Raw genomic sequence first — 144179 nt, forward strand, 5'->3', positions numbered from 1 at the left:
AGCCCGAGTGACGTCAGCACGCGAGGATCGGCGCATCCGCCGCCAAGCGGTGGCAGCCCCGCACGCCACGTCAACCGCCATTCTTCAGCATGTGCAAGACAACCTGGCTGTTCCAATATCGACCAGAACAATTTCCCGTCGATTGGTTGAAGGAGGCCTGCACTCCCGGCGTCCGCTCAGAAGACTACCATTGACTCCACAGCATAGACGTGCACGCCTGGCATGGTGCCGGGCTAGAGCGACTTGGATGAGGGAATGGCGGAACGTCGTGTTCTCCGATGAGTCACGCTTCTGTTCTGTCAGTGATAGTCACCGCAGACGAGTGTGGCGTCGGCGTGGAGAAAGGTCAAATCCGGCAGTAACTGTGGAGCGCCCTACCGCTAGACAACGCGGCATCATGGTTTGGGGCGCTATTGCGTATGATTCCACGTCACCTCTAGTGCGTATTCAAGGCACGTTAAATGCCCACCGCTACGTGCAGCATGTGCTGCGGCCGGTGGCACTCCCGTACCTTCAGGGGCTGCCCAATGCTCTGTTTCAGCAGGATAATGCCCGCCCACACACTGCTCGCATCTCCCAACAGGCTCTACGAGGTGTACAGATGCTTCCGTGGCCAGCGTACTCTCCGGATCTCTCACCAATCGAACACGTGTGGGATCTCATTGGACGCCGTTTGCAAACTCTGCCCCAGCCTCGTACGGACGACCAACTGTGGCAAATGGTTGACAGAGAATGGAGAACCATCCCTCAGGACACCATCCGCACTCTTATTGACTCTGTACCTCGACGTGTTTCTGCGTGCATCGCCGCTCGCGGTGGTCCTACATCCTACTGAGTCGATGCCGTGCGCATTGTGTAACCTGCATATCGGTTTGAAATAAACATCAATTATTCGTCCGTGCCGTCTCTGTTTTTTCCCCAACTTTCATCCCTTTCGAACCACTCCTCCTTGGTGTTGCATTTGCTCTGTCAGTCAGTGTACATTTCCATTGATATTTGAATTTAGCGCGAATTTTCAGGTGAAGCCACTGGGAGCGCCACTTGCGACTTGTCTCCCATTTAACAAGGCTAAATTCGGAAGTGTCGCATATTGTCTCTACTACATTTGCTTAAATCACTTTCAAAATAAAATATATTAATAAATCCGTTTTGTAATCATATTCGTTGTACTTAAATGTGTTACTGATAGGTTTTCAGGCCTATACAATTTATTTTATGGGACCAATTTTATTTCCTGCAAGCGGGCTCTTATCATATTCGTTATACAAAAACGCAAAGACGGCAAACAACCCGAAACAAACTGGTGCAGAAATCTTTCGAGGCTAGCCTGAAATATTACCGGGTTTGTTGACGTACCAGTAGGTTATTTCACTTTCATTACTTATTCTATTGGCGACACAAACATTACTACGAGGGTTGGAACTTTAAGTGTGGCAACAGTGCTGTGGAGACGCTATGCAGCGGAATCTAATATTGTCGCTGATAGCACACGTTGGTTACATACTTACCTCACCTCAGAGCAAATGGACTCGTCCTTCCCACATCACCTGCGTGCGCACAAGCGAGAGAAACACAGTCACTTGTTAGCTAGCGGTCTAAAGGGGCCCACAGTCGTGCAATATTATTGCGCAAAATGGATTGTACAATATATTGTTAGCTGCCCACAGACATACAATATCATTGCACAAGATCGGATTTGTGCAATAAATAGAATCGCGTGGAGATAATATTGCTGGTTGTGCAATATATTGTGCAAAAGCGGTCATAGGCGTACAATATGCGTGGCAATATATAGTCAGTCCACGCCGGTATTTTGTTTGGTGAACACTCTTCTCTGTATCACGAAGCCGCTTCACTTCCTTCCGGAAGTTTGTACGACCCGAAACAAACTGGTGCAGAAATCTTTCGAGGCTAGCCTGAAATATTCCCGGGTTTGTTGACGTACCAGTAGGTTATTTCACTTTCATTACCTTCTTGCTTGTCTTCGTTCGGGTATTTTTCGCGATATTTCTCAATAAGCACCTCGTTCTGTTCACCTTTTTTTAACGCGCTTGCTGTAATCGTTGCTGTAACGTCCCATAGATCCGGAAGGCTTCGATAAACTCAAAATAAACTTTTTCCCCACCTATTTGACTGCCATCACAATACTTTCCCCCCACTTGTTGATACCAACTGGCGGGAGGACGCGATATTGCACAATATTGCCAACACACCTCACAGTATTTTGCGATTTGCGCAATATACGAGAATTTCAAACTTTTTTGATTTCGTACAATATATTGCACTCAATATTAAATACACACTATCAATTATATTGCACAAACCCCGATATTGCGCAATAATATTGCACGTCTATGGGCCCCTTTACGTAACGTTGTTTTTAAGTAGCCTAACTTTATGTAATCAAATGAAACTTTTCATTAGTAATACGTGTTTTATGAAAAGTAAACAGCAAAATACTACAACAAATAAATAACAGTAGTCTGCCTAACACGTTCTTGAAGAAGTTATTCCTACGTAAGCAACGTCTTCAAAATGAGGGGAAATTGGATCAGCTTAAAGTAATTGCACCTCATATCCTCTGCCTTTCATTCTTCATTGTTTTGGTAACTTCTTCGAGCTGTAGACGTGTCTCTGCAAAGCAAAGTCATGTTTATAATCAAGCAATGTCACTATTTTACATCTATGTAAACTTGTGACATTGCTTGATTAGAAACATGACTTTGCTTTGTAGAGACACGGCTACAGCTCGAAGAAGTTACCAAAACAATGAAGAATGAAAGGCAGAGGATATGACGCGCAATTACTTTAAGCTGATCCAATTTCCCCTCATTTTGAAGACGTTGCTTACGTAGGAATAACTTCTTCAAGAACGTGTTAGGCAGACTACTGTTATTTATTTGTTGACGTATTTTGCTGTTTACTTTTCATCAAACACGTATTACTAATGAAAAGTTTCATTTGATTACATAAACTTAGGCTACTTACGCCTATTGATGCTATACAAACCGTAGTTAGCAAACTATTCTGGCTCATTGCGGCTAATTACATCAGAATGGCAAAATCGCTAAATTAAAATCCCTTCAAAACCTACCACATACGGCAAATTTTAACCGCGCGCTCTGACAATGCTTCGGCTAATTTCGGAACTGCTCGATGTGACTCGTATCTATCGCTGGTCCAGTTGCCAGCGATTCCTGGGCTATGTTTTCCCTGCTCCTCACAGCCCCTCGCCATTCGCACCCTCCTTACGTCTCACGGCCCCGCGCGTTCAGTCCTGAAATTGAACCTCTTCGCTGGTTCCGGAGAGCAACCGAGTGTTGATGTCAAAAATACCGCTACGCGCGCTGATATACAGAGCAAATTTAAGGAATAGGCTCTGATAAATCATTTTACCTAGACTTATCTATTTCTAGGGGGTTCCCTGAACCACTGAACACATAGAACGCGCCGCCACTGCTACTTACGCCTATTGATGCTATACAAACCGTAGTTAGCAAAATATTCTGGCTCATCAGAAAGGCAAATTCGCCAAATTAAATTCCCTTCAAAACCTACCACATACGGCAAATCTTAACCGCGCGCTCTGACAATGCTTCGGCTAATTTCGGAACTGCTCGATGTAACTCGTGTCTATCGCTGGTCCAGTTGCCAGCGATTCTTGGGCTATGTTTTCCCTGCTCCTCACAGCCCCTCGCCATTCGCACCCTCCGTACGTCTCACGGCCCCGCGCGTTCAGTCCTGAAATTGAACCTCTTCGCTGGTTCTGGAGAGCAACCGAGTGTTGATGTCAAAAATACCGCTACGCGCGCTGATATACAGAGCAAATTTAAGGAATAGGCTCTGACAAATCATTTTACCTAGACTTATCTATTTCTAGGGGGTTCACTGAACCACTGAACATATAGAACGCGCCGCCACTGCGTTGTTACTATGTTTTCCAAACAGGAACAACTGAGTTGGATCAAGATTGAATGTGCCAGAGGTCGTACAGCACGACAGTGCCATCAAGGTCTTCAAGAGCCTTGCGGGGAATCTGCATTGGCTTAAAAAACAGTGGCACATTGGGTAAAATCCTTCAACGATGGTCGGCAAACTGTGGCGGACATTCATCGGGCAGGTCGTCCTACGAGCGTCAGTGAAGAAGAAGTGCATGCTCTTGCCGCGTTACTGAACAGTGCTCGAAACCAGACGATTTGTGAGCTCGCCCTAGAAACCGGATCAGTGCATACGACTGTGCTTCGCATCCTGAAGGAACGCCTGGGCATGTGAAAAATTGCATCACGATGGTTTCCGCATGATTTGACGGAAATGCACAAATAGTTGCGTAACGACGCTGCTAAAACGCACTTGGAGCGCTATGAGCGCGAAGGAGAGACTTTCTTACGCCGTATCATAACCCTGGATGAGACATGGGCCAAATCGTACTAGCCAATACTGAAACGCCAATCGAACGAATGGCGTCATTATGGGTCACCACGAAAGTCGAAAATTCGTCAGAGCCCCAGTATGGTGAAAGTTATGGTGATCCTCGAGTACGACTGTGATGGTGTTATCCTAACGCATTACATTCCTCCACGGCAGACGGTCAATGCACAATATTATTGTTCGTTTTTGGAGCACGCCTGCGACCAGCTTTGAGAAAGAAGTGGCAACACTTTCTGCATCACTTTGCACGACAATGCTCGGGCGCATACATCGCAAGCTGTGGCTGATTTGTTCGGTCGATAGGACTGGGAAGTTCTGTACCATCCACCATACTCCCCGGACTTAAGTCCTTGTAACTTCGATTTGATTCCGAAGATGAAAGAACCACTTCGTGGCATTCGCTTCAGAACTGTTGCACAAATTCGACAGGCAGTAGACCGCTCCATTCGCACCATCAACAGAACAGGCTCTGCTAAAGGTATATTACGACTTCCACATCGCTAGCAACGGGTTATACACAACACTGGTGACTACATTGAAGGAAAGTAAAGGTTGCTAATATGTAGCCTAACTCTTTTGTATCTGTTGTAAATAAATAGCTGCCACTATTTAAGTTCCAACCTTCGTATATCAGGAAACATTAAATGGATAAACCGATCATCTTCATTAGAGTAGAACAATGCAGTTTCTAAACCATAACAAAATACTTTCAAAACTTTTCCAACCAACATTGACCCATCAAAACTGCGAGCTTACGTTTCTGTTCCTTCTGGTTTCGGTGAGTAGACTTGTAGTAGCCTACTAGAAATTAACAACACAGCAGCATTTCTAATTAATGGAGTATTACATAAGCAGGCGAGTAGACTTTGAGAAATAACAGCTAAGAACGAAGATGCTCTAAATTACATTGGAGCAGGTCAAGATGCCACTGGGATGATAACGAAAGACAGTAACATACGGCACCAATCTTTTGAACTATCGATACGTACTGCGATCTGTTATCGATAATGATGTATTTTACTGTTGTTTCGAGTGATGTGCACGTGCTCATCAATGTGTTCCTGGAACAGAGCTCCAGTGGAATAGTTTTGAGATACGACGTTCGGCGACTGTTTCTCCAGCGTACTTGTGTAGAAGGGAAGGAACGTCGTGAATCGTTCATTCCTTTCAACGGAACAGCCTCCATAGACAAAAGCAACTTGAAAAAATAATACCGGCAGTGAGTTTCTTAATATGAAAAGTACTGCATGCGTGTTAATGTGATATAACATGTAGCGTTTGCGTGCACGTCCGTTCATCGCCTGTGGAAACACGTGAGTGATCATTTTTGTTATGCTTGTACGGTACTCTATAAATGAACAATTATTTCAGAACAAGGGAGAGTGGTGGTGGTGATTCTTGTTTTAAGGGGAAGTTTAACTAAGCAAATATATTCTATTAACACTAATCAGTGGGAAAAATGAAAGCTGCAATACTTCGAAAAATGGAGGTGTCGTCCGAAGAAAGACAAGGGCCACGAAGGGCGTGAAAATGAAAGACTCCCTAGCTTTCGAATGCTCGATTAGCGTCGGGGTTGGAAAAGAACAAGAGTTGACCAAGGGAGGTCGGATAGAAAGTGAGAAACCTGGCGCAAGTAAGTGGAAGCAATGCCAGGACTCAACTAAGGGCCCCGTGGTCACCTTCCCACGCTCACAAGTTACGAGCCCTGGGGCACAAAGGAGGGTCTGGGCGCCATTGCAACCTAAACTGATAATGCAATTCGTTTTTTCTTTCTTTCTGTCTTTCCTTCTTTCTTTCTTAATCTGTTTACTCCAGGGTTGGTTTTTACCTCAGACTCAGCGAGGGATCCCACCTCTACCGCCTCAAGGCCAGTGTCCTGGAGCGTGAGACTTCGGGTCGAGGGGATAAAACTGGGAAGGAGGACCAGTACCTCGCCCAGGCGGCCTCACCCGCTATGCTGAAAAGGGGCCTTGTATCCAGGGGCGCGGGTTGGGGGGGGGGGAGGTTGGAAGGGATAGACAAGGAAGCGGTCGTGGCCTTAAGTTAGGTACCATCCCGGCATTTGCCTGGAGGAGAACTGGGAAACCACAGAAAACGACTTCGAGGATAGCTGAGGTGGGAAACGAACCCCCCCCCCCCTATACTCAGTTGACCTCTCGAGGCTGAGTGGACCCCACTCCAGCCCTCGTACCACTTTTCAAATTTCGTATCAGAGCCGGGAATCGAACCCGGACCTCCGAGGGTGAGAGCTAATCACACTAACACCTACACGACAGAGGCTAAATAACGCAGTTGGTTTGATATTTACGAGTTCACGAATGAAAGAGAGCCGTGACAGTGGACATGTATATCGATACACAAAAATACTTTATTTTAAGACAAATGTCGACACTTCGTCATTTATTCAGATCTTGGGCAGTTATAAATAGCATTATTATTATTATTATTATTATTATTATTATTATTATTATTATTATTATTATTATTATTTTACGTGACGGGGATTTGGCCCAGTTTTACGGGCAAATACCCTTCCTTACGCCAACTCGATATGGAGGGATGTATTTAATATCACGTGTTTCTCTGGTGGGCAGTGATGTGGTGTGTTGATGAAGAAAAGTGTATTAAGACCAACACAAACACCCAGTTCCCGAGCCAGAGAAGAAAATCACGGCCCTCGGGAAATGGAACCCAGGGCTCTCTAAACCGAAGGTGGGTATGCTGGCCATTTATTATTATTGTTATTGTTGGGGCGTGATTACCTCAGTGGCTTATCAAATGGCTTTCCACCCGGAAGGCTTCGATTCGAATCCCGGTCGATACCCGGCTGAAATATTCTTTTAAATATTACGTGGTGTCAGGAAGGGATTTCAGCCTTGAAACACCATCCAAAACAAAACAAAAATGTCAGGATAAGTAGCTCAGATGATAGAGCGTTGGCCGTCTGAGCTCAGGTTGACGGGTTCGATCCCGACTCAGTCCGGTGGTATTTCAAGGTGCTCAAATACGTCAGTCTCGTGTCCGTAGATTTATCGGCACGTAAAAGAACTCCTGAAGACAAATTTCTGGCACCTCGGCTTCTCCGAAAGTCGTAAGAATAGATTTTGGGACGTAATCCCAATATGATCATTAATATATTAAAACTAAAATGAAGCTGGGTGGGTCCAGCGATGCCAGAAGGAACTAGGAGATACTACGGAGAAAGCTATTATTATTATTATTATTATTATTATTATTATTATTATTATTATTATTATTATTATTATTATTATTATTATTATTATTATTATTATTATTATTATTATTATTATTATTATTATCCAGGTTTTCTTTGAATTCCCCATTGTTCAGTTACGTCAGACAAGATAAGGCTACTATTATGGATAGTAAGTAGGCAATGGTATGATGATAAACGGGGTTAAAAGTCAGATTGTGAGTTTCACTAATAGGGAAAGTCCTGACAGTTTTAATTACTGCGTTGATGGGGTGAAAGTTCCTTATGGGGATCATTGTAAGTACCTAGGTGTTAATATAAGGAAATATTGGGGTAATCACATAAACGAGATTGTAAATAAAGGGTACAGATCTCTTCATATGATTATGCGGGTATTTAGGGGTCGTAGTAATGATGTACAGGAGAGGGCATATACGTCGCTGGTAAGACCCCAACTACTACTACTACTACTACTACTACTACTACTACTACTACTACTACTACTACTAATAATAATAATAATAATAATAATAATAATAATAATAATAATAATCTTATTTGCTTTACGTCCTACTAACTACTCTTTTCGGTCTTCGGAGACGCCGAAGTGCCGAAATTTAGTTCCGCAGGAGTTCTTTTACGTGCCAGTAAATCTACCGACATGAGGCTGATGTATTTGAGCACCTTCAAATACCACCAGACTGAGTCAGGATCGAATCTGCCAAGCTGGGTTCAGAAGGCCAGCGCCTCAACCGTCTGAAACACTCAGCCTGGCAAGATTCCAATTAGAGTATGGTTCCAGTGTATGGGACTCTCACCAGGATTACTTGATTCGAGAACTAGAAAAAATAAAAATAAGAAAAAGTAGCTCTGTTTGTTTAAGGTGGTTTCCGACAAAAGAATAGCGATACGAAAACGTTACAAAGTTTGGACTGGGAAGAGTTGGGAGAAAGGAGAGACGAGCTGCTCGTTTAAGTGGTATGTTCCGAGCTGTCAGTGGAGGGTTGGCGTGGAATGACATTAGTAGACGAATAAGTACTGATCTTTTAATTTTCTTCAGTTATAGATCCTTAAAATCCCTAGATAGCATTTTCCTCATATCGTAGTGTTGCAAGTTTCTAACACCACTATCTTCTGCAGCTCAATATAGATGTTCTTGTTGAGGTTTAGCTGATGAAGTGGAACATACAGCTGGTGGGTACTTTATCCTAGTGCTCCCGTCATTCCTGAAGTGAAAATTCTATCCTGATAGCAGATCTCTTCTTCTTCTTAACAAGAACATGCCGAGTTCACGTATATTATTATTATTATTATTATTATTATTATTATTATTATTATTATTATTATTATTATTATTATTTTGCTGTTGGCTTTACGTCGCACCGACACAGATAGGTCTTATGGTGACGATGGAACAGGAAAGGGCTAGGACTGGGAAGGAAGTTGCCGTGTCCTTAATTAAGGTACAGCCCTGGATACTGGCCGCACTTAAGCGACTGCAGCTATCGAGCTCGGTTATTTTAATTATTATTATTACAATATTGCTGTTGTTGGTCGTTTTGGCCCGTAAAGAGCAAGTAAAACCATTAGTTCTTGTTTTCCTTATCTTCTCAAAATTCCCTCATCCTCTCGCTGTCAATCTGTCATCTTTTTTGTCAGTAGGGGTGATTGGGAATTAGATGTGAGTGCGGGAGGGGGAGGCAGTGTAGACAACAAAACTGGAAAGAAAAAAAAGTTACAAAACGATTTTCGACAGGGAAGTAAAGGATGACAGTTTACCACCTTAACTGCGATAATACTAGCTTTTTGAGATTTTGATTCAATACTGTACAATAAAACTTTCACCAAAAGAACAATTACACATCTGCGCAACTAAGGTCTTGTGCCAACAGATATTAATAAGAGATGTAGGGCGACCATGCCCCCATATGACAGTTTGTAGGAGGGTGGGGGGTATGTAGTATCTATACTTCTATACTAATATTATAAAGAGGAAAAAATTGTTTGTTTGTAACGAATAGACTCAAAAACTACTGAACCGATTTTAAAAATTACTTCACCTATAGAAAGCTACATTGCGAATGAGTAACATGGGCTGTATTTTATTTTCAAAACAATTCACGGTGGGAGGGGGCACGGGGGAAGATATAAAAATAATAGGCTAATATAGGCAAAATATCGAATTTGTCGTATAAGGAGGAGACAAAGCTCAATTTAATCCTCTTGACGCAAAGAACAAAACTCGGTAAACCCTTCGGGCCTGAAAACCATGTTTTCAAGGCCCTAAAACCAACCGTTATGGAGATATTGGAACCACACTACCACTGCTCTAGGAATCGGATGAAGAAACGAACGGCCGTAACCATGGCAACGTCAGCTCTAGCATTCTACAGCAGCTAGATTATGCATGTACGTTTGGCATAGCTGCCAACCAAAATTGATACACATATGACTTACTATCTGGAAAAAATAAACTATTATGTAAGACGCTCATAGCACTCCTTTGGGCGGGGAATGGAAAGGGAGTGAAATATAAAAATAATAGCCCCGGAGATCTCCGTAGTACAACGACCAGCGGTTGCCGACGGGCCTCCGTTTTTACGTACTAGCTTAGGTTTTCAATTTTGCGGAGTCTGTTACCTATAGTTTAAACTATTTTCTATCAAATCATGGCATAGTAGGATCACTGATGTTATTAGTGCCGATATTTTGGTCCACTTTTACGATCATTGTAACCATGAAAACAACCTATATACTGTACCCAATTGTCAAGATGACTTGAAAAAAATTCTCAACATTTATACACAGATTCATTATATGATGTGCGACATGAGTGACAGCCCTAAGAATGATAATTCTCGATAATTTTAGTAGTTTCTTTTATGCATCGCTATTTCCTTGATCATTTGTAATAGTTAGGAAATGTCGGATCAAACAAATACATTCAATAATATTTATATTTTTGGTACTATCTAGCGGAAGTATACTTACACTAATCCTGCAGCTTTGTGAAGGGAGCATTTATATCTAGGTGGAAAAGAAGGAAAAACATGGTAGCAAAAGAGACTTAGGAAACTTTTGACAAGCCGTGACCTTTCCATTTCACTACGGACACGACTACTCCGGTGCTACGTTTTCAGCATTCTGTTATACGGCGTTGAGGCATGGACACTAACTGAAACCATGTGCAAGAGATTGCAAGCATTTGAAATGTGGACGTACCGAAGGATGCTGAAGATACCTTGGACAGCTAAAATGACCAATATAGACGTTTTGCACCATATGAACAAAGAACCAGAAATTCTCACTACCATCAAGAGAAGGAAACTAGAATACTTTGGTCATATGATGCGGAACTCTAAATACCACCTTCTGCAAGTAATACTCCAAGGGAAAATTAATGGAAAACGTGGTCCGGGGAGAAGAAGGACATCATGGCTCGGCAACTTGAGCCAGTGGTTTGGGGTGACAAAGCTTACTCTGTTCAGAACAGCTATGAACAAACAACAGATCATGCTACTGATCGCCAACGTTCTGCGAGGACATGGCACATGAAGAAGAAGAAGAAGATGAAGTAAAGAAGAAGATACACTATAATTCCAAACATGACAATTTCTACGTACTTACGTAAATACACCAGTGATATAAATATCTAATGAAGTCAGTCACACCGATAGTATGAGTAACTAAAGCCAGTTTCTGATAACCCGTACGAAGAATGGGTAATTCTGCCAGTTTATAATATTTTGGAAGATGAATGCCGACTTATATTCCGCAGTAGAATAACACCCACGGTATCCCCTGCCTGTTGGTGCGGGGGGGAGGGGTACTACAACTTCTACGTAATACCGACTTTTAAATCATTTTCTTGAAAGAAAAACACCTGACTACATTTGTTTGCCTTTCCCTGAGAGTTAGAGGGGGGAACCGCTCCCACCCACTGCCCCCGGGCATGGGCCCCCTTGTAGACTAGACGTCCTCTTTTATCCGGACATGTCCTACATTTTAGACCACTGTCCGGGGTCCGGGTGGATTATTTAAAAAAAGAAATGTCCTCCATTTTTGTGAATCTTTTGGGGGGGGGGGTAATCTGCTTTAGCACTACGTTTTTACAAGTACTCTTCACTGCGGAACGGCATCATCGATATCGTATCGATATACAGAAATATGATTATGGTTATACCAGATATACACAAATACAGTATTTGATATACAGGGTATACGATTATTCTATGCATGCCTTGTCTTGTGATAATATACGCTATACAGCTGACAACGTGACAAGCGATAGATCATCTTGATTTGAAGCAAATACAGTAGAGACAATACGCGACACTCTGCGAGATATCGAGGGACAGCGATTAGAGCTCTGTCTAGCGGAGTGACCTGAGAGTTACTGATTCTGTCATAAGAGCACGTACATTTGTTTGTGAAGTTTTTGGGGTTATTTATGCGTTTGCATTAATTTGACATAAGTAAATAGTAGCGTGTGTCATTCCTTTATATCTCCTGTCAATTTTAGTGGAAAGATATATGCTGCGTTTGGCCGCAATAACTATGAAGTGCAGAAGGATTCGCGGTCTTTCTTCGGTTTCCCTCGTGACAAGAAAATGTAAGTAAATACTGCGTTTGCATATATATTCTTCCAGTTACAAAGATATTTTTATAGAAGGCCTACTTCCTAAACTCTTGACCTGCGCGACCCATATTTTAACTGGTTTAAAATATAATCTTATTTTATTGTATGAGTGCGGCAGATAACCTTCAATACCGATGTGTTGTTGTAGGTGTGATCTGTGGGTTTTGATTTAATTCACGAAAATGCATATGCATATGAGTGTGGCTGGTTGTGTTCCAAGTTACCACATTTGGAATGCCGTAATGCGTTGTCAAGCACTGAAGAAAATATGGGTGATTTAAAAAATGTGATGATGATGCAAATTTGCTTTACCCTAATGTAATGGCAAGTATTGTTTATAGGGAAATTTTGAACATTTTTGCGGCTAACTTTATATATTTTCTTTCTGTTAGTAGTCTTAAGCCGGCTTTACATTTACGAGTAACTCTTATACGAGTAGGCTATTCGGACTGACTCGGATAAGAAATCGTAAATGTAAACGATGACTCGTACGTACTCGTAGCTCGTATACGAATAGCAATCAAAGTAGAGAGGCTTCCGACTTGCATCCGAGTTAAACTGTTTTAAAAATGGCGGAGACTAAATACTGCAGGATGTCTCGTGAAAATCTGGAGGAGTTCATTAATGTATACTACAGAGCGGAGTGCCTGTGGAATGTTAAATGTTCTCAATATCGGGACATCAATGCGAGAAATAAGACCTATGAAGTTAAACATAACTACGGATCTAGTTAAAAAGAAAATCAACAACTTTTGGAATGAACAAGGAAATAGTTGAGACTGATATACGCGTCAAGAATTCTAATGATTTGAAGCTATCTCCAGTAGCTAAAAATCTGAGTCACTGCCAGTTGCAGCTGAGAATTGACACAACTTCTCATCTGAGTGTTTTCTTTGGGGATATGAGGGGCAACCTAGAAAAAGTTAATTACTAATAATATGCCAGTATTTAGCATTTCGTCCACTTACCAAAAGGTACAACATTTCAAATATACTAAAATCCATCCTTAAGAAGTCTCTATAACCATCTCCCTCGTTTAATAAATCAACTAGTAAATGTTCCTGTATTCCAAAAACGGGTCTTTTCTTCAAGGATTCTTTAACCCAAAAGCTCCTGACATTTTTCGCTCCATTCTGTTGTCTTGTTTTAAAACACAACAGCAAGATACCAGCCATAGCAAGACGTTTTCGTCTGCTTGGAGCCATATTGGAAACTGTACTCTTATACGAGTAAGCACCATAAATGTAAACGCGTTTCCTACTCGTATACGAGCGCTCGTATACGAGTTACTCGTAAATGTAAAGCCGGCTTTAAAGTTAAAAGGAAAACTGTCCAGCTTTTAAATGTAAATTAATTGAATCATGTGTGTAAGGAATGTGCCGATATTTTTATTGACAAGTGTCCTAATGTGATGTGCAATGCTTTTAAATGAGAAAAAAGACAAATCTAGCTGTGAAAGTTCAGGCAGGTATGCTAAAACTAAAAAAGTAATGCATAAATGAAAGATCAGCTCTTTCACATCAGTCCATTTCACATCTTGATTATATGTCTAATTTCAGTCTTTAAATAATAACCTATAAAATAATTCCTTGATTCATGTATCCAGAATTGCTTTAGCAACTTTGAAGTTAATATTTTAGCAATACTCTCTTTCTAGACGTAATTTATTTATCCATTTCCGTATATACATTTCCCATTCCATTGATATTTGAATTTAGCGCGAATTTCTAGGTCACGCCAGTAGGAGCGCCACTTGCGAATTGTCTCCCATTCTAACAAGGTTAAATCCGGAAGTGTTGGGTATTGTCTCTACTGTATTTGTTTGAAGGAAGCCTGTTTTAAATGGATAGCGGGAATAATAGTCGTAGTTCCGGGACTGTTACGTCTTACGTCAGATCAATTCCGTCGCTGCCAGTGTCACTTGTGGTCGTTGGTCTCAGAAGAGCTGAAAAAAGAATTTTCGACTTCAGAGTCAAATTCAGTAAAATCCGACACTTCTTTGCCTGTATCATCCAATATTGATACTATATCGGTATCGCTAATCTGTTTTTGTGACGCCATTTCACCGGGAAACTGCGAAAATACGTAATAAGTCCGCGAGCGAAAAACTGCGTCACGGAACGTGTGTATTATGGTATTTTGCAACTCTTACTAGCAGGAGAAAAAGTACTGCGAGATACTGAGGATATTTCCCTCATCAGTGGAGTTGAAGGAACAACGTCTGCCGTCTTTGAACATATTTGTGTACCTCCTCGGCTAGTAAAGCCGCGAAATTCGAACGGAACATGATATATTATGTATGTTTCCGCCCACGAAGAGTTAATGTTGACTTGAAGAATAAAAACAAAATATCAGTATTGTAAAGGTGGAGTTTTGATTGAGAATCTCACACATCAAGCGTTCTTAGGAATCAGTGGCAGTTCGTGACATTTTACTCTGGCAGGGCTGTGCCGCCATCTCTTTCCCCTCCCCAATCGGTCGAGTTTTCACTGACCAGCACCACGATATTTTTAGATCAGTAATATTAATACTACTACTACTAATAATAATAATAATAATAATAATAATAATAATAATAATAATAATAATAATAATAATCCGATGACACAGGCTGAATACGAATCTACGAGGTGTGTTCAAAAAAAGATCGAACTGTGGCTAGAAAAACTTTATTATGTAGCTTACATCATTTCACAGACTGTCCCCTTCAAAATAGTCCCCTGCACTATCAACAGCGTGTTGCCAATGTTTCTTCCACTTTTGGAATGCTTCCTGGAATGCACTTTCTTTGATGGCGCGAAGTTGCCTCGTCGCATTCTCCTTGATCTCTTCAATGTCTTGGAAACGATGTCCTTTCAAGGTGGTTTTCAATTTGGGGAATAAGAAAAAGTCTGCTGGAGCCAAGTCGGGAGAATAGGGCGGATGGGGCACAACAGGAATTTGGTGTTTTGCCAGATAACTGCGGACTGAGAGAGAGGCATGTGCTGGCGCATTGTCATGGTGCAACATCCAGGATTTGTTTTCCCACAGTTCAGGCCTCTTCCTGCGCACAGCATCTCTCAAATGCGTTAAAACATTCTGGTACAGTTCTTTGTTCACTGTCTGGCCTCGGGGTACAAACTCGTGATGGACAATGCCTTTCCAATCAAAAAACACAATCAGCATCACCTTGATGTTTGAACGACTCATTCGTGCTTTTTTCGGTCGAGGAGAACCTTTCCCCACCCACTGTGATGATTGTCTTTTGGTTTCAACATCGTAACCGTACACCCACGTCTCATCTCCAGTGATGATGTTCTTCAGGAAGTTGTCATCAGCATCTGCGTTAGCAAGCATTTCCTGACTGATGCCGACTCGGTTCTCTTTTTGATCGTCAGTCAACAAACGAGGGACAAATTTAGCATCTGAAGTTTTTCGGTTAAAATTGCATGACATGATCCTACGCTGATGCACACCTGATCAGCAACCTCTCGGACTGTCAAACGACGATTTCCACGAATCACTTCACGAACTCTCTCGACATGGCGGTCGTCTGTTGATGTGGAAGGTTGCCCAGGCCTAGGGTCTTCAGTGACAGACGTTCTACCGTCTTTGAAACGTTTAAACCACTCATAGCATTGTGTACGACTCATGCATTCCTCCCCGTATGCTAGCTTCAACATTTCAAATGTTTCCACAAACGTTTTCCCAACTTTGAAGCAGAACTTCACGCACACGCGTTGTTCCTCAAGCTGTTTCATTATAGAATTCGACGAACATGTGACACACGCAATCACCTCAGAGGCTCTAACTCAACTGATAATGCAGGCAATGGAATGCGGAAAGCAGCGGTCTGTTGTCAGAAGTTGCCACTAGGCACCACCACAGGCACAACTCGCTCAATGTTGCGGTTTGCGTGCAATTTACAAAGTTCAGTCTTTTTTTTTACACACTTCGTACTTGTTGCACTACAACACTAAATAATTAATTAACTACACTACAATGGCATTTATGCACACACATTAACAGGCTAACAGCTAATGCAATGTCCGGCTCCATGGCTAAATGGTTAGCGTATGGTTTAAATAGTCAGTATAATGGAATTTTTTTTTTTTTTTTAATGCTTTGGAATGAATCTGTATCAACAGCTAATGTAACACAGGAAGGAAAAAAGCTTAGGTACATTGTAAAGTGGTTGGCGATGTTGCTGCAGGCTCTGCCGGACAGATCATACACCCACGTGCACTCTTCCATCCCCTGACAAGCCCATACATCTTTCCAGCTTCTACTGCACCCCACACACTTGCTAAACTCTAGGAACCTACTGAGGACTCTCTTGCCAGAGCCCGACCACCTCATGACTGAAGAGAAAACATTGTGCTTGCTGAACGACTGCCACGGTCTGACAGCCTTTGCCATATCTTTGAAAATAATAAGGCTAAATGTTTACAGCCAAAATAATAAAGAGAAAATTGTATAACTAAATAGCACACCACCATAAGTTTGACTTTGCTACATTTGTCCATCTTTTTATGCAATCAGTTACAGAGTGAAATTATGTTAAATGTTCCTGAAAAGGCGGTCAGGTGGCGCCCAAAAGCCCTTCATGCATGAACCGCCACTGTTAGGAATCAATACTGGCAGCAACAGTCTACACTATCCAACTGCAATTGGCCAACAGAAGGAACTCCAGCACTTACTTCACAATCTTGGCCTGTTTGGAAGATCCTTAATAGGATAAGAACTCTGACTAGAACCAAGGTTACACTTGAAAAAATGGGTTATACACAGAATGCCGGCTACGACTGTGGTGCAGTTCAAGATCTTGAGCATCTACATGTCCGAGCTGCCCTGTAGGAAGCTAACCTGAAAACTTCATTACAGTCAGTTATAAACATATTGTGGCTGCTTCATAATGGAGTGGTTTCATCATTTGAGGATACTTGGACATTATCATCACTTAGATGCACAGGTCACCTACGAGTGTCAACTACCAGGGGTGTTAAATATATATAATGCAGCACATTTTATTTCCTGGCCAATTTTGGTTTTAAAAAATTGGAATTTTGTTTGGGACATCTTCGAATATTCCCGCTTTGTCTCGTAGAGTTTCATTAATTTCCGATAGGTTCCAGCACCATAACTAGCCTTCAAAATAGCATCTGTAATGGAGGTGCATACTAGACAGCAGTTATTGAGTTACTTTTGGTGGAAAACCAGCCATCACAGATATTCATAGGCGCTTGTAGAATGTCTATGGAGACCTGGCAGAGGACAAAAGCACGGTGAACCATTGAGCGAGGCATGTTTCATCATCACTACAAGGTCGAGCAAACCTGCCCGATCTCCCGCATGCCTGCTGGCCGGCTGCTCACAGCTGTGACGCCTGCAAAGTTGGAATGTGCGGACACCCTTATTTGAGATGATCGACGGATCACAGTCAAACACCTCACTGCTGCTGCTGCTGAACTTGATGTCCCTGTTGATAGTGCTGACACACTTACCCACCAGTTGGAGTATTCAAAGCTCGTGGTGAAACGATCAACTCTGAAGTTTATTGTGATACTCTAAGGAAATTAAAGATAAGACTTCAGCATGTTCATAGCAACAAAAATGCAAACAAACTTCTCCTTCTCCATGACAACGCAAGACCTCACACAAGTTGGCACACCTAACAGGAGCTCACAAAACTTCAGTGGACTGTTCTACCTCATCCACCATACAGCCCAGACCTTGCACCTTCTGATTTCCATCTGTTTGGCCCAATAAAGAATGCACTCCACGGGAAGCACTACATGGATGATGGGAACGTTATCAATGTGGCACGACGTTGGCTCCAACATCGACCAGTCGAGTGGTACCATGCCTGCATACAGACCCTCACATTACGGTGGCATAAGGCCGTAACATTGAATTGAGATTATGTGGAAAAATAGGGTATTGTAGCAAAAGGGTTGGGGAATAACATGGTATATTTGAATCGCTCAATAAAACCAACCTGCTTTTAGAAAGAAAAAAAAATGTGCTGCATTATATACTGAACTCCCTTTGTAGAAAGAGCTGGACTAGGCAAGGCGAACATGTCCTCAGTCAGACACTTTCAGCACTAAAAGTCTTACACTAAATAAATGATCATAATTTATTGCTTGTTACAGGGCATTAAGACCCACAGTAAAAGAAAAAGAAAAAACATACATATAGAATGTTCCAAAAATATCGTCAAATCACTCAGGAGGAAATAAAGTCACAGCTACAGAGAGATATCTTGTACAGATGTTGACCCATCACTGTCCGTCTCTCGCATATACTTCTGTGGCTGTCTCTTGCAATCTTTCACTGCATCGTTTGGCAACCTTTTGGTCGTTTCCCATCTCAGTGAGAGTGAAGTACTCAATATGGAAGGGATCCATCTGCCCTGATGACATGACCACCAAACTAGTGCAACCTCCTCCTTCCTATTGTCCTACCGATATGTGATTTTCCAAACCATTAGTACAGGACCTCTCGGTCTTTTTCCATCGGAGGTTTTATAACTTGAATGCACCTCATAAAACTAATACAGTTGAAACAAAATGTAAGGCAAGGGACTATTCTGATTAGAATCAAATCAAGATAATACTGTAATTGATTATTTTGATTTTACAGTATTTGTGGTTTCATTAACTTAAGAGTTTTGAAATTTGATCTAAGGAACAGTACAGTGTTGGAATATTTTAAAAAGCAGGGCAGTGTAGTACGTTTGTTGGCAGCCAAGTCTGAGACTTTTGGGATGTCAGTAGTTCTCTAGTCATTGATCTTCTATATTCACAATGAATTTCACTCTCATATTCTCTGTATAACTATGTGGCTCTTTCAAAAAAAAATTATTTTAATTTTTATTTTATGCAATTCTCTGATCTGCTGAATCTCCCTCTTCCAATTACTCTACTGGGTGATACATAAAATGTCAAGATAATACTATAATTGAAATTAAATTTCAATCAGAAATGGAAAACTGAAAAATTGTAAAATTTAAAATGACCTTTAGTTTCTTGCCTGTCTTATATATACTTCGTATACATTTAAACAGAATACTTCCTCTGGTTTTATTGAAATGTTTTATGAGGGCTTAAATAGTTGATTGCGTTTATTGCCACAACTCATCAACATTGCTAAAGAATTACGTGGTTAGTATCGTGTGCTGTATGAATCAATTCACAGTGGAATTAGCAACTTCTTCTATTACTGTACCATGGATGTAGAAGAAGTTGAGATTGATAAAGAGAGACAGCAGTGTATGAAGATAGTAGTCATCCTTTGTGTTTTCAGGCTTGTTCTTGTCTTCTGTTTCTGTTGTTCCCTCTTCTTACAATGACCTGCCTTTATGTTTGTCCTATTATGTGTTCCTTTTCTTGTTTTTCCTATCTGTCTATATACAACATAATTTGACACTGGTTTGTTCCTTTCTCCACTGACCAGTTCATTTGGAGAACTTAAGATATTCCAAGACAAAAATCAGATTATCTCCTTTCTCGTTTCAGCTGTCACTGAATTTTCCATCAAGATGATTGCCAACATGTTGCCAGCAGAGGTTCTGCTGGAAATATTCTCCTACTGCTCGTTGGAAGATGTTGCAATGTCGATACCGTATGTTTGCAGCTGGTGGCGAGACGTTTCCAGAGACACATGTTTGTGGAAACACTTTGTGTATAGACCTCTTCGTACAGTCACCAATAAGGAGATCATAGACATTTTAAGACTCTCTCCTCAACTAAAAGCCGTAGATTTTTCCAAACATTACATCCGAAGTGACATTGTCGATGTTCTCATAGAGTGTTGCCCAAAACTTGAAAGGCTCTGCGTACCATGGGATGCATTTTGCAATTTAAATAAATGTAAGATTTCCACAGCATTAGTGAACCTCAAAGTTTTGATTTTTACAGGAACCGAATTGAAGAATAGTGCTCTGGAATATTTGAGCAACCAGTTCCCCACACTGGAACATTTGGAGTTTTCAGACTTATATTTCACAAAAAATGAACTAGTTGCTTTCTTAGGGAAAATGCAACACCAGCTGCACACGTTGAGTTTTCGCTGTTCTTCCTCTGATGGCCACTGCATCCTACCTTATGTGGCAGCATGTAAGAAGATAAAGACACTGTGCCTCCACAACTTGTGTGACAATCTGACCGTGAACCTGCCATTGGAGAAGCTGCCAAACTTAAAAAGCGTAACATCCTTGACACTCCACATTTCGTCATTAATAGCTATCCGTAACTATATGAGAGATTTTATGTTTTCCCCTAATCTTGTTGAACTACAATTGTACGTATGTCCAATCTTTCCTAATGACTTCTTCAGTGTCACTGCGCGCAACTGTCCACTACTTCGAAAGCTCACTGTTCACGGGTGTTCCACTCTACTACAAGATCGTAGCCTGGGAAGTCTCGAGTGTTTCAAGAAACTGACTTCACTCACCATATGTAATAATCCTTACATTACTAATGAGGGTATAAAAAACCTTGGAAAAGTCTCAGGGTTGACGTATCTGGATTTCTACGAGTGTAAAAAACTGACTGTTCAATGTTTTACGGTAATTTGTGGTTTCACTAACTTAAGGGTTTTGAAATTTGATCTAAAGAACAGTAATGATGTAGTCGATCTTAGTGTCGGTCACGTGAAGAACCGAAGCCTGCAGTTTATGTTTTATAAATGTACAAGTACAGTGTTGGAATATTTTAAAAAGCAGGGGATGGTGGTACGTTTGTTGACGGACAAGTCTGAGACTTTCGGGATGTCAGTAGTTCTCTAGTCATTGAAATTCTATATTCATAATGAATTTCGTCCTTATATTCTCTCTTGAACAATGTGGCTCTCTCAAGATCTTTTAAATTTTTTATGCACTTCTCTGATACATCTCCCTCTTCCAATTAACCCTTTCACTCCGGCGTAGTGAGTACGGTGGTGTAACCCTCTGGACGCAAGCAGCGAGTGGCTCACCGAGCCTACTGTGCGGGATACTTGTCTCGCTCCGCTGTCTCGTCCGTACATGGTTCGCGACGCGAGGAGAGAACAGGAAGAGGTTAAATGTATTTTATTTTTAATGCGGAACTCCACCTGCAGCCACCTTCTGAGAAAAGCATCTATTAGTCTCCTCACACAGAAGAATTATGGTATTGTTAAAAAACAGCTGAAAGAAACTTAACATGCTAGCATTGTCCACTAAACTTTTCAGTCCGGAATTAACTGCATTGAAATTACGTTTCTTCAGTTTCAAGTTCTTCTTTTTCCAATTTAGTTTTCTAAGCAGTGGTTCAGACATCTGGTCTTCATCCTCACTATATTCATCTTCAGTCGAATCGCTGAAGTAGGCCGACCTTTCAGACAAGGAAACGGTGACTGAAGTAGAAAACGTGCGTGAAGTAAAAGGTGTGATTGAAGTTGTTCCGTCACCAGAATCAGATGAAAAATCACTATCATCATCTTCTTCTTCAACGTTACTACCAAATATGATTGCAGGAGCTTCCTCCGCATTATATGTTTCCTCCGTCATCAGGCCTTTCACAATTTAAAAGTGATTGAAATCTAAATCGAGAAGCACATCAACACAAGGGAGGCGCGAAGTGAGTAGCATAACGGACACATTGCTTTCGTCTTCGAACTGGTTACTCCTGTCATCTGGTGATCATAGCCATAACTATAGACTCCCAAGTCAGCCACGAATGACCTCCAATGCCAAATTTCCCCAGCAGTCTATCGTAAGAAACGGAAAACAGTCGACCAGCTCTGAGGCACACCTCCAGCACGACTGCTACATCAGTCCACTAGGTACGCGACTGGAGTGAAAGGGTTAATGTACTGAGTGGCACATGAAATGTCACCCCATTTAATGTAGTTCTTAAGGCTGTATTCAGCTTTCAAATTGTGCATGGAAAATCTTCAGTCCTGAAAATGACACCAGGTTGTGCTATATGTGATATGCATTAGTTCATGATAACAGTGGACAAAGGAAGATTGACTAATGTGAAGAAGGTCAAGGCTGGGGTACTGTTTGCAAAACAAAGAGAGTCACCATGATCCAGAGATGTTTTTGTGATCTCTGTAGTACACGGCTGTCCAAGGGCAATATCCATATTGTCGTGCTAATTTGAATGTTATGAGTCCGTGTTGGAGGACTAGTGGTCATGTGATGTTACCCTTCATACTCTAGCAAATGTGTATGAAGGGTTTAGATTGGAAGTACAAATAATTCAGCAAGAAGAGCCAGTGCTGAGCTGGGATTATTACACCAATCGGTGCTGTGAATTATTCATTCTGAACTTGACTTGTTTCCTTAAAAGGTATTTCTTGAATGTTACTAAAGTCCGAATGTGGCCACTCCATTGCTGGAACTTATACCACCTTTTTCTCTGGGGCATGCTTGAAGGTAAAATCTAAGGATCTTTCCAAAAATGTGCTGCAACTCAGGGCCTTTCCCGTGGAGTTATACCATGCGACTTTTTTTTGGAGAGACATCACCTATATAATGGTACACCTTAAAAAAGTCGAGAGGTAAAATGGCACGCCCTCCAGATTCACCATCATTCTCTTGAAGTATAAACCAGGCCAGCTATTCATGCTCAACAAATTCGTCACTCATATCTCGCTACGACTTAGGTTAACACTCATGTACGTTATTGCCAGCCTTCTGAGGAGATACTGTGAACGTTAAGCAATTGCAGTTCTCCACGCCATGCTATCCTCGACTATCTCTTCATTGCTACTTAGTTATGACATCCTGCTTCCTTCCTAATCTGTTTCCGTCTATGTATCAGTGGTAGAGTATCGGCCTCTGGATCCCGCGATAACAGGTCCAAACCCGGCAGAGGTCCAACGCTCCATGTCGTAACAATGTCGGCATGTAAAAGAACTGTGGGGACGCATTTGGTTTATCCAACAAAATTAATTAAAACTCAGCCATAGTGGGCCAAGAAAGATTCGGTTTGCTCTGCCATGTAGTAGGCCCAGAGTAAAATGGAATGTCGAAATTGATGAAAAGACAGCCAGATGGTCAACTTTAATGTCTGGATATGGTAGCTGAGGCCATACGATTATTATTATTATTATTATAATAATTATAATTTCGTGTGGCTATTTCTAGCCGAGTGCAGCCCTTGTAAGGCAGACCCTCCGATGAGGGTGGGCGGCATCTGCCATGTGTAGGAAACTGCGTGTTATTGTGGTGGAGGATAGTGTTGTGTGTGGTGTGTGAGTTGCAGGGATGTTGGGGATAGCACAAACACCCAGCCCCCGGGCCATTGGAATTTACCAATGAAGGTTAAAATCCCCGACCCAGCCGGGAATCGAACCCGGGACCCTCTGAACCGAAGGCCAGTACGCTGACCATTCAGCCAACGAGTCGGACTATTATTATTATTATTATTATTATTATTATTATTATTACACCTCTGCTGAATGCTCCACTGATTCAGATAAGATTGATATATCAATACTACTGTATTTACTCACGTTTTAGACCCCCGTCGTATATTGGGGACTTCCCCTAGCTTTTCAAGACAATGAAATTTAAAAAATTAAAGATCGCATGTAAGACAACCCTTTCCCAATATCATTCATCAAAGAAGAACAACGATTCAATTTCGCAGCACTACAGTAACAGTGAAAAATCATAATTCAAATGTCAATGAATCAACGACAACAATGCCATAACAACTTCCTTTTGATAGTGACCCGTATTTTGTCCAATAGCCTGTTGCTAAGTGAGTTTTCTTTGTGGGTGTAAATTATGAAGTTGAATAACATGAAAAAGAAGAAGTGTAGTTTTACCACAGCTTGTTTTACAATTGGCTTTACATTGCACTAACATAGATAGGTCTTATGGCAACAATGGGTTTGGAAAGGGCTACGAGTTGGAAGGAAGTAGCCATGGCCTTAATTAAGGTACAACCCCAGCATTTGCCTAATGTGAAAATGGGAAACCAGAGAAAACCATCTTCAGGACTGCCGACAGTGAGATTCAAACCTGTTATGTCCTGAATACAAACTGACAGCTACATAATCCAAACCACACAGCCACTTTCTCTATAACAGCACCAGCAGGACACTGGACAGTCTTTAAAAAGCCCCTCAATACAGGTTATGCACACTAACAAAATTAAACATTTGCAACTTGAGGTATGGTTCCTTTTATTAAGTTACTGCAAAAAGTCTTCTGCACTACAACATTAAATAACAGTACATTACAGTTAAAATGAAAATTTTCAATATCTAAGGTTCATATTTTACTCACGGTTTATGTTAACCCAAGCTCCCTTGCTGTCCCTGTGCGAGGCCCGTCAGACCATTAAAAGACAAGAATCCCTTGTTTAGTTCATGCCTGACTAAAGATAAAGACTACCAGTGGTAGAAATACAGAGCAAGAGAAAGATATATTAGATATTTGGAACACTTTTCTAGTGGTGCCAATATTCAGGTTTATAATTATTACCTTTTTTATCTAGTCTCGACTCTGATATTAAATGCAATTTCAGGGGACAATACATACAACAACGTATTTTTGTTGGTATAGTATACGGAGTGTTGGGTAAAAGTCAATGCAACTTTTTTTTTTTTCTTGCAGATATGTGAGCGGATCGCAAAATGCTATTTGTCACGTGCTATGCGTGTATTCACAACAACAGATGGCTCTGTGATTGCTGGTAGTAGCACAGAGAGCGTTGTGAAACCGGTTGTGAGGCAAGCGTTATGCGAGATGGAAGTAACCCGTGTTGAGCAGCGCGCATCCATCAAAATAGCTATTCTTCGGGGGAGAAATGTGACAAAATGTCACAGTGAATTGGTGGAAGTCCTTGGGAATAATGCCTTCCTATACTACACAGTAGCGCGGTAGGAAAGTTTCAGCAAGTACGTGTGGCAACCGGTGATCGGCAACGCTCGGAACGATGTGGCATGTCCGTTATCGAGCAGCTCCTGGAGGAAGACGGACGATGGACGCTACTGGAGTTAGAGAGGGCAAGTGACATCGAGAAACGGCATGCTCCACGACGAACCACTCATTGACAGGTCGCCCCGAGCATTGCTGATCACCGGTTCCCAGACGTCCTTGCTGAAACTTTCCTACCCACCATGTATGGTACGGGAGCCATTAATCCCAAGGGCTTCCACCAATTCACTGTGACATTCTCTCACATTTCTCCCCTATTTTGATGTATGTGTGCTGCTCAACAAGGGTTACTTCCATCTCGCATGACGCTCTCCACACAACTGATTTCTCAGCACTCACTGTGCTACTACCTGCAATCACAGAACCATCTGTTGTGAATACACACTATGCAGTTTGTGATCTGCTCCAATATCTGCAAGAAAAAAAATAATTGCAGTGACTTTTGGCCCAACCCTTGTACAAGATTATGATCTGTAATGCTTACACATTTGGATATGGTACTAAGAAGCAGTTTACCAATCAATTTTCTTTATATTATTATTATCGTCATCAGATTTACTTAATACATGATAATATATGATTTCTATGACTAGAGCCCTGCATGGATGCAGAAGTTAGTGACTTGGCAGATGCAAACTGTATGGCAGCGTGGATAATTTTGCTGATAATTTCTGAATAATGAAGTTTATTGATCTTCACTCAGTTATACTCTTATTCTTGCTTGTAGTTAGGCAACCCTTGACAATGGTATGGGAGAATGGTGATATTAAATAGCCTTGACACCATACAGCCGTAAATCTGACCTAAGCTTAACTGGCTCATGCCCGCAATTAATGGAAGGAAGAAACAAAAGTCAATAGGTCCGTTGTTGTCGCAAGATAAAATCCCCCATTAACCTGTGACTGTAGAAGTTCTGTTTCCAGTTTATCAGGCCTATTGTGTTATGTTAACAGATCTATCCATTTCAATACCTTGGGTGGTGTAATATACTGTAGATAAATATTTACAATATCCGCGGATAACCATATGCAGATGAAGAAAGGGTGATGCTGATATTTTGTATATCCGTGCAGGGCTCTATCTACGACATTAAACAGACTCAGATTTTTACTATTTGTCCAACTTTTCTCTTCCATTTTTATGTATTTATTTTCTGTGAATAAAAACTGAACATTTATGAAAATTATTTCAATACTGGTATTCCTCTACTGAATGAACAGTCAAATTGTCTTAAATATCAACTGTTGTTGCATCAGGATACCATAGTTCGAAACCGTTTTCTTTAAATGACTCGTCGAAGCGTTTATATATTTATTTATTATCCATGAAAATGCCCTACTTTGTCTAGCATATTAAGACTGTAGGTTATAACTAGTTACCTTAAATAGTACAACCATCATCAACATCATCATTTTGCATCCGGGAGATAGTAGGTTCGAATCCCACTATCGGCAGCCCTGAAAATGGTTTTCCGTGGTTTCCCATTTTCACACCAGGCAAATGCTGGGGCTGTACCTTAATTAAGGCCACGGCCGCTTCCTTGCAACTCCTAGGCCTTTCCTATCCCATCGTCGCCATAAGACCTATCTGTGTCGGCGCGACGTAAAGCCCCTAGCAAAAAAAAAAAAAAACATCATCATCATCATCAATGTCCCACTCCAGTCGCCTGGGTGTGGTTAACAAGCCTCCTGCACTCCTTTCTCTCCTTTCACTTTTCCTACTCCATTACTTCTGCCACATCCAATCCAGCTTCTCTAATGTCCTTCCAAATCTGATCCATCCACCTTCTTCTCGGTGTTCCAACTGGTCTCTTTCCCTTAACTTCACTTTCCAAATTCCCTTCTCGCTACCCATTCCTTTTACATGTCCAAACCATCTCAGTCTTGCTTTCTGTATCTTCTGTACTGTATTTAGCTCTTCTCTGATTTTAATATTTTGAATTCTATCTCTTCTTGTCTTTTTAACTGATGTTCTTAAAAATTTCATTTCTACTGCTTGGATCTTTACAAAAATTTTGAAGTGAGTGATTACACACACAAATTAACTAAACTGGCAGAGAAGGAAAAACTATTCTTAATTTTTTTCTAAAATAAACTGCATAAACTTTAAAAATTCATTCACACAACAGATTTTGTAAAATATCCTAAAAATAGGTTTGACTAACATTACTGTACAACAATTTAAGTGTTGTTCCAAAATATATCTAGCTTTGCCGAAGAATGGACAATCAAAAATAAGGTGACTTACAGTTTCTTCATCTCCACAAACACAACTGTTATTACTACTAATTTTGAATTTATATAAATAAAATTTAAATTTTCCGAGACCTGAAAGAAACTGAGTGCTGGTGAAGTAGGGTTTCAATAAACTGCAATGCAAACAGTCCTGTACCATGGGAAAAAAAAGATTGTTCTTCTAACTTCACCCTTATTACTTGAGTTCCACAGCTTTGACTATTCACTGATTGTAAATTTATATAATTCACGTTTCACTTTTGATATAGAGGCTCTTTCATATACAGTTTCATTGTCTCTAAATGCTGCAAATTTAGCAAGCTCATCTGCTCTTTCATTACCTAACAGACCTTTGTGCCCTTTAACCCACTTAAAACAGATATGTCGAGAGATCTGTTCTAATGCTACATGCCAAAGAATTGATATTATATTTGTTACTTATAGATTTCAGAGCTGCTTGTGAGTCACTAGGTATACATGCACTAAACTTTCTTTTACCGGGTGAGTTGGCCGTGCAGTTAGGAGCGTACAGCTGTGAGCTCGCAGCTGGGAGATAGTGGGTTCGAAACCCACTGTCGACAGCCCTGAAGATGGTTTTCCGTGGTTTTCCATTTTCACACCAGGCAAATGCTGGCGCCACCGTACCTTAATTAAGGCCACGACCGTTCCTTCCCATTCCTAGGCCTTTCCCATCGTCGCCATAAGACCTATCTGTGTCGGTGCTACGTAAAGGAAATAGCAAAAAAAAAAATTTTTTTTTTAATCCACTAAACTGCATATTTTATAGCAAGAAGTTCTGCTTGAAAATTGGAACACTGGAGGAAAGTTTCATAGTCTTAAAATATATTTCTGCTTCATCTTTATACACAGGGTACAAATGTGCTAGTCATGTGTCCACAGATTACAGCAGGGCCTCTCAAACGCCCAAACTCTCACGCGTGCAGAGCGAGGTGCATAGGCTCTGTGCACTGTGCATCGGTACGCTTCGCCTCAACTCGGCTTGACTCGGGTGGTGTAGTGTGCTGAGAGCGACGAAGCGTTTGGTGGTAGACGACGTGTTTATCAGTGAAATAGACAAGCGCACGACAACAACACAATAATGGAGCAACCTGTTTCGAAGAAAGCAAAGACTTCCGAAAGTCCATTTCAATCGAACTGGGAACTTTCGTTTTTTTTTTTGTTTGTTTGTCGTGACGATAACGCCAAATGCTTAATCCATGGGACGATAATTACGTGCGTAAGAAAATCATCTATTGAAAGACACTACAACAGACTACATTCGGAAAATTATTGTGAAATCATAGGAGACGTCAGAGAGAAAGAATTAAGGAAATTGAAACAGCTTGAAGAAGAGCATTCTATATCCACAAATGAGTTTTGTTCCAGTACTGTAGCATTTTCATTTTGGTTACGGGTTCTGCATTTTTTTTAAATTATGTTTACATTCCTCTCAAACATGTATGTGTATTTCTACTTCACTTTTTTAATTTTTTTAATAACACTGGTAACCTTGTCCCATACAACTGTGCGTCTCCGCTCACCACACGTAAACATTTCGCAGTGGGGGAGAAACAGCAGTGAAGGTGAGGAACGCGGAGAGAGGCCGAACGGGGAGACAGGTGTAGGGAGAGAGGAGTGGGGGGGTCTGCACTCTGGTCAACCAAGCGAAGTCGTCTTTTGCACCGTGCACAGTGCATGCACCATGCGCATGCACCCTGAGAGGCCCTGGATTACAGTAACAGCACCCTCTTCTGAAACTGCATGTATTACTTCCACATCCACTTACAAGTAGTATTACACGTCATTCAGATGTCTATCGTGCAATAACTCCTAGAGCGATCATCCTTCACGAACACAAAAAAATACAGGTGGTGCAAATCTCTCTCTCTCTCTTTTTTTTTTTTTTTTTTTTTTTAAGTTATGTATGTGATTAAAATGGTACATGTATGCTCAACTCCGTCGGGGGAGTGCCTGGAAAGAGCTGCTCCACCTTGGGATGAGGACATAAGTTTAGTTTTTCCTGGTTTTCTTATTGTTTCTTCCATCTTCCCGTATTAAACTGTCTTGGTACTTGAAGCTCAGTTGCTACACACTTATTCTTACACCTTCATCATTGTAAGCACAATCTCACTTGTTTGTACTAAATTTCATTCTTATACCGTTTCATCCTGTGCATCCAATTCGTTCTGAACTTCCTCCTCCCTGTTGTAAGCTCTACAAATCGTATCCCCCTCCCTCAATACATTACTTCAAATACAGCAGAACCTCTGTTATCCAGAACACTACATGTAATAAATATCATTTTTGGTCCGTATTGATGATGTAGATTGAAATAATAACATTAAGTTATTTATTAGACCACCTAATCAATACAAAATCGTCTTGGATGATTTACATAAATTTGTTAGCTAATAGTGGGACATGTTTCGCCTACTATTAGCTAACAAATTTATGTAAATCATCCAAGACGATTTTGTATTGATTAGGTGGTCTAATAAATAACTTAATGTTATTATTTCAATCCAGAACACTTTCAACCAAAATGACAAAATATTTTCAGTAAAAACAAATTGAAGGAACATTGTTTGTTATGTTACGACAAAGAGGATACCAATATAATTATCACTAATAGGAGGTTTGCCACAACACAAACACACCAAAAAACACAAAATGACAATACCTTACATACATCCACACATCACCCCTGTGCACAGAAAAACCGCCATGTGATAACATTTCAGTTTAGAACTTAGAACAGAAAGGTTGTGTCATCTAGGATTCAGTATGGCATGAACTGTATCAACCAATTATATCAGTAATATAAATTTTCTTATTCGGAACAAATATTTCAGGTTCCCTATGGGAATCAACATCTTTATCATCTAATGGCCAGGCAGGCATCAATTTTTGAAAATGAGACAGTTTCTCATAGTGTATTGCCATTGCTGGTCGCCCCAAGTAGCCTACGCAGTGGCCCATGGGCGCCCAAAGGATAGTTTGTAGAGGGGGGCTAGACCTGGTATGTAGTATTTTTAATGGCGACTTGTATTCCACGGTAGAGTACCACACATGGTATCCCCTACCACTTCTACGTAATACCGATTGTTGAATCATTTTCTTGCATGGGCACCCATGCAGTGGCCTCCACAGTATGCAATAGCCATGCGTCTTGGTGGGTGTGCTATTTACCAACTGATGAGCCCAACTTAGCACACTGGGGTGAAACGCTGGCAATCAGGAATGAGTTAACCGGAAAACGTATTATGTCCAATAACGGACCAACTATATTGGTATTTTAAAGAGGATAAGTAGCGGAATGCTTGGATTCTGACTTTGACTGCCTCCTTCCCTTTTCTGTTGCCAACTCAGTTTGATATGTGATGAATCAAAGCCTTCTGGCATTCTGCTAATAAAAATGATGGTGTGACATAGTGACTAGAAAACTATGTGAAAAGAAAAAAGCAAAAGAAGGAAGACTTTTTCAAAAAAAAAAAAAAAAAAGAGAGTGCAATATGTACAGTGTAAGTATATGCACTATGAAACATGATTTGTTCTAAACATGTACAGTTGTTTGGGTTTATTGAAATGCTTTGTTAACATTGTTTATGTACTGTCTTCATTTACTTTAATCTGAAACTTTAAAACAATGTTTCTGAACAATAACAATGATATTGTAATTATTATCCAACATTTTCATTATCCGAAACCACTTGTTTCCCGTGTTTCAATTAAGAGAGGTTCTGCTTTATACAGAGTGTCCCAGGAGGAATGGTAAATATTCAGGGATATGACAGGAATGATCATTTGAAGAAAAAAACATTATGTGAACACGCCCTATTCCGAATGAATTCCAAGACAGAACACATTTAAGGTACATTTGTTTGCGCTAGTGGTGCACACAAACGTGTCTTACCGACCCAACCTCTTGAAGTTTTGAAATGGGTACAAATTTTCCGCATGTAATGTCCGCCATACATGTGTTCGTGGGACATTGATATGTGCAGAAATTCGCCGTGTGCTGGTACTAGGACTACGCTGCACCATTTCAACAATGTGTTGCTGTTCCTGCACAGGTTGTTGAACTACACATTCCAAAGGAAAATGGGAACTTGGAAGAAACCTGTTTCAAGTAATGTGCTGAAAATTCTGGTAAACACTCTACGATTAGGAATGCGACATGTCGGAAAGTGCTGACGGTATTCCTTGACAGCAGCAGGAGCTCTACTATCACAGAAGCCATAAACATACGCCATATCTGCACATTCTTCATTAGTATAGATGTGTGGCATTTGAGCCAGCGCGTGAACAAACGCAGATAATCAATGCTTCTCTCTGACACGCTCTCATACCCTTATACTACTTCACTCATAACACACCATGAACAACTGAACATTCAGCAGGCTAGTTTAATGGTAGAAAGCCATCCCAAGCAAAGAGGTTGAAAGCAATAAGGAAGGTTGGGCTAGAATAAAATGTCAAAAACAAATGTACATTAAATGTGCTCTATCTTGGCAACCAATCGGAATAAAACATACGTCCATATGAAGTTTTCGCTTCAAATGATCGTTCCCATCATATCCCTGAATACTGACCATTCTTGCTGGGACACCCTGTATATTTTTTCTCAGAAACACTTATATATGATAATGTAGAATAAATGATGTTTCAAATTTCTTAAGAGTAGTCAAATTTTAACAAGAACTAGAATGTGCAGCCGAAACAAGAATGGAAATCTAAATACAGTGAAATCTCGATACAATGATACTATGCAGACAGAAAAAAATTGTTGTAGAGGAAGTTATAATCGTAAAGAGGGATTTAGAGTAATGGGTTCTCATGTCAATTGGTGAACACAATAATACCGGTATTTGAAAAATTGAATTACAGGTTCATTAACTCCCTGCCACAACATATCATTTAATTCTCACTAATACCAGATTTACCACAACACAAACACACCAAAAAACACAAAATGACAATACCTTACCTACATCCACACATCACTGCTGTGCATAGAAAAACCGCCATGTGATAATATTTCAGGTTAGAACTCTGAACAGAAAGGTTGTGCCATCTAGGGTTCAGTATTGCACGAACTGTATCAACAAATTTTCGTTCCCAGTGATATACACTGACCAGCCAGAACATTATGACCACCTACCTACTATCGATATAAACCCGTCCAGGCGATAGCAGCATCACCTGACGAGGAATGACTGCTAATCAGACACGCACGGTACATGTAGTATCAGTGAGCATGCTGTCCGTGTGTAGAATAGGGAAGGCGCGCGATCTATCTGAGTTTGACCGAGGGCAGATTGTGATGGCCCGGACACTCAACACTAGCATTTCAGAAACTGCAAGACTTGTTGGGTGTTCGAGGAGTGCTGTGGTGTCTTCAGCAAGTGGCAAAACAGAGGTGAAACCACGTCCAAACGTCAAGGGGTAGGGCGGCCACCCCTCATTACAAATGTCGGGCGTCATATTCTGGGCAGACTGGTAAAACAGGACAGGCGGAGAACTGTAGCGGAACTAACATCAGACTTTAAAGATGGGCAGAGTACAAGTGTGTCTGAACACACAGTGCACTGAACACTCCTAACGATGAACCTCCGCAGCCGACGACCCATGCAGGTGCCAATGTTAACACCATAATATCGGCAACTACGACTGCAATAGGCCGCGACCATAGACACTGGACGTTGGCACAGTAGCAGAGCATTGCAGGGTCTCAAGAAACCCAATACCTTCTTTATCATACCGATGGAAGGGTGCAATCCGTCGTCTTCCAGGGAAACAAGCTCCTTGACACCTGTACTACGGGACGGAGACAAGCTGGCGGCGGCTCAATTATGCTCTGAGGAACATTCACATGGGCATTCATGGGTCCAGTGGAGCTCGTGCAAGGCACCATGAAGGCCAAGAAGTATCTTACACTGGACAGTCTACATACACCCCTTCATGACAATAATATTTCCCAACGGTAGTGGCATTTTTCAACAAGATAATGAACCATGTCACAAGGCCAGGAGTGTGATGGAGTGGTTCGAGGAACACAGTGGCGAGTTGCAATTGATGTGCTGGACCCCCAACTTGCCAGATCTTAACCATATCAAACACATCTGGGATGTGATTGAACGTGGTGCCAAAGTTCATCGCCCCCCTCCCGGAATTTACGGGAATTAGGTGACTTGTGAGTGCAGATGTGGTGCCAACTCTCTCCAATGACCTACCAAGGCTTCATTGCTTCCATCCCAAGACACGTCACTGCTGTTATCCGTGCCAAAGGTGGACATACCGGCTATTAGGTAGGCGGTCATAATGTTCTGACTAATCAGTGTATGTGCTGTGGGTCAATATTTTTCCCTCTCAACATTGTCACGTAATGGTATTTCGAGGTGCAACAACGATATATCTACATCCATGAGCCACATACTTCAGTGCCCTCTGTGTCCTACATCTCCACAGAGCATGATCTACAAGCCACTCTAAATGCACTGGACATTGCAAAATACTGGGCATGTGTAATATGAAGGTCTCGCATGTTTTGTTTTTTGTACTTCAAATTGATTTGTACACTAACTGTAAATTTGTATGTTTTAGACTCAATAATAATAATAATAATAATAATAATGATAACCTACATCCAGCAGAGTACATTCATACTGACCATGTAATTTTAATGTTTTTTTACACAATTCTGTAATGTTTTTGTGATTTAAAAATATAAATAACAATTGTTTTGACTAGTTGGACATCTAAACTTCTATTCTATTAAAATTGTTGTTGGCAACCAAGTACATTCATGTCAACAGTGTTCCCTGCTTATGATGGCTGCTTCCAACAGGACAATGCTCCATGACACTCTGCCAGGATTGTGAAGGACTGGTTCGAGAAACACAATAGTGAATTTGCTTTAATGGCGAGGCCCCCAGGTTACCCGGGTATGAACCCAATTGAACAATTTTTCTGGTCTGACTTGAAGAAGCAAGTTCGTGCTACATCGCCACCGCCCCACAGTGTACAGCAACTGGAAGACCTGCTGTTGCGCTAGTGGTATGAGATACCCTAATTTACGTTCCGCCTCCTTGGTGAATGATGTCTCACCAAGTGGCTGCAATTTTGCAGACTATAGGTACCCCTACACCGTATAATGTAATGGCTCAACAAATGTATGTCCCAAGAGATGGAGGGCAGAAACAGATGACAGTTTTCTTAACATTTGAATACCAAACAAGTAGTATAATGTAAACTGATGTGAAACAGCAAGGAACAGTCAAAAAGGAGAATAAGGATAGAACCCATATATCCCCTACTATCTTAATAGATATTATCTAGAGAACCTTGAAATCACAGGACTTGCAGATAGAGCCAAAGGAATGATTTCATCTTTCTTCATCAACTTCTGCAGCACACTTGGAAGGTGTCATTCACGCTGTAGTCATTGCAGAACTGAAGGGATCCACTGGGATATTGAGACACCATTAAAATTACGTTCAAGCTCATGTTAATGCACTTCACTGTGCCGCAAATCACAAAACTTTCCTTTTGATATTTATCCTTCACTTAGTGTAGGCTATTAATTTATAAACTTATTTAGTTCTTCTGGGTTGAACCATGTTGTTTTCTGTACATTCCGTAAGGTTTGCCAATGTTTCGAATACCTTGCAGCATTCTTTGTCAAGGCGACTGAAATAATCCTACTTGATCCGAGGTAATCCGTCGCCCAGGCAGCTAATCAAATACGAGAATAGCAATTGTGCTTGGCCTTTAAACAGCCTTCTCTCTCTGGCTGACGTAAGCCCCAAGGGGCTCTTGAAAGGTCTGCAATGCACTGCCAGTGCCGTTATGTGACGAGGGTTCAATTTGTATGTTTGTGTTGTGATTTAGAGGAAGGATACAAAATCAACAATACTCAGATTCCCATTACACACAGACTAAAATATGCAGGTCACAACAAACACAAAAGATGAACCCTCGTTATGTAATACACTCATGTTCATAAAAACCAGAACACCTTGAAACACTAGAGATAGGAAGTTCGTATTCACAGGACATGTGCGTTATGTTGTGAAGAAATGATTAGCATTTGAACCATGTCGGCCCTCAGGTTCAAGGTCCACACTGATATCTTGGCGCATCACCACCGCCTGGGAAAATGTGTCTGCGGCTATAAACCGAATGTAATGGATCAGTGTGATTTAAGCAGATGTGCAGGATGCTTCGCAGATGTATGCGAGAACCGTACCGTCAAATGAGTCAGTTTGAAAGAGTGCGCATTGTTGGCATGAGAGAACGTGATGCATCCATCCGCTAAATTGCTGATCGTGTGGGACGAAGTGTGTTGGCAGCGAACGGGTATGTACAAAATGGTTCACAGAAGGCCATATAGTAGAACACGAGTTGGGTATGGTCACACCACCCAGACCACCCCACCGAGAAGATCGACATCTCAGCCGAATGGCAATGCAGGACAGATGTGTCCTCTTCGGCTCTGGCGCAACAGTGGAACAGTGCAACACAACATACACTATGAGGAGTGACAGTCCATTGCTGTTTATTATGGTCTGGGTTACTGGCACATTGTCCACTTCTTCGCCTACCTTTGACTAATGTACATAAACATGCTAGACTGCAATGGTGTGTGTTTTTGGACGAATCCTGATTCTGTTTGTTTGAAAATGATGGCTGAATTTTAGTTCACTGCAGACAAGGGGAGAGGGATCACATTGACTGCATTCGCACAAGACATAAAGCATCAACTCGAGGCCTTATGGTACGAGGTGCTACTGGGTACAACCACAAATCACAGTTGGTGCGTGTCCAGGGCACTGTGACCAGTTTGACGTACGTGAATGACATCCTGCAACCCATAGCCATACTCTTTCTACACGACACCCCAGACACCATACTTCAGCAGGACAATGTGTGATCACGTGTTGCTGCACGATGTCAGACTGTTGCCCTGGCCTGCCCGATCACAGACTTGTCGCCAATCGAAAATGTGTGGGATATGGTGAAATGATGGGTGCAGTGCTGTGACTCAATGCCAACTGCCAAAGATGAACTGTGGAACCAGGTGAATACAGCATGGACAGCTATACTCAGGACGCCAACTGCACCTTATACGCATCGATGCCATCACGCATGGAACAAATTATCAGTGCCCATGGAGGACCCAGTGCCTACTAGGCTACAGGACACATGCTGAACCTATGCGACTGAAATACTAAACGTTTCTGCAGAACATACTAATGAACGTATCCTGTGAAAATGAATGTCCTATCTCTAGGCTTTCAAGGTGTTCTCTCTTTTTATGAACATGAGTAGCATTGGTAATCCCCAGCTACCTGGCAAGTGACACACACGTTCCAGACTTAGCAGGAGGCCCCGCGGAGCTTACATCAGCCATAGAGAGTCGGCTACATAAAGACCAAGCACAATTACTATTTTCGTAGTTGATTCAGCTGCCTGGGAGACTAATAACCTCTGATCGAGTATGGGTAATTCAGCCACTTTGGCAAAGAATACTGGAATATACTTGAAACATCTGCAAACTGTACAGAAAACATCAACAGGGTTCAACCCAGAAGATGATTTAAGTAACTCAACAGACCGTGGAAGTTTAACATTAAGAATTTATAAACCTGTAATATTCTGGATCTTTGTAGTCATCTGTAATTTCAGGCAGATCATCATCTTCCTTTCCCTTTGTCCAGCTCCTGCCAGGTCAGCGTTTTGATGGCACTTATCCACCGTTAACTCTACCACTCCGCTTCAGTAATTTATTCCAGTTTAGTCTTCTTTTTCTTGTACTGTTCTTGACCGAGTCCATCTGTCTTGCTCTGGGCATCCCTGTTGCCCTCCTTCCATCTTGGCAGACAACACTTGTTTTGGTATCCTTCCCTCCTCCATCCTCATAACATGTCCAGCCCATCTCTCAATTTATTTTTCTCCATCCTATCACTCAGTTTCTCTATCCCTGTCTCCCTTCTGATCTCAACATTTATTACTCTCTCTCCTTGTCCTCCCTTCCATACTCTTCAGGAACTTCATCTCACTGGCCTGAAGATTACTCTCATTTCTTGCTGTCAAAGTCCAAGTCTCTGACGCATACGTTAATATATGGGTACTGTACATCTTGTACATTATCTCTTTACATTTCATAGGAACTTCTCTGTTCCACACCAGGATCCTTACATTCTGATAGAACGTATTTCCCGCTTGTACGCTTCTGCTGATCTCCTTATCCAACCTTGCATTACTTCACTTCCCCAATATTTGAAACATTCAACAACCTCAAGGTTTTGTCCCCTGATACTAAAGATTCTTTTTCCTTCTCTTTCTCCTCTTGTCATCACCAATATTTTGCTCTTCTCCGCACTGATTAATAAAATAAATTCTTACTATATTGCTGTTACAGTTTTAAAAAATTCTAATCACTCTTTTAAAAGTATTAATGAGCAGTGACAAATTTTGTTGAAACTAATAGTATTAAATATTTATGATCACGATACATCCAACAGATTTATTTATGGTGATGATGGGACAGGAAAGGGCTAGGAGTGGGAAGGAAGTGTCCGTGGTCTTAATTAAGGTGCAACCCCCAGCATTTGCCTGGTGTGAAAATGGGAAACCAGGGAAAACCATCTTCAGGGCTGCCGACTCTGGGGTTTGAATCCATTACCTCGCGAATAATGGATACTGGCCGCACTTAAGTGACTGCAGCCATCGGACCCAGTCCTAACAGATCTGTACACAAACCAATCAAATACAAATCCATACCAACGAGTAGCATCAACTGGAAAGGGAATGGTGCAACAAATAATACTACAGAATATTAAACACTCAGAAATGAAAGTCTCTTTTATTCACATTCACAAAACATGTTTTAATTTGATTGACAAAGTATTTTTAATATAAAACAGGAATAACAAAAAAGGTAAGTATGAAAAGAAAATAATTATGTACTGTTCACAGCACTAATCTATTTCTATACATATTTTGTACAGCTGTGCATCATCAATCAGATTAAATAAATAAATAAATAAATAAATAAATAAATAAATAAATAAATAAATAAATAAATAAATAAATAAATAAATAAATACACACACTTTTCAAAAGATAAGCCTCCTTATTAAAGCTGCTTTTATTACCTAGGAGATGTTAAACAGAGTACGCCTACTACATGTTTCACACTTTCTAGACCAGCTGCCCAGCATCGTTAACAAGGTGTTCATCTCGTCAGATTTAATTTGCCCGCCAGTAGTTTGAGTGTACCTGTCACACACACACAAAAAAAAAAAATTCAAGAAATATAACTATGAAGGTTGATCAAATATAAACAGGATTTTTGTTCCTGAACATCAACAGTTAGTAGGACTGGTCCCACGGTTTTGCTATGCTTAGGTGGGACCGTTAGGAGTGGAGAGAGGGTGCTGTTAGATATTTCCTGCCGTTTTGTCAGTAACGCTTACGATGTCTGAGCAACAGGTGCACCCCTCCACTGCGCAACGCATTATTATAAAATTTCTTGCTCGTGAAGGAGTTACAGCAGCAGAAATTTGCCAAAGATAGACTGCACAGTTCGGTGATCAAACATTGTCAAGGATGCGCGTTTGCCTGGCATAAAAAGTTCGAGGAAAGACGAGAACGTGTGGAAAATCAGCAACACGATTGCCGTCCTCGGACCAGCATTACAGATGAAAACATATGTAGTTAAAGATATTATTGATGACGATCGACAGGCGAGAGTATCAGAAATTCCAGAACAAGTCGGAATCAGTTATGGGAGCTGTCAAGCAATCATCAAAAACAGTTCCGTCAAGTGTGCTCCAGGTGGGTCCCTCGCCTTTTGACAAAAAATCTGAAGTTGAGACGTTTGGAGGTCTGTCAGAGGCACTGGACTACACTTGACCATCCTCCTAACAGCCCGGACTTATCGCCCTGTGATTTCCATTTGTTCAGAGCTCTAGGAGGGCAACGACTTGAAGATGATGAGTGTGGAAGACTTCATGCGCAACTGGCTAGCGACATGACCCTGTTGTTTTTACGATGAGGGCATCAAAAAGCTGCCCATACGCTGGGACAAATGCATTTCCAAAGCAGGAAACTATTTGGAAAAATAAATTGTAATTGCCTTGTGTTTTTCAATAAATGAATTTAAATAAAAACTAAAATCTAGTTTATATTTGATCCTCCCCTCGTAATGAGAATAATTCACTCAAATTTTAGCATTCATGGCATTGATGTTATGGCTTACCTATTCTTCGTTCCTGAAACAACTGATGGTTGCAGTACAAATGTTTCATTTGAAATAATTTCAAAAAGAACGCATTATGTACTCTAAACTCATCGCAAATGCGGGCAGTGGGAGGACTAAATTTTTCGTAAGTATTTCTGAAACACTGCTGTATCCATGAAATGTGTATGTATCAGGATTAAATGTCTTTGTTCTTTTTCCAATCACTACAGTTCTTTTATGTCACCGTTGCTTCCACTACCCTAGAACTCTTATTCATTTTCCAAAACTTAAATATTGCCATAATCGCCATCTAAATGTCTACAAGCGCATGTAAACTCTGGTCATTATCTCAATGCCAGTTCTATTGAATACCAATGAAAATAAACTGTTGCTCAACAATCCCAGAAATAGACAGCATTGTTTACAAACAAGTAAGAACATTTTTATGGGATGACATGATTCCAAAACTGCCAAACTGATGTTTAACAGCTATTTCATACCAATATTGACTGATGGGATTGAAGCTTGCACTCTCACAAAAAGTGATTCATCAAGATTGCAAGCATCAGAGATGAAATTTCATAGATCCACCATCCAGAAGACCAAGAAGGACAAGTTAAGAAATGAGGAGGTGAGGAAAGAAGCTGGAATACAGACATCCCTATTAGACCGAATCTGCACATCCAGACTACAGTTGTACGGGCATGTGATGAGGACGGAGCCTAAAAGAACAGCCAGAATAAATTTCGAAATACAGGTGGAGGGGAAAAGACCTGCAGGAAGACCTAAAAATGGATGGATGGACATGATTAAGGTTGATCTAGTTATCAGAGAATGGATAGTGGATGGTGTTCTCCATGGCAAGTTGTATATGGACAGGAAGTGGAAGAGGCTCATTGACAGTACCTGGGAAACTGGAACTGTACAATGATGATGATGATGATGGTTTACCAACAGTACATGTCTCTGGTTCCTTACAGTGTGTATTGTGAGAAGTTATATTGAACACGGAATCCAATATGCGAAGATAAGCGAGACACTGCATCATTGCAAGCTGAGCTCGTAATGTGATTCATATGTCAAAACATCAGGCAATACCACAGCTCGTCAAATGATGCTCCTTACAGAGCCAAATTCCATCACCCCATAACATCATCTTAATCTTCTGCCACTTTTCCTACTGGTTGGCATCTGGGAAGGCCGTAAAAGGGACCAAGTTCACATGTGCGATACTGTTCGTTCCTGTGCATAGAGCCTTAATCTTCTGCCACTTTTCCTACTCCTGGTGGGAACACAGGAACGAACAATATCGCATATGTGAACTTGGTCCCTTTTACGGCCTTCCCGAATGCCAACCCATTATGGAGGGATTTATTCACTATTGTGGGTTTCTGTGGTGGTTGGTAGTGGGATCCTAGTCTAGAAAGCCAAGAGGAGTCATTTTGCTGACCCTGCATCACCTCTTTTAATCTGCAGTCCTTTGGCTCAGCAGCACTCCCTTGGTAGACCGAGGCCCGTCAGGACTACAGCAGCACTGAGTTTCAGTTTGATAGTATGGTGTGTCGTGTTAGGACAAACACAAACACCTACTCCCCAAATCAGAGGAATTAACTGGGCAGGATAAAAACATCTGACCTCAGTGGGAATTGAACACAGGACCCCCTAAACTAAACTGAAGGCTTCAAATCATGACCATTCAGCCAAGGAGCTGGACCATTCCACCTATGAAGACCTTTTACAATTTGCTACGTCGCACCGACACAGAGAGGTCTTATGGAGACGATGGTACATGAAAGGGCTAGGAGTGCAAAGGAAGCGGCCGTGGCCTTAATTATGGTACAGCTCCAGCATTTGCCTGGTGTGAAAATGGGAAATCACAGAAAGCCATCTTCAGGGCTGCCGACAGTGGGGAACGAACCCACTATCTCCCGAAAGCAAGGTCACAGCTGCGCGCTCCTAACTGCACAGTCCTAACTGCTCAGTTTCTAAAGATCAATAATACAGTGAAGCCTTGGATTACGAAGATAATTTGTTCTGTAAACGTGCTTGTAATCCCAAGCACTCGTATATCATAGCAAGTTCTGCCATGATAAATAATTGAAAATCAGATGATTCACTCCACAACCCAAAAATACGCAGATATGAAATGATCCACACAACAAGCAACTTACCTACATCTTCTGCTAAACGTGACCATTGCCTTGATACACTCACGACTCCTTTTACCACACCCAGATCCAGATAAGCCCCAATGGTCAAAGCACAGAGAATATTGTATAGAAAAAAGTGTTATAAACTAAATCACGAATGAATAAATAATGGGCGGTATTAAAAATTCATAAAACCATTGAAAAGGGCAAAGAAAATTAAACAATATGACTACAACAGGTATATCAAAAAGAGTTTAACCTATTTTTAATGAATGCTGCGGAACAGCACGGGTCCACCAATTTTTATTATTATCGTCACTCATAAGATATAAAATTCATGGTTTGATCCACAGTGAATTGTGATCACAATAATAACAAAAAGTATGTCTGAAATGGTTCACCTTTTCAATACTAATTATGTCATGTTTACATTATATTTTTAGTTAAGGAACTAGTTTTAGCCTTTGTTGTTGTTATTATTGTTATTATTTTGTTGTTATTATTATCACTCTTTATACAGAACAGGCAGTGAAGGAAAGCAAAGAGCAATTCATACAACAAATCTCAAAAGTAATCGGTGGATTGATACTTACTAGATCCTACCATAAGGTCTGAGGTATCTTCCAGTCAACCAGTAGGAGGTTAATTTCAAAAAGGAGATTTAGGAGCCTATAATTCGTTATTTCAAAGAATTTTACCACATTGATAATATTAGAGTAATTGCTCTGCTAAGAGGCGCTCAGGGAACAACCCCAAGATTCACTGCTACCTCCCCAAACTCAGTACAAGTATCAAAATATGTGTTTTAGCTATTTTGGCTGTTAAGAGATCAACTGAAATAATTACAAACCATTTGTATGGTAGTTATTAGATATCCCCTTTAAGCTAAGGAAGCAGTGAAACTACTTGTACGAAATTTTGAAATTTTTTGACAATTAAAATTTCAAAATTTGACATTTTTACATTTATAGCGTATTTTTATCATAGGTATGATAACTCTGTGAGAATATTCAGTTAATTTTGAATTAAAAACTAATGTTTTACGCAATTCTTGGTAATACTTTTTGAGAATTACGAATTTTTAAAAAATCGTGCACACACAAGTTAAATATACAATAACCTCTTCTTTACTTCAAACACTCTTGTCAGTCGATATATTATTCTCTAATGAAACACTTAAATGTTAACACATAGCGTATTTTAATCATCTTTCATACACTTATCCATCCTTACGCTGTTGGAAGTAAATAAACAAGCGTATAAACAAGCAAGCGAGCGACATGAAGCAGTAGAGTGCAGGGCTACCACTCGCAAAACTAAATGCATCGAAAGGAAGCTTTTATAAAACTTCACCGATATCTATATGGCACGCTATCAATATTTTCACAGAGTAAAACCTTCAATCTTTCCAACGGTATTACTTACGCTGCCATCGTGCAGCAGGAATTGAAAATATAGGCAAAAGAAAAACCAGGCCGACTGCATTTTTAGCAGCAGCTCGCATGGCCAATAAATCGGCTGCCAAGCACTGTAAGAGTTAAACATTCTCTCAAGACTGTAAAAAACAAGGAAAGGACTTAACTCTCAAGATTTTCACTAGTTTTATTTCTTCAGAAGATACTACTTGATAAACCACAAATCCGGCAGAAATAGCTCTTTCCTTCAAACTCTGTCTGAAATGAGAAAAAGATAAGGCAGTGTCTACTAATAAAGATATTCATAACGCTTTCAATGGCTGTTTTGTGTTTTGTGTAATATTTTCAACAGAACTGTTGCGAGGTCTTGAGAAATAAAATCATAATAAATAATTAATAATAATAATAATAATAATAATAATAATAATAATAATAATAATAATAATAATAATCGTATGGCCTCAGCTACCGTGTGCAGACATTTCAATTTGATGCCATCTGGCTGTCTGCTCGTCAATTTCAACGTACCGTTTTACTCTAGGCCCACTAGATGGCAGACCGAGTAAACCGAAACTCTCTTGGGCGTCTATGGCTGAGATTAATGAATTTTGTCAGGTAAACACCAAATGTGTCACCAGAGATCTTTTACATGCTGACATTGTACGACATGGAGTGTCGAATGGACTTTTTTCCACCCTTCAAAAATCCGACTACATCTGCCGGGTTTGAACCCGCTATCTTGGGATCCGGAGGCCGACACTCTACCACTGATCTACAAAGGCAGCTAAATAAAATCATAACTTTCCATTTTCTTGACTTTATGCGATTGCTAATTTAGTAGAAGTCCAAGCCATTTCTAATATTTTTGAAAAGTAGTCTGATATCTAATATTGACAGAGTGTGATGATTTTGTATAAGACCTTTTACTACAGTTGAACTTGGTTAGTTTGAAATTGTGAATAATTTAAACTTTTTGCACAGTCCCACGTTATAATTAGATTATTTCTTGGGTAATTCGAAGTTATACGCAATGAGATTGAGCTACAAAATTGTGAAATTCAGCCCACAATACCAGCACACATTACATGGAATGAAATTCATTTTTAATCCATATTGTTGACCTTAACAAGTGGTATGGTACTTTTAAAAGAATTCCACCTTTACAATACAAATTAATTTTGTTCCTTTCAAAATAACATTAAATCCTAGCATATGTTTTGTCCTCATGGAAAGACATCTTCAGCCATCAAAGTTCAAAAAACCAAAAGAGAAGAATGTACTGTATACTTAGACTTTGAAAGACATTGGATATTTTCAAATAGTTAAAAAACGCCACCTTAATATTTTAACAAATACTAACCTATATTTTATGTGTTAATAAATACAACAATAAGATCTTTTTATGAAGCTCTCGATTCAACTAGAGTCCATTAATGACAGATCTCAAGTTAACACCACAGTGTATTCTCACATGTGTTAAATGTGTGTTATGGAAGTTTTATGATTTTATAATGGTGTTTTGTTCTTTTTTTTTTTTTACTAGACTCCAAAGTTTTTATTTTGTATGCATAATAATGTGATATTTAATGCAATAAATTTTGATCAGAGCACATAAAGGGGACCAGAAGAACTTCCAGTTTTTTAACGTACTTGTAAATCTGACATGAGGTTACCGTGCAGTGTTTATATTCTTCTATACTGTTTTTTATATGAAGACTAGTTTCCAATGAGCTCAAATTACCGCACTAAATTCTGGCTGCATGTGTAAAACATCAATTTATTTAAAACTCATGTGTGTTTCTAAACATGTTATGTCAACAAGTTCAAGACATACTAACTGTAGTATTTTGTTGGCGATAGAATCACAAAGAACTAAAGACTGAAGGTCTTAATGATTGAGCGACTCCACCTTTACAATATAGCACAATGTTCTTCCTTTTTTTTACTTTATACATTGCACACTGTTATTCCTTTTTTTTTTACTGTATACATTGTACTGTACTGTAAGGCCTTTGCTGGCAAGATGTAGTGTTTACAGTGCACTATGTCTTCCGGTATGGGCTAGAATAAAATTGTTACTTTCATTGATCTGTCTCAGTCTTATACTTGGCTTTGACAATATGAAAGTGGCTGAGGTATGAGTGATGCTAGTAATGCTATTCCTTATGCAGCCAGTCCCTGCTATGAATGGTGTGAAAATGTCGCTCATAGGGTCAGTTGGTGCACACATTTCAGTGGGCTTGGCAGACTGATGTGCAATAGCAACTTCTGGCTCAGTGAGGAAAGCAACCGGAAACTGCCTCACTCCTCATTTCCCTAGTACACCACCTATGACAGCTAATGGTGAACCTGTTGAGGATCCAACCAGCCTTCGGGCTGAATACCCAACATACATACATACATACATACATACATTGTACTATAAAGGTGGAGTCACTAAATCATTTAGACCTATCTTGCTGGTGATTGTATTTGCATGTTATTTTTCCATTTTTTTTTAAATTGTGGCTGAAGACGACCCATTATAAGAGGGTCGAAACTAGTTCCCATATTTAATAAAAGATAATCGCATCAATTTAATTGGTATTGAATAGGAGGCCCTTCCTATAACCCTTTTGATAGTTACAACTGTACAAGGTTAGTGAAGCCAGGCTCATTTGGTTCTATGCATGTGCTTTCACATTAACTTGCTCAGAAAATGGCCAGGAATGCAAGGGATGTCCAGCGTAAGGAGCACCCGGTCAGCAACGTGTTAATTTAAAAAAGAAATTGAAACTAGCCCAGTCTGGAATCTTGAAAAATGTCTTTCTTAGGGCCCTTCAACTTCAAACTAACCAAGCTTAACTGTATTTTCAAATAGCTCGGCATCTGCCGCTTAGCTCTTAAAAAGTTGAAAAGTACCAAAATCTTACATATTGGTCATTCTAGCAGAAATACTACTCTATGCACCTAAATATTATGGAGGAACAGCGAGGATGAGTATGTGTTTCCATAGTGAAGGACAAGTTTTTAATTACGTAACTCAGAATATTGCTCCTTAGTGCCATCAGGAACCAAATTTTGGTCACAAAGCAGTTGTTCATGGATGTTATTTGTATGACTCTTTTTATGCCTGGATAAATGGCTGCTATTGACAAAGGTCTTTGAACAATACTCGCAGATGTACGGTCGCTCTCCTGTATGTTTCCTGAGATGAGTCTTTAGCTGCCCTCGCTGGCAGAAGGCTTGGTCACACTGATCGCATTTGAACGGGCGTTCTCCCGTGTGAGTCCTGATGTGCACCACAAGGGAGCCTCTTTCCGTGAAGCACCGCCCGCAGTGCATGCACAGATATGGCTTCTCTCCACTGTGTGTCCGCAAATGCGCCGTCAGCGTCCCTCGTTCCGAGAAATGCTGCCCGCACGCCTCGCACTCGTATGGCCGCTCTCCCGTGTGCGTTCTGAGGTGGATGTTGAGGGCGCTAGTGTCTATAAACTGCTTGCTGCAGTGTGGACAGCCGTAGGGCCGCTCACCGGTATGCTTCCGCTCGTGGATGGTGAGAGTCACGCGCTGTGCGAACTGATGGCCGCACTGCTGGCACACGAAGGGCCGGTCGCCGGAGTGCACAGCACGTTCGTGTCGACTCAGCTGCACTTGCTGACAGAAGGCAGCCCCGCATACAGAACACGAATAGGGCTTTTCTCCTGTGTGAATTCTAGAATGCTGCTTCAGGTGGACTCTCTGAAGGAAGGCTTTCCCGCACTCCCCGCAGACAAACGGACGTTCCCCACTGTGTGTGCGCGAGTGTACGATCAGATCCCTCTTCTCCATGAACTGTTGTCCACAGGCTCTGCAGGTAAATTCGCATTTACTGCTGGATTGTTGTAACTGATAATTGGCATATATTGCCACAGGAACAACTCTGTAAAAAAAATAAGATATCAATTAAATTCATGGACAGCTTTCCATACAGTGTATAAACAGCAAGCTAGCTTAGTTTTACAGTCTGTGTCAGATAACTTGAAGAAAGTGCACTGTAGTGACAAAATTTGGTTTAGCTACCTGAGCAATAGCAGTTGTTGGGAAACTTTATCTTTTGAGAGTTATTCAGAATAGTTTAAGTCTAAGATAAAAATACTAAAAGAATTTAATAGTTTAAAGTCCACCTGTTCAATACACATTTGCCATTTGATAAATGGTCTGTCTAAAAGGTTATAGGACATGTTTTGACCTAGCCTACAGGTCATCATCAGCTTAAGTAACACAAACATGAAAGACATATACAAAAACAGTGATACATAAAAAAACTTGAGATAAAATACAATCAACAAATGCAATAGCAGTCTATGTTTAAAATGTTCATAGCTTCAATCTTGGACGACTTTAGTTGTAACAGGTGTGGGTCCAACCGTATTTAACACAACTATTGGTTGGCTGGAGCAATACTTTAAACTTTTGAAGACTTAAATGTTTCCTCTTTCCTTGAAATCCTGACTATACTCGTATTCTCTATGAACAAATTTTACGGATTTTAAAACTTCACTCCGTTTCCAGAAGCATGACATATAGAACAACATTTAACAGTCTTCAAAAGTTTAAAGTATTCCTCCAGCCAACCAATAGTTGTGTTAAAAACAGTTATACCCATACCTGTTACAGCTAAATTCGTACACGATTGAACCTATGAACATTTTAAACAGACTGCTATTGCAATTGTTGATTGTATTCTATCTCAAGTTTTTTATGTATCACTGTTTTTGTATATGTCTTTCATCTTCGTATTATTTTACGTGATGTCCTATGTAGCTTTTTAGCCAGACCATTTATCAAATGGCAAATGTGTATTGAACAGGTGGATTTTATACAATTAAATTCTTTTAGAATGTTTATCTTAGATTTTTGTAGTCAATACAGAACCAGAATGAAGTTCATTACTTGTAACCAGAATATTTTTAGATGTCTACTCACAAGTTTATCTTTTATATAAGAGGCAACCAAAAAAGTTTCTGCTCTGAGGGCTGTGCAGTCCTGAATCGGCATGCCAAACCCCATGGCGCAACAGTCCCGAAGGACTATGGCCTACCAAGCGACCAGTGCTCAGCCCGAAGACCTGCAGATTACGACGTGTCGTGTGGTCAGCACGACGAATCCTCTCGGCTGTTATTCTTGGCTTTCTAGACCGGGGCACCATCTCACCATCAGATAGCTCTCAATTGTAATCACGTAGGCTGAGTGGACCTCGAACCAGCCCTCAGATGAAGGTAAAAATCCCTGACCTGGCCGGGAATCGAACCCGGGGCCTCAGGGTAAGAGGCAGGCACGCTATCCCTACACCACGGGGCCGGCGATGAATTGGTATGCCAATCAAGCAAAATTGCTGTGAGCATTGAGCAACTCATCCCACCGACGCACCAGGTTGAAGATCCTCATGTGGTAAAACACTGCATTCTGCTGCATGAAGAAGTCCGTAACCGCCTGCTGCATATTCTCGTCCGACAGGAAGCGTCAACAGTTGAAAGCCTTTTCAAGGGGACCACAGGCGTGATAATCGCATGGGGAGAGATCAGGACTATAGGGCGGGTGCTTGAGTGTCTCCCACTTGAGTTGGCCTCCAGGATCGACCGGTGTCTTGTGTCGAAACGCGACCCACACGGAACTTGGTGCACCATTCCACAACAGTGGTTTTCGACAGACATGCTGCCCCATACACAGAGTCTTCATTCTCCGATGGATATTTACCGGTGTTTGTCCTTCGGCAGCCAAGAACAGAATAACAGCACTTTGGTCTGTTTGGATGCATTTGGTAACAACGTCGCCATAGTTAATCTGGCCGCATTTAACGCACGCACCTCGGCACGACATGACTGCCACACTAATCCCTTTGCCTATATGTTCGTGCTTATATACCCGCATCGGAGTAGCGCTACCTTGCATGTCCGCTGCAACACCACCCTCAAACAGAAACTTTTTGATCACACCTTATAATCACAAACTAATACTAACTCAACTCTCAGAAACCCACTGAAATTGAAAGAATTCAGCACAGAACTAACAGTTCCACATGAGAAAAGTAATGTAATGCACAGTGGAGTTCATGAATGTTGTGAAGTGCTGTGAGGAAACAATGTTGTACTTTCAATACGGTAATCTAATTCTTCCTGGCCTTTTACCAAATATATATTGTTTTTATTTTTATATAACTGTTAGGTTCTTCAGTTTGCCAAAACTAATTCTGATTTTAAAAATTTATATACTACCTGAAAAAGAAAAACATGGTAACAGTATTATACGTGAAAAAGGAACAACTTAATTAAAATAGAATGAAAGGTTTCATTCTTGAAAGAACATCATCAGATTCTATCAAATCACATAAATATTTAGAAACTAGCTGATGTACCTGTGATTTGCTACGGGATTCTCAGAAAGACTGACAATGGTTTTTCTAACTGAAGTCAACATAGGTCATTACAAAAACGTCAGTAGGAATGAAGAGATTAAAAGCAATGCTATCATATAAAATACTCGATCAAATGAAAAACCGGACGTTTTATCACTTTTAACAAACAGTACTGCGGTGCCAATCTAATAGTCCAAAGTTCCAGAGCTGGAATGACCAGGCCGCAGACTGCCGTGAACACTCCTCTGCCATTATTCTGTTAAATATGCACACTGTTCACTCCAATCAGTGCCTCAGAGTAGGGTGTGAATAGCTCGAATGCTATGATAATCCAGTGTGTTATGTACCAGTAGTATCAGAAAATTTATGAACCAGGGGAATGGCATGCTAAAGAAGAAAGTCATGTAACTCCCCAGCTACTTCCCATCAATATTCAGGCAGGCTGTTACACTCTGTACGACTGGGCAAGCTGGCCGTGTGGTTAGCGGTGCGCAGCTGTGAGCTTGCACCCGGCAGATAGTGGATTCGAACCCCATTGTCGGCAGCACTGAAGATGGTATTCCGTGGTTTCCCACTTTCACACCAGTCAAATGCTGGGGCTGACCCTTAATTAAGGCCTAAGGCACTCCTAACCCTTTCCTATCCCATCGTCGTCATAAGACCTATCTGTGTCGGTGCGACGTAAAGCAAATAAAAAAACACTCTGTACGCAGCAGTAATCCTATCTACCGGAGATGAGGGGCAACAGAAGACGCAAAGCACATCACAACAAACAATGGTCAATGTAATGAGCTTTCTATATTGTAGGCTTTCACATTTAGTTTTCTTTCTACTCTGTGATTTGTAGAATATTTTATACTGTAAACTGTAGTTCCTTATTCTCCTACTTTACATATCAATTTTCATTAAATTCTGTTTACCCATTTTCTCGTTACTCGGCGTTGATATGGACTTAGTAACAAAAATCCAAAATCATTAATATCTTTGTGATCACAGCCGGTACAGTAACTATGTATAAGACATGAATGATAGGAAATTTAATACTACAGGCTATAGTACTATTACACCTCTAATAAATATTTGAGAATTACATTTTAGGCCTTCCCCTAAACTACCATTTCACTCAGCGTGAATAAAAAAATTTACAGCCCAGATTATAACGACTTATTTCCCGACTTTGCATACCGATTTTCATCGAGATAGTACCACTAATAACAAAAATATCTGAGAATTAAATTTTAGGCCTTCCCCTAAACTACCAATTTTCTCAGCGTGAATACAATTATTGATAGCCTAGATTGAAGCAACTTATTCCCCAACTTTGCATACCGACTTTCTTTAAAATACGACCACTAATAACAAATAGTTGAGAATTCAATTTTAGGCCTTCCCCTAAACTACCATTTCACTCAGCGTGAGTAAAATGATTTATAGCCTAAATTGTAGTGGCTCATCCCCCGAATTCACATACCTATTTTCATTAAATTCTCTTCAGCCGTTTTCTCGTGATGCGTGTACATACATACAGACACAGCCAGGCATCCAGACAGCCAGACATTACAGAAAAGTAAAAAGTGCATTTTCTTGTTACTATGGACATGACCGATACAGAAATACCGTTCTTTTCAAATTCTGAGCAATGTACAGACAAAACTCTTATTTCATATATACAGATGTATAAACATGTATAGTACACGAACCTTTTCTTGATTTCAAGTTCCCATTCAGCACTAGGGAGCTCAGGTATCAAAAGTTTCGAGTATTATATGCTTATTTCTGTTTAAATACTTAGGAAGTTGAAATCTGGTGGTGATGATGTTGTTTGTTGTTTGAAGGGGCCTGACATCTAGGTCATCGGCCTCTAATGGTACGAAATGAGACAAAATGTAATGACAATTTTAAAGTCCAAAATTCATTCATTGACCAGAATTCAAAACGTGATGATAAAGAATGAATGGATGAATGTGAATTTAAAATAATCAGCGGATCCACAATCACAATACTGAATAATTCCAAAATCTACCCACTGACTAGAATTCAAAAAGACAACAATGAACAATGAGTATGAACTTAAAACAATCAGTGGATCCGACCTGCAATGCCCCACCTTCCCAGAAACTTATCTTAAAACAATAGTATTACTGATGACAGGAACTGCTTCCAAAGCACAATACTGAATCGATGATGCTTGTTGTCTAAAGGGGTCCAAAATCCAAGGTCAATGGCCTCTCATAATGGTACTTATCGCTAGTCAAATAGAACCATGCTCTTTACCATGCTACGGTACTAATCAAAAGTAGTGTAGACACATGGTGTTCCACACATAATGGTACTACTCACAAGCATTGCATGCCGCATAGGTAACGCAGACCTAGGGTGTTTCTCGCATAATGACGCCACTCATAGGCAACGCAAACCCACGGTGTTCCTCATCGAAGTCTACTAATCACAGGAACTCGTACTATCCCACGGTGTTGCTCACATAGTAGGTACTAATCACAGGCAACGCATACCCATGGTGTCGTTCATATAGTGATACTAATCACAGATGCTTTAAACGCTCAGTGAACCACTCTCTGCTGCTACTAATCACAAACCTATTGTGGGTTTTTTTTCTGAACCATAAGCGACTCCAGTGCAGATGTGCTAAATGAAGGCACTTCTTTCTCAATTTTTCTCTCAACTGTCAGGTACACTTAACACAGCAAATACAACATTACTGAAGGATTTATAGTGGAGAAGAGCAGTGCCTGAACTCCTTCAATCAGAATGAATTTTACAACGCTTATGGGTCGCAAAAGGAAGTCACGATCGAGTATCGTTTCCAACTCACAAGCATTGAAACTAGGACGATTTAGGAGAAAGGCTCAAAAGGATTGAACTTTTCCCTTCTCGTTTTTCTGTAGAAAATTATTTTTTCGTGATAATGTCAGCTTTTCCGTTATAATTTCCCCTTTGAACATAATTCTGTAATCATGAGGTGAAATAATTGCAGATAATCCATAATAGTTGGCACCTTGGTGGAAGGGGTCTGAAATTTTGAAAAATGAAGGTAACAGTCAAAGAAAGACAGGGCCATGATGAGCGTGAAAATGAAAGACAGCCCTCTGAACCCAACAGTGTCGGGGTCGGAAGAGAACAAGAGTGACCATGGGAGGTCGGACAGGATAGATGAAAGTGAGGAGCTTGGCACAAGTAAATGGAACCAATGCCAGGACTTGACTAAAAGCCCCGTGGTCGCCAACCCACGTTACCAAATTAAGAGCCCCTGAGGCCCCATTTAGTCATCTTTTATGACAGGCAGGGGATACTGTGGGTGTTGTACTACTGTTCCCATTGGGCTCCAAGCCAGTGCCTTGACAGTCTAAACCACTCAGTCCGGCTTGGAGAGGAGAGTAATATAGTAAAACCCCATTATAATGGAAGGAGGAGGTCATGTTCAACAGTACTGATCAACACATGGGTGACGGGCCCCGAGAAATCTCGTAGTACGCTCGCCAGCGGTAGGTGACGGGCCCCGAGAAATCTCGGTTTTATTCACGACGTGGTTTTCGCTCTTCCTGTGACATCTCTTGACCATATATTGAACTATTTTGGACTTGCACATTGAGTAGAATAAATCCTAGACGTATATCTGCCACTTTTATTTCATTCACGGCCTCTTTTATTCTTTGATTTAGTTTCAAAACGTCGACTTTCTTTCTGCCGGTTCAGTCAATGACAAGATGGAGCGCCCGCGGAATACGGTGTTAGATGACGATATTTTAGAAGAATTATATGCCGATGATCGTTCAAATGGATATAGTGATAATGAATTAGTGGAAACTGAATGTCAGAGTGATAGTGGAAGTGATATTCAAGCCTCTACACGCCGAAATATACCTAGTGTGCTTATTTATTCAAGTGACTGACGATGACAACGATGTAAACATTAATTATAGGTTAGAAATTAACGCTGAAGATGGTTTTGTAAAGGCAGATCCACCAACATTAAAGACAAAATCTTCATTGGTTTAATATTTATGTACATTCTTATAATCAAGTGCACCCTAGTATGCTTAGTAGAAAAATGTCCGGTCCACAGGGTATGTGACAAGCTCAAGCATCCGGTCAGCAATGTGTTAATTTGTCCTATTCTGAAGCTATTCTTAAGTAATTCAAGCACATCTCTCTATATCCTTTTTGTCTGTTAAAAATGTTGTGTAACTGTTATACTGATTTTTTGAAAATGAATATTTTTGGACAATTTTTGAATGAAATTATTCTATTATTTGCCTAATAGGGGACAGGTTAAACATGTTATTTAAAGTGTGTGATGAGTTGGATTCATAACATACGTCACCAGTTAGCACCTTGCAAGAAATTTGAAAACTAAAGGAAGAGCTTGATGAGGACTACATGAAGGTACTAATAAGAAGGTGAAGGGATACGAAACAGAGAGGACTGGGATGGAAGTGGCCAGGGCACAATCACAACATTTGTCTGGGGTGAAAATGGAAAACCATATTCAGGCTTGATCATAGCGAGGTTCAAAATGCTTGTGTTACAAACCGAGGAATTGAATTTTTCTGTCTATTTTTGTTAGTAGACAGAATAATATCATGAAACCACATTATGCACTAATTCAAGTGCATATCTTGATTTGCAGTACTGAATTTTTTAAAACTGCAAATTTTCGAGCACTTATGGATGATGAAAAAATGAATACCCAAGAGCAATTTTTCTATTTTTCTGATATGGGAAGGGTTCAACATGTTAACAGCAGGTGATTAGCTGGATTCATAACAAACTGGACCACCAGTTAGTAGCTTACTAATAAAGGGACGATCCTTATTAATACAAGATGAAAGACCTAACGAAATGGTGTGGGTTTAGCCAAATCAATTTTATAAATGCCCTAACAATGACTATAATAAATGTATATGTCGTAGCAGAGCTACTGACCTGTCAGCTGTGCACTTCGTCTTGCAGGAGTTGCTGGGACCGCATAGCGCGCGCCTGCCTCATGCGTAGTCGTCCCTCTTCTCTTCTTTTCTCAATCTGCTCCGGTGTCAGACCGGCTCGGACTTGCCTCATGTACATCCTTCCTCTTTCTCTTCTCCTCTCCACTTCGTCCTGGGACAGATTGGCTCGAACTTCCCGCATGCGTAACCGTTTCTGTTCCCTCTGTCTCTCGCGCTCCTCCTCTGAGAGAGATGCTCGTATCTCCCTCATGTACAACTTCCATCGTTCCTTTCTGTCCTCGTCCTTATCCTCAAAGTACTTACTTCGAATCTCACAGGTCTCTAGATCTTCTATGCTCGAGTTCTCCTCCTCTTCGTCGACTTTCTCTTTATTACAGAAGTACCTGCTCTGCATCTCCGTCTCTATTTCAGACAATGCTCGGATCACTCTCTTCCTCAGTCTATCCTGAGCCTTCTGCTGGTCCATTTCTTCGGGTGTTTTCGAGGCACGTACGCGCCTCATCCGTAACCTTTGCCGCTCCTTCCGCCTCTCTCGTTCTTCCTCCGACTGGAACATACGAGCGTACCTGGCCCTCAACCTCGCCTGTTCTCTTCGCAGAGCAGCTTCTTCTTCCGTTTCAGATGCTCTAAGTTTCCTCATCAAGATTCTCTTCTGCTCCCTTCGAAACTCGTCTCGCTCGGAAGTTTCGTCGAAGAGGTCAACCGCCCGTCCTGACTTTGGTCTCAGGTCCCTGGCAATGAAATAAAATAGACCATCATTATTTTCATGATCCACAGCATATCCACATCATCTCTCATTTGTTCTATAGTGGAACTGTTCACTGTTTCTGTCAGGTCAGATGTCAATAAATAGAATGGTGCAAGAGCATCCTTTTCACCTGCTCATAACTGGAATATTTCACTTGTGTCTTAGGGCAGTTTAATTTTCAGTAACAAACTTCTTGCTTTTACAGCAAATGGCACATCTCAGTGTACTTCAATGTTGATTTTCAAATGACCTAAAAAGCATTTCCAAATTCTGGTGGATTTTGAGTAAAAATTTCTTGATTTTTAAAGACTCATTTTAGCCACTAAGATAGTTTACAAAGTTTGGAAGGCAAGGATTAAATACATGTGTACAAAGCTAATTTATATTAAGATCTTTAATAAAGCTCAAACATTTCTATACCTTCTACACCTTCACACATGACTTTGCTGTAAATATTGTTGAGAAGGTGGACAGCGGAGAAGGTGGACTTTGGTACGGTGGAGCTGGCGGAAGGGGCAAACCCGTAGCGCCTGTACTCCAGAGGAGCGGCTACGAAAGGTGTCTCATTCCATGTTAGGGGCGGCCTAATTTTGAACCTGGCAGTAGGTATAAAATTCCTTTGGGTGTGGCGAGCCCATCGTAACAATAGCCTATATGGACAAAGCAGATATGGTGCCTCGGAAAAGGTTATGTTTTATTATATATATAAATGATAAGAGCAAAGGAGTGGAATCAGAGGTAAGGCTTTTTGCGGATGATATTATACTCTATAGAGTAATAAATAAGTTACAAGATTGTGAGCAACTGCAAAATGACCTCAATAATGTTGTGAGATGGACAGTAGGGAATGGTATGATGATAAACGGGATTAAAAGTCAGCTTGTGAGTTTCACAAATAGGAGAAGTTCTCTCACTTTTAATTACTGCGTTGATGGGGTGAAAGTTCCTTTTGGGGATCATTGTTAAGTACCTGGGTGTTAATATAAGGAAAGATCATCATTGGGGTAATCACATAAATGGGATTGTAAATAAAGGATACAGATCTCTGCACATGGTTATGAGGGTGTTTAGGGGTTGTAGTAAGGATGCAAAGGAGAGGGCATATAAGTCTCTGGTAAGACCCCAACTAGAGTATGGTTCCAGTGCATGGGACCCTCACCAGGATTACTTGATTCAAGAACTGGAAAAAATACAAACAGCAGCACGATTTGTTCTGGGTGATTTCCGACAAAAGAGTAGCATTACAAAAATGTTGCAAAGTTTGGGCTGGGAAGAACTGGGAGAAGGGAGATGAGCTGCTCGACTGAGTGGTATGTCTCAGTTTACAAAAGGAGTACATACAATCTTGTATTGAATAGGTTGAACAATATATGTACAATCAGATAGTACTGTATTGAATAGAATAGGTTGAACAATAATGTACAATCAGATTGTATTGAATAGGTTGAACAATATATGTACTCCTTTTGTAAACTAAGTGAGGTTGCTGTTTTCAATACGGACCAAAAATGAGAGTGATGACTTGTAATGAGTGGTATGTTCCGAGCTGTCAGCGGAGAAATGGCGTGGAATGACATTAGTAGACTAATAAGTTTGAGTGGCGTCTTTAAAAGTAGGAAAGATCACAATATGAAGATAAAGTTGGAATACAAGAGTACAAATTGGGTCAAATATTCATTTATAGGAAGGGGAGTTAGGGATTGGAATAACTTACCAAGGGATATGTTCAATAAATTTCCAATGTCATTGAAATCATTTTAAAAAAGGCTAGGAAAACAACAGATAGGGAATCTGCCACCTGGGTGACTGCCATAAATGGAGATCAGTACTGACTGACTGAATACAGGCTGTGAAAGCATCAATGGCAATAATAATAATAATAATAATAATAATAATAATAATATAGGCGTAGGGACGTGGCGCCCCCATCGCCCAGTGGGAAACCACTGCAATCAGCCACCCGAATACCGGCGGGAGAACCGAAGCATGGGGTATGGAGGAAATGCCATCCTGAGTCAAACATCAGGCTCTCTCCAAGGCTTACAACCTTGGAAGTAACTTGGTCGATGTAAAACTACACCGACCCCAAACTACAGGTTTTCAACTGCAAAGCATGGAGGAAAATTCAACAGGAAATTGTACCCCAGGTGGTAACCAATCCACCGTCGCCTTGAGTGACGCAAGCAGGCCTTCGGATTCTGGGGAGCCTGCACCTACATGCAAGGAGGTATTGGAGACTCCTAGGAACAAAATCAGCCACAAACACAGAAATTTTTTTACTACCTTCAATGCCAACTCCCTCTTGAAAGTTGGTAAACTCAAACATCTTACGGATGTCCTCTCCCATCATGAAATCCTAATTACAGCAATTCAAGAGTCAAGCTTTTACTGATGAACATGCGTTTGAATCACAAGGTTATAGAATATTCAAAGGGAAAACTGGCAAACGTGCGATGAAAACTGTTCCACACCTTGGCACAGGATTTATTGTCAGCAGGAAAATTATTGATTCAGTCACTGATTTCAGCTCTCCTAACAGCAGGGTCTCGATGCTTAGCTTTTGGAGTATGAACAACGTACACACGCTTGTGAAGGTACATGCGCCAATCAACCAGGCAAACAAGAAAGACCCAGAAGGAACAGACAAATTCTGGGAGGACCTGGAAGATGTTATATCAAAAATTCCTGACAAACACACAATCATTTTGCTTGAAGACTTCAATGCCCAGATTGGCAAAGAAAGGAAATTCCAAAATATCGTTGGAAACTATACAGCCCACAGACGAACCAACCGAAATGGGGAAAGGCTTATAGAGCTTTGTAAGGCATTCAATCTTGTTCTTAAGTCAACAGCCTTCAAACATCTACCAAGAAAACAAAAGACATGGATATCACCAAATCCTCACTTGGGAGAATTTCAAATAGATCATGTTGCCATTGCACGAAAAGCAACACAAGAGATCCAAAATGTTAAAGTCCTGAGAAGTGCTAACCTTGACTCAGACCACTATCTATCCAAGATCAAAATTAAGCTTCATCCAAGAAACACCAAAAGAGTTAAGATAAAGAAAACTAGCAAATTTGATACAGAAAAGCTGAAAACCAGCGAAAAATTCACTCAGAAACTTCAGTCTTTGGACACAGAAAATTGGGAACAACTGAAAAATGCCATTGTTGAAACGGCTGAGGAGACAGTATTGCTAAAGAAACCAAAGAAGCATCCGTGGTGGACTCAAGAATGTAATGAAGCCATAACATAAAGACAAATCGCTTGGCAAAGATGGAATTCCCTGAAGAATCCAGAAAGGTATGAAGACTTTCTGGAGGCTAGGAAACATGCAGTGAAAGTGATCCGCCAAGTAAAGCGTGCATTTGACAAAAACCAACTGACACAGATCGAGCAGGATTTCAATAAGAATAATACTAGGGATTTCTATAGAACCTTCAAACACAACCTCGCCAAGTACACCCCACCAAGTCTACATTTCCGAGATCACAATGGAAAAGTTGCCTACAACGACAAGGATAACTGCCAAATCTTGGCTAAATATTCTAAATCTCTTAACTGCGAAGAACCAGAATCAGAATTCACCTTTGAAGAATCCAGACATCCCAACCCAGACTCTTCTCCCCCACAAAAGAGGAAATCAAACAGATAATTACATCATTAAAGAACAACAAAGCACCTGGAGAAGATGCGATAATTGCTGAACTCTGGAAGGCTGCAGGTGAAAAGGCGATCGATAAACTGAGATGTTGATAATATACGAAACATGTACCACTTTTAATAATAATGTTATTTGTTTTACGTCCTATTAACTACTATTTAAGGTCTTCGGAGACGCCGAGGTGCCGGAATTTAGTCCCGCAGGAGTTCTTTTACGTGCCAGTAAATCTACCGACACGGGCCTGTCGTATTTGAGCACCTTCAAATACCACCGGGCTGAGCCAGGATCGAACCTGCCAAGTTGGGGTTAGAAGGCCAGCGCCTTAACCGTCTGAGCCACTCAGCCCGGCTGTACCACTTTTGACCTTTAAAATTGCCTTAAGCAATCATTGTATCGACTAGGTGGAAAATAAATAAATTCTTAATTGTGAATCTAAACTGAGATCATTCGCGAGATCTGGGAAACAGAGAAGATCCCCAATGATTGGACAGCAGCCCTGATTCATCCCCTACATAAGAAAGGTGACAAAAGAGATGTTAACAACTATCGCGGCTTCTCCCTTCTCGCAGTAACATACAAAATTCTCTCCAAAGCCCTTCAAACTCGGGCAGAAGAGCAACTTGATTCACAGTTGGGTGAATACCAAGGAGGCTTTAGAAAAGGACGATCTTGTGCAGAGCAGATCATGAACCTTAATTCTGTCCTGTCGTACCTAAAATCCAGGAATAAGAATTTTGTAGTTACTTTCGTTGACTTCCAAAAAGCCTACGACTCCATAGATCGACACTCCTCCGCATTCTGAAGGAAATGGGCTTAGATAACAAAACGAGAGCTATCATTCAACAGACCTTAACCAGCACTACGTCCAGGGTGAAATTTCAAACGTCTTTGAAATCAAGACTGGTGTTAGGCAAGGGGATGGACTATCACCGCTTCTCTTCAACTGCGCTCTGGAGAAAATCATTCGGGAATGGGCGCAAGGAGATGTGCAAGGAAGAGGTTGAGAATGGCCTTAGAATAGGATATAAGAAAGATGATCTTATCATAGATTGCCTAGCTTTTGCAGATGACCTAGCGATCTTTTCTGATTCCCTAGATACTGCTGAAAAACAAATTAACCAACTGAGAATCCAAGCAGCAAAAGCTGGCCTCCAAATCTCTTTCCAAAAAACAGAGTTTATAACCAACATCAAGCCAGCTCCCAGAGAGCTCATTGTGGAACAGGGAAAAATCAAGCAGGTGGAAAAGTTTAAGTACTTAGGCGAGTGGATAGTACCTAACAACTCTGAGAAAGAAGCAATCATGTGCAGAATCAACAATATGGAGGTGGCATATCAGCTGACTAGGAATGTCTACAACAAAAGATCAGTGTCCATCAACGCCAAGTTTAGGCATTATTGTTCGGTTGTACGCCCGGAAGCACTGTACGCAGCAGAATGCCTTGCAATGAACAGAAAAGGTCTGATGGAGAAGCTAGAAGCTAAAGAAAGAAAAATCCTGAGAAAGATTCCTGGACCAATCAAAGAAAATGGTGAGTACAGGAGACGACACAACAGCGATCTGTACCAGCATATGGAGAGGATAAGGAACACTATTCGGAAAAGGAGGATTAATTTTTATGGCCATATAGCACGCATGAGCACACAGAGACAGACCAATAGGATCTTTCTTAACAAGAAAACCAAGGGACCCTGGTTTATCGAAGTTGAAAAAGACCTTCAAGAAATAGGAATCACACTCTAAGACATCCAGAAACGTGCTCCTCTCCACAAAAAGCTCCAGGGATACAAGAGGTTCCAAGAAAGGCCAAAGTTGAAAACAGGCAAGAAGTGGACTGATGAAAGAAAGGAGGCTCACAGAACGAGAATGTGTGAGTACTGGGGAAGAATTAAAGCTCAAGGATGCAAACGGTTGAAATAACGTGGTCCACAGCAGGCCAAAACGAAATAATAATAATAATAATAATAATAATAATAATAATAATAATCACAATTTAACAGTAATGACAGTCACAGTTTAAATGGAGAGTAAATATTTCATATACTAGTTTGTAACTGACGAGGCCAACGTCACGCTCCATTATTCATCTGGTATGGCGTTCCATACCCACTGTGAAGGAGTGGGAGTACCATTTGGTGGTGTGTGCGGGGATGGACAGAATGTTCCTGTTGTGGGAGCGGGTGTTGAGTTGGTGAGTCTCTGAGAGCTTGGTAAACCTGGATGCTAGGTACCAAGGTGCAAGTTCTTAGAATATTGTGTAGATGCCACTGGGCATGAAGTTGTCTTCACGTTTGAAGGTATAGCAAGAATTTTGAGTTTTCTGTAGTCTACTGGCTAGGTGAGAAATTCAGTATATACAAGATCACAGTAATCAAATAAGGGCATTATTAGAGTTTTGATTGAGTTAATTGAGTTAACTGTAAATTGTGTGAGCTGATTATAAGCATAAAAACTTTTCTGAACCCTCCTGAAATCTATTGAGTGGTGGTTGTACGCCTTGCTGATCATTAAACTCAGTGGAGCGGTATTACCTTACGATCTTTACCTGTCCTGGCTACATTACACCAGGCAATGCTATCGGTATGGCGACTTATAGTGGCTCTGGAGGAAAAAACAATTTGAAGGATTCAGCTGAAAACTATATTGTGCATATGTTGTTAGATTCAGAAGACAGTGATGCTGATAGTGACAGTCATTTTAGTGATCCGAGTGGTGGCAATGGTGCAGAAGATGGCACAGGTGATATTGACAGAGATATTCAAACAGAGTTAGCAGAGTTTGGAATAGCACGAAAAGTTCTTAATTATGTCTTAAGTTTTTAATTATGTGACTCAATTTCTATGACAATCTAGTTTCTCAATTTTTCCTTTTAGGCCTATTTTTACATCTATTGGCAAAACCGGGTGCCTGGTAAATGCATTTTTCGAGCAAGTTCCTCCAACTCATCATGTAACGTTATCAACCATCAATAGAAGAGACTTGAAATTAATTTCTCTGAGATCTACACTCTAAAAAACTTGTTCAACAGCAATATCACGTAATTGAAAACTTGTAATGCGTGCAAGTAGTCTCCAAGTCCTAAACACATGTTTTAGATGTGGATTCAGAATTCACTGTACATATTTTAAACTCATCTGTACGTTAACATTCGACATGGTATTGTATTTTAACCTAATTACCATTGACTGAATCGCCAGTCGAATCACTTTTTATTCATCAAGTGTTCTATATTATCTTTGTTCCAATTAATTTTATCTTTCGCTAATTAGCTGATTATGTCCCAAATGTGGACGAAACATGTCCTATTTTAATAAGTATATGTTATTTTGAAATGAATAAAATAACTTGGGACTGAATTAACTCCTTCAGGGTAACATAGAAAGTTCCCTAAAAAAGGCAAAAATTAAAATAAAGTCCATCATAGTCAATACAATTTTCTAATTTTATATTTTCACATATTCCGACCTTCATTATGCCATCATCCGCCAGATATTGAAATACAATGAACAGACAAAATTGTGAGGAAAAATTACTTTAGAAATGCTCAACTTGATACAAGAAATCCATTAACAATGGTATAATGAGCTTCGTAATGAAACATGTTTGGGCTTTTATTCTTAGAAAACCGAACTCTGAATGTCTCCTTAAAATGGTGAAGAAAAGTACAATCTTATTTGAGAAAATGTCTCTACATCTGAATTGGAACAAAATCACAGAATTAAAAATAATAATGTTATTGGCTTTACGTCCCACCAACTACTTTCTCGGTTTTTGGAGACAGAGGTGAAGAATTTTTTCCTGCAGGAGTTCTTTTACATGCCAGTAAATTTAAGGACAAGACACTGACGTATCTGAGCACCTTCAAATACCACTGGACTGAGCCAGAATCAAACACCTGTCAAATTGGGATCAGAAGGCCAGCGCCTCAACTGCCTGACCCACTCAGCCAGGCAATGATACAACTGAAACTGTTTAAAAATAATCAAGAAACGGTTATGTAAGAAATGTTCCTCTTGAAGTAAAAAATCCATTAAAAGTGGTATAATCAGCTTCGTAAAAAAACATATGCCTGAGCACTCATTCTTAGAAAACCATCGCTTGGAATGTCTACTTAAAATGTTGAATAACAGTTCAATCCTGTCTAGGAAAATATTTCTACATCTGAATTGGAGAGAAATGACTGAATAATTAAAAATATGTAGTAACACACAATTATTGTATTGCCTAACATTTTTAATCTTTACCTTTTTTTCAAGGAAATTTTGTATGTTATATATGCTATCAACACGGAACATTATGAATATGAAATCCATAAACTGTAATGTAATCCTTTACGACAGTGTATTACCATGGGAGTGACAGGATTCACTTCCTAACCCTTTGCCACAGTAGGCTATCAGTTGACCTGGTGCCTTAAACAGCTACTAAAGTCCCTGATGTTAAAACAGTCACAACTAGATAACAAGATGTCAGACAATTACTGAACAATGAAGGTGTGGCTCACCTGCTACATTCTCCATTACTTGGCTTTACCTCCATGTCTTGTGAACTTTCGCAAAGACCCTGGAAGGAAGAAAAACAGTCATAAGTGATTACAACATAAATACAGTTATACGAAAAATGGAAACTGATGGCTTTATATCCAAGTTCAAAACACGACAGTGTTCAGTGTGTACAGTAACCTAACAAGCGAACTGTAGTGTCAGTAAGAAATGTATATGATTCAAGTCTATTTACATTCAGCTGTAAAAAGAGAAACAAAATACAGCAGAATTTGCGGTTACAGCGACAACTTTTCAAAATCGTGAGGTATTCTGCGGTACCAACATATTCCTGATAAGCAGAGGCATGAAAATATTGCATCTGTGATAAACGCATGAAAATAAAATTCACGATACTTGTGCCTTTTCTCACTTTTTTTCTTGAGTCTCGTAATTTCACCCCTGTAAGACCAGTTGCATTATTGCGAATTAACGCTATAAGTGTATATTATGTCAATAAACTGTATTGGCAGTGAAATAAGAGAGATTCCAAAGAATGCATAATATTTTCATGTAGATTACATCTATAGTTTTAGGACCGTACCTGGACACGTGAGAGTTAGAAAACACAGAAACATTTAAAATCAAAATAATCTTTAGAGAACAGGTACGACAAGAGAACGAATGTACTCAGCAAGAAGAGTGACCTTGCGCCACCATCTTGCACTAAAACTTTCGTATCGCGCTGCTAGCAGTTAGTGTAGCTCTGGACACCAGCATCGTAACACGTCATGTGAGGTATCATTTTATTCATCTTGGCAAGTTCTACACATATACAGCATAAAAAAAGTTAATATTTGAGAATACTGTGGCGCAAAAAAGTGCAAACATTTTATCAAAATGTCTCAAAATATGGACAATAAATGGTAGTCATCAAAAATTCAATGGCTTATTAGAATTCCAAAGAATTCCTTAATTTTTTCCTTGCTAGTTGCTTTACATCGCACCGACAAAGATAGGTCTTATGGCGACGATGGGACAGGAAAGGTCTAGGAGTGGGAAAGAAGCGGCCGTGGCCTTAATTAAGGTACAGCCCCAGCATTTGCCTGGTATGAAAATGGGAAACCACGGAAAACCATATTCAGGGCTGCCGACAATGGGGTTCGAACCTACTATCTCCCGAATACTGGATACTGGCCGCACTTAAGCGGCTGCAGCTATCGAGCTTGGTGTGTACCTTAATTAAGGCCACGACTAATTCCTTACCACTCCTAGCCCTTTCCTATCCCATCATCGCCATAAGAGCTATCTGCGTCGGTGAGGCGTAAACCAAATTGTGAGGGGAAAAAAAAAAAAAATTCAAACCCACAGTAACAAGATACTTAAGTTTGATAAAACCTACCATACAGTAAGTATTCTATGACAAAACATACAGCCATTACCTCAGCAGTGGTAGTGGTGATTATTTTAAGGGGAAGTACAACTAGGCTCTATATAACACTAATCAGAGAGAACAAATGGAAGGGATTCGACACTTCAAAATTTCAACTGTAATGTATTTTCTATGTATGAACTAAGGCTGAAGATGACCCAATACAATAGGGTTGAAACTAGTCCCGGTATGTAATAAATAATATCAAAATCCCACCCTTGTTGATAGTGATCAATCGTCAATACGGACCAAAATTAAATTAATTTCATATGAGACAATGCTGTCAAGTCGACACAGCTCTGAAACAATTTGAAAGGAAGAATATGACTTGTAGAGCTGCTGTTTGGTGCCATCTATATTTTTTTCGGGAACTATATGAACCAAATCTTATACTGCAGTGCCGATCAATGCACATTGTATGTTTATTTCATAGCAACAACGATGAAAACTAGAGAATGTATGCAGTGCGGGCTTCGTTCTCCGGAATAAAGGACACAGCCCATGCAGCCTTCGACCTCAATGTGTTAATCTGTAGGCCTTCTGCATATTAGAAGCATTTGGCGATCCGTGTTTGTCATAAGATGACAGAAGAATGGTCGCATTGGGCCACACAGGTCATGTCTCGAAAACATACTGTCATATTTGGTAGGTTCCTGGTCAACTTCAGTTTCCTCAACTCGTACAATATAAATTTATGGACAATGTTAAGTTCAACTGATTTAATTTAACACACACATGGAGTGAGGGTATAAAAACTACTGGTCCATCTATTCTAGTAGCGATACAAATGTGGTCATCTAAGTGTTCACTATATAAACAATTACAATGCCATGAATTAAGCCTTACCTGAACACCATTCTCTTCAGAGCCTGATTCATTTTTCATACGGGATTGGTCAGATCCGTCACCGACTTCAGACTCCTAAAACAAACATAATAGTCCTAGTTCAGAAATACAACTAGTACACTGCAGCCACTGGAAAAAAAAAAAAAAAAAAGCAATATTACACCAACACCATGACCCTGACTTAATAGGAAAACACAATTTACTTACAGGCTACTAAGGGAAGAGGGAGCATTAGAAAGAGGAAAAAGGATAAACATGAAACTTGAGTACAAAGAACCTTCACATTTTCACATATACAGACTGTGCGAGAAGTCCCTTAGGTCAAAACAATGTATTGTACAGTGGAGTACTTGAATATAAAAACTACGAGTGGGGTTCAATATATAATGCAACACATTATATTTCTTGGCCAATTCCAGTTTTAAAAAATTAGAATTTTGTTTGGGACATCTTTGAATATTCTCGCTTCATCTCTTAGAATTTCATTGATTTCCAAAACGTGGCAGCGCTATATTAGCCTTCAAAATGGCGTGTGTAACGGAGGTGCGTACCAAACAGAAACCAGTTATTGAGTTTCTTTTGGCGGAAAACCAGAGCATCCCAGATATTCAGAGGCGCTTGCAGAATGTCTACAGAGACCTGGCAGTGGAGAAAAACATGGAAAGTCGTTGGGAGAGGCATGTTTCATCATCACAACAAGGTCGAGCAAACCTGTCTGATCTCTCACGTGCCAGCCGGCTACACACAGCTGTGACGCCTGCAAAGTTGGAACGTGCGGACACCCTTATTTGAGGAGACCGACGGATCACAGTCAAACACCTCGCTGCTGAACTTGACATCTCTGTTGGTAGTGCTAACACACTTATCCACCAGATGGAGTATTCAAAGCTTCGCTCCTGCTGGGTTCCTCGACACCTAACTGAAAATATAGACGTGAATCAACATCTACATCATCTGACAGCCAAGCAGGCATCAATTTTTGGTAAAGAGATTAAATCTCTCATAGTGCATTGGCACTGCCTGTGGCTCCATGGTGTACACTAGCCAGCATCTTGGTAGGTGTGCTAGGTACCAACTGATGAGCCCAACCTAGCACACATGGGCGAAATGCTGGCTACCAGAAATGAGTTAGCTGGAAAATTTATAATGTCCAATAACAGACCATTTATATTGGTATTACCTCATGGAAGACCATAAAGAGCAAAGAAGAAACATCTGTATGGAATTGCTTGCTCGTTATGAGTATACCTCGGATTTGTAGGTGGTAATAGGTTAGAATGGAAAGTAATTTGGTTTGTAAGAAGTGTCATGCAACCCGTTGTACCATAATGTAGGAAGAGTAGCATAAATTCAAGGAGTTCTATAGGCTGTACCCCTAATATCTATGCAAATCTCATAGCATAACCGTTGTACAGTGTAGGATATACTTGTTACTGGCTTAAGTAAGTTTGCATTCCAACCTATCAGCACCTAATAATCCGGACTCTAGTTATGAGGCTGACTGTGACAATTTCTTTTCAAACATTGTCACAGGCGATGAAACATGAATTCAACACTTTGAACCGGAAACAAAACCGCAATCCAACACCAACTCTCCCATGAACAAAAAGTTAAAAACCATACCCTCAGCTGGTATAATTATGGTTATGGTCTTCTGGGACTTTGAAGGGGTTATTCTATTCGATGTCCCCCCTCGTATGAAACAATCAACTCTGAAGTGTATTATGCTACTCTAAGGAAATTAAAGAAACTACTTCAGGGTGTTTGTAGCCACAAAAATGCAAACAAACTTCTTTTCCAAGACGACCTCACACAAGTCTGCACACCCGACAGTTCACGAAACTTCAGTGGACTGTTCTTCCTCATCCACTTTACAGCCCGGATCTTGCGCCTTCTGCCTTCCATCTGTTTGGTCCAATGAAGGATGCAATCCACAGGAAGCACTACATGGGTGACAAGGAAGTTATTGATGCAGCATGACATTGGCTCCAATATCGACCAGTTGAGTGTTATTATGCAGGCATACTGGACCTCACATTACGGTGGTGTAAGGCCGTAAAATTGAGCGGAGATTAAGTTGAAAAATAGGGTATTGTAGCAAAAGGATTGGGAAATAACAGGGGGTATTTGAATCCTCAATAAAACCAACCTGCTTTTAGAAAAAGAACGTGTTGCATTATATACTGAATTCCCTTCGTATGTATGCAGCACATTTGTATGTGCACTATTGTGCATTACACAGAGTTCTATTCATCTCCAGGTCTTCATTGCCATCTTATGGAGCATCTCAGAAGTACGAAAGGCTTCCTCCACAGTTTCGCGTAATTCTTCACTAGTTCTTGCCCTTACGTGCACACTGGTGTCAAGTTAACCACTCGCAAGTGGGTGAGAGTAATTTTTGAGGCTTGGACCAACTAAAAGATGCAAGCTACCTTTTCTTGACTCTGATAGTGGAAGCCATTTCACTTCAGTTTCAACTTAATCTATAACTGCAAAGGTTCTTCAGTCTGTCAAAACTAATTCATCAGAATGTTGGCCGGCGGTAGATAGCGTGCCAGAAGCCAGGATTCAATACCTCTCCGCAGTATTCATATGGAGTGAGGGCATATGACATTGTTGATAGCAATCCACCTGTCGAATGGTGGCGTTAAGCCTTGAACAGACTCCTTGGTGCTGTGCTATTCGACCTGACTATAATTAGACAGCCAGATTGTTTCTCTTAACCCATATACAGAAAACCTACGGAAACTGCCAGTAACATCCAAAGGATTCCCTAAATCCTCAACCTCATAAAAAAAGCCATTATTATAACATGGTCAACAGAGTCTTCGCTATTCCTTTATTTAGGAAATACCTCGGAAAAGAATTAAATATTATCCGCATAATAGCCAAGAACAATGGATATAATGAACAGTTTATTAGCAAAATAATCAATAAAATCAGTGGACTGGCTGAAAAGTCTGGACATTAAGTTTTGAATGCTGACATGTAAATCACATACTTATTTAAGAAATATGTATTTGTAATGTATCCTTGTTTTGCCATACGAAATAATAATAATAATAATAATAATAATAAATCAGTCATCATCTGCATTCCACTTTAATGAGAGAAACAGCCCTTAAAACAATGTATTTGTCCTTTACATTCAACAGTGGGAACATATATCAGATTTAGCAATACTGTATCTTTACAGAGCACAACTGAAAAATAGCTTATAAAACTAGTAATTTTTTTCATAATACACATACAATTAATTGACACAAGTTTTCTAATTCAGAGGTCTATAAATTCTAATGAAACAACTGTGAGGCTTCATATATTGGTCAAACAGGCAAGAGTATTACAATGCGGTACTTGGAACACAGCAATGCTACAGATCATAATCAATTCTCTGCTATGGGACAACACAGGTCCGATTTCGGAAGTCTCACTTCCATTGAACAAGACATGATGATTCTAAAGGTTGTTAAAACGGGTGTCCTACTCAATATTGTTTCATTGATGTGGAACAACATTTTAATCCCAACTACAACCTCAATGAAATCTCTGAAAAAACAAATATTCTTTTTGATGTAATTATCCCTATATATAATTAACCTACGAGAGAACAAAAGTTCCAACTCCTACCAACTTTCAACCACGCCCCCCCCCCCACCCCACCCCACCCTGCTCCCCTCTCAGCCACCTCTCCCCTGATCCTCACTCCTGCTTGTTAGCCTCCACTTACATTGCATTCACTGCGGCACAAGCTTCCGTAGTTTACAGTCACATTAGATGCTTCATATCAGGGGGTAAGTCTCATGTAGCTTAGAGTTCTGTCTTCCTTTCTATTATTTCCTCTTTATTTCAGCGTTAGTTCCTTTTCAGACATCTACATACTTGATCCACTTGACAATTATAAGGTTTTTCCACCGGGCCAACAGTCCACCGATCTAAGTTGTGGACGTCCCCCCCTCAGCCAATCAATATGCATGCAAAAATCTTATTCTTTACTAATCAGTGAACCAACTTGTTTCCATTCATTTTCACAACTGCGCCAATCAACTGATTAATATCACCACACAAGAATCAGGAAGCACTGAATGAAGGGACAATGTTTTAATGTTCATGATGATAATTGACAAAAAAACTGAAGTTTTTAAAAGTGCCTCCCATAAATTTTTAGACGTATTGTTTTTTCCTGTGTTCATACACAGGGTATCTCTTATAAATGCAGACCGTCCAGCGGCGTTTCTACTCTCCGAGACCAAAGCAGCTGAACAGGAGGCGTGCACATACGAGGCATGTTTTTTTAAGTAAGTACCGTTTCAAAATAAATGAAAAACAAGAGATTTTTTAACAATTTTATTTTTATATGAAAGTCTGTACATTACTCTACTCTTCAACATAATTCACACCAATATTAAGTCGCTTGTCATATCGTACAAGGAGCTTTTGCATACCATCCTCATAGAAGTTGGCCGCCTGATTTGTCAGACACTGCAACACTGCCATCTTGACACCATCATCGGGACTGTATGGAGGGTGATCGAGTTGTTCCCAGTGAAATGATGTGATGAGGTCTGGGTTCGATGAGCTGCATGTGGACGGGACTGTCGTGAAGCAAAAGGATGCCTTTACTGAGCATGCCACGCCTTTTGTTCTTCGAGAAACTTGAGGAAACACGTCAGATAACGACATAATCGTAAAGCGTCTGTTTTCTCGCACTGCTCAGTCAACTGCCTGCACCAAATCTTCACTAATGACTGGGTCGCCATCATGCACATCTTTGCGGCCACCTTTAAATGCTCGAACCCATTTCCTAACCATTCCATCGCTCATAATGTTCGGTCCGTAAACTGCACAGATCTCAAGATGAATATCGATAGCTTTCAAACCTTTTGCACTCAGAAAACGAATAACAGACCGGACTTCACAGTCGGCGGGACTCTCGATTGGCGAGGCTATTTCAAATGCTTGCCAACAAACTTACACAAGGGCGACTATTGCCGTAATGGCATCTCAGCCTTGCCAATAGTTGCAGGTACACAGCACGCATGCACGGAACGTCGACCGCAGCGCTGCATCGACAGAATATCAAAACGGTATTTACTTTTAAAAAAATGCCCCGTAGTTCTTGACTTTTTAAGGAGTGTGCACGTATTTGACCTAGCATCAATAGCCAGTCTGAATCTCAGTTGTTAACATGGTGGGCAGTTATCACTGCAACAGTGTATTTTCGTATGTAAAAGTTATTTTAAGTACGAGTTGGCTCGATGGTTTCGCAATGCGTTTGTTCAGCAATTTCCTGGTGAAGTGCCACCTTCATGAGCACAGATTCATGTAATTGTAAATAAATTTGAAACTAATGGCTCACTGCTCAATAACAACATGCATGCACACAAACAGTTTTAACAGAGGAAAACCTAGATGACATTGGTGAGAATCTTGAATGGTCACCAAATAAAGCACTCACAAAATTAGTACAAGAAGTAGGGGTTTTACTTTCTTCTGCACACACAGCTAAAAAGCTGTTACACATCAAACCATACAGGTTTACATGGACCCATTGTTTAAAACCTGCTGATCCAGCAACAAGAATGAGATATTGTAAGTGGTATATTGCATCACTGAATGACCGTTTATTCAACCTACAGCTAGTGTTCTTTTCGGATGAGGCCTGGTGTCATCTTAATGGTCGTGTGAACTATTGGTGTACAGAAAATCCTAATGGTATTTATGAAGTCCCTCATTATGAAGATGACACTTCCAGCATCTTTTATAAGATAAGATTTCATATAAGATTATATAAATGCGTAAAGCAGGGCGGCCGCGTGCGACATAAGTTGGGCTGAGGCAGCTGCCATAGCGCAAGAGTACAACTACCGTGCGCTCGGTATGCGTTTACAAGAGAGACTGTGTGTTTTTAATCATTTTTGAACTCTTCTTCAATTAATGAGAGATTCAAACCGTTATGATACGCTACATCTTAACTTCACACTAATCAGCTAATCACTGTCACCGTCATAAGAACCCAACAAACACATGGACAATACTTTACTGCTTTCATCCTTAATGACAACACAAACCCAAGATTCTAAGTGTTTCATCTTTATACTTCAGTGTTTTGATATTATACTGATTATGGTTCTTACAGTATGTTATGGCTGATGGTGATTTCATAACATAGAGGTCGAAACTAGTACCATTAACAAACTCAACTCATTTGACGTGACCTTCACGTGAGCATTAGCCAGGCCTTAAACTCAAATGACTAGACATTCACGCGCCGCACTGGGTCGCATGTACTGGCTTATATTTTGATCACCCCTTCTATGGTTTCCCTTTTGCGAACTCCTATCAACAGAACAGGAATGTGGCTTGTTTACAGCTCTCCTTCTAAGAACATCCACCATTATTTATTGCCTAGTTGCAGTCTCTGAAAGCACAAACATTTCACCTGGTGTCAGTCATTCTCCTAGCCCTGGCTCTGGGCATAATACAAGCAAGTGACAGGCATGCTATTACTGAGTTAACTGAAAGTGTTTTAGATTCGATGATAACACTGAAGAAGAGATGTGAAGTGAAAGTGACAATTCATCTGATAAGAGTGACAGCGAAATCGTACCTAAAGCCTGCGAGCGAAACCTAAACAGTGACTGGGTGTGGGTTAGTAATAGAGATAACCAACCAATTATTCATCACTTTACAGGGTCTCCAGGAGTATCAACAGAACTAAGACACAAATATTTATATAATTCTGTATCCGAGTTGTCTGTATTCCTGGAGGTTATGGACCCATCGTTTCCCACATTGCGCGGGAAATAAATATTTACACTACGGAAGAATTATCGGACCCGCATGGTAAAAGACTGACAAGTGGTTTGACACTAATGAGGATGAAATTAAGGCCTAGTTTGCCCTTTGCATTCTGATGTCCCGGGTATGTAAGCCTCGCACCCAATTACATTGGAGGAAAGACTAATGTACTCAGACCCCAATTTATCGAGAGACAATGAGTAGTGTAAAGTGCTTCTACATATACCCAAGTGTTTCAAGATTTACCGCACAAAATCTTTTTCTGACATCGTTGTTGTTGAGTACAATTATTTTTGAATGCTTCACTGAAAACTCTGCGTGAAAATTCTAGTTGCTGTTCCATTTATGGCATTTATTTCAGAGCATGCACAGTAGTTCTGACCAGGTGGCTTACTCGTGTTGAAGACAATTCAAATCTGATTTATAAGCGAGCACGCGGGACTATTAAACATGAAGCGATTGGGTTAATGAATGCTCTATGAATAAAAGGTAGTAATATCATCTAAAGTGTACTGAATAGGCAGACCCACTCCTACTTTATTAACTTAGAAGTAGGCTAGGTGCCAGCACTGGGTTTCACCCTCTATCTTTCTACTTCTTCTTCTTGTTTTATGACTGCATAGAACCACTTTAGTCAATCCATCGTTCAGGTCTCTTTGAAGGGATTGTTCGCGCTTTGCGGTCCTCCCAGTACTTCTACAGACACTCCAATCTTCGTGCCCTTTCCTCAGTTGAAAATGTGCGTGCTGTTGGTTTGTTTCACGTCAGGGTAAAGCGGAGGTTTGTATTCAATTTTATCTTATTTGTGGTGTCTTCTGTTGTAAAGCCTATTTCTTTCTACTTTCTCTTTCTACTATCATACTAGCAGTTTCCCGCTGGCTCCGCCCGCAATGTACAAAGTATGGTGGTGTTCGTTACTATTCCCACGGATGTATTTGCAAAGTTTCGAGTTAATGAAGTAAAGCACATGATATGCTGTGGTAATAGAATGTAATATGTCAACAAAACACTTGAAAATACATCACACAAAGAAATTGATTTAAACGTTCCTTGGAACAACACTACGCGCCCAACTGTTAAAAAGTCCTTCAAAGATCTTCGTCACGGAGACGAATGTACTCATAACTTTTCTCAGAATCTACCAATTTAAGTAGTTATTACCTCAAAAGAAAGCGCTTGATCCACTGAGTGTTTTTAGACCAAAAAGTACTGCGTACCTCAATTAGAACAAAAGATATGATTGCTTCAATGAGAAAAAATGTTGAAGAAATGAAACGTCAAATTGAACGTGCACTCATAACTTTCCTCAGAATCAAGCAATTTGAATAGTTAAGAGCTGAAATGAAAGATTTTGATCCACTGAGTGTTCTTAGGCCAAAACGAACTCCGTATTTTAATTAGATCCAAAGATATGATCGCTTCAGCGAGACAATAAATTGAAAAATCTAATAATTTGAGGAAGGCGGAAGTGATTTATAGTACATGACAAATCTGTGCATGAATACCTTTCAGTTTAAAAAAAAAAAATGAAAATCGACTGGATAGAATGGCCGGACGGACTGACTGACTTTATTTTTCATAAATTTTTTTAATATACAGATATATCACATCATGTATTTCATCTCATTAACACCTCTGATGAGGTTGGAAAAAATTGCCATGAAAATTCATCTCACTACATACCTGATCCTGTAGATAAATGGGACAAGGGTTTGGCACGTGCACGCACAATAATAATAATATAGCCTCAGCTACTGTGTGCAGGCATTTTCATTAGATGCCACCTGGCTGTCTGCGAGTCAATTTCAACATTCTGTTATACTCCACCAGATGGCAGAGAAATCACAACTCTGTTGGGCAATCTATAAGCTGAGATTTTTTAATTTTATCAGGTAAACACCAAATGTGTCACCACAGATCTTTTGCATGTTGACACTGCAAGAGGTAACATGTCAGTTGGATCTTTCTCTGACCTTCAAATCCAACTACCTCCATCAAATTCGGACCTGCCTACAATTTCTTGAAAGTTATTACAACAGGAACGTTTCTATCCCATACCTCTTCAGATGCCATCTCAGTCTCCACCAAAGTGCTGGCAAGTAGTTCAGGTTCCATTTTGTCGTGGTCCTGGACAATAAAAAAGAAACAATGAAAACATGAGGATAAAAATAAAAATGAACATTCAGTTATAAACAAGTTATAACTAACATAAAACTCAAGCCACTAAAGCTCAAAGCAAGAGCCAGATCACATAGTGAACCCTCGACTATAGTCAGTTTATATTATATAAATGTTTATTCCCATAGGAAACTTGAAATATTTATCCCGAATAAGTAAATTTATAATACCAATTTAGTTGATCCATTATTGGAAATTATAAATTTTCCAGCTAACACATTCCTGGTTGCCAGCGTTTTGCCCCAGTGTGCTAAGTTAGGATCATCAGCACACCTATCAAGACGCAAGGCTAGTGCATACCGTGGAGGCTAATTGGAACCACCGGCAGTGCCAATGCACTATGAGATACAGGTTCCCTAAGCGAATCAACACCTATATCAACTGATGGCCAAGCAGGCATCAATTTTTGAAAATTAGAAAGTCTCTGACGGTGCAATCGCACTACCGGTGGCTCCAAGTAGTCTAAGTAGTGGCCTCCAGGGTATGCATGGTGTGTTATGCACCAATTGATGAGCACAACTTAGCACACTGTGGCAAAACACTGGCAACCAGGAATGAGTTAGCTGGAAAATTTATAATGTCCAATAACGGACCATCTTTATTGGTATTACAGTCAGTTTCTATCAAAGGGTAGGGAAGGGAGATAAAACTCCACAATGGAATTAATGCCCGCCTAGCAATTCCAAATGGAAATTCTAAATTCCCATGGAGGGAATTAGATAATTTTCCACCAATAGTTTTATCTCCCGTATGGAGTTATCAGACTGTGCCTCATAAATAAGCTTCTGATAAATTTCACCTGCATACACCCCAGCATCAGTGGGTAGGGTCTGACACATCCCACTCTGACGAGTCTAGTGTCAGACCCAAAGAGGATAGAATAGAATAGAGATGAAACTCAATGATAAATTTCGGTTCCAAGCCACTTGGCGCTAGTAGTTTTAGTCTCTTTTTCGAGATAGCGCCACAGTGTGCATTCTGGTGCAATACCTTAGTATTAATATCAACAGATAGCGCGGAGAATTAACATCCGGCGCAGTAAAGCACATCCGGGTATGCTGACGGCTCCTCCCCCCTCCTTTCCCTGCCCCTCACCGCCAAACCCCCAAACGGAGATAATAATGCAGCTCTACTACTTCCATGCCCAATACATTGTAATTCATATATTTTTATTTCCAAGTACTTACTACGTTGTAAATAATGATCTGATACCCCTAGTTCGTATGGCATACTATGTTACTGAGAACATAACCACACACCTCAAAGCAGCTTTAACTTCAAATGAATGATTGACACATTAACACAAAGCTGATATTATAACAAATAAGAAATCCCTTCGAAAGCAAGACAACAGAGCACACCATATGCAAGACAATGGGGTATCACATCAATATCCAAGTACCACATGAAAATAAAAATAACAATTAAATGCACTGAGACAGGACATATATAGAACTACATTAATAGAACCATTCAGCTTTCAGCCCCTGATGTGTACTCAAATAGGAAATACAGGATTTCAGGAGGACTGGCGAAGATATATTTCAAATAAACAAGCACAAGGAACTAAGATTTACATCACAAGCACATGAGCACTTGGAATTCAAACAACTCAAATACTGTAGCATCATGGGAACTATCGATTAAAATCTATATAAGTTCGAACAAGGTTAATCGATTGGGTAAAGTCGAATTCGATGCAATTCAGCAATATTATCTCCACAATGCTTGACGTTTTATGACTAATTAGTGAGAAGTGCCCACTGATTGAGGTTAGACTTGAAATACTTCGAGACAAACTGCCTTTAATTATTAACAATGCTCATTTCATGCTTACTTGCGTGCCATCTACAGAACGTGTATATAACTATTTACACGTTATGAATGACCTCCAGCGCCATCTAGAAAAAGAGACTGAAACTGCCTGAAGCTAGCTACAGATTGGAACCAAAAGCCCTATTAGAGTTTCACCCCCCTGGTCAGACCTAAGACGAAATGCTGGTTAATAGAGCAAACGCGTGAAAAACCATACATCTAATGTTTTGATCTGACATACCACTTAGTCGAGCAACTCTTCTTCTTTCTCTCAATCTTCCCAACCCAAACATTGCAACATTTTTGTAACGCTACTCTTTTGTCAGAAATCACCCAGAACAAATCGAGCTGCTTTTCTTTGGATTTTTTCCAGTTCTTGAATCAGGTAATCCTGGTGAGGGTCCCATGCAAAACCTAATAATCTGTTTGATATAATCATTCCTATATACGCAAAGTATAAACGGAAAAAAGACATTTTAAGTCCGCCAATCAGTTCAAACCTACCTACCCGCCCCTCCTCCAACACCTGCTCCCTCTCAACAGTCAATCTGGTGTTGGTGTCCGTACTCATTCTCTTTGGTACCAAATGCACACAATTTACAAGACACAGAGGTGAGTCTCATATAGCTGTATATTAATCTCGATCTTCTAGCTTCCCTTTTCTCAGTAATTTAAACCAAATATTTTCTATTCAGACATTCACTTCAAGCCAATTTAAACAATAGATCACTACATCTGATGAAAGGGAATATTTACTCAAGTTATTAATGAGCGACGACATAGTTCGGCACCAACCGCAGCAGTTTTGTTGTGTCATTTGATTTCAATTTTGGATGTGATATTTGGACTTCATCAATGTTTTAAATTTGGATTGTAAATTGAAACATACCAGATTGTTTACTTTATTATTGGTATGTCAGCGTATATTTTTTCAACTGGATCAAAACTAGTCCCAATTATACAGGACACTATATAAGCTAATGGTAATGAATAAGTGGACCCTTCTGTACCCTCTGATAGTTATCAATTGTCAATAGCGACCATAACGAAATTCCTAACCTATAATATAGTCAGTTTGTTGTTAAAATATCTGTAAATAAAAGTATTATGTTAAGCAAGTGACACAGACGAGCCAATTAACTGATGATCTTAATTAACCCATTTAATGTAAACCAACTTTCAACCTATTAGGTCGTGTTACGTTCCTTTAGAACGTGTTGAAGAGATGTTAAGTACAGAACAAACATGGCCAACCGGACACCTGTGAGATCCAAACCCACAACCTCCCGATTTCACGTCGATTGCTGACTACTACCTGTAGCTTAGATCCTTTCCAACAGAACAAAGATGGGCTAAGCCACCATAGATCAATTGGTAGAGCAACCTTCAACACGTACTAAATGTATGTAACACGACCTAATAGGTTGAAAGTTGGTTTTGATTACAATGCGGTTGTGAAAATTCAATATTTATTAACTCATTTACTTTCACACTACAGTTCATAAAGCATACACAGAATGACCTGAACATTGATAGGAAGAGCTATACCTGCCAATCTTTGAAGACCAAAAATTGGAAGTGTGAAATAGACAGGGAAAATGGGAGTAACAGTTTTGTCAAAAATATTAAATACCTTATGGCTAATATGTAAACCTACTTTCTTGTTGGGAGTAACAGTTATTGTCAAAAATATTAAATACCTTATGGATAATATGTAAACCTACTTTCTTGATGTAAGCCTAGCACATCAAAAACACCCAAAAATAAAAATAAAAAACTTTTAAAAAAAAGAGGAAACGATGTGCATTCAAGAAAAAATATTTTGAGATTTTTAAAATTCAAAATAACTTTTAGTATAAGAGTTCATTTAAACTAGACACTATCAACAATCAAGCAAGCTGTGCAAGTACTGTGTGTATGGCATTCAAGTTTACTTGTCTGTGCTAGTGAGGTATCTGCATCACTGAAAACTTTAGATGCAGGTAGTGACAGCCTTACACTCTTGAACATTGACAGGGTGAATTTACTGGCAGATGTAACCATATATCGCTCTTAATTTGATGCAAGTGTAGTGGACTAGTACAACTTGGAAACAATTCTCTAACCCATGGGTAAATAATGGAAATATCGAGCTCTATGACAATTATTATTATTATTATTATTATTATTATTATTAGTATTATTAGTATTATGACTTGTGAGGTGTGGCTATGAAGTTGTTTACACTTATTAGTATTATTATTATTATTTATGTAGTTATGTTCAGACTATTTGGTAAAAAATCATGATCGTATTATTTGTGAGGTTGTCATGATAATGTTATTTGTTTTACGTCCCACTAACTACTCTTTTACGGTTTTCAGAGACGCCGAGGTGCCGGAATTTAGTCCCGCAGAAGTTCTTTTACGTGCCAGTAAATATACCGACAGGAGGCTGACGTATTTGAGCACCTTCAAATACCACCGGACTGAGCCAGGATCGAACCTGCCAACCATCTGAGCCACTCAGCCCGGCGTTATGTCATGAAACATCTGCTATATGTATATTTATGAATTTATTTAATGTAAGAACACATAATAATATATAATTTATTATTACCTGCATATATGATGTATAAATCCAATGCAGTGTTGTGGAACTCATGGTAATAGTCCAGGGCAATGTATCTTCAGAGCTGGAGAGTTACAGAAAATTCCATTCTATGTAAACTTGAAATTACGAAATAACACGTGTCATTCTTTTATAAGCCTGACCAGGCATGTACGAAGGTAATCCCAAAAAAAGGTCTCCTATTTTTTTTATAAGAAAAAGACCTGTTTATTTCTACAATGGTTTACATCATTTTACAGCTTGAACATTTAGCTATTTTTCTTCATAATCACCAATTCGGTCGATGTATTTTTGTAGACGATGTGACAGTTTTTGTATGCCCATGTCATACCAGCTCGCCGCCATGCTGTTCAGGAAGTTGTGAACCTCACCCTTCACCTCGTTGTCGGTGCTGAATCGCTTCCAGCCAAATGTTCTTTCAACTTAGGAAACAAGTGATAGTCACTGGGCGCCAAGTCAGGACTATAGGGTGGATGGGTGATGATGTTCCACTGAAACTGTTGCAGGAGAGCAACGGTTTGCCGGGTGACGTGCGAGCAAGCGTTGTCACGGAGAATGTTTACGCCCTTGCTCAATATTCCTCTTCTCCGGTTCTGAATTGCCCGTCTGACTTTCTTCAGTGTCTCACAGTACCTGTCAGCGTTAATTGTGGTCCCAGCGAGCGTAAAGTCGACCTTTTCGACTGTGTTTGCTTGAATTTCCACAGCTTTGGCGAAGAGGGATGCCACCACTGGCGTGATTGTTGCTTAGTCTCAGGTGTAAAGTGGAACACCCAGGTTTCGTCACCCGTGACAATTGAGTCCAAAAAAAGTTGTCGTTTGGCTGCAAAGCGTTGAAGAAGGGCGCGGAAAGAATCAACTCGTTGTCGCATGTGGTCTTCAGTCAGCATGCATGGCACTCATCTTGTGCACACCTTCCGGTATTTCAACTTTTCCGTTAAAATTCTGTGAGCAGCGCTTCGGAAAACCTTAGGAACTAAAGTGCAGAGAAAATCCAGGGCGATCCGCTGATATTCACGCATGATTTGCTCAACCTTCACGACTGTCAACGGAAATTGACGGAGCCCCGCACCTTTGCTAGTCGTGAATTTCAGTCCGACTAGCTGCAAACTCACTACACCACTTATGAACATTATTGACATCCATGCACTACTCACTATACACTTCCGTCAATTGGCGATGGATTTCAATCGGTTCAGTACCTTTGGCGTTCAAAAACAGAATAGCTGCGTGCACTTTGCAGTAACATCCAACGGGAGCTCCATTCTCAACGGCTGCCAAGCCAAGCCTAAGTGCCTCAGTGAGGCGTGCGCATGTTTATATGAGAGCGCGGGAAACTCTCTTCACAATATTGTGACCTACAAACACACGAACAGAGTTCTGTATTTTTTTAAAATAGGAGACCTTATTTTTGGGATTACCTCGTATATAAAGAGGCAGTCTTGAGGGTTGAGTGGAGTAGTTTTAGTGAGAGTTATGAGTGCAAGCCGTTAATCAAGTATATGAATTCATGTTGTGTTTGGTAGTACGCTGACATGCTATTGTGGCAGTCTTCTTCTTCTTTGTCGTCATAACAGTGTTTTGTTCAAGAGCATAGCAGTCAAGTGTTCAAGATGGCAGTTTATTAGTGCGTGTGTGTAGAATATGTATTATGTAATTTGTAAATAAAATAGTGCATACAACTGACAGCATTTCATGTGAGCGTCTTTGTGGTAACACCACATTAAATGCCTTTGAGTTCTGGTGTTATTGTCATACGCACAGAATATCTCAGTTGCATCAAAACCGATATAGTTATGCAGCGTGTGAGTACACAATCAGAAATAACAAAGACCCTCAAAGAAAGAAGATAGCCACGTTATGATTCATTATTACATCAATATCATAATCATCTTACAATGGCAGGATTCTCATAAGACATCGAAAATTAACAAGTGGCAGGCTAACCAAGAGGACAAACCTAAGAAAACGACCAGAAAAACTTGAACCAAGGAGAGAAAAGAAGCCTGCATCAAAAGAATAAAAGCAATATGGACACCGAGAAATATGAACAGATGCTTCTAAAACTCTGCCATACTAAAATACCTTGTTTTCAACTAATAATATTAGAATAGCCTAGGTTATGATTCTGAAGTGGTACAATCTCAACGAATTGCCTATTAATTTTGAAATTCTTATTGTGCTGCTGTTCTCCAGTAATATTAATGTTACCATAACTTTATTACCTGATTGATGCCATCACGAATTTCTATTACATGATATCCGATCATCCACACCCTTCATAGCGAATTTAAAACTAATTAGCCTACCAAGCCATAACTGTAGAACTTTCACTTTTGTCTCTCCTTTTTCTTCTGCCTTATTCGTTGCAGATGTCAGCGTTCATAATGGCGATGTTATCATAATGCCTGCAAGCGTTAAACCAACCAAGAAGTCCTTGTTCCTCCAACGCCCTCTTCTCCCGTCAAAACATTCTTTGCGTCCGGCTCCATGGCAATATGATTAGCGTGCTGGCCTTTGGACAGAGGGGTCCCAGGTTCGATTCCCGGTAGGGTCGGGAATTTTAACCATCACTGGTTAATTTCGCCGGCTTGAGGGCTGGGTGTATGTGTCGTCTTCATCATTTCATCCTCATCATGACGCGCAGGTCGCCTACGGGCGACAAATCAAAAGACCTGCACCCGGCGAGCCGAACATGTCCTCTGACACTCCCTGCACTAAAAGCCATATGCCATTTCATTTCCATTTCAACATTCCTTGTATGAAGAGCTGTTGGAGGTGGCACTTGGACTAGTCTAGCATTATATCGCCTAGATACTGCAGTACCTTCTTCATAACAGTAAACTCAAGTTCAAGCCGGCAACCAATACGTCGAACTACTACTTCACTGGACCCACGTAATCTTGAGCAGGCACCTGCACTTCCACATTTTGAAGGTTTGGATTTTCTTCTCCACGCCATCAGTAGCTTCGACACCGTAAAGAACTATGGAGTAGACATAACACCTAACTTACTTTTCGCCTCTTGAAGTTCCTACAGCTGAATTTTATTTTATCACGTGACAATAAGTGCACCATCAGAGATCTTTAACCCACAAACAATGATGTGAAATGCCAAGGCCTTTTACTGTCTTTCAAAAATCTACCTAAACCAAGATCAAACCTGTGAACTTCGGATCATACGCCATACACTCTGCAACTATTCAACCAAGACAAGCGATAGTTGCTCAGTTGAACTTCCCTTTGAAACAAATACCACCATCTCCAGTTTAATGTGTCATATCCATTACTCTTGTATGTTTTACTCCCTGTGGGTGGGCAGCGGCTCAATACCCATAGTATCGCCTGCCTATCGTAAGAGGAGACTAAAAGGGCCCCAGGCGCTCTTAACTTGGGAGCGTAGGTTGGTAACCATGGTGCCCTTACCCGAGTCCTGTCATTGCTTCCACTTGTGTAAGGCTCCTCACTTTCATCTATCAAATCCAACCAACCTTGGCCAACTCTTGTTCTTTTCCAACCCCTACGGTATTACAGCATTTGAGGCCTAGGGAGTCTCATTTTCACGTCCGTGTCCCTTGCCTTTTTTTGCCCGACACCTTCATTTGTCAAAGTATTGGACCCTTACCAATTTTTCCCCCTCTGATTAGTGTTATATAGAGGATGGTTGCCCAGCTGTACTTCTTAAAACAATGATCACCACCATCAATTCTGAGGATCGTGATTTCTACGCAGGCTCTTGTGTTACCTTCATCTCTTTGCAATCCTCGGCCAAACATGCTGCACAAAAGAGCTTCAACTCTAACATTATTGAAGTTTGACCAGCAAGTGGGAAATCATCCCAAGATCTCTTCTCAGGAACATCTCCAAGGCTGACCATTTTTTCTTTGCTGTCATTCCCACACCATATAGTGCATCCAAAGAACTGTACTCTTTATTTACACATAGATGATAATCTCATTCTAAGGTTGAGCTGGTTAAGAATGGAGTCATTGGTTCAAAAGGCTATCCAAGGCATGATTAACATTCATGCAAGCACCACATTTTAAAAGAATCTAATTTCTTCAGGTCTGTAGCATGAAGTCCACTTCTCGGCTCCATAGAGAAAAACTGCAAATATATACTACTCCCAGTTATTATGAGATAGAATGGTGCAAATACTGGTATATAGTTACATTTTTGGCCATAGCTGTTCTTTAAATCTCAGACTGAATTGGATAAACCTACTACTATTACTACTACTCATCTTAGCGTTCATTCCGATCCTTGGAGTTATACTTTTTTTTAAGGGGCCTAACATCGAGGTCATCGGCCCCTAATGGTACTAAATGAAATAACAAAAGGTTCAAATTAATCCACTGACCAAAATTTAAAAAAACGTCATGAAGAATGAATGGAAGACATGGACCCTACAAAAAACAAACAAACAAACAAACAAAAACAGTGGATCAAACTCAAAAAAGATCATAAATAATAGTATTACTGACCAAGGGACCACTCATAAAGCACAATAATGCTTGATGTCTACAGGGGAGCAAAATCCATGACTAAGGCCCCACAGAATGGTACATGTCGCGAGTAAAGTAGAACCATGGTATCTGTCATGTTGGGGTACTAATCAAAAGTGGCGAAGACTCACGGTGTTCCACACAAGATGGTACTACTCTCAAGTATTGTACTTCGTATAGGGAACGCAGACCTATGGTGTTTCACACACAATGGTGCCACTCATAGCCAACGCAAACCGATGAGTTTGCTCACCTAGGGGTACTAGTCACGGGTGCCGGTCCCACGGGCCCCGTGGTGTTCCTCACATAGGGAGTACTAATCACAGGCAACGCAGACCCACGGTGCCGCTCGTATAGTGATACAACTCACAGGCTACGCCCAGACCCGCGGTGTTGCTCACATGGGTACGACGCACGGGTACTGGAAACCCACCCGGCCAGCCTCTTTACTGCTACTAATCACAAACCTATTTCGTACCGAATTTAGTGGTACTACTCGCAAGTACAGGCAACCCATGGTGTTCCCCGCATGATGGTACGAATCAGCAGTAGTTTCATGGTTCTAATTCAATCATCCCTTGATCGCCCCTTTTAGTCGCCTCTCACGACAGGCAGGGGATACCGTGGGAGTATTATTCGTCTGCGTCCCCCACCAACACGGGGTAAAGAGAGAGAACAAAGAAGAAAGAAGGGATCCGTCACTTCGAAAAATGAAGTAACGGACGAAGAAAGGCAAGGGCCACGACGGGCGAGAAAATGAAAGACTCCCTAGGCCTCGAATGCTCTAATACCATCGGGGTCGGAAAAGAACAAGAGTTGACCAAGGGAGGTCGGACAGGATAGACGAAAGTGAGGAGCCTGGCACAAGTAAGTGGAAGCAACGCCAAGACGCAGCTAAGGGCCCCGTGGTCGCTAATTCACACTCCCAAGTTGAGACCCCTTGGGCCTCTTTTAGTTGCCTCTTACGACAGGCAGGGGATACCGCGGGTGTATTCTACATGTGCGTCCCCCACCAGCAAGGGCTAGTGTGTTTGGTCCGTGAGAGGTATTTTATTTCCCTCAAGTCTGCCGGCAAGCCGGTTAGGACCCCCCTATCTGCCACCTGGGACGCGCCAGTGTAGTAGGTTCGTGGAGGAGTTATACTATCCAAGAACATGTCCTCCTTCAGAAAACTGAACCACTGTTTCTTTGGCTGTCCTTGTGGTCAACAGCCCTCACGGTTCAATTCTAGTGCTGTCTTTGCAACTGAATTGCTGTTGCCACACAACATACGGCCAAACCACACCAGACTAGTCTCTCGCATTTTCTCGGGTGCTTGAGTCACGTCAAATGCCGCCCTCATGTCCTGATTTCTGATAGAGTCCAGTTTTGCATAGCCATCGAAGCATCTTCATTTCCATAACATGTAAGAGTTGTTCGTGTTTCTGGCAAACACTCTGTCCCATACAATGCCATTGTATGTACATCATTTTTGAAAATTTTTGATTTTATGTACAGTACTGGTCAAAAGTTTAGGGCCACATAAAAAATTATGAAATGTCATCTAGAACCTAACACTCTGCTACTATGTATGTTCAGTCCGTCAGCGATGCCGCTGGTGGGATGCTCAACAGCTCTGCCATCAGCTGTCATAGATGGCCTAGGCATCACTGAAGAGGCGTACTAGGGAAATGAGGAGTGAGGTAGTTTCCCATTGCTTTCCTCACACTCTGCTACTAGACCACTGTAATATTTTTTTTTTTTTTCCTGAGCTCTTGCATTTAATATGACATACATCACCTGATTTCATTGACTTAGGCCAAGTATTGTAGAAGTTATACATTTTTAACTGTTGGATGGTCAGATCAGAAATTCAAGTCCTGCTCCACGGCAAAATGGTTAGCGTGCTGGCCTTTGGTCGCAGGGGTCCTGGGTTTGATTCCCGACAGGGTCGGGAATTTAAACTGCAACTGGTTAATTCCCCTGGCACAGGGATTGGGTGTATGTGAAATCTTCATAATCATTTCATCCTCATCACGACGCGGAGGTCACCTACGGGCAACAAATCAAAAGACCTGCACCAGACCTCTGTGGAGGCCACACGCTATTATTTTATCAGGTCAACATTTCTGGAAATATGTACTATATACTCTAATTGGTTGTAAGTATCACCACCAACATTCTTTTGTAGACTTAGCAATAGGTGGGGGTCAATTTAGTTTAAATATAAAAACTCGGCACTGATTTTTGTGTATTTATTTTTCAAACCAGCGATAAGACGGTCAATTTTTCCTTGCTCTTGTCATAGGTCTCAGTGTGAGCTATCAGCATCAGAAATGTGTTCTTGGATGCCATCTGTAGAGTGAAAATGAACTATCTGAGCAGATAAGTCCAGCGCCAATAGCTTGCCCCGAGACCTTGGGCCATACATGACAAAGACAAAGAAAAATCAACCACCTTGGCGCTGCTTTGAAAAAAAGAAAACATGCAAAAAAAAAAAAAAAAAAATGGTGCCGCATATTTTTGGAATTTTTATATTCATACTAAATTGGCCCTCACCTATTGCTAAGTCTACAAAAAAAATTTGGTGGTGATACTTGCAACCAATTAGTGTGTACAATACATTATATTACCAAAATGTTTGATTGTTTGGTGTGACCTTCCAAGAATTAAAAATTCATAACTTCCACAGTACTTGGACTAACTCAATGAAATTAGATGTGAAAGCTCAGACAGAAAATTGCAGATATCTAGTGGCTCAATTTAAGGTTATAGATAACACTTTGCAATTTCTTTTTTTTTTTTTTAATTGGCTTTAAGTCGCACCGACACAGATAGGTCTTATGACGACGATGGGACAGGAAAGGGCTAGAACTGGGAAGGAAGCGGCCGTGGCCTTAAGGTACAGCCCCAGCATTTTGCTGGTGTGAAAATGGGAAACCACAGAAAACCATCTTCAGGGCTGCCGACAGTGGGGTTTGAACCCACTATCTCCCAAATACTGAATACTGGGCGCACTTAAGTGACTGCAGCTATCGAGCTCGGTGTTCGTGATTTCTTCATGTGGTCCTAAACTTTTGACCGGTACTGTATAGTAGCATCTTCCATTCGAAAGTAACTTTTAACCAGGCGCTACTTCATCCATGTATCTGGAAGTGTGATACAAGCAGAACAGATGACTGATCCCAAATACTGAGGGAGATCAATGCTATCAATGTTAATTGACCCTTCACTCAGTTCTCCACACTCCAAGTATGCCGTTTTCTTCATATCATGTCTCAAGTCATATTCGTCGAGACCAGTTATTTAGCATTGGATTAAGTGCTGTAAATCTTGCAGAGTTTTGTTGGCAACTATGATATCATCGGCATAAATCAGTGTCCAAGGGTGTGAAGTCAGCAGTTCCGCAGCTATGGTGTCCAGACACAAGATAAACAGGCGCGGAGAAAAAGCTGATCCCTAATGAACACCAATTTGAATGTTAAACTGTGCAGAGATTCCTGTTGCGCATTGGACCTGCCTGATAACATTGCAATAAAGAATCTGGGTACATCAAACAAACTTCTGGTACTCTATGCATTCTAAGCGCATGCCAGGTAAGGTTGCGTGGCATTCTATCGAAAGTCTTTTGAAGATCCACGAAACTCGAGTGAAGAGTTCTCTGCGACTCATGGTATCATTTCACAATAAGGGATAAGTCATGTATTGTAATGATATTCCCTTCACTTTTTACAAAACCACAGGGGTTTGAGATAATTGAAACGCATACGACTGAATCCAGGTATATCATTTCCAAGATGTTTTCCAATAATAATAATAATAATAATTCCAATTAATTTAATGTTATTTGCTTTACGTCCCACTAACTACTATTTTAAGGTCTTCGGAGATGCCGAGGTGCCGGAATTTAGTCCCACAGCAGTTCTTTTAAGTGCCAGTAAATCTACCGACACGATGCTGATGTATTTGAGCACCTTCAAATACCACCGGACTGAGCCGGGATCGAACCTGCCAAGTTGGGGTCAGAAGTCCAGCGCCTCAACCGTCTGAGCCACTCAGCCCGGCACTAATAATTCCAATTATTATTATTATTATTATTATTATTATTATTATTATTATTATTATTATTTCACATATCTATCAGCAAAAGCAAAAGTTAAAGTAAAACAGAACAACTCTACTCACAATGTCACTTGGCCAGTCAGAGTCTTCTTTCAAGGCTACATCTTGCTCCATTTTACCTGTAAACACCAACCACATCACACTAGAAACAAATAGGCAAACAACTCTTCAAAACAGAAGAACTAAAGATAGAACAATTTTCTTTATAAAACATTAATGATTGTTAGGAGGTACAGAAGAAACAAGTTAAGGTGCAAAACAACAGTATCTTTGCCTGATTTTGATCCGGGTCAAGGATTTCAACTGAGTTTGGTTAATTCTTCTGGCAGTATGAGTTCAGTTACTCCAGCCTTTTATCAACGCAGGCATCTAGGTGCGATTGCATTGTTCTTTGTTTCTTTATTGCCGACTTCTCACATTCAACATGATCGTACAGTGCACGAGGCTGCCAACTTTCCAACTTAAGAACTAGTGGTACAATGAGGAGGGGTGTGTGAAGCAAATTGGTTACGTCCAGTTAGTGAGAAAACCATTGGACTGATCAAACAATGGGGGTCTGGGGGCTTAAGCCCCCATAAAGCAGCTGTTAGGCCTCTAGCATTCCATAGGGCAATAGCAGCGCATCCTCTCTTGGAACAGTGGCAAAAGGCTGATGCTGACAAAGCCATTCGTTACATGCAGCTAATGACAAACGAATAATTTGTCCTCTTCAAGATGAACTTCCCCCCCTGACACCTGGGTGCACAAATTTTTCAAAGCTGCGAGTGTGCTATATCCTCCACTACATGAAGAGTTATGTTTGTACATAGATCAGAATTTTTAAAAAAATGGTACTTCTGTATCAGTCATGTCTACTGTAACAAGGAAATGCACTTTTAAATTTTCCATCATCTCTGTCTGTCTAGGCATCAGGAGAAAATGGCTTAAGAGGATTTAATGAATTTTGGTATGTAAAGTCGGGGAATGAGACACTACAATCTAGACTATAAATAATTATATTCACGCTGAGTAAAATGGTAGTTTAGGGGAAGACCTAAAATGTAATTCTCAAATATGTTGTTAGTGGTCCTATCATAAATACTACATAAATAAAGTTATATAAAATTTAATTTCCGATCATTTATGTCCTACACTTTTACTGTACCAGCTATGATAACAGAGATATTCATGAATTTTGATTTTTGTTGGTAAGTCCATTTCAACGCAAAATGACCTCGATAACGTTGTGAGAGAGTACGCAAGGGTATGATGATAAACGGGGTTAAAAGTCAAGTTGTAAGTTTCACAAATAGGAAAAGTCCTCTCAGTTTTAATTACTGCATTAATGGAGTGAAAGTTCCTTTTGGGGATCATTGTAAGCACCTATGTGTTAATATAAGTATACATCTTCAATGGGGTAATCACAAATATGATTGTAAATAAAGGGTACAGATCTCGGCACATGGTTATGAGGGTATTTAGGGGTTGTAGTAAGGATGTAAAGGAGACGGCATATAAGTCTCTAATAAGACCCCAAATAGAGTATGGTTCCAATGTAGGGGACCCTCACCAGGGTTACTTGATTCAAGAACTGGAAGAAATACAAAGAAAAGCAGGTCGATTTGTTCTGGGTGATTTCCGACAAAAGAGTAGCGTTACGAAAATGTAGCAAACTTTGGGCTGGGAAGAACTGGGAGAAAGGAGATAAGCTGCTCGACTAAGTGGTATCATCATCATCATTTCTTTGCTCCCACAAGCGGGGTGTGGTTGTGTACGAACCACATCCTGTTTGTCCTATCCATCCACAGATGTTGCTCATATATGTGACCAGTTCACATCTCTAATTTCAAGGTCCTTCAATATCGGTTTTTCCCAAACATCGCAAGGTCTTCCTCTTGGTCTCTTCCCAGGAACACTGTGGTCAAAGTATGTTCGAAGAGTCCTGTGAGGATCCATTCTTTTCATGTGACCATACCATTGCAATTTCTTCACTTCTAGAGTCTCCAGAAAGCTTCCTTCTAATCCAAGCTGTTGTTGGATATCCACAATCCTCATTTTATCCATTTTTGTTTTTTGTAGACAAGAACGGAGGAACTTTCTTTCTGTTGCATGAAGACGACTCTTTGCTGGTCCAGTAAGTGTTGCTGCTTCCAAGCCATATGTCATACAGGTACTACATATATTTTGTACAAGCTGATCTTGGAAACTAACGGACTCTTTGCTGGTCCAGTAAGTGTTGCTGCTTCCAAGCCATACGTCATACAGGTACTACATATATTTTGTACAAGCTGATCTTGGAAACTAACGGAAATGTTCATCCCAAAGTATTTGACGTACAGCGTGATAGAATTTGGAAGCTTTATGTATTCTGTTGCTAATCTCTTGATGTATGGTATTGTCTGATGAAAGAAATCTAATACTGGAAGTTGTCTACAATATCCATCTCATCTCCAATTCTTAGATGAACAATTGGAGAATTTCTACTCATTACCAAGCCAACTGTCTTCTTTATCCTGATTTTGAGACTTAAGGTTGTAAAAGCTTCATGCCAGAGATCTAGTCTAGTTTGTACGTCCACTTCTATCTCGCCTCATACCATACATCAGAAAAAACCAGGGCATTAGTTGTTGGATCCTTTCTTTTAACTGCTTTAAAACTTCATCCATTATGATTATGAAGAGAAGTGGTGAAAGACAACTTCCTTGCTGGACTCCACTCTTCGTTTCAAACCAACCTGACCTTCCATCCTGGACCTGGGCACAACATTTGGTTTCATCATATAATCGTTGTACTCGTGCTATGATGTCATGGGGCACTTATGTCTCAAACATTCCCATATATGCCTGCGTGGTATATGGTCATATGCTTTCTCGATGTCCAGAGAAACAGTTATAAGTGGTATGTTGATATAAATGTTGATTCCTATACGGAATTGCCACTGGCACTGCTGGTGGCTCCAGTAGCCTACACAGTGGCCTTCACGGTATGCACTAGCCATGCGTCTTGGTGGGTGTGCTATTTATCAACTGATGAGCCCAACTTAGCACACTGGGGTGAAACGCTGGCAACCAGGAATGAGTTAGCTGGAAAATTTATAATGTCCAATAACGGACCATTTGTATTGGTTAAGTGGTATGTTCCAACTGTCAGTGGAGAGATGGCGTGGAATGACATCAGTAGACGAATAAGTCTGAATGGTGTTTTTAAAAGTAGGAAAGATCACCATATAAAGATTATGCTGCAATTCAAGAGGACAAATTGGGACAAATATTTTGTTTATAGGAAGGGGAGTTAGGGATTGGAATAACTTACCAAGGGAGATGTTCAATGAATTTCCAATTTCTTTGCAATTGTTTAAGACCACATGGTTTTACACCTTAAGATTATCATGACAACAACCATCGCCCAGTTATCATGATTAAACAATATTTCCACGTTAGCAATACCTGGCGTACAATCAATCACTACTGATCTGCATTTAGGGCAGTCATCCAGGTGGCTGGTTTCCTATTTGCTGTTTACCTAGTCTTTCCTCAAATAATTGCAAATAATTTGGAAATTTATTGGACTGAAGAAAGACAGCAGAGGCAATATGAAACTATTGTTCAGAGTGATCACAAACAAAAGGAATTCAGTCGAAACCATCAAAGCAATTGAGGATGCAAACGGAAACCTGGTCAGGAAAGAAGAGGACATCAGAGAGGTTCTGAGGTATCATTTTGATCACCTATGAACAGGACAGAAGCAGATCAGAGAATAAAAGAACCAGCTGTTGAAACCTGCACAGAGATACCTCCCATTACATGGGCAGAAACAGAAGCAGCCCTTAAGACGATGCTGCAAGGGAAATCCCCAGAAATCGATGAAGTCAGCATGGACATGATTAAAGCAGCAGGAGTCCAGGGTTTACAGTGGCTACACAGAGTACTCAATTCAGTTTGGAAATATGGCAAGATACCTACTGATTGGAGCGAGGGTGTCATTTTTTTCCCCGGTTAAGAAAGGAAATTGCCGAAAATGCTCCAACTACCGGTAAATAACACTCCTTTCTCATGGGCTTAAGATTCATGAGAAAATCTTAGAGAGCAGATTGCAAGTCATCTTAGAGCCACAGTTTGAAGAGGAACAGTATGGCTTCAGGCCTAACAGGTCCACAACAGACCTAACCTTCAGTGCCCGTATCCATACCTGAGAAGCAAAAGGACTAATGTCCTACTTTAATACTTGACATTGAGAAGGCATATGACAGTAATGCAAGAGAAAAGATGAAATGTGCCAGAGGGACCAGTGAGGAAACTTCAGATGCTGTATGAGAACTGTACCAGCTGTCTGCGATTGAGTGACAGACGTTCATCCTGGTTCAAGACCGGAAGTGGAGTCCAGCAAGGCAGTGCACTATCCCCATTATTGTTTATCACCATCAGGGATGACATAATGAAGAACATCAAGAAAACCTCTGGTGAACTAAATGCAATGGCCTTTGCTGATGATGTTATGATCTGGGGAGAAACTGAGGAACAAGTACAGTCGGGACTCAATGAACGGAAGGTTAAGTTCCAGGAGTTCAATCTCAAGATAAGCAAACCCAAGACAGTAGTGATGGCAATAAACAGAGAGGGACGATCAGCGAACATCATGCTAGGAAACCATCCACTAGAAACTGTAGAAAGCTTTACATACCTCAGCAGTGTAATATCTTGAGATACACTAGCCACAAAAGGAGGTGGCAAATAGAGTGCAGAAGAGCTCTCACTTTTACCAGCAAGTACGAACACTCCTCTGGGATCCCAAAGTACCAACAAAATCAAAGCTGGTGATGTTCAATCAGTACTTCATACCAGTCTTAACCTATGGTATTGAAACCTGCACCCTCACTAAGAAAGATTCATCAAGGTTGCAGGCACCCGAGATGAAGTTCCTTGCGTCCACAATTCGAAAAATCAAACTGGACAAGTTGAGGGAATGATGTGGTTACGAAGGAAACTGGGATTGTTACATCATTGTTAGATCGGATCAGCATGTCCAGACTGAGGTGGTTTGGGCATGTAATGAGGATGGAGCCAACAAGGACAGCATATGTTAACTTGGAGCGACATGTGGCAGGGAAACGGATGGTGGGAAGACCAAGAATCCACTGGATGGACATCGTAAAGATGGACATAGCAGATTGGGGAAGGACACTGGAGGACGTCATTAACAACAGAACATATCTCAATAAGACAAAATGGAAGAGGCTCGCCAGCAGTACCCAGGAAACTGGAACTGTAAAATAATGATGATGATGATGATGATTGGACATCTCCCTTGGTAAATTATTCCAATCCCAACTCATCGTCCTTTACATGAATGCTGTATTTGCCCCAACTGCAATGTGTTTAAAGGTGGTAAGCTGTTGTTCTACCACTTTTCCCCCACACATGGGGTCGTAAGTGCAAACTGTGCAGCACATGTGGATTTGGCCCTGTTGTACCATCAGATGTCCTTCCTATTCACTATTGCTTATTTCTGTGTTAGTTGGTAGAATCAATCAAACACGATTAAAATCCCCAACCTGGCCAGGAATCGAACCCGTGGCCCTCTGAACTGAAGGCGTGAACGCTGACCATTCAGCCAAGGAGTCAGACTAAAGGTTGCAAGCTACCCAATGGATTATTATCATTGCAATGATAATGAACAAGAAAGGCCTATGTGCAAGAAGAAAAAGCAATCAATCTTGCAGTTTCATATGTCTCAATATTGCGATACGACCCTCCGGTTTTACAAGACTGTTGATATCATGATCATAACCATGGGACTACCGTTTTACACGTAATCTGACCCACAGCAAAGCGACTTTTCATTTTAAAAATTACACATGCATTAACAAGAAGAAAAATTGGCCTAATTCATATAATGCAAATCAAGAATTATGTAGGCCTACATATTAAGACTATTAGGTTTTAGATATGTTCAAATTTAGACATGCAACAACTGTAATCTGATACGAAGTAAAGGTCTGAAAGAACGCAACTTTTATTGATACCTTGGCTCCCTACTGCTGAATCGGTAGACCTCGGTTATATTCGAGATTCGTATCGGCAACCTTTGAAACACAAACTATGAATTGATTATGCTTCGCCGTGAGACATCTGGCGTACACTTTATATACTAGTACTGTTGTTGTTTACACAGCCAAGCCAAAATATAGATTAGGATTGAACGTGAGTGAGGAAAATCCGAGTACATCACAGGAACCACCTAGAACTCCTACACGGAAACAACCGAGGGCTACACACAGCGAGGGAAGAAAAATAACAGCTCAAGTTGCAGAGTGCTGTGCTATGGAGAAACAAAACAAACAGCTGCTCTTCCTCCTCATGTCAGCAGTTAACTTATGACGACTGACCATCGGGGCATTCCATTTAATATCCGGCGGAGACTGGGAAGGGTATTGCAGAAAGGTGAAAGAACTGGAAGGCATGATGGTGTCATAGAAATAGCCATGGACGAGATTGTAATTTAACAGTACTGCAGATAGCAGTGACGATTGTGAAAGTGATTGTGGATGTCATATTTCAGAGAATTCATCCTAAGATAACGAAGGTTTAGAAAATTCATATCGATCGATCATACTATTGATTGAATTCAGATTTAATTTCCATTCAGTTGGCCATATTACCGGAACTGGAAGAGCGCCCTCCTTACTACTCACCACCATAAAACCAGGTATCACTAAAAGTTGCACGTACTGTATTTATGGTACTGTGCATACTCGAACTGAATTTTTAATCGGTCACATTTATATAAGGTTGTTTTTTTTAAATTACAACAATGCCAAAAACTATGCCCTTATTCTCATCAACTTCCAAAGTCACCCAACGATTCAGAAAATCTCTAGCTGGTGGGAAAAAGATATGGAAAATATGAGATAAAAACCTCCCAACACATCATCACCAATTTAATGATGTCGAAGGGAGATGGTTCTCATTTTAAGAAACTGTTTCTAGTAATTGAATGAGGGGTACAACAGTAAGTCTGAAAAATACAGATTTAGTTGGGATTTTTTTGCTAGTGGTTTAACGTCGTACTAACACAATTGAAGGTTTCCAGTGATGCAAGGAAGGGTAAGGGCTAGAACTGAGAAAAAAAAGGTACAGCAATGATGGAGCAAAATGGGAAAACATGGTAAACCATCTTCAGGGCTGCCAACAGTGTGATTTGAACCAACCATCTCCCAAACGCAAGCTCACAGCTATGCAACCCTAACCACATGGCCAACTCACTTGGTAAAAACACAGGCATCTGATGTTTCAATTTAGAAAATATCAAAATTTGGGTTATGAGTGGAGGTGATTTTTGTTTTAAAAGGAAGTACAACTAGATAATCATCCTCTCTGAACAAATTAGTGAAAAAGAAATTTAAAATAAAATAAAAATATATACTCAACGAAGAAATTTGGAAACGAAGTACAAAATAAAACAAAAAATTACTGAATTAAGCCGAAAAATTATTAACGAATCAAAAGGGAACGTGCGTTCCCTGAGTAACAGTACACATGTAATTTACATTCCCTTGAATAATCCACTGTTGCACATAAAGCGATGACGAGATCAGCATATAATCACGTCATCGTCTAGTATGTGTTGGAATGTTTCCTGCAGGCCGAGGCTCCATCTTAGGCCAGAGAGATTGGCGCACTCTGTGAGGATGTGGACCACGGTGAAGTTGACACCACAAGAACACACTGGGGAGTCTTCCCTCTTTAGGAGATAAGAGTGCGTAGATCGTCCATGACCTATCCTCAGCCTACACAATACTATAGCCTCTCTCAGTGAAGGCCGGAAAGAGGACCGCCACACGTTAGTTGTCTTCTTAATTGCTCTCAGCTTGTTGGGAGTTCGGATAGCTAGCCACTCCGATTCCCAGTACGCCAAGATGGTTCGACATAGCTGAGAAATATCTTTAGCAGGTACATTGACCGGTCTTGGAGGTAAAAATACAGCTTCCTTTGCAGCTTCATCCGCAAGTTCATTTCCCGCAATCCCAACGTGGCTTGGAAGCCACGCGAAAGTGATTCTGGTGTCAGCATCACTTAACCTGGCTAGAAGGCCATGAATCTGCAGCACCAGTGGGTGTTGCGAGAAACAGGTTTCAATAGACTGCAGAGAGCTTAACGAGTCGGTACACATAAAGTGGCTTCTTTCGTCACCCAGTGCAATCTGCAAAGCTTCTAAGATGGCGTAAAGCTCTGCAGTACACACACTACATACACTAGGAAACGAGATCTTCGTGCTCATGTCATCGGTGATGAAAGTGCAACCAACACTTTCTCCAATTTTAGAACCATCCATGAAGATATCTCTTGCGGCCGGATATTGGCGAACGAAGTCCTAGAAATACCTCTGATAAACTGAGGAATCCGTGTTCACCTTGGGTTCACGGAGTAGATCCAGACTTATTTCCGGTTGCGGAACTAACCACAGAGGTACCTCGCTAAAAGTTTGTTCAAGACAACCTATATTTAAATCATGACACAAGCTATCAATTCGAAACCCGGCCGGCCGTGTGGCATTCAGCCAGTCTTGGTACCTCTGGTGGTATTGGGTATTAAAGATGCATTAATAGCTTGGATGTAGCGGCATTTCACAAATTTTGGCAGCGTACATGAGGAGTAACTGCTACCTCCTTATCCGTAAAGACGGAACTCCTGCTTCAGCGAGTAGGCTGGGAATGGGGCTTCCGTTGCCAGCGTAACTCCACTATGGTGAATATTGTGTAAAAGGCTCAGTGTAGTTTTTGATGCTGAGCCATAAGCTGCACTTAAATGTGGAGATCCCTACATTTTATTGCAACAATGGTGCCCATTTTTTATTTATTTCAATTAATTACAACGAGCCTGCAGGTTCATACATAGGAACTGTACAGGACATTACAATCTGGGAGGCACTTACATAACTAAATATAGTTTGTATACATAAAATTATTAATAAGTGGTTGAGCATATAAGCACATGCTATATTAAATTTACATGATCAATATGAGGATTTCAAGGGATTATTTCTAATAAACCTTAAATTTCTGTTTTGTAATTTCTGCAGTTGTTTCAGAAGTGTTTTATGGATATAGTAGTAGGCCTAACAACCGTATAACAGGAAAAAACACTTCTGTTCATAGTAAATATAGTTGGCAGCCCTATCAAGTCATATCCGAAGCAAGGTAATGGCAGTCAAATGGCAAAGAGACCTGGATTTTTAATTATCACAGAATCTGTCCTAAATATTTTTATCCCATTCTACATATCAAAAAGAAAACTATATAGTTACACAAACAGGCTTATAATAACATAAAAGATGTATGGCACACACGGCCAATTCTAACAAACAATTGAGGCATTCCAGTACAACCGCCCACATTTCCATAGCAACCTTTCCACTTCTTCATCTCCTAACAATGAAAATTCAATACTTCAGTAAAAATTCACATCAAACAATCAGATAATTTACATGTAACGATAATCAGTTAAAAAATATAACACAATAATTACTCTTACCAATATTATGAATTATTGAAACAAATTTCAAGTTACTTGTCAATTCATCATTTGGCTTACCTAAATCGGCTACCTACTGAATAGCAAATAGTTATTCCCATTAAAAACAAATCAAGTAACAATTTATCCAAAATAGCATCTCGATTAATTTCTTACAACTATTTAATACCGATAATATAGAATTTAACTTGACTGCGAGTAGCCATTATTCGACCAAGGTTCAGCACCGCCCGGCGTAGGACGGGATAATAACAAGTACACAATTAACAAAATTGAATATTCCGTTTATGAAAAACCTGTGAAAGAGGTAAAATATTAAGGCGGGGTTTTAAAACACGAATTAATGACCCCGAAGGGAAGAGGTTACATGAGAAATACATATTAACATATCACTTAACAAATTACCTTGAAACTGGATTAATAAATTGCAGAACCAAATAGAACCGAGCACACTACAAAAGTCTCCACCCACCAGCCACCCACCTCACTCAGACGATATGGAAAGAGAAGAATGTACAAAATATTTGCGAAGTCAGCTACCAAGTGACAGTACACACCGCAGCCATTATATACAAACCATAGAGTTAAGAGCTAACTAATTTGTAAATAAGCCATAGAGATTGCAAAATCGCCAGTGGAACGGTGCGGACAAGAAGATATTATAGGACAGAGCGTAATAAACTTCAATAATGAAATAAGCCAAAACCTTCTTCACTCTGAGCGTGTGGCAGAAGAAAATCACTGGTTGTGATAAATTATATATATATATATATATATAACAACCTCGTTGCTGACCTGACAGTAGCTTGGAATCGATAGTCGATACTCCCCCCCCCCCCCGAAAAAAAACCCCTGCACGATACATAAAATACGCGACATTTACGGATTTCGCCTTGCTTAAAATGAGAGACAATTCGACGGTGGCGCTCCTAGTGACTTGACCTGAACAAATCGCGCTAAATTCAAATATCAATGGAAATGTATATACGGAAATGGATAAATAAATTACGCCTAGAAAGAAAGTGTTATTGAGATATTAACTTCGAAGTTGCTAAAGCAATTCTGGATAAATGAATGAAGAATTATTTAAAAGGTTATTATTCAAAGACTGAAATTAGACATATAAACAAGAAGTGAAATGGACTGCTGTGAAATGGCTTTATCTTCCATTTATGCATTACTTTTTTAGCTTTAACATTGCTGCCTGAACTCTTACGGTTGGATGTCTTTTTTTCTCATTTAAAAACGTTGTATCATCACATTAAGACACTTGTCAATAAAAATATCGGCACATTCCTTACACATATGATGCAATGAATTAACATTTAATAGCTGGACAATTTTCCTCTTAACATGAAGCCTACTAACAGAAAGATATTCCTTACACATGTGATGCAATGAATTAACATTTAATAATAGTAATGTTATTTGTTTTACGTCCCACTAACTACTCTTTTACGGTTTTCGGAGACGCCGAGGTGCCGGAATTTAGTCCCGCAGGAATTATTTTACGTGCCAATAAATCTACCGACACGAGGCTGACGTATTTGAGCACCTTCAAACATCATCGGACTGAGGCAGGATCGAACCTGCCAAGTTGGGGCCAGAAGGCCAGCGCCTTAACCGTCTGAGCCACTCAGCCCGGCGAATTAACATTTAATAGCAGGACAATTTTCCTCTTAACATGAAGCCTACTAACAGAAAGATAATCTATAAAAACCCTAGCTTTAATCTGAAAAAAGGGATAAAAGAAAGAAAAGTGTGAAAATGTTGTCGATAGTGATGCTTTGAGGAATATTTACGTACAATTAGAGTAAAAATGTAACATACCCTTGGCTGTATAGTCGAGGATTTTTAAAGTCGCTGGCCTGGAAATGATCTGAACAGACCTTATAATTCTTATATAAGCGTAACCCTTCTTTCTTGTACACCTTATCCAAATCACTTCCGTGACATTTCAAAACCCACAGATCACACCTACAACAACACATCGGTATTGAAGGTTAACTGCTGCACTATCATCATCATCATCATCATCTGTTTACCCTCCAGGTTCGGTTTTTCCTTCGGACTCAGCGAGGGATCCCACCTCTACCGCCTCAAGGGCAGTGTCCTGGAGCTTCAGGCTCTTGGTCGGGGGAGAATGACCAGTACCTCGCCCAGGCGGCCTCACCTGCTATGCTGAACAGGGGCCTTGTGGAGGGATGGGAAGATCGGATGGGATAGGCAAGGAAGAGGGAAGGAAGCGGCCGTGGCCTTAAGTTAGGTACCATCCCGGCATTCGCCTGGAGGAGAAGTGGGAAACCACGGAAAACCACTTCCAGGATGGCTGAGGTGGGAATCGAACCCACCTCTACTCAGTTCACCTCCCGAGGCTGAGTGGACCCCGTTCCAGCCCTCGTACCACTTTACAAATTTCGTGGCAGAGCCGGGAATCGAACCCGGACCTCCGGGGGTGGCAGCTAATCACGCTAACCACTACACCACAGAGGCGGACGTATTACATTTTAAGGCAGTTAAAATATGGGTCGATCAGGTCAGAAGATTATGAAGTACTATAAAAATCTCTGTTACTGGAAGAATATATATGCAAACACAATATTACTTACATGTTCTTGTCACGAGGGAACCTGAAGAACGACCGCGCATTACTGCAGCCAAACACAGCGCATACCTTTCCTCTCATGTTCAGAGGAGATATCAAGGAATGACACACACTACTATTTATTTATGTCAACTCACTGCAAACGCATAAATAACACCAAAAACGTCACACAAAAATACACATGCTCTTACGAGAGAATCAGTACTGTTCAGGTCTATCCGCTAGAGTGAGCTCCAGTAGCTGTCCCTCGATATCTCGCTCAGTGTCGCGTACAATCTCTACTGTATTTGATGAAAATATTTACGTCGTTACCATGACAACAAACCTTTGCTTTTATGAAAGCGGATCTCTCCAAAATACAATGCAATAATAAGAAAGAAAATCGCAAAATGTGCAAGAGTGCGTTGAATAATAAAGTGCTCATTATAATACAACATCGCCGGCTATTTTCAACTATCCCAGTATAAATAGATTCGGACAAATTAAAATGATCCTCGTGTTATGTTGTGTTACCGGTGTTATGCCTATAAATCTCGCAATCAGTTTATTTCCTTCTTTAGGTTTGTTAATCTGAAGAATTACCGTTACTGTATCCAAATAACGAAGAAAAAGGAAGAAATCACGAAGGCAAGAATAAACAATTAGGTACCGGTATAGTTTTATTAAAGCAAATACCGTATTTGAAATCACCTGAAAATGAAAACCTACAACCTACATCCCGGGTCAGGGATGTAATGAATGAAAGATATATAGGCTGTTATTACAATGGGGTCGCCACTCCCAAGGTGATTTATTAATGAGTGATAAATGCTATGAAATGATAATGGAGAGTGTTGCTGGAATGAAAGATGACAGGGAAAACCGGAGTAGCCGGAGAAAAACCTGTCCCGCCTCCGCTTTCTCCAGGACAAATCTCACATGGAGTGACCGGGATTTGAACCACGGTATCCAGCAGTGAGAGGCCGACGCGCTGCCATCTGAGCCACGGAGGCTCTACTTGAAATCACCTAAAAAAAAACGGTACTATGTAAAAAAAAATATCCTTCAAAGTAATAATCAACATATGAAAACTGTACCTACAATCCGTACAATCAAAATATAGGATTCCCATAACCTTTCGATTGCTGACTTACAGGACTTACATAATCACAGAAGTATAAAATCCTCTCTGAAAGATGTCGTTTCTATGTTAGATATCAGTATCGTTTGTAGGCTATTGTTTGTACTCACATTCTTTAAACACATTTCTGTTGTATCTTGGCAATGCTCAGTCCAGAATTAAAATCCTTGAACTGTCCGGTAAACGAACCAGTGCCTTGGAATAAGAGACAGGCAATTGTAGTTACGAGATCTAGAATATCTTTCATTTTTCTTGCGTTCCGTGAGTATTACCGTTCTTTTGTGGATACACATTTTTCTGTTGATATGCCGTAAACGGAATCTTTATCTCCCCTGTGGATGGGGACGGTAGAACACACCCACAGTATCCCCTGCCATGGCATCTATGCCTGTCGTAAGAGGTGACTAAAAGGGGCCACAAGGGCTCTCAACTTGGGAGTGTAGGTTGGCGACCACGGAGCCCTTTAGCTGAGTTCTGGCATTGCTACCACTTACTTGTTCCAGGCTCTTCACTTTCATCCATTTATCCGACCTCCCTTTGTCAACTCTTGCTTTTTTTTTTTTTTCTCTCCCCGACCTCGACGCTATTAGGCTGGAAGGGCTAAGGAGTTTCATTTTCACGCCCTTCGTCGCCCTTATCTTTCTTTGGCCGATACCTTCATTTTTCGAAGTGTCGGATCCCTTCCATTTTTTCTCTCTGATTAGTGATAATAGAGAATGGTTGTTTAGTTGTACTTCCTCATAAAACAATAATCAACACCAAAACCTAACCTGCCTGTCGGCTACGGGGCCCTTAGCCGAGTCCTGGCCTTGCTTTCACTTGCTTGTGCCAGGCTCCTCACTTCTATCCTATCCGACGTCTTTGGTCAACACTTGTTCTTTTCCGACTACGGCGATATGTCTGCGGGACCTACGTACGGTAGTCTTTCATTTTCACGCCCTTCGTAGCCCTTTTCTTTCTTTTGGCATTGCCATTGCCGTCATTTTCCGCTATGTCGGATATATTCATTTTCCTTCTGACTGGTGTTAATGGAGGATGGTTGCCCAGCTGTACTTGCTCTTAAAACAACACCGCTACCTCCCATCCGGAGGTCCGGTTTTATTTCCCGACCAGCTCAGGGATTTTTACCTCGACTTGGGAATTGGTTCGAGATTCACTCGCCTACGTGATTACAATTTAGGAGCTACCTGACGTTGAGATAGAGGCTCCGGACTACAAAACCAAAAATAACGGCCGAGACGATTTGCCGTGCTGACCAAGCATCACCTCGTAATCTGCAGGCCTTCGGGGTGAGCAGCGGTGGCTCATCACAGCAGTAGCACCATTAGGAGGGGTATGTTATTGCTATACGCTGACTTCCAGCTAAGCCTCTCACTATAGATTACACTATGGATCCTCATTTTGGAAATTAATTTTTCCGCTGGTGAGAAACACGCACACTCACATACTTAGGCTACTCTTGTTTTTGCTTCTGAGCCCCAATTTCGTACTCGCAGCTCGTACCATGGGGTGACCAAACGTCCCTTATTTCTGTAAGGTGCCTCGTCCCAGCTAAAAACATACGGGATGCATATTGTCCCGTTTTTCTTGAACTGTCCCGTATATTTTATAATACTGATACCATGTTTAAACTTTATTTGCCACAAAGCTCTGATATATATTTCTCATTGTATATTGGAGTCCGCCTCTGTGGTGTAGTGGTTAGCGTGATTAGCTGCCACCCCCGGAGGCCCGGGTTCGATTCCCGGCTCTGCCACGAAATTTGAAAAGTGGTACGAGGGCTGGAACGGGGTCCACTCAGCCTCGGGAGGTCAACTGAGTAGAGGTGGGTTCGATTCCCACCTCAGCCATCCTGGAAGTGGTTTTCCGTGGTTTCCCACTTCTCCTCCAGGCGAATGCCGGGATGGTACCTAACTTAAGGCCACGGCCGCTTCCTTCCCTCTTCCTTGCCTATCCCTTCCAATCTTCCCATCCCTCCACAAGGCCCCTGTTCAGCATAGCAGGTGAGGCCGCCTGGGCGAGGTACTGGTCATACTCCCCAGTTGTATCCCCCGACCAAGAGTCTGAAGCTCCAGGACACTGCCCTTGAGGCGGTAGAGGTGGGATCCCTCGCTGAGTCCGAGGGAAAAACCGAACCTGGAGGGTAAACAGATGATGATGATGATATTGGAGACTGTTGCTGGAATGAAAGATGACCAGGAAAACCGGAGTACCTGGAGAAAAAATCTTCCTGCCTCCGCTTTGTCCATCACAAATCTCACATGAAGTGACCGGGATTTGAACCATGGCCAGCGGTGAGATGCCGACGCGCTGCCGCCTCAGCCACGGAGGCTAGCGTGCTGTATACTGTACATTATTAATTTCTCTTTTAAAACAATACAGAAATTATAGTAGCCTACGTATACGTGTTGTTATTTTAGGTTGTCCTAAGATTTGTAGAACAATGCAGTTCGAAAGTAGTAAGTAAATAACAATCAATCAATACTGTCAATACTGATCTGCATTTAGGGCAGTCGCCCAGGTGGCAGATTCCCTATCTGTTGCTTTCCTAGCCTTTTCCGAAATGATTTCAAAGAAATTGGAAATTTATTGAACATCTCCCTTGGTAAGTTATTCCAATCCCTAACTCCCCTTCCTATAAATGAATATTTGCCCCAGTTTGTCCTCTTGAATTCCAAGTTTATCTTCATATCGTGATCTTTCCTACTTTTATAAACGCCATTCAAACCTATTCGTCTACTAATGTCATTCCACGCCATCTCTCCGCTGACAGCTCGGAACATACCACTTAGTCGAGCAGCTCTTCTTCTTTCTCTCAATTCTTCCCAACCCAAACATTGCAACATTTTTGTAACGCTACTCTTTTGTCGGAAATCACCCAGAACAAATCGAGCTGCTTTTCTTTGGATTTTTTCCAGTTCTTGAATCAGGTAATCCTGGTGAGGGTCCCATACACTGGAACCATACTCTAGTTGGGGTCTTACCAGAGACTTATATGCACTCTCCTTTACATCCTTACTACAACCCCTAAACACCCTCATAACCATGTGTAGAGATCGGTACCCTTTATTTACAATCCCATTTATGTGATTACCCCAGTGAAGATCTTTCCTTATATTAACACCTAGATACTTACAATGATCCCCAAAAGGAACTTTCACCCCATCAACGCAGTAATTAAAACTGAGAGGACTTTTCCTATTTGTGAAACTCACAACCTGACTTTTAGCCCCGTTTATCAACATACCATTGCCTGCTGTCCATCTCACAACATTTTCGAGGTCACATTGCAGTTGCTCACAATCTTGTAACTTATTTATCACTCTATAGAGAATAACATCATCCGCAAAAAGCCTTACCTCCGATTCCACTCCTTTACTCATATCATTTATATATATAAGAAAACATAAAGGTCCGATAACACTGCCCTGAGGAACTCCCCTCTCAACTATTACAGGGTCAGACAAAGCTTCACCTACTCTAACTCTCTGAGATCTATTTTCTAGAAATATAGCAACCCATTCAGTCACTCTTTTGTCTAGTCCAATTGCACTCATTTTTGCTAGTAGTCTCCCATGATCCACCCTATCAAATGCTTTAGACATGTCAATCGCGATACAGTCCATTTGACCTCCAGAATCCAAGATATCTGCTATATCTTGCTGGAATCCTACAAGTTGAGCTTCAGTGGAATAACCTTTCCTAAAACCGAATTGCCTTCTATCGAACCAGTTATTAATTTCACAAACATGTCTAATGTAATCAGAAAGAATGCCTTCCCAAAGCTTACATACAATGCATGTCAAACTTACTGGCCTGTAATTTTCAGCTTTATGTCTATCACCCTTTCCTTTATACACAGGGGCTACTATAGAAACTCTCCATTCATCTGGTATAGCTCCTTCGACCAAACAATAATCAAATAAGTACTTCAGATATGGTACTACATTCCAACCCATTGTCTTTAGTATATCCCCAGAAATCTTATCAATTCCAGCCGCTTTTCTAGTTTTCAACTTTTGTATCTTATTGTAAATGTCATTGTTATCATATGTAAATTTTATTACTTCTTTGGCCTTAGTCTCTTCCTCTATCTCGACATTATCCTTGTAACCAACAATCTTTACATACTGCTGACTGAATACTTCTGCCTTTTGAAGATCCTCACATACACACTCCCCTTGTTCATTAATTATTCCTGGAATGTCCTTCTTGGAACCTGTTTCTGCCTTAAAATACCTATACGTACCCTTCCATTTTTCACTAAAATTTGTATGACTGCCAATTATGCTTGCCATCATGTTATCCTTAGCTGTCTTCTTTGCTAGATTCAATTTTCTAGTAAGTTCCTTCAATTTCTCCTTACTTCCACAGCCATTTCTAACTCTATTTCTTTCCAGTCTGCACCTCCTTCTTAGTCTCTTTATTTCTCTATTATAATAAGGTGGGTCTTTACCATTCCTTACCACCCTTAAAGGTACAAACCTGTTTTCGCATTCCTCAACAATTTCTTTAAACCCATCCCAGAGTCTGTTTACATTTTTATTTACCGTTTTCCACCGATCATAGTTACTTTTTAGAAACTGCCTCATACCTGCTTTATCAGCCATATGGTACTGCCTAACAGTCCTACTTTTAAGACCTTCCTTTCTATCGCATTTATTTTTAACTACCACAAAAACAGCTTCATGATCACTAATACCATCTATTACTTCAGTTTCCCTATAGAGCTCATCTGGTTTTATCAGCACTACATCCAGGATATTTTTCCCTCTGGTTGGTTCCATCACTTTCTGAATTAGCTGTCCTTCCCATATTAACTTATTTGCCATTTGTTGGTCATGCTTCCTGCCGTTCGCATTTCCTTCCCAATTTACATCTGGCAAATTCAGATCTCCCGCTACAATCACATTTCTTTCCATGTCGTTTCCCACATAGCTGACTATCCTATCAAATAATTCCGAATCCACATCAGTGCTACCCTTTCCCGATCTGTACACTCCAAATATATCAAGTTGCCTATTATCTTTAGAAATGAGCCTTACACCTAGAATTTCATGTGTCTCATCTTTAACTTTTTCGTAGCTTACAAATTCTTCTTTCACCAGAATGAAAACTCCCCCTCCCACCTTTCCTATCCTATCTCTACGATACACACTCCAGTGTCGTGAGAAAATTTCTGCATCCATTATATTATTTCTCAGCCATGATTCAACTCCTATTACAATATCTGGTAAATATATATCTATTAAATTACTTAATTCTATTCCTTTCTTTACAATACTTCTACAGTTCAGCACTAACAATTTTATGTCATCCCTGCTTGATTTCCAGTTCCCTGTTCCCTTATCACCGCTCCCTAGGTCATCCCGTTTCCCTGAATGTACCTCCCTATTACCCTTCCAAACAAATTTCCTAACTTATACGTACCACTGCGGTTTAAATGAAGGCCATCCGAGCGCAGATCCCTATCTCCTACCCACCCATTAGGATCTAGAAATTTCACTCCCAGTTTCCCACATACCCACTCCATAGTCTCATTTAAATCCCCAATCACCCTCCAGTCAGTATCCCTCCTACACAGTATTCCACTAATAACAATCTCCGCTTTCTTAAACTTCACCCGTGCTGCATTTACCAGATCCCACACATCTCCAACTATGTTGGTACTTATATCAGCTTGCCTTACGTTGTTGGTACCAACGTGAAACACTACCACCTTCTCCTTCCCCTCCTCCCTCTCTTCTACTTTCCTCAACATCTGCCTCAACCTAATTCCTGGATAGCATTCTACCCTGGTTCCCTTTCCTCCACACACTTTCCCCACGTGTCTAACGATGGAATCCCCCATGACCAGAGCCTCAACCCTACCCACCTCATTTGATCCCCTCCCCTCCTGGTCAGCCCTATCTTTCCTGATAGCTGCAGAAGCTACTTCCTCCTCCCTTTTCTCCTTCCCATGACCCTGTTCCACCTGTCTTTTCCTATCCTCTACTCTACATTTCCCTTTCCTACCTTTTCCCTTCCCCCTACTTCCATGCATCTCAGCAACAGTTCCCTGTCCCTCATCTTCCCTCTGTTGTTCTACCTGGAGTGACTCATACCGATTTCGCACAGACACCTGTCCTGAATTCTGATCCTGAATAGAGCCCTTGGCCTGCAATCTCCTTCCCCTTAGAACATTAGACCACCTGTCTTCTACAACTCCTCCCTTTCCTTCCCCTCCCTCTTGTACACCTACTGTAACCTGCACATTGTTTGAGGGAGTCCTATCTTCCTTCCTGTCTTCTGTGAGAATCCTAATTATCTCCCTCAAACTTTCCAACTCCTCCCTCATACCCCTCAATGCCTCACCACAACCACAATAAGCACACTCGCGCTCCTTAGCCATTCTTTACGGGTGAAAAATTATAAATTAAAAAAGATGAAGTAACTTATTTGCAAAAAAAATAAATGAACGGAGGGATATATTGTCTGGGATAGTACACAACAATAAGGTAATTAATATACGACTACACTACAATACTACTTAGTCGTGCTCTATTTTTTTTAATCCTACAACCCCTAACAGGATAAAAACTGCTGTTAATTACTGAATATCGAAAGTAATACACAAGAACTACACAATTCCAAACTGCAATTAAGCCTATCCTATTTTCAACAATATTTTAGTAAGAGTTTCTACGGATACCTCTACTACACCAGTACCACACAAATATTTTATAATAATAAAATAAGCCCACTAAAATCTAATAGGATAGTACTCGTATACTACTGTACAGTACACTACAGTAATTTTTAAACTACTTTCAGACGTATCCTAATTACGATACCGGTACCGTACCGTATGTCACTACTAAGCACAACAGAAATGAAATTTGCAAGAACTACTGTACTCAAAGATTACCAACGAAGCTAAATGCTTAGACAAATTATTATTAGTATTAGGGTCTAATAGATACACACGAAAGATAACACACGAATATAGCAGGCAAGATACGGCACTATCTAAATGTACTGTACTGTATCTATACTACAATGTATCTATAAAATACACTACACTATACTGCGTTTGGTTAAATGCTTAAGTATCAAAAGGATTGCCGTACACCAAGAAAAATACGAATATAACTGGCAAAATACTATCTAATATATTATATCTTATCTTCACTACAATTCTACTGAAATGCGGTTATGTGATTATTACAGCTGGTGGATTACTATTATTTTCCCTACTCCACGGGACGGAGAAGAAAAAAAAGTGTCCTTAATTACGCCTACTGAAAAATACGAGGTTGTCTACAATAATTTCTCAAATATTTCTCTCAAAACTACTACTACTATTACTCCAGGGACTTGAACTGCAATTACTGGGATATATGAACTTTATTATTATTAGCTAACCGCTCATACGCCGCCCATTTCTCTTTCCTTTTATGGCTCCTCACTGCTGTCAACCTGACTAGTTAAATATTAAAATCACCAGACATAACCATAATAAACTAACCTCAATGCATCCCTCTGTGGGTGAGGGCGGTAGAATAACACCCACGGTATCCCCTGCCTGTCGTAAGAGGCGACTAAAAGGGGCCCCAGAGGCTCTGAAGTTTGGAGCGTGGGTTGGCGACCACGGGGCCCTTAGCTGAGTCCTGGCATTGCTTCCACTTACTTGTGCCAGGCTCCTTACTTTAATCTATCCTATCCGACCTCTCTTGGTCAACTCTTGTTCTTTTCCGACCCCGACGCTATTAGGTTTGCGAGGGCTAGGGAGTCTTTCATTTTCATGCCCTTCGTGGCCCTTGTCTTCCTTTGGCCGATATCTTCATTTTTCGAAGTGTCGGATCCCTTCGAATTTTCCCCTCTGATTAGTGTTAACGGTATATAGATGATGGTTGCCTAGTTGTACTTCCTCTTAAAACAATAGTCACCACCACCACCACCCATTTTCACACCAGGCAAATGCTGGGGTTGTACCTTAATTAAGGCAACGGCCGCTTCCTTCCCATTCCTAGGCCTTTGCTCTCCCATCGTCGCCATAAGACCTGTCTGAATCGGTGCGATGTAAAGCAAATAGCAAATAAAGAGGCGACTAAAAGGGGCCCCAGGGGCTCTGAACTTTGCAGCGTGCGTTGTTGACCACGGGGCCCTTAGCTGAGTCCTGGCATTGCTTCCACTTACTTGTGCTAGGCTCCTCACTTTCATCTATCCTATCTGACCTCCCTTGGTTACCTCTTGTTCTTTTCTGACCCCGACGGTATTACGTATGGAGACCTAGGGAGTCTTTCATTTTCATGCCCTTCGTGGCCCTTGTCCTCCTTTGGCCGATACCTTCATTTTTTGAAGTGTCGGACTCCTTCCATTTTTCTCTCTGATTAGTGTTATATAGACGATGGTTGCCTAGTTGTACTTCCTCTTAAAACAATAATCACCACCACCTAACCTCAATGTATTTTGTTCATAAATACGCACGGCCGACGTGATGCGTCGCTCTAGCTAGCTCCTTACCGGCCTTGACAATCGGGTCCACGCACTGTCATCGGAGTAGTTACACAGCTCGACACGTGGCGCTGGCGGCCTATCTATTTGCGGTAGAAATGCATACTTCTTTATAGAAAAGATATTCACTCTGATTGCCGATTTATCATAATTTAGAGTTATGGAAAATGTTACATAGGTTAATACTGTTAAAATGATTAATCTTAAAGGTTACTTTCGTTAATATTTGCCAAAATAATGTCGTGAAATGAAACTGCGGAGAGATGGAGTAGTCCAGCTGACGTTCCTTAACTGTGAGGAATATTATACTATATAGTAATCGCTTTTATTACCATGGCATTTAGATACATAGCAGAACTTACCACAATACTTTTGTCTTCTGATGTTAACCTTGAGATTAAGAGTCATTGTTCAATTAAGAGTTTTAAAATTCTTCAAGTGCTGCTCTCAGGAAAAGGGCTGGAAAAAACATACAAATTCTACTTTTTTTCTATATTCGTTGTATGGATAACATAAGTATTTTGACTCAAACATGTTTAAATTTAATTACAAAATATATAGTTTCAGATTAAATTTCATTCATATCTTTCACTAGAATTTTAAATACCGGGCAAGTTGGCTGTGCGGTTAGGGACGCGCAACTGTGAGCTTGCATCCGGTAGATAGTGGTTTCAAAACCCCCTGTCGGCAGCCCTGAAGATGATTTTCTGTGATTTCGCATTTTCACATCAGGCTGTACCTTAACTAAGGCCACGGCCGATTCCTTCCCAATCCTAGCCATTTCCTATCCCACCATCGCCATAAGACCTATCTGTGTCGGTGCGACGTAAAACAAATAGCAAGAAAAAGAAAAATTTTAAATAAAAATTCAGTGAGAGAAAAGTGTTTTGTAAACTGTTCATTGTTCAAGTAACAACACTTCATACGCTGGCTTTACCGTCATAACAGTAATGGTTCTTACTTGTCAGTGTTTAAATGTTCAAGTTCAGATTATCTTGGATAAAAATATGTTGTGTTTGTGTCGTATGGCGAATACGACTCCATCGAAAGGATTATTCAATGAGAGAAATTTTATGGGTAAAAAAATACCCAATTAGCGTGATTAGCTGCCACGCCCGGAGGCCATAGTTCGATTCCTGGCCCTGCCACGAAATTTCAAATGTGGTACGACAGCTGGAATGGGGTCCACTCAGCCTTGGGAGGTCAACTGAGTAGAGGGGCAATCGATTCCCACCTCAGCCATCCTCAAAGTAGTTTTCCATAGTTTCCCACTTCTCCTCCAGGCAAATGCGGGGATGGTATCTAACTTAAGGTCACGGCCGCTTCCTTCCATCTTCCTTGTCTATCCCTTCCAATCTTACCATCCCCAACACAAGGCCCCTGTTCAGCATAGCTGTTGCGGTCGCCTGGGTGAGGTACTGGTCATCCTTCCCAGTTGTATCCCCCAACCCAAAGTATCATGCTCCAGAACACTGCTCTTGAGGTGGTAGAGGTGGGATCCTTCGCTGAGTCCAAGGGAAAAGCCAACCCTGGAGGGGTAAACATATTAAGAAAGAAGATAAATACCCGAAATAGAAACGGAAAACTAAGATGAAAGTGCTAATTGCTTTGAGCCACTCCGTAGTTTTGTCCTGGTCTACAGAGAATTCGTGAATTGATAGTGTCCCTTTGCTCTTTTTTTCCAGTTCGAAATACAAAAAGGCACACAGCAATACATATTCGAATATTTCCAAACACAGTTAAAGAAAAGCAAATCACTAACTACACCATTAAAAAAAAAGAATTAGCGCATAAATTAAAATTCTTGTTTAGGACAAAATTACAGCAAGAAAACACTTTGAGCCATTCATTACATTTGTTCTTGTTTGCAGAAAATTTCTGCTCGAAGTACAAAAAGGCGCAAAATAATGTCACAAATTCCCAGTTTTGTAAACACAATTTAAAAAATATAATCACCACACTACACAATAAAAAATAAACTCACTAGTGCATAACTATCAGCTCAAATTATCAAGCCAACAAGCACCTTATTGCGAACACATTGCCAACATTTAGGACAGCAAAACAATATAAATAAAACTGGAAGTGCGGCAATTTGTGGTATACAGCTACATGTCAGTGAACAGGAGGCCAGCGCTCCAGTGGCTTTATGGTGAAACTTTCCAATTACAGCTTTATGCTGGGCTTCACAAGGGATTGTCAAGGCCGGTATAAGGAGTGGAGCGAGGGATCCAGTCGGCCGTGATATCGTATATTCTTAAAGGGAGGGAGAGAGATCTTAGATCTACAGACATGAGACTGGCATATTCGAACACCTTCAAATACCGCTGGACTCGAACCCACCAACCTGAGCCAGTCACACATTCTCACCTTCACTCGCTTAAATTAATTTCAAACATTTCCAGTCTTTATTTTGATGTACTCATTACTATAACCGTATTCTTAAAGGGAAGAGAGAGAGAAAGAGAGAGAGAGACAAAGAAATGTAGATTATATAATTAATTGCAATTTCCATAGGTTCAAGGACTTACCACGTAGGACCTCCCTGTCCTTCCTTTTGCTTGGATGTTGTTTTCTTCTTCTCCTTTCTTCTATAAGCAGCAAGGAATGGGTGGCATTTTAAACATATTTTCAGCTTGCAAGTTGGTGTATCTCAAGCTTACGACATTAGAGAAACCCAGGAAATGTACAGGGGCACTAATGTGTCAAACAACATTACCAGATTCTTTATATATATTGGCTTAAATCACACTGATTGAATATAGGTTGTAAAGCAAGAATGGGATAGGAAAGAGGGCTAGGACTTAAATGAAAGGAAGTGATTGTTGCCTTAATAAAGGTACAGCCACAGCATTAGCCTGAAGTGAAAATGAGTGAACCACGAAGAAAAAACAAATCATATCTGCCAACTGTGGGGTTTGAATACCCCATCTCCCAAAAGCAAGCTCACAGCAATGTGATCCAACTGCACAGCCAATTCACTCATTTTCTTATGACGCGCAATACCACATGGACTCACTCTCTCTCAAATTACACAGTTTGGTCTTCTACCATACAGCAAACCACTTACCTGTTTATAGATCTTCATTTTTTCAATTATACATATATGTAATCCTAATCCACTGTCTGATTGGTGCACGTATAACAAATCTCTTTTGGAAGAAATACGTTTATATTTACATGATAAAGATGTCATGTTGCCATAGTAATAATATGCAATGAAATAAATAAATCCAAAAAGATAAGCATAATTTACTATATTAAACATTAGTTTATTTACATTTTAGGGAATATGTAGTAATAATAACAACAAAAGTATGCTTTAAAGGAATAAATATAATTTACAACATGAAGAGCCATTCCATGGTCACTGAATTACAAAGCAGGAGGGTATGAATAAAAAAACATAATAGGTACTAGTATTTAAAAAGCAAACAGCAAAGTCTTCTCCGTACAAGCACCCTTCCTAGCTATCAGATGCAGCAACTTGCTGACGATGAAGAACCGAGGTTCCCCAGAGCAGCACAAGTTGTTCGCAGGGATTTTTATGTTGATGATCTAGTAAGCATCTGTGACAGTATACAGGATGCAAAGTCATCTCCATACAAGCCATGAAGGCCATTAGAATTGTGGAAGGTAAAGGCTTCCACTATCCATAATGTTGGCACTTGGTGGGGTGGAGTGGTTAGCTTTACATTTGGCACGAGCATTGGAACTTGCTCACTAACTTGAAGCTCGCTGACCCCAAGTTCTTCCAGACAGGTGACACTGAACTCTTAATAGGCGCAGAACATTTCTTTTCATTATTGAAACTTGGTTGCAGAACTTGATCACCAGATTATCCTATTCTTCAAGACACTGAACTAAGATGTATTTTTGCTGGACTGGACACTACCATCAGAGGGAAGAGAGAAATGTCTTAATCTATTCACATGTTTCTTGAAGTCAGAGGACAGAATAGACACCCAGTTACAGCAGTTCTGGGAAATAGAAGAGTTTACATCCCCAGTCATGACAAGAGAGCCACAGAAAGGCACTTTATAGAGAATACAACCAGGGATGCTACAGTTAGATTTATAGTTCGCTTACCCCTCAAGCAGAAACCTGAGGTTCTGGTAAACTCCTTGAATTATGCCACGTCAAGAACTCAACTAGAATGGCGTTTCAGTAGGCAGCCCTGGACACACGAGTACTGTAACTTTCTTCACGAGTATGAGGCCATGGGGCATATGGTTAAGATCAGGGAATGAAGGTGGAAGCTATTATCTACCCCATCATCCAGTTTTTGAGCTTAATAGCTCAACTACCAAAACGAGGGTTGTATTTGATGGATCTGCTAAAACTTCTAACAGTATTTAATTGAATGATATATTAATGGTTGGAGCGACAATACAAGGGACCCACCCTGTCACTATGAACTGACAACTGTAACATATGCTACATTAGCAGCACCCTTCCTAGTTACCAGATGCAGCAACTTGCTGACGATGAAGAATCAAGGTTCCCCAGCGCAGTACAAGTTGTTCGCAGAGATTTTTATGTTGATGACCTAGTAAGCAGCTGTGACAATATACAGAATGCTCTTCAGTTGGAGTCTGAAATTATTAATTTACTAAGAGAGTGGAGGATTTCAGAAAATGGTGTGCAAACTATCCAGCTCCCTTTTTAAGTTTTGATGAAGGTACTAGGATGAAATCTTTAGACCTATTATGTCATCCAGTAAATGAAATTTTTCCCATTTGTGGCAATCTGTATTCAGACAGTCCCTATCATCTTCATATTCATGTAACTAAACGAAAGGTCTTATATGTCACTGGATCAATATTTGATCCACTTGGATTAGTTAGTTCATCTTAAAATCTTACAAGATTTTTATGCAGAAACTTTGACTAGTCAATCTAGGCTAGGAAAACAACAGTAGGAAATCTGCCACCTGGGCAACTGCCCTAAATGCAGATCAGTAGTGATTGATCATTCTCACTGATTGACTCCCATCTCAACTAGTCAGAGAATGGGAAGAACTTCACTTTCAGCTGCAGGCAGTAAGATAATTTTATTCTGAGTGGTTAGTCACATGTAAGGAACCCCCTGTTGATGTACAAATTCATGGTTTTTCTGATGCTTCAGAATGAACTTATGGTGCTTGTCTTTATATACGGTCTGTCGACAAAAGGGGAAAGATTATGTTCTAAATCCAGAGTAGCATCGGTGAAGAAACTAACACTACCAAGACTTTAATTGTGTGGAGCTCTACTACTTGCCTGACTACTCCACAAGATCCTTTCAGTTTTGTCTCTCCCAGTCAGCAAGCTGTATCTGTGGACGTTCTCCACCATTGTCTTAGCCTGGATCGCATCTCCTGCTACACGTTGGAAAACATTTGTGGCTAACAGAGTCTCTTCAATTCAAGAATACTCTCATAAGGTAGAATGGAGACATGTTCCTACCAGTTGAAATGCAGCAGGTTTAATATCCAGAGGTGTTGCTCCAGGACAACACGGGTGGCACGGGCCATCATAGTTAACTGAGCCCACTGAATCGTGGCCAGACACAATCTCATCCCATGCAGAAGAGGAACTACCTGAAAACGCTTCCCGTAGTCATGTTGATAGCTAACAACTGGGATGAATTTATGCTGAAGTACTCGTCACTGACCCGAGTTACTGTTTATTGTTGGTGATTCATTCACAATAGTGCCAATCCTAAAGACAAGAGGTGAGAGATATTAAGTGCACATGAGCTGCAGATGGCCTTGCACTCCTGTATCAAAATTGCACAACAAGTGTGTTATGCTCAAGAGATAGCCAATCTCATCTCTAAATGCTGCATCTCAAGGAAGAATAAAATTGCAGATTTACATCCTTTCTTAGTTGATAAGGGAATTCTAAGGGTAGGAGGAAGACTTGTAAATTCAAGTCTACTTTATGATACTAATCACCAGCTTATCCTTCCTCCCCACCATGCTCTCACAAACCTTGTGATGGCAGAACATATTAGGCTTTAGCATGCAAGTGCTCAATTAGTAACTGCATTATTAACACAAAGATTCTGGATTCATATGGCCAGGGCAATTATTTGAAGAGCCATCCACAAATATCTAACCTGTTTTAGATTCAAGGCGTCAACAGCCAACCAGTGTAAGAAAGTTGCCCATTTCTTAATGTAGGAGCTGATTATGCTGGTCCTTTCTTCTTCAAGAGGGGAAACATAAGAAACAAACAGACAACGAAGAGTTACGTTCATTGTTCATCTGTCTGGCTATCAAAGTTCTTCACCTGGAAGTACGGTGGTGGCTCTCTCTAACTTCCTTACCAACACTTTTATTTAATCATTTCCTCTTGTATTTCCCTTGTATGTTGATTTGGTCATGTTTGTACAGTAGAAAGTCACCGAGGAGGATTGCTCTGGCATGAAGCTTTGTACCTTGTGTCCTTCTGAATTTCCTGTGTATTGTATATTTGTGGTAGATTTATTCTCTTCTATGCCTAAATTTATCCCTTGTATATTAGTCTCCTCCATTGTTTGGTGATCATTCTAGGGCCGGTGACTGGGTAAACCACTATCAGTGAAGCCCATTAAATTATAAAGAAAGCGAACATCCAGGCACACAACACGAACGACACGGTCCTAATATATCATATTAGTTTTAAAACCAAATTTCAATAAAAACATCACTACACTATGGTTTCCTAACCAAACCAAACCAACAGAAGAAACTAAACTGATGCTTAGCACATGCCCATATTTATCTTCGAACAAACCAAACACGGTGCCATTTTAGGTAATATCAATAGCTGCATTTAGGTCTGATATACTAAAGATGGTCTTGATCCATCCAAGACCAATTACAATACCTCAGACCTTAACCGACCTATGGAAACTGTCAAAATGGCGGCAGTTGGAGTGCTAGCAAATGTTTGTTTTGATTTGTGTAAGTTGTGTTGTTACCAGATATTTACAGAAATTTGAGTATTATTAATCGTAATTTATGTTTATTTAAAGTCTTAAAAAAAGGCTATAGAGCCTCAGTGCCATAAGGAGCTGTTTGTTCTTAAAGCATATTTATTCGAACAATGTCGCTGTGATTAAGTTATTGTTGGTTCTCGTGTTCTTCTCTGAAAGTGTTTTCTTTATATTTTCAGTTACCTGTTCATTGGGTATGCTTATAGTTTTAATGGGCTGTGTGCCTGGATGAAAAGTCCAATAATAGGGTTAGTGCAGAAGATTCCGTGCTCAGACCTCCAAAAAGACCCAGTGTTAAGGCAAAAACGGTTATGTGCATTCATAGGGAAAACTTCGAACCAAATGATAGGCCTAATAGTGTTGTGTGCATTAATCATTTTGATACCAAATTTATCGTTAGGGAAGATATTATACCCACAGAAACTCCACCATATTCCGGTCCCAAGTCCGGAATGGGAAAGGAGGAGGGTTAACTGGCTTGGCAACCAGCTGTAAAAACTGCTAATGCTGAGTGTCGAGCGGCAGTAAATAACTCTACTCCCTATAGGGGCCAACGGCTTCGGGCGGATGAGCCCCTTTGGGTGGGGTGATGGTCTCCTCAGTGTAGGAAATGACACTGGAACCCATCGTCTGCGTTCTTGGCCCAACGGCAAAACAGACGGAGGAACCTGCTTTTCGTGGTTCTCAATGGTCATGGAGGCAGATGAGGTCATGCCAGATGGACTGGCTGTGAAGGCGCAACTCAATGATATTCCGAGTCTGCAGCAGTCCGTTGTAGTTGTGGTACTAGAACCTGCACGTCACATTTCATTTGTGCCGTAGGCTAAAGTTCCAAGATCATAGTGTGTGGGTCACTTCGTGGCAAGCTGCGATCCACCTTAAACAAAATCCCGCTTGTGGCACTTTTTCCTGCTGTCACGCCCTTCAACTCAAGTCCAACGATGAAACTGGATGCCTATAGTTCGGACCTGCACGTTGGCAGCAGATGTGTGATGGTTGTCTTTCTGAGACCCCATGACTACTCAGGAATTTGTTCCTGCTTCTGTGTTTGGGGAGGCCTATTTAGGATCACCGCTGCCCACCTTGAATGGGGAAGGCCCTAGAAAATGTGGGCTAAACATCAGTAGTCACACTCTCAGCCGACTGGGAGGCCACACCCAGCGGGTCACCCCTTATGCGGTCGAAAAACTAAGATTACCAAAACTTTGATCATAAGAACCTGGAATGTTCAAACCCTACTTGATATGAAAGACAATAACAGATCAGAGAGAAGAACAGCGCTTGTCACCCATGAGCTTGGACGAGTGAACATTGATACTGCTGCCTTAAGTGAAACCAGACTGTCCAGCGAAGGTAAACTTAACCGAGTTCAGCTCAGACTACACAATTTTCTGGAAGGGAAAAGATGAGGGAGAACACCACATTCATGGTGTTGGATTTGCTCTGAAGACCACATTGGTGAATTATTATCAGCTAACTCCAACTGCTGTCAGAGAAAGAATTATGACTCTCTGAATCCCACTCTCTGGAACCAAATCTATGACACTCATCTCCGCATATGGTCCCACCTTGGATGTTGATGTAGAAGCTACAACCTGCCGAGCACTACCATCACCAAATAACCACCAAGGGACAAACTCTTACTACTTGGCAATTTCAACACCAGAGTTTGTAAATATGATGGGAAAACTAGGATTTGGCAACTGTAATGCCAATGGTCTACTGCTCGTTGGTTTATGTGCTGAACATGAACCCTTTATTACTAATACTCAGTTCTGCCTGACTAATCGCTACAAGACCACTTGGATGCATCCTCGCTCAAAGCACTGGCACATCCTTGACTATATCATTACCAGGCAATGTGATAAAAAGGATTTCCTTTGTTACAAGGACTGCAAGAAACATCAAATGACAGCTGGACAGATCATAAGCTCCTTTTTTGCTGGTTGAGAATCTCAATCTGTCGCAAACCATAGAGATCTATCCACAACCCGCCCAGAAAGAAATTCAATACTTCTAAACTTCAAATTGAATCCACTACTACAGATTACAGAAATGCAATCTCAAACAAACTGGGTAGTCATTCAGTCAGCAGTGATAGTACAAATCAGGAGTGGGGCACACTTCAGAAGGTCATCACTGAGTCAGCTGAGGAAACAATTGGTTTTGTGAGGAAAAAAGGACAAGACTGGTTTTATGAAAATAATGAAGAAATTAAATGCCTGATCAATGCTAAACGGGAAGCCCACCTATCCTATCTTCAAGATCCGTCTTCCAAAGTGAAGATATCACATTTCTTGGAACTTAAAGGAAAATGTCAGGCACAAATTAGGAAAATCAAGAATAACTGGTGGCAACAAAAACCTGAAGAACTGCAAAGACTATCTGATGTCCGTGACCTGTAAAACTTCTATGCTGGCATAAAGGAGATATATGGTCCAATTTGATCTTCATGGGGGTCATTGAGGACTGCTGACAACTCCATCATTTTAACTGATAATGGAGAAATTTTAGAGCGTTGGAAGGAACATTTCTCTGCACTTCTAAATCATGCCTCCAATGTCACTGAGGACTTTCTTCATAATGTCCCTCAGCAGCCCCAACAACCATGGATGGCAGTTACACCCACCAAAGTACTCAATCAAATAAAACCAAGAAAAGCTCCTGGTCCTGATAACATTCCACTGGAACTGATACAAATTGGAGGTATACCCTTGAAGACTAGACTTTTCACACTCATCCACTTGATTTGGGAAACTCGAGAAGTACCAGATGACTTGAAGAATGCTATCATCACTATCTTCAAGAAAGGCAATTATAGTGTATGTGGGAACTAGCGTGGCATATCGCTTTTGTCAATTGCAGGTAAAATTCTCGCAAGAATCCTATTAAATCGGCTCGGATTTATCTCACAGAGGATTTTGCTTGAGTCTCAAGGGGGTCTCCGAACCTCCAGAGACACAACAGATATGATCTTCTGTGCTAGACAACTCTAGGAAAAATGCAGAGAACAACAGCAGCCTCTGTATTTGGTTTTCTATGATCTGGAAAAAAGCCTTTGATTCAGTACCAAGATCTGCTATGTGGAAAGTATTGAGTCATTTTGGATGTCCTGAACGTTATGTGGAATTGGTTCAAGCTCTTCATGATGGCATGTCTGGACACGTTCTTCATGGTAACTCAGTATCAGATTCGTTCCCAATCACTCATGCATTGAAACAAGGCTGAGTGCTTGCTCCTACACTCTTTGCACTGTACATGGCTGCCATGCTGCATGAATCATCTGAAAACAATTTAGGCATGGAGATAAAATTTCATTTTCAATCTGGCAAGACTTCGCTCACAAAGACGTACTCTGGTTACCCAGGTGACAGAACTGCAGTATACCAATGAAACCGCATCTCCTGCTCTAACACCTACAGAACTACAACAGTCAGTCAATTGCTTTAAAACTGCATGTGATCGCTTTGGTCTTGCCATTGATGCAGAAAAAATGAAGGTACTTGCACAACCTGCCCCAGGATTAACTCTTTCTGAGTTCAGTATTTCCAGCTTAGACACAACACTGGAACTGGTTGATCACTTTTCATATCTTCGAAGCATCTTGCCTAAACGGTGTACCTGCAAACAAGATGTTGATAAAAGAATTGGGGCTGCTCATGCAGCATTCGAACGATTAATGCACGGAGTCTTCCTGAATAACGAACTAAAACTGCATACCAAACTCATTGTGTACAAAGCTGTTGTAATTTCCACGCTACTGTATGGCTGTGAAACTTGGAAACTCTATCGCCGTGATATCAAAAAACTTGAGCGCTTCCACCAACAGAAAATGCGATGCATCTTGAATATTAAGTGGGAGGACATTCTGACCAACATGGCAGTTCTCGACAAAGTGCAGCTAAATAGCATTGCGTCAACAATCATCGCTCATCAACTCAGATGGTTAGGCCATGTTCTGTTGATATAGATGTTGATTCCCCTAGGGAACCTGAAATATTTGTCCCAAATGAGCAAATTTATAATACCAATATAAATGCTCCGTTATTGGACATTATAAATTTTTCAGCTAACTCATTCCTGGTTGCCAGCATTTCGCTCCCGTGTGCTAAGTTGGGCTCATCAGTCGGTACATAGCACACCCACCAAGACACATGGCTAGTGAATACCGTGGAGGCTATCTATCTATAAATGTTTTCATTCCTCACCCTGAAGGGGTGGGGCAGGCCACCTAGAGGCTATAACCCTCTCTCTGGCCAAGAGATGCGGGCGGGTTGGGGAGATTAATGGAAGAAGAAGGTGGGTAAAAGATGTGAAGAGGTAGGAGATGGCAGAGGAAGTGTGCCTAAGCCTAAGGATTGTACAAGTGCTTTATTTATTTCATCTACGAAAGTTACAAAAATACAAGACGGATTGTGGCATGTTACAAAAGGGAAATTCACGATGGGGTATGGGGAAGATGCAAAGGCTGTGGGACACAGGAGGGGTTTGTGCGAGGGGTAAAGTAATGGGCAAGGATGTGAAATAGACAAGAGAAGTTATGCAAGGAAGTGAAAAAGAGATGGAGGAGGTTTGATGGGAGGGGAGAGAAACCGGGTGGAGGGTAAGAACGGATTTGTGGACTCTGTGGATGGAAAGGAGGAGCTGGCCGAGGACGGGGTGTTATAGGGCGGTTAGAAGGTTGGGGAGATGGGTCAATCTAATGATGGTGGCCTTGAAGATGGATACCATTGGCGATGAGATGTTGGGCATCGTCCAGAGTCAGTAGGTGGAGTCTCACAAGGTATGTAGGTCCTGAAGCATTAAAAATCCGGGTTGTTCTGCGAATTGGTGTTCCTGTCTGTTGACAATAGCGGGTCCATGCAGGTGCTGTGTCGGTGGGAGTTTCAGCTGTTGGTGCTTCTTGTTGACTTGATGGGGCAGGGGTAGGAGGGGTGGAGATAGATGTTGTCATTATAAGGGAAGGATGGGATATAACCGTAGTAGTGATGGAAGTTGTGAGGGAGTTGTGAACAGAGGAGGTTGTGGTGGGTGTTGTAGTGGTGGTGGTAATGATATAAGTAGTGGAAGGAAAGGACAAAGGTTGTGGCGGGGGGTTGTATGGAGGTGGCGTGGTTGCGGTAGTTAAACCAGTGGGTGCAGGGAAAGCAGTTGAATAGTCAGGTAGTTGAACCAGAAGATCGCCCAGAGTGGTTTCCACTCGATTGAGGCGTCAGCGAATATACGCTCCAGTAGTTAGAAGGTTGTCACGGGCGGTTGAAGAGTTGAGATAGAGAAGTACATCTGTTGCTGGTACGGAGCCTTCGTAGAGCCAGGTTGCACAATAGACGCCAGTCTTGCAGAGGTCGGAGAGGATAGTCTCTTCGGAGACTGATGGGTGGACGTCCAGGACAACACAGGTGAACATGTTGGATAGGCCGACTTCCTACTTGGTGTCAGGTCAATATGCTTTATTGTGACAGCTGGGTGCGAAGTTAAAGTTGCGGTGTCACCCGGCCAAACCAAAAATAAGTTGGGATGGTGTAGAGGATTGCAGTCCACTTGTAGAGGATGTGCGTTGTTATGTGATGATGATAATGTCGATGTGTCCATGACCGTGGATGTGTGCGTGCATGAGAAGTTTTCATTCCCCTCCCAAAGGGCGGAGCGGGCCCCCTAGAGAGTTACGCTCTCTCTCGGGCCAAGAGAGGTGAAGATAACTGAGTGATGCGATAAATGAAGAAGGTGGTTAAGCGATTTGACAGGTTGAATGAGAGGGAAGATGGGGTCTCTTGACTGCAGTTTAAGGAAGAAGAGAGGGTTTACTGGGGAGTGAAGTTTTAGAGCAGTGTACCAGGATGAAAATGTAGGGTGCAAATTAGGTGTTCGGCATCTTCGGCGCTCGGGACGTGTATACGCACCATATAGGTTGGGCCGGATGCGTTCTTAATTCGGAAGAGACGCGACGAACTGGGATGCCTTCAGCTTGGAGGTGACGGAGAATAGTGCGTTCTGAGAGGGCAGGATCCACACCATGGATCACACAGCTGGACATGGTGTGAAAGTTGAAGAAGGCTGCGTCAGTAATGGTGGTGCGGAGGCTGCTAGTTCATCGGCAGGTGGAGATGACGAATGCGGTGCTGCGTTTGTAGACCCTGATGATTCAGCTGGTAGGTACTGATGCGGGGATTGTTCAGGAATGGGGGAGAGATGGAGGGAAGAACTCATGAGTGGGGAAGGATGGCAGGTGATAACAGCTGTAATTGGAACATAGGAAGAAAGATGGGTGGATGTTGTGGTGGCCGTTGTAAGGGTGGTGGTGATAGTGGTGGCGGTGATGGGAGGGGAGAAAGAGAACAATAATGGATGTTGGGATGGCTGTGGTGGTGGTGTGGTTGCTGTGTCATCAACATATGGAAGAATTGGTTCCACGCGGTAGACTCCGTTGGCGAAGATGCGCTGAAGGTGGCCTGGCCTATAGAGTTGAACAAAAACACGTGTGGGAACGTTGTCTTGCAGTATTTTGGAGACGCTGTCAGTTGCGATGCCTTTCCGTTGAGTTGTGTTAGGATGACGTGGTCTTGGAGAGAAGGATCAACATAAAGGATCACACAGCTATCCATGGTGTTAGGGAGGCTAACTTCCAACGAGGTGTCAGCCTATGTGCTTTGTTGAGTCAGCGAGGTAGCAGAAGTAGAGATGTTTAGCCACCCGGCTGAGAAAAAAACCAAGAAGAGTTTTGCAGAGAATAACTCAGTCCGTCTTGGAGATGTCGATGGAAGACCACACACACACACACACACCCCCGTGGAGGCCACTGTGTAGGCTACTTGGAGTCACCGGCAGTGCCAATGCACTATGAGAGACTTTGTCTCATTACCAAAAATAGATGCCTGCCTGAAATATTTGTCCCGAATGAGTAAATTTATAATACCAATACTATATCATTAAGTGGTATGTTCCGAGCTGTCAGTGGAGAGATGGCGTGGAATGACATTAGTAGACGAATAAGTTTGAGTGGTGTTTTTAAAAATAAGAAAGATCACAATATGAAGATAAAGCTGTGATTTAAGAGGACAAATTGGGGCAAATATTTGTTTATAGGAAGAGGAGTTACAGATTTGGAATAACTTACCAAGGGAGATGTCCAATAAATTTCCAATTTCTTTGAAATCATTTAAGAAAAGGCTATGGAAACAGATAGAGAATCTGCCAGCTGGGCGACTGCCCTAAATACAGATCAGTATTGACTGACTGTAATTGAAACTGAGAGAACTTTTCCTCTTGGTGAACCTTACAACTGGACTTCTCATCCCATTATCCACTGTCCAACTCACAACATTATCCAAGTCACCCTGCAGTCATTCACAACCCTACAACACATTTACTACTGTATACAGTACAGCATCATCTGCAAATAGCCTTATCTGTGATTCCACTTCTTTACTCATATCATTTATATATAAGAAAACATAAAGGTCCAATAATACTGCCCTATAACACTCCACCTACTCTGATTCTCAGAGTTCTATTTTCTAGAAATTTAGCCACCTATTCAACCACTCTTTTGTCTAGTCCAACAGCCATAATTTTCATTAGTAATCTCCCATGATCTATCCTATCAAAGGCCTTGGATAGCTCAATAGCGATACAGTACATTTGACAGTTGTTAATACTTAACAGAAAATTGCAGTGTCTCCTTATTGCATATATCGATGGTGAACTAGGTGGAAAAAAAAAGTAAAACCTATGTCAGTAACTCTCTACAATACAGAATAATACTGTTCTTAATTTTAACTCCTATGTCATCTGACAGGAATCCTACAATATATGCTGTGAAAACCTTCTAGGCCTATTTCATACAGTTTCATATGAGCTTGGAGGTTTTGTCTAATTTATACCAGTTCATATCAATTTAGTGCATGATTTTTGTTACATGTATGTTTAAAATGTCATCAAGAGGATTGAACGTGGTTTCACTTGCTCTACAGCCAATTGAAAATAATGGAGATAATAATAGAGCTGAATCATTGGTAACTATCTTTTCTGACCTCAAAAAATTATTTTATGTTGCTGCTATTCTAGTCTAAACTTAAATTTTATTGTTGAAATTTGACAGCAAATTTATTTTATTGTTTTTATGTTATTTTAGTTTATCTATACTGTAAAGTGAAAATCAAATGAATGGGCGTAGGAAGTTAATGTGAGGAACTAATATTCCTAAAATATCCTGGCCATGTCGGGGATTTCAATCGTGTCTGATTAATTCCTCTGGCTCGGGGACTGGGTGTTTGTGTTTGTTGCAACACTCTCCTCTTCATATACAGACAACACACCATAGTGAATACATCCCTCCACATAGGGTTGGCAGCAGGAAGGGCATCAGGCCGTAAAACAGGGCTAAATCAGCATGTTCGACCAGTTGCACCCGTGACCCCACAGGTGCGGTTAAAGCGGAAGAAAAAGAAAACATTCTCTCTGTTGATTTCAGATGAAAATTGCATAAGTTTATTTCTACAAGATTAATAGACCTATGATTACAATATATTTATCCTTATGTATTATTATAGAATAGCAAATTCTCAACCACAAATTATTTACCTATATCAGTAAGGTGGCCTATGTTTAATATGAATCAGTCTGTGGAGAAAGGAACTAAGTCACTTTTTCGTAGTTTTCAGGAGAGAAGAAAAACTGTCTTATTATTGAATTATTCAACAGAATTTATTCAAATTTTCCAAATTTATTGTGCACTGAATTATTCACAAGCTTTTAAAAACTACTTAAAATAGTATGTGCTTGGTCCACCTTGTCAATACACTTTTATAATACACTTCATCAGTAAAGTTCAATCAAAGAATAAAAATAATGTAACACTTTCTTTTGTTTGGCCCAAAATTTAAAGAAGTATTATATCATAATTCACCATATCAATGAATAAACAAACATTAGTGATATATTAGGAAGAAAATAAGTAAAAGGTAAAGCTTGAAGATCTTAAATTTATTTAAATATTCTCATTTAACATCATCTCAATTTTAAAATTTTATATAATGACAATTTTCTAATAGTATCACTAATGTCACAATACCGTTATAACCAATAGATAAAATTGTGATAATTAATCTTAAACAATCTCAGATAAGTAATGACTCACAAAGCACGTTATACAGGGTCACAAGCAACCAGCTCAGGATATAAAGGATAAGTCACACAATTAACTCTAACACTTCCTACAAATTTCATAGACATTCTCCAACACTACATATTTTATTTTTCATTCTAGATATTACATGTTACACAATCAAATATTAACAGCTCACAACTAGTTAAACTATACCAACTTATTTAATTAACACTATACAAGTATTGATTAGGTGGAGAACCCCAAACCTACAACTGTGAACGGTTGAACTATCAATACGGGAATGAAACTGATAACATATGACTATTATTATTACGGTTGTTAAAAGTTTTTATCTAAACAAAGCCAAAAGCTAGCTGCAGCTCCTATGTGCTGTATGTGTGAACAATAATACCAGATATTGAACTAAAAAAACTAGAAATGTATGATTTTTTTTGCGTTTTGTTTTGAACACTGAATACTTACGAAGGCCATTTAAAAGGCCTCGGTGGGCCTGATATGGCCCAAGGGCTGTAGTTTGGTCTGTCCTGACACACAGTCCCCAATTAAAAAACACAAGACATTTCTCACACATGATTCAGGACATTTTTAACATCTACCTATATATATATAAAACAAGAGTTTTGTCTGTACATTGCTCAGAATTTGAAAAGAATGGTATTTCTGTATCGGTTGTGTCCACAGCAAAAAGAAAATGCACTTTTTAATTTTCCATCATCTCTGTCTGTCTGTGCATCACGAGAAAATGGCTGAAGAGAATTTGATGAAAATTGGTATGTAAAGTCTGGGAATGAGGCACGGCAATCTAGGATATAAATAATTTGCTGCAATAAACGTATTATTATTAAAATAATATTACTCAATGAGTGAAATGGTAGTTTAGGGGCAGGTCTAAAATGTAATTCTCAAATATTAGCGGTCCTATCATTAAATACTGCATAAATAGTCATATAGAATTAATTTCCTATCATTTATGGCTTATACATTTTTACCGTACCGGTACCGTCTGTGATAAAAGAGATAACCACAAATTTAGATATTTGTTGCTTAAGTCCATATCGATGTTGAATCACGAGAAAATGGGTCAACAGAATTTAATTAAAATTGGTATATAAAGCCGGGGAAATAAGGCACTGCTTTCTAGGCTATAAATAATTTTATTCATGCAGGATAAAATGACAGTTAGGGAAAACTGCCTAAAATTTTCTTTCTAAATAGCTATGTTAATGGTCCTATCGAAAAATATTACATAACAAAAGTTATAGAGAAAACAAGTTCCGATAATTTCACAGTTTTATGTTACCGACTATGATAATAGAATGAATGAATTTTGACTTTTGTTGCTTAGACCATATCAATGAGGAAATATTGTTTAATTGTGTTAATGGCAATGGTTTTCTCATGATTGTCTTAAGGTGTAAAACTGCGAGGTCATCGGTCCATATTAACAGGAAAAATTGTGCAGATTAAAAATTGTAAAGGAACGAACGCTTGAATAAGACAAGAGGGACTCATGAAAGAAAGGAAGGACTGCCTTTACATTAGATGCCCCAATATCACAGAGTCGGATGAAAACTAAATGTGAAGGTTCACCAAGTCAAAAGCTCATTAAACTGACCAACAATAATATTGACCATTGTTGTGATGTGAATCGTCTCTACTGCTGCCACTCATCTCCGATAGATGGGATTACTGCTGCATCCTGAGTAAAACAGCATGTCTGAATATTGGGGGGAAGTAGCTACAGTTTGTGACTGACGGGTACTACAACTACCGTAGATATAAAATTGAAATAAGAAATTGAGCCCTCAAAAAGAATCTGCTTACTGCTACCCGTGAGAAATTAGCGGACTGTGCAATCTGCCGTTTGGTTGCAAAGCAAATACACACTACCCACACTATGCTGGACTGAAATGAAGTCAAGATGTATGGATGTGGATGCAGAGAGCTTTAAATGAACTAATCACTGCTCAGAAAGAACAACTTAAAATTTATAATTATTTTATATTATAACAAGAGGTGGTTGCACAAACCTGCAACCAGGCCAGAAACTGCCACCGTGTTGTACAAGAAAATACGCAGGAAAAATTTCATTACTATGTACCACATAGTTTAGAAGTTGACTGAAATACTGTAACCATTGATGCCTTCACGACCTGTACTTACAAACATGTAATAGGCTTTCTGGACAGGAAAAGTAAGGTGTGCGATGTAAAATGAACGGTGAATGTGTACTTAAGTGTGTTTCTTCATGTTTGTGTTTTCTTACAAGGTTTTCTTAAAACCTTACTAACTGATTTATCACGTGTATTAATTAATAAACTGTGGCCCGGTTTCCTCAACGAATGTTAAGTGTTAACTCTGCTGTTAAGGAGACTTAACACATAATTTAACAAAATGGTCGTCTCATCAAGAACTGTTAACTCAAACAAATTGTTAATATTTGTCTTAAATTAACTCGGCAGCAGCCCTGTGTTAAACCTCTTAACAGCTGCTATAATTTCAAAATGGAGGCATGTAGAAGATGCAAGTTTGAAGCTTTACTGCTATATGGTCTATTTATAAACCGGAGAAGGCAAAGGACAACCCATACTAAGAAATAACGACTTTTTTAGAGTTGTCAGAAGAAATATTTTTAATTACCAAAGCCATAATGAACAAGGTACTAGACAATATTGAAAATAGGTTAGAGTTTCCAACAGATTGAAACTTACCAGTGTCTCCAGTGCAGCAGTTGCCTATAGATTTTACAAGGAGGGATCAGGCCCTGCATCCAATCGATTTCAACGAGCTAATGTACCTATTGGGGGACACTCAACAGTAACTCGTGTATAAGGGTTTAGGTCAATGCGCTTTCGTTTTCGAAAAAAAATGAGGACAAATTTCATGAGGCAGGATCCGCTTCAGATCACACGGAGGTGATAGAACACTAAAATGCGAACATATTTCACTTAAACTTGTCAGGCCCGCAACCTAATAATTTCCGAAAATCTATGAATCCCCCGATTTTATTGCAACACATATATTCTTGAAGAGTAGCAACCCACACAAACTGCAGTGGAACTTTATTTTCTACCTCAAATTAGTATATATATATGTATAAAGAGAGAGAAAGAGATCCAGCAGTAACTGTGAGAACGTTTAGGCCTATATTCATTTCAGGTAGAAAATAAAGTGTACTGCAATTTGCATAATATTTTTGTGCATATTTTTATCTTAACGTTCCCTCAAATATTAATTTATTTTGTATAACTACAGCTGCGACGAGACTCGAACTCACGTCTACGAGGTTTGCAGATAAGTACGGTGACCATTAGGCCACCACTCCGTTTTGCTGTGATGTAACTCCCACGTATATATGCCTTGCATTGGAATCGGGGATTTATCAATTTTTCAGAAGTTATTAGGTTTTGGAACTGACATGTTTAAGTAAAATTTATTCGCCTTTTAGTGTTCTATCACCTCCACTTTGTCCGAAGTGGATTTTTTTCGAAAACGAAAGCATATTGACTTAAACCATTATACACAAGTTACTGTAGAGTGCCTCCCCACAGGTAAACTGAAGCTCGGTGAAATCAGTTGACAGCAGGGTCTGACCTCTACTTGTTGGATATGCTTGAGACACTTTTCATGTAATTGTAGGCAACTATGTTCACGAGTGCAAGGAAAGAGTGCGTAGAATCCTGCAAAGAATTCCTGTTGCCATTGCAGCAATAACAAGGCATTACATTATTTTCTCCGCAATAAAAGAATGCCCAAAAATCATTCAAAACTTATCAGTTATCACATTTTCCCAGTGATAAGAATATAAGAATAGCCTATAAGAATAAACTATATCGAATGTTGTGATATAACAGTCCGTTCTTTCATTTTTTTAAGCACACTCGCATAATTTTAAATTAAAACTATAACAACATTTGTTTTGCATTCATCATAATAACGCTTTTGTTGCCTCTTACTTGACATGTTTACGTCTATCAGTCTCTGTTAACCATAACCTATAATAATGTCAACCATGTGTCTGTGTAACAAAATACTATTTCAACACACCACTAGGAGCGCTTTATGTACAGAAACAAAAGACGCTTACTGCTAAACGTGTTCAGAAATCTCACAGAAATGTGTTACTTTGTCTCTAACAATTGTTTCGGAACAAATGTTGGAAATGTGTTCGTGAGACAGGGCACTTCTAATCGAAGTGTTAAATTAATAACAATTGTTAGTTAACGTTTGTTAAGAAAAATTTAACACAGAGTTGAAGAAACCGGGCCTGTGTCTTATCTAGGAGACGCATGCATATTGTTTTAATAGTGAACACTGATTCGTCTCACAAACTATGCACGGATTGTTTGTACTAGTGGAACAACCGCCGTGTGATTTTTTGTTTTTCAATCAGTTTTTTATTCAAGGCCATGATTTTATGTATTGGTGTGGGTGAATCGCATGCGTCTAATACAGGAATGTTATGTATGCATTTCATACGAATGTTTAATAGCATGAAAGCAAGTGCATATTTCAGCACTTTTTGCAGCATAGTTGCAAGCTTATATTGATGACTTATTCAGCATATAAATCCAATGTCCAGTAATTACGTACGAATCTGGGCCCTTGTTTAGAAATGAGCAATTAACCTAGAATGTAACATCTTGCTTTTTAATTCATACCATAAGTAATACATGTATTAATACAATTATTTCACCAGAATGAACTAAGCTATAAATTATTATTAAACATATGGTAAAAAAATACACTTAACAATTTATAATCTAATGCCCAAGTTCTATATACAGTATATACATGTCTTTTGCAATATCAGAAGCTGTCTCTTTTAAGTTTCAACTGTTAGTCTCTTCAGTCTGCCGAAACTAACTTCAGTAAATAAACTTCTTAACTAGCCGGTAACAGTATTATACAGCGTGGCGCAGGAAAATGTTAGTGTTGTCGACACTGTAGTGACGGCAGGTTTCCGGAACTGATGTGTAGACACTGTGAATGCGCTGTCATATAGTAATTGTGCAGCAGTGGACTGGTGTGAAACGTGCCGTCGCTGTAATAGCATATTATAAAGCAGGGTGAGTGTGACTGCTACGCAACGGTTATTTTGACAGCATTGCCAGCTCGGACCTCATGGACGTGACATCTGCTCCTGTGATTACAACGTGGGGGCGTCATTTTGAAGAAACTGGTTCGGCCTTGAAATGGAAGACTCCAGGTGGACACGGTTTGAGTTTCCATGGAGAGGAGCCCTCGCTGCTCCGTTTGACAACATGCATCTGCGCTAGGAATTGGGCATCGAAGCATACACAAAGAATACTGCACAAATTCAACTTCCACCCCCTTCAGGTTAAAGATTGTGCAGAAATTAAATCCACGAGACCCTGTGTCCCGAGGGAGTTTAGCGACAGGTGTTGACTAAATCAACGAGGATGCCAATTTCCTTAACAACATATGGATGTCAGACGAAGCCAACTTTCAATTTAACGGATAAATAAACAAAGAGAATTTTCCTTACTGGGCAGGAAAATCCTTGTGCAGGAGCGTCCATTACATAAAGCCAAGGTCACAGTATAGTGTGCTGTTTCATGTCATGGCATCATAGAGCCTTACTTTTTTGAAAGTGAGGATGGCATTGCAACAACAGTAACATCTGCTCACCAGGTTGATATGCTTGAAACGTTCTTTACACCGAGCTGCACGCTCTGAACATCAAAAACATATGGTTTCACCAGGATGGAGCCACGTCACATACGGCACGACAATCGATGGAAACAATTCGCCAACTGTTTGGAAGGCACGTCACATCACTAACGGCGACATTCCATGGCCTGCGGGGGACATATTAAAAGTAAAGTGTACCACTCACATCCTGTTCTAATCCATGAACTAAAACAGAAGATTGAAGAGGATATCACTGCCATTCCCTGAGACGTGTTGGAGCGAGCAGTTGAGAGTTATTAGAATGTGAATGCCAAAATAGAGCACATCTTTAAGAAGCAAAGTGACAGTTTGTGATATTTTGTATAGAAAACATAAATGGTATAGTGTATACACCTACTGGGCCACTATTTATGTCCCCCTCAATCACTCGCAAGTGAACATAATTTATTTGTTAAGATCAAGCAAGTCAAGAATGGACTCCACACAATAACTCACCAATTCAAAACCAGAGCACAATACTTTATGACGTATTGACACAAGCTTTCCGTCAGATTGATTTAACGTGTGTTCTCGTATCTTGATATCTTGGCATGCTTAATGTTTTTATTATGCCGAGGTCTATAATTCATTGTACAATATTTGTGATGCATGGACATATGTGCCACCAAGTTTCTATCAGAGATTGATTTTAATGTGTATTTTTCAGAAATCGTTGTTTGTTTCAAGGTCTTTTATGTTTTTAGTTGTGCCAATTTTTAAAAAATCTTTACAGCTGATGGTGGCCCAAGCGGCCAAAACCGGTACCATGTACTGATTATATGAGACTCTTGTCTTACTAGACCAAAATTAATTTTGAATAAATAAATTTTAAAACTATCTGAAAAGCAAAACATATGGGAACAGAATTACACGTGGGGTAAAAAAGTAATTGAAGTATTTAAACAGAAATAAAATAAATGATTATCATTTTAAAATATTTTTGAGTGTCATTTGATATAATCTGATGGTGGTCTTTCAAGCATGAAACATGTCACTCTATTTTAATTGAATTGTTCCTTTTAATGCTGGGAACATTTCTAAGTTCACGAAAAACGTAAAATTAAGCAATTTCCTCAATTGTGATGAATGTTGAAGGTCTAAATGTCACAAAAAGGTTTCAAATTGTGAGTCTTGGATAGCTCCATCAAATTAAAATATCAAATTTCGAAAATTACTTCCGACCTAAATGCAGTTCTGGAAAAACAGCCCTAAATCACTTGTTTCTTTACTCACTATCTTTCTTTATTCATATCCTGGCCAAATTAACTTATATACATAATTCCTTCTGTAATGTGTTCCTTGGTTCAATACCCTCAGGAGGTTTTTGATTTTTTGAAAAATATCCACACCGAATGTAGTCCTAAGGGCTTAAGTGAAACTCTGCATTGACTCACATTAGTGCTCGTAGTGGCAGAGAAAGGCAAACTGCTAATCTAATAATTGACCGGATAACTATGATTAAGAAAAAGATTGTAATTTTTGGACTGTATTATATTTTATTTACTAAAATTCATAGCTCATATCTCTAGGATGATTTCAGCACTGAGTTGCTTGTCTGAAAGGCTAAAACTGTGGAGTTTTCAGATAGTTTATAAATGTATAGTTACTGTTATAAAGTAACTGACGAGAGATTGCTTCAGATAACAACAACAAGAATTAAGGTTGTTAAATATTACAGTTTTATACAGGAGGGTTTGCTCCATTCACCAAACCAAACCAAACCCCATGGCACTACAGCCCTTGAAGGGCCTTGGCCTACCAAGCGACCGCTGCTCAGCCCGAAGGCCTGCAGATTACGAGGTGTCGTGTGGTCAGCACGACGAATCCTCTCGGCTGTTATTCTTGGCTTTCTAGACCGGGGCCGCTACCTCACCGTCAGATAGCTCCTCAATTCTAATCACGTAGGCTGAGTGGACCTAGAACCAGCCCTCAGGTCCAGGTAAAAATCCCTGACCTGGCCGGGAATCGAACCCGGGGCCTCCGGGTAAGAGGCAGGCACGCTACCCCTACACCACGGGGCTGGCTTTGCTCCATTCACACCCTTGTTAAATACTGCAGAGAATTTGGATATTCTGTGGATGAATTCCATGGTTCATTGTGTGTAAAGGTGCAGCATTGGCAATTAGCGGCAACTTATTAACAACAATGTCCAATACAGGAATATTCATGAAAAATCATATACTCACACATATCAACAAAATGTTCCTTCCAGCATGGGCTATACCTCGTCGGATACACTCTTAACTTTTGTTGCCTCATGGTATCCAAATACGAAACATATCGACAGTTGTAGAACATAATTTGAAGATTTTTATTCTTCACATCACAAGCTTTAAGTTCAGCAAGGGAGTGCAATTGCATGTCGCTCAGATCAAACTTCAACACCTCCAACTTACTAATTCCACAAATGAATTTAAGGCATCCAGTAGTCAAGAACTCACACTGGTACAAGTCGAGGTATATCAGCCCGGGCATCAGCTGGAGGATGTGTTTGATACCTTCATCCGTAAGAAATGCACAAACGGTTATGTACAGATGTGTAAGTCTTTCCAACGGACGAGCAGGTAGAGTATCCTCTCCAAACTCATACAACCCGGTGCAGAAAGAAAACTTCAGCTTCTGAAGTTGAGGACAATTACGGGCAATCAAACAGAAAAAAATTTCACTTATTTTAACACAATCCAGCACCAGCGATGTGATATTGGGGAAGGAGCAGAATACTGGTGAACTGTCATTCACATCACTTATATCGGAATTGTAAAGTGTCAGATGTGAAATACTTAGAAAGTGTCCGACTTCTTTCCATGACAAGACTTCATTACACACTCCTTTTAGACATAAAATTCTCAATTTTGTGCACAGAGATAAACACGGCAGCACACAAAAGACATCATCTGTACAACAAGGAATGCTCAGTGTGTGAAGAGTATTCTTCTTTTTCTGTAAATAATGCTCAAGTTCCTCCTTACGAAATCTAAGCTTAGAAATGCATAGACTTTCTAAATTGGGAAAAACTCTATCAAGGTATGGAAAATCCAGCCTGGGATTTGCACGCGGTAAGAGACTCAGCATCTTGATCTGGCTCACAGGACGAGTGATTGTAACACGAATGTTGTTGTAAATGGAGTCCCAATATATGTGAAGGTGTTCAAGGTTAGGACACGAATCAGTAATAAACTGAATGAGATTATTGTGGACGGTTGCAAATCTCAGATTCAAACTTCGCAACTGGGGTGACAGAGTCAACATTTTTATAACATTCTCGTACTCGCCATCTGGCTGGTATGTGACATACTTCCATAGCTGTATCTCCCAGGACACCTGCTGCCACCAAGTGCAGACAAACTGAACTGACTTCACTAAGTCCTCATAGGGCAGATAGGAGAATATCTTCACCAGCACATCTGCAGGCAAACGATCAGCATGAGGTTTCATCCTGAACCTGGAAACAAATTAAATTGAGCATCTTAAATATCAGACAAGTGTAGTTTTATATTTCTTTGATTACTCAATAAAGAATTTGCTGTTTTCCTCAATAAAAATTTTGCTAGCAACTTAAGGCCTACCATCCACAGTAGTGGATATTTTTTCCCTGCACTACTCCCTGTGAGCTTATAGACCTCATTCTTTCTCCACTGTAAATGCTGAAGGTAGTGATTTATATTCATTGTCTTTTAACTGTTGGATTCAATTCAGTGTTACTAACCATACAGTTTAGAGACCCTACTTGCCGACCCCATGAACGCAGATGAAGAATACACGTACAGTATTCCCTGCCTGTCGTAAGAGGCAGCTAAAAAGGGCCCCAGGGGATCTCAACTTGGCAGCATAGGTTGGCGACCACAGGGCCCTCAGCTGAGTCTTGGCACTGCTTCCACTTACTTCTGCCAGGCTCCTCACCTTCGTCTATGCTGTCCAACCTCCCCTGGTCAACTCTTGTTCTTTCCCAACCCCAACAGTATGAGAGAATTCGTGGTCTAGGAAGTCTTTCATTTTCATGCCCTCCATGGCCCTTGTCCTTCTTTGTCCAGTACTTCATTTCTCAAAAGTGAGATCCCTTCCATCTACACTCTCTGACTCCCTATGGTTGGGAGTCACAGATGAAGAATACACCCATGGTCCTCCCTGCCTGTCGTAGAAGCACGAAAAAGGGATAACCAAGGGCTGATGGACTTAGAACCTTCAGACAACTTACGATTAGTACCGTTACGTGCGGAATACCACGGATCTGGGCGTTGCCTGTGAATAGTACCACTGTGTGAGGAACACCATGGGTACTGCGTTGCCTGAGGGTAGTGCCATTATGTGAGGAACACCATGGGTATGTGTTGCCTGAGGGTAGTACCATTATGTGAGGAACACCGTGGGTCTACATTGGCTGCAATTAGTACCACTATGTGAGGAACACCACGGGTTTGTGCACTGCCCAGGATTAGTACCACTATGTGAGGAATACCCATGAGGACTGCGTTGCCTGAGGGTAGTAGTACCATTACATTGAGGTACACCACGGGTTTGTGCATCGCTCGTGATTAGTACCACCATGGGAGGAACACCACGGGTTTGTGCATCGCTCGTGATTAGTACCACTATGGGTGGAACACCAAGGGTTTGTGCATCGCTCGTGATTAGTACCATTAAGTGAGGAACACCACGGGTTTGTGCATCGCTCATGATTAGTACCACTATGGGAAGAACACCACGGGTTTGTGCATCACTTGTGATTAGTACTATTATGTGAGGAACACCATGGGTACTGTGTTGCCTGAGGGTACTACCATTATGTGAGGAACACCATGGGTCTGTGTTGCATGAGGGTAGTAGTCCATTATGTGAGGAACACCATGGGTGTAAGTTACCTACGATTAGGATCAATATGTGAGGCACCGTGGGTCTGTGTTGCCTGAGGGTATTACCATTATGTGAGGAACACCACGGGTTTGTGCATCGCCCGTAATTAGTACCACTATGTGAGGAACACTATGGGTTTGTGCATCGCCCGGGATTACTGTCACTATTTAACATAAGAAATTTCATCTTAATTTATCCGTATTGAACTGAGTTTACAAAAAACTCATAAAAGCTGAAAGGCTCCACCTATTCAATACAAAAACAATGTTGTCTGATTGTATTACAACGTAGTTGCTTTATTAGCAGTACTAGTTTTTTATTTGGGCCGATGACCTTCGATGTTAGGCCCCTTAAAACAACAAGCAACAACAGTTTTGATTTTTTTTTTTATAACACCATCAGCAGCTGCGTTAAAGTAAAGAGAAACCAGCATTTAATATAAAATACATCTCAACATTATTTACACAACTTGCTCCTTCAGACATTAAATTATAATTAAATAAAATTGACTGGTATTACTACCAGTTAAATTCATACGTCAAAAACAGTTAAAAAACAAACAACATTAAAAAGATTTTCCATCTTAGGGTACCGAGTTCGATCACTTTTTCAATTGGTGTTGCTAAATTACTATTTTACAACTTGTGTGTTATTGCAATTTCTCTGATCTTCAAGATCAGAAATAATCCCTAAGTTGAAAGGTATAGGTCTATATTCAATTTTGTTGCTATTGAAATTAATGTTAAACTGTTCTTACATTAAAAACATATTATACCTGTACTGGGAGGTACACATCTACGCCGCACATTTAAATCTTGCGCCAATAAGAACTCCCCTACAGGAGAAACACTGAACTTGGAACTAGACTTACTTAAACGTTTCCTCAGAAGATGTCACCTCCTTAATTTTGTGATTGTGAAGTTTCCAGTACTGTATAAAATTCATCGTGTTTTGTTTACCATTTATCAAGATGTTTGGACTTTCTGCAACAGATGTCACTACAAAATTATGATCATGCACCCTGGTGCGAAGTGAAAGAACTTTTTTGAGAAATTTTGTATTCATAAGTTTTTACTTACTAAATTTCATTCATTCAATTTTGGGTGGGCAATATTGATCTTTTCTTTTCTGCCAGTTTTGAATTCAGCCAATCCCTAATTTCTGTAATTAATTTTCAGCCTATCACAGGCTTCTTCTTCGATTTTGTGTGTAACTTTTGTATTATCCAATAAAATTGAGAGGGTGTGGCTTGATTATTCATGAAAGGTCTCGAACTTTCCCTGAGGGTTTATAAACTACGGATTTTCACGTCTCTGGGCCATTTGATCAACATCTAACTAAGTGTGTGCGTGTGAAGCAGGAGGTGCCTCTTTCATCAGGCAGCAGGTCTTCAGCAAGGTAATGGCCGTTTAACATCTTTATTTCTTGCTAGCTCCGCAGTTTAACCCGAGGGACAGGTCCGAAACTTTAATATGTAACCAACTTCTCTAAAATGTAAGTTCTGCCTGCTAATGTGAAAATCTCATAAAATCTTTAACTGTGAACCAGGGATAGAGAGTGCTTTACCCTCTCAATTGCTCCTTCATATTGGTGTGAGGTGACTACATTTTGTAACTGGTTTTCTTCCCTTCCGTAATGTCTTAAAAATTTTCTTATACGTTTCACCTCAGTAGATTGGGAATAGCCCTTGTTTCATCGGCCTAGTGCCTCTTAGGTTTTAAGAAATCACATCGAGGAGTGCAAGTATTCGCCTCCTTTCACTTTGTATTCGGGCCATTTATTTAACTGTTAATTCTTTTACATGAAGGCCCTATAGATTGGGCCATGAAAGGCCAAAAGGTGTAAGATATTTTTGGTATTGCCTTTAATAGGCTTGAAAAACTGAGAGCGTGTCAGCTTCGTTCAAGTGTTGTAAAAGTGCCTCTGGGAGGCTTGATGTTAAAAGTTGGAAGCAAGTGCTCCAGGTATTGCAATAATATAGTGACCTTTGTAATTTGGAGCGTGTAACTCAGGCTTGAAGCCCAAGTTCTGTTTATACCGTACCACCTATCTTGTCTTTCCTAGACTGATTGATTGCTACTGGTACCTGTTACTTTGTTACTTGTTTTTTTTTTAAAGAGAAAGAAAATATAACCTTTTGTTACAGTTTTAAATTAACTTTGATTTGGTAGTTAGACCCATTCACCCCGGCACTTTCTTTCACCTCTGCTGGTCCACCAACCACGGTAACAACACCAATAATTTTTTTTTTTTTTAACTCTTACAGAGATCGATAGCTGCAGTAGCTTAAGTGCGGCCAGTATCCAGTATTCGGGAGATAGTGGGTTTGAACCCCACTGGCAGCCCTGAAGATGGTTTTCCGTGGTTTTCCATTTTCACATCAGGCAATGCTGGAGCTGTACCTTAATTAAGGCCATGGACACTTTCTTCTCACTCCTGGCCCTCTACTGTCCCATCGTCGCCATAAGACCTATCGGAGTTGATGCGACATAAAGCAACTAGCAATAAAAAATTCATTGTGTTGACATTCGTTTATGATATATACAATAAAATGTGCTGAAGTGTTTTCTTATTATGCTTAGCTACGTTGTATCCTGATATGGTGGAACTGTAACAAGTAAGTCATAAGAACTATGCTTCTCAGTTCAATACTGGACACCTGCAAATGATGAAAACCCAATTAAACAAAGGGAGATGTATTACAAACCCTGTCAAACTGTTGAGCTTGCTTTTTGTCTCACTAGGTGAAGAATACCATGGTTGAAACTAATACGAATTATATAAAATACTATATTAATCTAATGGTATTGAGTAGGTGAAACATTTCAATCAATCAATCAATACTGATCTGAATTTAGGGCAGTCGCCCAGGTGGTAGATTCCCTATCTGTTGCTTTCTTAGCCTTTTCCTAAATGATTTCAAAGAAATTGGAAATTTATTGAACATCTCCCTTGGTAAGTTATTCCAATCCCTAACTCCCCTTCCTATAAATGAATATTTTCCCCAGTTTGTCCTCTTGAATTCCAATTTTATCTTCATATTGTGATCTTTCCTACTTTTATAAACGCCATTCAAACTTATTCGTCTACTAATGTCATTCCACGCCATCTCTCCGCTGACAGCTCGGAACATACCATTTACATAAAATCAGCTTCATGGTCCGTATCGCACTTCAATAGATTCACAATGAAGTATTTATTTATTTTCCACCTAGTCGATACAATGATTGCCTAAGGCAATTTTTATTGGTCAAAAGTGGTACATGTTTCGTATATTATCAACATCTTCAGCCACATAACACTGTTTAGATGAAAAATATAAAATATATAAAAAATATAAAAATATTTAAAAAAATATAAAAATATAAAAAAATATATAAAATTGACAAAGTAATGCTTTAGAGGAAGTGTCCTTGAAATTAACATAAGATTCAATCTTATATATTTTTCATCTAAACAGTGTTATGTGGCTGAAGATGTTGATAATATACGAAACATGTACCACTTTTGACCAATAAAAATTGCCTTAGGCAATCATTGTATCGACTAGGTGGAAAATAAATAAATACTTCATTGTGAACATACCATTTAGTCGAGCGCTCTTCTTCTCTCAATTCTTCCCAACCCAAACATTGCAACATTTTTGTAATGCTACTCTTTTGTCGGTCGGAAATCACCCAGAACAAATCGAGCTGCTTTTCTTTGGATTTTTTCCAGTTCTTGAATCAGGTAATCTTGGTGAGGGTCCCATACACTGGAACCATACTCTAGTTGGGGTCTTACCAGAAACTTATATGCATTCTCCTTTACATCCTTACTACAACCCCTAAACACCCTCATAACCATGTGCAGAGATCTGTACCCTTTATTTACAATCCCATTTATGTGATTACCCCAATGAAGATCTTTCCTTATATTAACACCTAGATACTTACAACGATCCCCAAAAGGAACTTTCACCCCATCAATACAGTAATTAAAACTGAGAGGACTTTTTCTATTTGTGAAACTCACAACCTGACTTTTAACCCCGTTTATCAACATACCATTGCCTGCTGTCCATCTCACAACATTTTCGAGGTCACGTTGCAGTTGCTCACAATCTTGTAACTTATTTATCACTCTATAGAGAATAACATCATCCGCAAAAAGCCTTACCTCCGATTCCACTCCTTTACTCATATCATTTATATATATAAGAAAACATAAAGGTCCGATAATACTGCCTTGAGGAATTCCCCTCTTAATTATTACAGGGTCAGATAAAGCTTCACCTACTCTAATTCTCTCTATTTTCTAGAAATATAGCAACCCATTCAGTCACTCTTTTGTCTAGTCCAATTGCACTCATTTTTGCCAGTAGTCTCCCATGATCCACCCTATCAAATGCTTTAGACAGGTCAATCTACCCTTTGATAGTGATCAACTGTCAATACGGACCGTAGTGAAATTCATAATTTATGACCATGGGTCTATGTTACTGAAGGCGTTACCATAATGTGTGATACACCAATCATCTACATTGTCTATGATTAATACCACTGTGTGAACTACACCATGAGCATACATGGCCTGTGCTTAGTATCCCTATGTGAGGAACATCAGGGATCTAGCCGGCACCCGTGATTAGTTCCACAATATGAGGAACACCATGTGTCTGTGTGACCTGTGAGAGGTGCCATTATGTGTGACATACCATGGGTTTGCATTACACGTGATTAGTATCACTATATGATGAACAGCATGGTTCTGCTTTACCAGTGATTAGTACCATTATGAGGAGCAGGTGACCTGGATTATGAACCCTTTAAACAAGCATCAACCAATAACTAAAGCGTTGTGAATTAGATCTACTGATAATAAAGATTAGTGCATTGACCTGTTCCAGACTGACCAGAAGGTATTGGATGCAAATTTTTTCAAATCTTCTAGATATGGCATTATTTGATGCATACATCCTGTACAACAAGAACGCTTATAGGCTGTTACCAAGACAAGACTTCACGGTCAATGCAGTTAGAGAACTGCTAAATCTATGCCCTCGAAAAATTGCCACAAAATAACAATTGCCTGTGTGCTGCGTGCTTGGAAGAAAAGAAGAAGAAGAAGTCTACATACTGGTGTCCAGGATGTAATGGTGGAATTCATCAGGGGTGTTATCATAAACTAGTGCACTTCTGGAAGCCTGACAATCGTGGAGTAAAAAGAAAGACCCACCCAAGTGACTCTGAGAGAAATGTACAAGTATGTAGCATACAACTGTTGTACAATTTTTCCAGATCAGAACAGCACTATAAACTGTATACCAGTACGTAACTATTTACTATGATCTGTGCTCCTATAGAATGTCTCAATGGTGGCTATTCCATACCCAGTGGGCAGACTTAGTGAGGAGAAAAATCATATAAAAAGGATGTGCAACGATATCTTAAGTAGTAGAAAGGAAGGATCCTTCCTTTATACTTGCCAGGGACCCACTAACCTGCCCTTACAAGTGTTCTTACTGATATACAAGGATTAAAACCCGAGACTATGTAAAATAGCTAAATGCGACCATTTGCTGTGTTCCCAATGGCTGGCCAAAGTTTGTGATGTGTTCCTATTCGCCGGCCAAGTTACGGACTGTTTCCAATAGAGCTCACATTGTGTGCATGCACTGAGCTGCCACATTTGGCAGAAGTTAAAGAACCACCAATTTGGAAGTTGCCCCATGGTTTTGTCACTGGCTGGACCTAACCAATCCACACCAATGGATTTTTCACTAGCTGGACCTAACATATCCAGACCAATGGTTATGTCATTAGCCAGACCTGACCAACCCAGACCAATGATGTTGTCACACGGGATATTAGAGGTCTAATGGCTGCTTCGCGGCTCTAACATGGGGCTTACGCCCCAAGACCCTCTTTGCTTGCCCACAGTCCAAAGGTTTCATCAATAGTCAGACCTAACCAATCCAGACCAATGGTTTTGTCACTCCCCAGACATAATCAATTCAGCTCATCATTGTCACTAACAATGCAGATGTTGACGAGCCTGCTGAGTGTTATGTGACGCCATCTGGGCCGCGCCATGTTGGACCTGTAACCTAACTTTCACCCTATCAATCAATCAATCAATCAATCAATCAATCAATCAATCAATCAATCAATCAATCAATCAATCAATCAATCACTACTGATCTGCATTTAAGGCAGTTGCCCAGGTACAAGATTCCCTATCTGTTGTTTTCCTAGCCTTTTCTTAAGTGAATGCAAAGAAATTGGAAATTTATTGAACATCTCCCTTGGTAAGTTATTCCAATACCTAACTCCCCTTCCTATAAATGACTATTTGCCCCAATTTTTCCACTTGAATTCCAACTTCATCTTCATATTGTGATCTTTCCTACTTTTAAGGATATCACTCAAACTTATTCGTCTACTAATGTCATTTCACGCCATCTCTCCACTGACAGCTCATTTTTGATCCATATTGAAGTTTCAGTATAGGCCTACTATAAAATACAATTCGTTTATTGAAAACCACCTATTTAATACCATACAATCCTTACGATTAGGATATAATTTGTTTTACATTAATAATTGTGGACATGTTTCGCTTGTGTTACAAGCATCATCAGCCACTTATCTTACCAAGCTATATAGATCAGGAACCTAAATTGGTTGTTATATATATGAGACTATCCTAAAGTTTATTACTTACATATATTTTGTATGAATATTACACAGTTAAACAATTCGGAAACAGTGGAAATTAATATTGGTTAAAACAGTTTCTAAAGCATTTTACTAAGCAGAACTTCTATAATGTTCTTAACCCTCAAATGGTATCATCTATGTTTGTAACGTAACTGGTATCATATGTCTGTCAGACTCCAGATATTTACTTTTACGGTAAACAATTTGTTCTTAATTTTTTGTTATTTATTCAACTTAATTCCTTTAAATATATGTTTGCAAATATGTCAGTGCAAAAAGTAGAAGAAAAAAATTACAAATCCAGAAAAAAGTAATAAAATATTAGAATGATGCTCCAAAAATGTGGACGCTTCTGCTTTTCCTAAAAATCTAGAAAACATGATTATTACGAGTATTTTGCTGATATGTCAGTATTACACAAAGAGCATACAACCAAATAAAACATAAAATTACTGGAAAACTAAAAAACAAATTTAAATTTTAAGGTTCAAAATCACTGTTTCTTAGAAACCACAATTTTCCTTATCACAGGATAGGTTACCTTATTTTTACATGTATATAACTACAACTCAAAACATTTTGTGTCCAGATATAGCTATGATTTTCAAAATATATAGAAAAACATGTTAGACTTCAAAATGTTTCACACACCCACATACGTTCATTCATTTATCCGCAAAGCACTCTCGGCAGATTTTTTTGACGCACTCCAAGCAGATTGGTTTTCCGCACTTCTGGCACTGGTACTTCGTTCTTCTTTTCAGTTGAGGATTGCAAAAGTAGCACGTTTTACGAACCTCGAAGAATTCAATTCAGGTTCCTCTTGTTCGTCATCAATCTGATGAATCCTCCTCATGCAGAATGTCAGTTCACGTGGAATTTTCTTCCCCTCAGTAAGCTTCTGATGCATTTGAGGATAGACCAGTGACTTGCCAAGTGTCTTCATAAAATCAAGCCTAGCCATTACCTCAATAAACACTCAATACTGAATAACGTCATTCGCGAACAATAGTCATGGAACTGGTATCATATGTCTGTTAGACGGCGCGATAAGTTTACTATGCACTTACTCAAGGTCAAACAAAGCGAGCGGTACATCACCTTCCCTGCAGGGAAACAACACTCCAACTGAGAGGCACACAAGGGAAGAAAGCAGTAGGCTGAGGATAGGAGAGGGGATGGCCTTGGGAAAATTTTCGGCCGTCTCACAGACGTATGATACCAGTTGAGGGTTAATATCTTAACCTCTTTAAGAGATAAAAGTTGTAAACTTAGCATCGTGAAACACAGCTGTAATATAATTAAAAAACATATTACTTAAAAGCTTAATAATATATACAATTGTTCTGTGCAATTATTACT

At 40.3% G+C, this 144179-nt stretch overlaps 2 protein-coding genes across 5 annotated transcripts; one reads left to right on the top strand and one right to left on the bottom strand.

The window, feature by feature from the left end:
• The first annotated feature begins 5519 nt into the window (after positions 1-5519).
• On the top strand, positions 5520-23838 carry LOC137503179 (F-box/LRR-repeat protein fbxl-1-like). The gene is made up of 2 exons (XM_068230670.1): positions 5520-5741; positions 19781-23838. The coding sequence occupies exon 2, from the start codon at positions 19804-19806 to the stop codon at positions 21049-21051; it is 1248 nt and encodes a 415-aa protein (XP_068086771.1). The 5' UTR covers positions 5520-5741; positions 19781-19803; the 3' UTR covers positions 21052-23838.
• A 21791-nt stretch (positions 23839-45629) lies between these two features.
• Positions 45630-97808, bottom strand: LOC136886130 (zinc finger protein OZF). Of its 4 annotated transcripts, XM_067158879.2 has the most exons (7): positions 97666-97789; positions 87815-87870; positions 74603-74671; positions 65744-65818; positions 63489-63547; positions 54549-55299; positions 47005-47129 (listed from the first exon to the last, which is right to left on the bottom strand). In XM_067158879.2, the coding sequence occupies exons 2-6, from the start codon at positions 87863-87865 to the stop codon at positions 54552-54554; spliced, it is 1002 nt and encodes a 333-aa protein (XP_067014980.2). In that variant the 5' UTR covers positions 87866-87870; positions 97666-97789; the 3' UTR covers positions 47005-47129; positions 54549-54551. The 4 variants fall into 4 exon arrangements, with proteins under 4 accessions (XP_068086774.1, XP_068086772.1, XP_068086773.1 ...); XM_068230673.1 differs by lacking the exon at positions 54549-55299 and having other exon boundaries at positions 45630-47129; positions 97744-97808; XM_068230671.1 differs by lacking the exon at positions 54549-55299 and having other exon boundaries at positions 45630-47129.
• Positions 97809-144179: the final 46371 nt, after the last annotated feature.

This window comes from Anabrus simplex, chromosome X, assembly GCF_040414725.1.
Source record: "Anabrus simplex isolate iqAnaSimp1 chromosome X, ASM4041472v1, whole genome shotgun sequence".
Lineage (NCBI taxonomy): Eukaryota > Metazoa > Arthropoda > Insecta > Orthoptera > Tettigoniidae > Anabrus > Anabrus simplex.

What these genes read in the sequence shown, in the direction of transcription:
- LOC137503179 (XM_068230670.1), top strand. Translation starts at nt 19,804, where the DNA reads ATGATTGCCAACATGTTGCCAGCAGAGGTTCTGCTGGAAATATTCTCC.
- LOC136886130 (XM_068230673.1), bottom strand. Translation starts at nt 87,865, where the DNA reads ATGGAGCAAGATGTAGCCTTGAAAGAAGACTCTGACTGGCCAAGTGAC. An exon ending in CTGAAGAGAATGGTGTTCAG is followed by an intron (nt 63,548 to 65,743) that starts GTAAGGCTTAAT and finishes TCTTCCTTCCAG; the next exon opens with GGTCTTTGCGAAAGTTCACA. An exon ending in AGTAATGGAGAATGTAGCAG is followed by an intron (nt 47,130 to 63,488) that starts GTGAGCCACACC and finishes TTTTTTTTACAG; the next exon opens with AGTTGTTCCTGTGGCAATAT.